The sequence below is a fragment of the Periophthalmus magnuspinnatus genome, chromosome 7, assembly GCF_009829125.3.
Source record: "Periophthalmus magnuspinnatus isolate fPerMag1 chromosome 7, fPerMag1.2.pri, whole genome shotgun sequence".
In the NCBI taxonomy this organism is placed as follows: Eukaryota; Metazoa; Chordata; class Actinopteri; order Gobiiformes; family Gobiidae; genus Periophthalmus; species Periophthalmus magnuspinnatus.
Genome location: NC_047132.1, coordinates 2,820,281 through 2,964,459, shown reverse-complemented (window position 1 = coordinate 2,964,459; position 144,179 = coordinate 2,820,281). Strand labels below are relative to the sequence as shown.

Here is a 144,179-nt window from a genome sequence, read left to right as displayed (position 1 = left end):
ACCAGAGTAGTAATTATACTTGTATAATTCCTCCTACTTTGTGTTTGAATGCAGAAGGGTCTGGAACCAGACCACAGAGTGCGTCAGACAACTGTCCAGTCATTCCAGTCACCACTGTTTGTAGCATGTGTCTCTCTTAATCTCCTCGTAACAAAGTCTTTAATTTCTTTTACCTCAGATTTAGGAAGTTTCTTGATTCAGCAAAAACTGAAAAAGTTAATGTGTGTGTAAGCGAGCGAGTGTTCAGACTTGAGAAAAGTTTCAGGTCCAGCCAGTTCATGCATACACAAAATATCCGGGATGTTCAAAGACAAAAGTTGAAGATACTTGTTCATTTTTCTGAAGTCACATGTATGATTTTTAAGTTGCTTTTACTCAGCAGTTTCTGAGGTATGTGACACTGTGACACAGGCCTGCTTTCACTCAGACACAAACACACACACAACTATACATGCATGCATGCACACACACACACACACGCAGACACTGTACACGTGTACATGTGCACACTGTACATGTGCACTGCATTATGCACACACAGAGTTGTGTGTGCATAATGCAGAGGCTGTGGTGACTCAAACTGCATGATGCTTTTTATAGCCTCGGGAAAATGTGCCTTTCTACTCGCCCCCGGTGCTCTGGGAACAGGAGAAAGAGGCTAATGGAGGGGTCTGTGAAGGGTGTATCCGGACCATCCTCTTCCTCCTTGTGAAAACTCTTTTTGCGTGCTCACTGTGCACAATCACACATCTGGACCTCTTTAGTCACATGGCCCTCAGAGTCACAGCATGAAGATCCATGTGGTCTCTTCAGCGCACTGTTCTTTTGAGTCCAAACTCACAGTAGCTGTTTGTGCTGCTACTCTCCCAGAGCTGACTCATGTTTGGCTGTAGCATCCAAACTTCCTCAGGAAGATGTTCTTATCCAACCACCAATGAGACAGGAAGACCTTCTCATCCATCCACCAATCAGGCATGAAGACCTTCTCATTCAACTGCCACTCAGACATGAAGACCTCCTTATCCAACCACCACTCAGACATGAAGAAACAACTCATTCAACTACCAGTCAGACATGAAGAAATCCTCATCAGTCCACCAATCAGACACGAAGAAACAACTTGCTGTCAGCTCATTGAAACAATAAAATCAAACTTGGACAATGGAGGAATTGTAGGCGCTATCTTCTTAGACCTAAGAAAAGCGTTTGACACTGTTAGCCATCCGATTCTTCTGTCTAAACTAACAAATTACAACTTGTCTGCAAATACCTTGGCCTGGATCAAATCATATCTATCAAATTGCCTCCAATGTGTTCGGATCAACAATATTATATCTGGGACTAACTCCTCCAACATCGGACTTCCGCAAGGATCAAACATCGGCCCTCTTTTATTTTCCCTCTATATAAACGACTTGCCATCTCTGTGCAATGACGTGAATGTTCAGATGTACGCAGATGACACAGTCGTTTATACATGGGGGAAAAACCCAGAGGAAGTAGCCAATAAACTCTCCACTGCAATGGACAAAGTAGCACTATGGCTTACAAACTCATGTCTCACTCTAAATGTACAAAAAACTGCCACAATGTATTTCACAAATAAAAGTAAAAAAAAATTGTCCTTCCAAAAGTCATTGTGCACGGTCAAGCAATCCAAAACGTCTCTGAGTATAAATACCTTGGCATTACACTGGATCCTACCCTAACTTTTAAAAAACATATAAAACAAATGTGTCATAGCCTGAAATATCATATAGAAACCTTCAAAAGTATAAGAAACTCATTAACCCTGGAAGCATCACATACATTTTTCAAATCAAAAATCAACGCAAAAACCCCTGGAATCCCTTCACAAACAAGCATTAAAAATATTAGACAGAAAACCTCGACACCACCACCACTGCCATATCCTACAGAAATTTAAACTGTTGAACTTGAACAATCTACAAAAGCAAGCATCCCTCCGGCTGGTCCACAAAATACTGAACAATTCTGCCCCTACACCACTCAGACACTTCGTCCAGTGCGCATCCACTGTCTCATCCAGAACCACACAAGCTTCTACCACCGGACAATGTATCACCCCGAAACGGAAAACTGCTTTTGCACAAACAGCCTTTTCCTACAACGCAATAAAACAATGGAACAACCTCCCACCTGAAATAAGAACTATCACAAACCATACTACATTCTCCTCTGAACTAAAAATAAATGGCTTTGGGACATTACACTTGCCAGCACTTTTTTTTTTTTTTATTGTGTATTAAATGTAATATGTAAAGTGTGTAATGTATTTTAAGTATGGTAATGTGTGTGCATCAGAGTGTCTGAACTGGATGAATGACTGAGACGTGCGAATGTGCATATAAATTGTAAGTTCTTATCTGTTTTTTATTATTATTGTGACTAGTGTATTTTTTCTCTGTAAACCAGGGACTGCAGATGGAAATTAGCTATTTAGCTATAATCTGGTGCAGAACATCTCTGTTTTATGCTTAGTGTCTCTGTACAAGGTCCCTTAAATAAAGACTAAACTAAACTAACCTCCTCTCCCATCCACCTATCAGATATGCAGAAACACCCCCTCATCCATCTACCAATCAAACATGAAGACCTTCTCATTCAACTACCAGTCAGACATAAAGACCTCCTCATCCATCCACCGATCAGACATGATGAACTCCTCGCCCATCCACCTGTCAAATATGCAGAAACAGCTCCTCATTCATCCACCAATCAGACGTACAACACATCTCACTAACATAAGGACTCACTCACAGGAGGACTAACTAACATAAGTGAACACTAAGATGAGGACTCACTAACATGAGGACTCACTAACAGGAGGACTCACTAACAGGAGGACCCACTAACAGGAGGACTCACTAACAGGAGGACTCACTAACATGAGGATTCACTAACATGAGGGTTTGTTTATCGTCACGGGACATTGAGGTAGTTGACCAGGGTGTTAATCTGAACAACAAACACACTGTAAAGAAAGGACCAGAGCAGGCTCTACCTGTTGAGGAGACTGGGGAACAAGAAATGCCAGAGTGCAAAGCAGTAGTAAAAGTAAAGTTGTTTTTTTTTTTTTTTTAACAACTAACTAAAACAAGTTTTTTTGAGTGTATTTTTGTTTACTACATTCCACATGTATCCATTCCTATTTTTGATGTCTTCAGATGCCCTGGGAATCTACAATGTAAATAATCATGGAAATAAAGAGGAAAAACAAATGGAAAATTGTGTCCAAACTTTTGACTACTAGTGCATGCTACAGGATGCCCTTTCTGCTCTGGAGAGCAGCTTCAATGACAGACTGATCAACCTTGCTGTTTGAAGGAGATGTTCCACAGGTCTTTCCTTCTGCTGCTGTCAGACTGTACAGTGAACGCTAGGCTTGTACATGTGTCATCCTCCTATAGTGATCATGTACTGTACTGTACCAGAATGTGAATCATTACAGGTACTCTCAGTTCCTTTACCTGATATTTATCCTGCTCATATTCTGTACTGTACATATACCATGTATAATAATAGTTTTGTAATCTTAAAAGTTTACTGTACTTGAACAGTGTTGTATTTTATTATCTTTATTATCTTTACACCTTTCTGTAACTTAAATTTATTCAACTTATTTCTAATATTATACTTGAACTGATTTAACTAGTCTGTTTTATTTATGTATTCGTTTATTTATTACTCAAATAAATAAATAACTCTTATATAATTTACTATTACATTAAATGTTCATTATATTCTTAATGTCTTCTTCTGAACTATAATATTTTAAGCTGCCTCTCCAGAACATGCTTGGGTGTCGTAGCTGAAAATCTTCATGAATCCCACTCAGGTAATTATTGGTAAGTTTAAAGACTGAAAGTTATCCAGACCATTTAGTTACAATAATGACACAATTATCCATACATACAGTTCCACATAGAATGCCTATATGCTACTCCAAGGAAACGCCTCATATCGTCACATTCTGTTCTGTACCTTCACTTTTGAATCCCTCACTTTCACTGAAACACTGCACCCAAACATGTGTGTTTTGCAATTCTCCACAAAAACTAAACAATTAAATTAACAAACCAACTGAGAGCGCTCCTCTGTGTACAAGGAGATAAGGAGTTAGAAAAAGCTATGTGATACCTTGCTCAATGTGGTCGGCATTCAAATCGTCGCACTCAAGCCGGTCCTGTGTGCCTGCAGTACATACTTCAAGTGAGTTAAAGGAGCACTATGCATATCAAGAGCATTCTTGTAAAAATAGGTTAAGAAATTCATAAATTTTGCTCCTGACAATGTTATAAGTTAATTTCAACCTGGTTTAGTTCACTTTTAGCTCTGTTTTAGATGTAATTTAGCCCTGGTTTAGCTTTTGTTCAGTACTGTTTTAGTCCTAGTGTAGTCCTAGTTTAGACCTGATTCAGTCCTTGTAATAATGAAAGTAATACATAACACTTTCATGACACTCAAAGAGATATTCCATGAAGTAATATTAAGCCAAAGCCTGGCTTATTTGGGCAATCCAGACTCATTAAATCCTCAGTTCTGTTTCACCAATATGGCTTACAAGAGTTGGCACAGAGTTAACAAGCACCCAGGTGTAAACCTGGTTATGACCAGGCTAGCGTTTGTAAAAATATGGTGTTTTGTTTGTATTGCTCACAATAGATCCTCCGCAGGAGGGCGATCCTGAGTGGTTGTTACCAGTTGAAGCCAGAGAGTGTAACAATGAGTTAACATTGAATGCTGAATGTTAAAATAAATGCTGGCCTGGTTGGGCCAGAGCTGGACTCGTTTTTATTATGAAAAAACACATTTTTGAGTCTTTTGTGTGCTGACAGTTTAGCAAAGATTAAAGGCCTAAAGGACTAAAGGACTTTAGGCTCCACACATGTTGTGTCTAGACTCCAACAGCTTAAAACAGTCTAAAACATGAAAGACATGGAGAGATGATTTTCAACTTTATGTTGGATTAATTGTTGCTGCAGATGACGAGGAAAAGAGAGTGACACTCTTCCATTATCTGCTTGGTGAAAGAGAGCTGCTTGATACGTCAATGGGGGACACAGCTCAGTCCGACTAGAAGGTGAAGGACATGATCAAAAACTTTGATAACTACTGCAGTACCACAGTGAATGAGAAATGCAAAAAGTGTGGTAAGGAAAACCACTTTTCTGCTAAGTGTCAAGCCCACCCTGAAACAAGTAAGAAGAAAACAGAGCAGTGTAACACAAAATGAAAATGTGAATACTAAAGACTCTAACAAAAGAAAAGACTGTTTGCAGGTATGCTCTTAGCCAAAGATATTGTCAGATTTCAGATTGATTCTGGAGCTACATGTAATGTTTTACCTGTTAACCTGTTAAACAGAGATGTAAAACTTGATGAGACTAATTATGTGCTAGTGATGTACAATGGTAGCAAAGGTAAAATGAAACTGAGAAACCTCAGAAACCAAAAACTGTACCAGTTAGAGTTCCAAGTGGCAGACAAAAATTGCAGTGTGCCACTGATTGGTAAAAGAGCCAGTGAGGCTATGAAACTGATTAAGGTGCACTATGATAACACGGCTATTGACAGTATTTTGACAAAAGAAGAGGATACTAAAGGACAATGGACATTTGAGCACATTAGGGCATATTCTTCAGATGTGTTCACCGGAGACAGTTGTCTGGAAGGGGAATACAAAATGGAAGTAGACACAAGTGTGAAGCAGTGCAACTGCCAAAGTGGTGAGTTCCAGTTGCCATGATGAAAGAGGAGCTTCAGGACCTTGAGCGCTGAGGTATTATCAGTCCAGTTGACTGTAGCACTGATTGGATCTGTATCATGATGGTAGTACAAAAGCAAAGTGGTAAACCTAGAGTGTTCAAAAGCCCTTGAACAATGCACTCAAACGCAGTCACTTTCCATTGGTAGCTATTGAGGATGTACTACTTGTTTAACACTAAAGTGTTCACAGTTTGTGACATTAAGAGTGGATTCTAGCATGGCAAGCCAAAGGAGTTGAGTTACCTAACTACCTTCTCTACTCCATTTGGGCGCTACAGGTGGCTTAGAATGCCCATGGGGATTAGTCTGGCTCCTGAGGTTTTCCAGAGAAAGCTGACCCAAGCACTGGTAAGATTGCCAGATCTGTACATTATTGCTGATGATGTGGTAATCACAGGTCAAGATGAGAGTCAGGAAGCAGCCATTTGAGACCATGACGCAAAGTTGAGACAAACAAAAGAACATTAAACTGAATCCAGAAAAGTTCAAACTGAGACAAAATGAGTGCAGATATATTGGGCACCACCTAACGGCAAATGGACTTAAACTAGACCCTGACAAAGTCCGTGCCATTGAAAAATGCCGAGGCCCACAGCTGTGAAGGCAGTATAGAGGCTATTAGGTAAATGGTAAATTACCTGGCCAAGTTTTGCCCACATCTTTCAGACTAGTGTGGAGTGTTAAGACAGTTGATATATAAAGGCACAGAATGAGACTGGACAGAGCAACATGAGAATACATTTGTGAAACTCAACAAGACTATTACACATGCTCCTGACCTGAAGTACTATGGCCCTGAGGACGAACTGGTGGTTCAATGTGATGCATCAGACACAGTTTTGGGGGCAGCACTCATGCATAAGGGTAAGCCCATTTGCAAGCCGAGCACTCACACAAACAGAACGTGGTTACACCCAGATTGAGAAAGAGTTTCTGGTTTTTAGTGTAGAAAAGTTTCATTAGTACACCTATGGTCGTAAAGTCACTGTCCGATCTGACCATAAGCCATTAGAGACCATAGTTAGGAAATTGCTGTTGAGTGTACCAAAAAGACTTCAAAGAATGATGCTGCACATTCAGAAATATGACCTAGATGTGGTGTATATCCCAGGCAAAGACATGTTACTGGCAGACACTTTAAGCAGAGTATATCTCCCAAATTGCTCACCTCAAGGCTCTGTGGAAGATGACATAGAGACCGTTAATACGGTGCAACACTTATCTATCTCCAGTGATAGTCTTATCCAGATCACAACAGCTAAAAAAAAAAAGACAAAACACTGCAAACTGCTATTAAAATGATGCAGCAGAGATGTCCCTCAAACAAGAGTCATACCCCGTGAAATCAGTCCATACTTTTCATTTTAAGATGAACTAAGTCACCAAGACGGCATTGTGTTTAAAGGAGTTTGCTGTTATTCCTTCTTCACTCCGGGAAGACATCACCAGCCGCATGCACTCATCTCATCTTGGTGCAGAAGGATGTCTGCAGAGAGCCAGGAAATGTGTCTTCTGGATTGGCATGAATGACCATACAAAGACATACATTGCCCATTGTGAAATCTGCAGGTCAGTGGATGACAAACAACAAAAGGAAACTCTCCACCCACATGATATGCCAAGCAGACCGTGGGCCAAAATGGGTGTTGACCTATTTCAGTTTGACAGCTAAGATTACCATGTAACAGCTGACTATTACTCCAACTATTGGGAAATAGACACTAAATCTGCTACAGTGATAAAGAAACTAAAGGCACATTTTGCTAGGTATGGCATCTCCAGCACTGTAGTTTCTGACAATGGACCTCAGTATTCATCCTAGAGTTCCAAAGATTCAGCCAGCTGTGGGAATTTGAACGCAAAACGTCACCTCCAGGTTACCAACAGAGTAATGGCAAAGCTGAGTCTGCAGTTAAAACTTCTAAGAGATGGTTACACAAAGTCAAAGCCTCTGGACAAGACCCTTACCTTGCACTCTTGATCACAACACACCATTACAAGGACTGGACACCAGGCCAGCACAGAGACTGCTGAGCCGCCGCACAACGTCATCATGCCCAGTCAAAACCAGCCTCCAAGACAAAGTGATTTAGGTTGAGCAGGCACTGTGTAGCAATGACTTTGTTAGTGTGTTTGCGACAACCGATCAGGTAGGGATCTCGTTACCTGCAAAACAGGAGATTTTGTTAGAGTACAGCCTTTTCAGCCCCACACCAAGTGGAAAACGTCTTGACTCTAAATCCTTTGAGGTTGAAATTGAGTTAGGTGCAGTTCTCAGGAGGAAACGTAAACACCTCAGACGTACTCATGGAGTACCACAAATAATGCCTACAGACATAGAGACTGCAGTTCCACAAGATGCCCTAACACACCCGGTACTACCTCAGTCAGTCAGGTGCCAATGACAACCAGAAGTGGCAGGGTTATTCACAAGCCACAGGGCTACAAAGACTTTGCTTTCTTAACAGGCACTTATTTGACTATGGGGAAAAAATAAAGAGGAAAAAAATGTTTTGAAATGTTATATCATTTTTGGTTTTGTAATTTTGGGGTCATGCCACTTTAAATTGGCATAACTGTTTCAGATGTTATATGTAGTGGTTATTTTTATTTACATTGAAATATGCGCAATGTTCGATAAAGCACTGTACAAAAATATAACTGAAGAAAAGCTTTCCAAAAAGAGAAAATATGTAACAATATGATATTGAAAGATCAATTCCTTACTTCATTCAATCTAAACTGAAATAAATGCCTGTGACGATAATAATTAGTTTAACTTTTAATAATAATTAAAAGTTAAACTAATTATTGCGGAGTCCATTTTAAATGTTTAGCTCATTAGTCAGCGGCCGTATAGCTCATTACTCAGCAGCCATCACGGTTGCTTGGCGACGTAACGTAAGCGACATAACGTAAGCACACAGACAGCAGTTGACATATGCTCTGTGGTGTAGACCTGTCCCATTTCGGTACAGTCTTTGTGGTCAACGGAGACTACAAGAAGGAGCACCCTTGGAACTGTACTTCAAAGTGTGCAACCGTCAAACTGAGAAACCACAAAAGTGAAAGCAGCAAAGAGGCACGCACTTTTATTGCTTGACAGCTAGTGCAATCAGCCAGTGAGAACCCAGGCCCTCAAATGGCAAAGCTCGCCTACATTGTGTAATGCCATATCTGTATAAACATGTTACATACAGATTATGCTTTAAATAATGAAAACAAAACCAAGCTATAACAGCCATTGCTTCTAAATGGTAAAACAATTGCTTTATTGTTAGTTTTGAACAGTGATGCATTTATCTTCATTACACACAGAATGTCTGTGTAATCACTCAGTCATCCAGGTATGATCTATAGTAAAATTTCAAATCTGTCAACTGGACTAAAGGTTGTTGGAGTGAAGACGTTTCGCTGCTCATCCAAGCTGCTTCTTCAGTTCTGGTCAGATTGCTGGCGGACACTACCACCACATCCATCTGAAGGGAGGAGCTAACTACACTGAAACTAAGAAACCTATTGTTTACATTTTCTGTTTGTAGGCTAGGTCTAATGAGCTACATTAAGTGTGAACTGTCCCTGAGTCTTACCATATTCATTCAGGCTTCTAATGGGTGCTCTAATACCCATTAGCATTCTGGGTAGCCCTATTGTTTTCTTTGTTTAAATATAGGTATATAGGTTTTATTATGTTACACAGTAGTTATTAGTAAATTAGACCTCAAAATCAAAGGCAATTTTTTGAAGAATTGTATGTAATTGTCTCCTCCTGCAGGTGGCTTCACTGGCTTTGCTGATTTTCTAACTTTCTGCTGGTTAAATCAATTCTCATGTTCAGCCCTAAGAGGCAACTGCTGTTGTGGTTTTGGGCTTTACAAAAATAAATTGAACTGTATCATCTGAACAGTGTGAAGGCCTATGACCCAAACACTGACACGTGGCTCCCCCTACCTCCAATGCACAAGTGGCGCAGTAACACTGCCATGATACTGCTGGACGGGCTTCTGTATATGGCGGGTGGGTTCAATGGCTTCGCCACCATCCCGTCTGTGGAGAGCTATGATGTCAGGACCGGGCTGTGGACTGAGGTATGTAACATGACCGACTTTCGTTCCGCCCTCGATTGCACTGTGGTGACAGACCTTCCCAATATGGCTTTCTCTGCTGTGCCCCTCTCACCTCCTCCTGAAGAAGATCTCAGTGAGGAGGAGACTGTCACTCATTCACAAATTTAAAATCATCTATTAACTGCACTTATGTATTACAATTTCCATTATTATTATTATGTTATACAGGGGTTATTATGCAAAGTCAACTTTTTGGAACTTTGGAGCTACTAGGTTATAACATTATTCCTTCATTAAAAACATGCCTGAAGTGGTTTTATATGTTACCCATGCATATTTGAGTAATTTGTGTATCTCTCCTGTGCTCTATTCAAACCTTACAGGTAGCAGTAAGATTCTGTCCAATACTTAGCCTACAGCCTTAGATCACAGATGCTCCCACATAGTCATTTCATAAATCGCCATGTATATTTTATAAATTTACAAAAGCAGGATGCAAAACAATACAGTACAACTTTACAAACCTGGTATGATATGCAGTAGTATCATTATGGACACTGATTGGGAGTGAAGGGGAGACGCAGAGTCAAAAATGAAAAAAAAATAAGCAGGTTCATGTGTTGTTTTTGGCAAATATAGCCTTTTCAAAACAATAAAAAAGTAACATGGTGATCGGAATCTGTTATGTGTTAGTAATTAATGCCCCGTAGAAGTGTACAACCCCCTCTTTAAGTCAATAGGAGGGTCATGGCTCTGATCTAGTTGTTTCATGGTGTATTATTGTAAATTTGTCACATTTACACAGCACTTTTCTACCTTCACTGGGAATTCAGGTAAGTGTTTTATATGCAGGAATCATCTACCCATTCACACGCATTTTCAGTGTAAACAGCCATTGGGGGCAAGAGGGGCTAAGACATATGGACATACAATCATCTGTGAGCTGGGATCGAATTGCTGACCATTAGATCTGATCTGATCACTCTGAACCACCAACCTTAGTGGGTGAACTTAGCCACTAACGCCCCACATTACATATATTTAGCAAAAGTGACTTTCATTTGCTGTGAACAACTATCAGAATCACAACAACAGCTCTACAACAGATGAAAACTAGCCTCTTGGGTAATTCTGGCATGTTAAACAGTTACTGTTGGTCAACATGCACTGTCCGCTATGCTATATATAAATAAATAAATAAATAAATAAATAAATAAATACATACATACATACATACATACATACATACATACATACATACATACATACATACATACATACATACATACATACATACATACATACATACATACATACATACATACATACATACATACATACATACATACATACATACATACATACATACATACATACATACATAAATAAATAAATAAATAAATAAATAAATAAATAAATAAATATCCTCCCATTATAACAGTGGTCCCTCATCATTAACTTAAAGAGGGGGTATTATGCAAAATCAATGCAATATTATTGTTCCTTCATCAAAAACATGCCTGGAGGGGCTTTAGATGTCATCCATCTCTCTCGGGCTGTATTCAAACCCTCCTTATGGTTAGCAGTATGATTCTGTCCAATGCTCAGTCCCCAAGCCAACGTCACCCATACTCCCACATGGCACTTTTTCAGAAACATTCAAAAACATTATACAAAACAATGCACTACAAGTTCACAAACCTGATGTGATGTGCAGTAGTGTTGTAATAACGCTTTGAAGGGGGAGTGACTTCGTGGAGGGAGCAAGGGGAAGAGGGAAATGAATCTAATTAAACATTTTAATTAGTTGTTTTCTGCAAATATAGCATTTTCAAACCAAAGATAAAGGTATGCAAATATGACATGTGTTAACAATTAATATTCCATAGCGTAAGTATAATACACCGTCTTTAATACAGTGAACTCTCACAACAGAAAAAAAGACAGCAAAAGACCCCTATGGACCTGTTTCCACCAATCCCTTTTAGATTAATATTATGGTTTACAATGAACAACAAGTACTAATATTAAGTACTAATACTATGCAAAAAACATGTCTTGTCACTATAACGCCTAGATAAATTGGACCTATTATGCAAAATTGACTTTTCAAACCATGTTTGAATTTTTATTCTCCTGTATCTCCTCATAGCAACTCCCATTGGACACCGCCATTTTGTAATGGGGAAGACAGCAAACTTTTCGTTTCGTTTATTAAGTTGTTTTACATCAATATTGAAATTTTAAATGTTCAAATTATAACATAAGGATCCATGGATGCCATACACTATAGCTAATTATAACAAATTAGACACAAGCACAATAGGTCTTCTTTAAAATAAGTATGCTGTTTAACTCATAACTCATACAGTAATGGAGTACACTCCTCTGTACATTCATTATTGTGTAGGTTACAATATTTACAAATTGAAATAGTTGCCTGGGTTCCCGTCACTGAAATAAAACAAATTTGATTGCATGAACAGGTTCTGGTTCGAGACACGACAGTGGGGGTGGGGCCAAGATTGACATCCCTCTGTATAAAAAATACAGAGAGATATTATTCAGGCAAGTCAAATAGATGGAGACAGATTGGAGGTTGTTGAGTTCCATTACGAACTGACACTCCTTCTCTGCTCTAGTACTATACCAGAGCTGTATGCACCATACAGCTTACATTCCGAGAGATGACTGGCTTACTGCATCATTAGAGTGTAGTGTAAACATGCGGCTGACCTTTGACCCTGCAGCTTGTCACTGGTTTGAGAGCAGACTGAGAGGGGAGTGTGACAGCTCTGCCTGTGTCTGCATGCGCTGATCCCCTTTGCCTTTATGCCTCAAGGCCTTATACCCATAACACCATAACACAACCCCCAGGAGTGCACCTAACAGTATTCTGTACCCTGGTCCTGTTCCATATGCACCAACACTGTTATTATTATTACTGTTGTTATTATTACTAGTTTGTGGTTTACTTGAGTGATTCCTGCTATCAATTATAGTTCAAAGCAAGACACTGTGGGTGAAGAATCATAATTATTTCGACAGTAGACATTCAACAAATGGCCGTAATGGGGAGGTAAACCCATGATCCCAAAATTCCTCAAATTGAATTTATTCTGAATAATTCTTTGAGCCGTATTTAAATTTCTTCATTTCATTTGTTCATTTTGTTATAGAGGGGATTTTATTGTAGCCAATAAATAAAAAATAAGTCATTGAATCAGAATTCTATTACTTTAAAGTTGTAATTATGTGATGTACAGTATGTGTAATGCCTTAGTGTAAACCCTCCATCAACCATGTAGTTTGAATGCTATCAACTGGAAAAAAAAAAAAAAAATTAAAGGTCCTATGTGATTTGGACTTCAGAACATTCTCTATTTTCCAAGATTATAGCCAAAGGAACAACATTCCCATGGCAACAAGAAGGAGGAGGCTCTCGTCCAGGCTAAATAAGTAAAGTTTGTGGAGACGCAACCCTGCTAACAGTAAGGACACGTGCTTTTCTGAGTTTTTGAGTGCAATAAACACTACCCAATTGAAAAAAAAAACTAAACTAAACAAAAAACATGCTTTTATATTAGTCTATGTTAGGGTAAAAAAGTTATCATCCAAGAGGGTTCTACAGTTCTGACATAGATTAAGCAAAATTAAGTCTTGTGAGCTTTAAGTCATCTTTTAATGCTGTTACTCCTTCATAAATATACTTGGAGCTGTGTTTTGTTTCATTCACATGTTTGAATAACCCTGTATTATTAGTTGTCTACATCTCCAAAGCTCAAAAAGCTCCACCTTGTGATGTCACATTAATGGTAAATTTCAATTTAACATCTCCTATTTCCTTTACTTCAGTAGAGACGGGCAATTCCAGGTCTGAAATTATCCAAATGATTCTAGTGAAGGTGTATGGAGAAAAGTGGAGTACTTCCTGTATTACCATATGGCATCACAAGGTGGAACAGAGTCTTTTCTATCTTAGAGAAGAACTCAACCTAAATATCCAGAAGTGCACGGTGTATGATCAGAAAATAGCACAATATGGCCCTTTAACAATTTGGTGTCTTAGAGGTGATCTTAAGGTCAGATTTGTAACAGGCATGCAAAGACAGAGCAGGCTTCAGAATGTGAGAAGTTGCTCCATGCTAATGCCCCTGGTCAGATGGAGGGGAGAGGCTAGTGCTGAGGGGTTGTGGTGGTCTGGAGTTCTCAGGCCCCAGTGGTGAGAGCCGAATCCACATCCTGCCCCCCGCTCTTGGGGGAAAACCCTCTCCATACCCCCCCCTCACACACACTCACACATGCACACACACACGCTCACACACACATGCACGCACTCATACAGCCACAGGCCTGGCACATACGGCTTCTCCGTCCCACTGTATGGCCCCTAATTGCTGCTCTGCCTTAAAGAAGACATTGTGCTTGTCTGCTACATTGTCATAATCTCACACAAAACACCCATGGATCATTATGTTATAATTTGGATCTTAAATAGCAATATTCATCTAAAATAGCTTAATAAATGCGTACCACAGATTAAGAAAATAAAATTGGAGAATGAAGTAAGTACAGACCAATGGGCATGTAAAGGTGGCGGTGAAAATGGGAGTTGATTGGTAAAATGGCTTATTGAAAATAAGCAATTAAAGATTGCTCAAACATGCACAAATCACTCCAAATACAACTTTGGATGAGTAAATGGTGACGGGAAACAACTATACAGGGTTAAAAGCTCTGAAAAGTCAATTTTGCATAATAGGTCTGATTTAAGTTGGTCAGTGTGAAGTTGGACAGTAAACCAAATTCCACCAGAGGAGCAGCAGTAGAGGGAGAAGGCCCATGTGGAAGCAGTTTAGCTGGGAAGCCACATTTGAGCTGAGCCACATATCTGCATAGTCACAAGCCCTGTCTGCTCCATCACCACTTACATTTGGGAAATGCAGCTGAAGCCAAAAGCCGATCTGTCCATCAAACAATCAATTCAAGGACGCATATCAAAGTGGGAGTATTAGGCTAAATAGACATTTTAGAGCTTTCTATCATGTTATAATGTTGGTCCCTCATCAAAAAAATGTCTGAAGAGGTTGTATATGTCATCCATGCATGTTTAAGTAATCTTTAAAGTAAGCTTCTCCTGGGCATTATTCAAACCCTCCTTAGCAGTATTAGTGGCATTAGTTTACTTTAGTCCTTAGTCCTTGGTAAATATAGCATTTTCAAAACAATAAAAGGTAACAGGGTGATCTAAATATTGTATCTAAATATATGTGTTAACATATATATGTGTTTTAACCATGTTACAACATTCTTCCATCACCAAAAACATATAAGTCTATAGTTGTATTTACTTCATTCACACTGGTTTTCATAATCCTCTATAAACCAAAAATAAATAAATAAAATAAAAATCCTAAGAAAACATCCTACTCTTCATTTCTCTGGCCTCTCTTCTCTGGCCTCTCACTCTTCTCTTTTCTCTCCCTCTGCTCCTCTTCTGTCTTTCTGTTTCTCTTACTCCTCCTCTGCACCCTGATGCTCAGTAGCTCAGTAGCTCAGTAGCTCCTGCCCTTTTTTTTTGCATGTTCCTTTCATTCCTTATCTCATCCTTAGTTCACTCCTCCTTTGCACCCAGCTCCTATTCTGCCCCCTGCTCTTTAGCTGTACCCTGTCCTCCACTGCATCCTGCCCCTCATCTGTACCCTGCTCATCTCTTCCCCCTGCTACTCAGCTGCACCTCACGCCTCCTCTGTATTCTATCCTATTCTGCACCCTATTCTCCTCTGTTTCTCTGATATTCTTTTCGTGAGGTTGGGGGCAAAGACAGCAAGAGATTGTTGCCAGGGTAACAACAGCTTGAACGTATTATTAACTCTGATTCTTTTTTGTCATTATTATGAAAAGTGAAAGCTGATAGACAATAAAGACACCTCGTGACAGCCGACAGCAATTCACAATATTTACATGTAGGTGTTGCTATGAAAAGGAGAGATTATAAGGACTTTGATATTGTTTTATCTGGTGGCCTGTTATTAGCAGAAAAGCAACTTCCGCCCACACCCTTGTTCCACAGGCTTAGAGCTTTGTGCTGGTTGCCTCTCCGCTGTGTGGTAGCAGCTCTGGCTCGGCACGTGGTCCAGTAAAAATCTGTATTCTGCCATTAAATCCTCCACCGTAGATTAGCCTATTCATAGGAGCCGCGTGAAGGCCCTGGGATTTGCATAATGCTGTTTGTGAGCCTGGGGAATCTGGGGGATTCCTCATAGAGTTTGGGTTCAGACAAAGCAGACGTGTTGGCAAACCATCTCAAGCATATACCATTTACTTTTTAATCATGACATAAAACATTTGTGTATACATCCACTCTATTTAACATATATGCATTTGTTTAATAGAAAATATTTAAATGTAAAAAGATGGAACTGTGGTGGAACTAATGCAGCCATCCTATCACACGGAAAAATGGGTCTAGTTGAGCTATACAGCACAATTTTCAGGTTCAGAGGTGGGTAGCACCTCAGCATACAGGATGAACCAGACATAATAAGCTAAATGTGTTTTTATGCTTTTTAGCTGAACAGAAGTTGGGCTAAGTGTGGAGGACTTCATTTTGTGCTGAGGAGGGCATTTCAAAACGCTTCCACTGCATAAAATCCAACTTTGATCTCCAGACTGAATGTGGAGTTTGTGATCAAATATTAAAAGTTGTCTTGACGTTCCCTCAGAACAATAATGTGAACGTTGGACAGACTTGATCAGGACAGAGATTCTCAGCACTGACAAGGTTTAATATCCCTGCTAAATGTGTCTTTACTGTGAGTCTGACAACTGAACCAGGACTGGACCAGAATTAAACCCAGTCCCTAACTATAAAGGTCTAACCCCACTAACACCGTATATCTCCAAAAGAGCCAAGCAACTGACCTGTGACCCTCACTGCAAAAATAACGAACATTTCAAATTCTGTGTTTTATTAATTTGAGTACTTTGTTGTGTTATTTAGACTTAAAGAAGACATATTGTGATTATGTCTGCTGCATAGTTATAATCTATAACACATCATCATTATGTTATATTTTTGTTGCAAACAATTCTGCGTTGCTCTCCTCCACTCAGGGCCATTGCTAGCTTGTGAGGACCCTGTGCACAAAACGTGTTGGGGCCCCTTAATTTGACAAAAATGTAAAGGACATTCAGATGGGCCCCATAGCTGGTGGGACACTTTGCACACTGTACCTATGCCAGGACACAGTGCTGCCTCCATATAAACTATAGTTTCATTAAAATGGAGACTGCACTTATAACTTTGCCTTGCCCAAACCTTCTCACACTGAAACAGTGCATTTAACTGGAAACTAACCCTCAGTTTCCTTTTATATAACTCCATAAACATTTAGAAAAGACCAACACAGTTCAGTTATTGCACAGGCTAAAGCAAGCACAGTCTCACCACAACAGAAAGCTCCAGCGTTACCCAGAAGACCAAGATCAAAATAGATCAAAATTACTTTTTCCGTTTAAGTCCATTGAAGCACACAGTAAAATATAATAATAATAGATGGTTGAGTGTAGTCTAAGTGTAGCTAGGCAGTTAGACTCATCAAGTCCTGTGTCAGGGCAGTTTGAGGTAAGTAGGAGCCCTCAGGACAAAAGTGTCCCTCTTGCAGTGTCATAGCAGCAAGGGGAGCCAGGTGAACTGTGGCCAGTCAGCCACAAGAGCAGCCAACCAACCAACCTTTACCTAGCAGTGGTTTAGTCTAGTAGTAATGCTTTAGGATTATGTTGGACCATTTGGAGGAATCTTAGAAACCAGGAGAACAATGGCCTCACATGTTTTGGAAGTCCAATACGATTCATGTTCATGTGTGAGACATTTTCTGATGGCTGTGTCAGATGACTGTGTCAAAACCTGAGACTTTTTTTAGTATGTAAAATACTTGGGTTTTTTGACAGCTGAAGATAGAGAGAAGGTGAAGCACCCAAATGAACCAAAATAAACATGGTGATGTTAATTTTAGAGTGGTCCTCTTAGTTGAAACAGCTCTATCATGCAAAATCTACTTTTTTTTAGAGCTTTTAACCATGCTATAGTTGTTTAAATCAATATTGCCATATAAAATGTCTGAATTCTAACATAATGATCTATGGGTGTCATAGATTAAAACTATACAGCAGACACAAGCACATGCATGTCTTCTTTAAATGTACTCTTCATGTAATGCGTATGAAAACCATCACAGATCTCGAGCACAGGCATTCTCTGCTCTGGTGTGGAACCTTCAGGAACCTTCAGGAGAACCCTCAGCTGTGATGAGACCTGGGAGATGTGGAGAACAGTGGGGACATGACCTCCAGGCTGCTCCTGCTCTGTCCCCCTGAGAAGCAGTGAGCCAGTGTCACTGCTCCATTTAAGTCGTGAACACTGAAGCAAGAATGGCACTAGCACAGAGCCAAGAGTGACAGCTTCAGGTTGTGTTCTAGAATCAGAGACAGTGCTACCGTTAAGCAAGAGTAGGCGGCCACCTAGGGCCCCTGGTCTGAAGGGGCTTGCAACTGCAACTTTTCTTGCTTTATTTTCACTTAAGACACAGCTACCCATCAAAAAGTCTGTTCATAAAACCAGAGAATCACTTCTGGTCTATTTTTAGATGAACATGATGCATGATTGAGCAGCGAATGCACTGAATGTGTATTAATTACCCACCGTCAAAGTACTGTCGTGTGTGCATATGAATTGTCTATACCTACATAATAACCAAACCGGAACGCAGGAAGACAACAAGCTGTTGAACCTTATGCAGAGAAAAGTAGTCCAACTAAAAAAAAAAGCAAAAACAAAAACTGAAACTGAAACTATCACTTAAGCCCCTTAATATAATTTATTTCTGAGTCAGGGTATGTACTATTTGATATTAAATCTGCCTTGCCCTAGACTTTCTGTCCTCACATTGTCAAACTTGAGCTCATTCCTTTGGAGCAAATACCAAAGCACATTTTAAAAAATTTGGCAACTTCAAAGAGTTTTTGTGTGAATGAATATGCAAATTAGCCATGTGTGTCTGTAAGGAGGTGTGCTTTGTTCACAGAATCTTGTTTTCCAGTTTAGGATGAAAACTGCAGGGTGAAAACCTAAGAGTCACTGAGTTTTATTTTATATAGGTCCTCAAATGTAAATCAATCAATGCTATCAGCATTTAGATCTCTGACTCAGTATGAAAAGGTCAATAAATAGGTCTTTTTTAAAACAGGCAGGCAGGGGTACTGTGTCTATTGGGCTTCATAGGAAGTGTAATCAGACTACAGAATGAAACTTGTGCACAAAAGGGTAGCTGTATGTTTACGTTGCTCACACCAGAGGCAGCCTCAGTGCTAAAATGCTTCAGAAAAATTCTTGCTGAACGGAGGGGAAAAAACAGCCTGACCCGGATTTGAACATAATAAAGACCCTGATGTACATTTCAAAAATGATTAGGCTATTAAGCTAACCAAAACCATATTCTAAGGGATTTCTGTCAATAGGCCTGTTACTGTAAGCTGTAATGTAAAATAAATATGTAATTGTACCAGCAAAAAAATAAAGCTACTTTCATCCCTGGTTACTATTCAAACTATTACTATTCAAATACAAATTCACAATTCACTATTTTTATTTTTTATTATTTTATTTATTTATAAAGAGACAGCACATGTTAATGAACATTTAAAAATGTAAATTTGTAAAGATTAAAGCCACCGTGGCTAGTTTCCATGTTCAGTCCCTTGAGCAGGTTAATGTGAAACAGTTTATAGAACAGGGAAAAGAAAAGAGCAACAATCATAACACAAAAGCAAATACACACCAGCACACTAAGCACACGACATACTCTCTGTACATACAATTATAGAACAGTTTATTTGAAGTTAGTTAAAAGTTAAACCAACAACCCCTCAATATAAAAATGTAATTTTACAAACAACCACTGCAATTCTGGCAAACCGTCCAACGCCTCAGGAGAGGGAAGCAGGGCTTCACCAACACTGTTTACAGGGTGGCGGAGAGCTGCTGACCTCAACTGGGGATGTTGTTGGACAGTGGAAGGAATACTTTGAGGATCTCCTCAGTCCCACTGTCACGTCTTCCGAGGAGGAAGCAGACAGTGGGACAGCAGCAATTGTGGGGCTATCTTGGCTGACATGTCTCTGCAACATCACGTGGCGGTTGGGGACGGTACCTCTGGACTGGCAGACTGGGATGGTGGTCCCTCTGTATAAGAAGGGGGACTGAAGAGTGTGTTCCAATTACAGGGGAATCACACTCCTCAGCCTTCCCGGTAAGGTCTATTCCAGGGTACTGGAGAGGAGAATGTGGCCGATAGTCAAACCTCCGATTCAGGAGGAGCAGTGTGGTTTTCGTCCCGGTTGAGGATCTTCTCCAGTGTGAGAGCTCTCGTATATGAGCAGCAAAATTAAATCTGCATATTTGATTGTGTTGTCCCATTTAAGAAACTTGTATTTGTCAAATATTCTGCAGTAATGATGAGTGGACCTTTTATCTAATATCTTAAGTGCTTTTTATAAATACTTTCAGCTAATTTAAGAGTAGTTTTGCTTGTTTGAGTCCTACTTGTAATGCAATAATCTAAGTGAGGTAAAATCATTGAATTTAAATACATAATTGCAGAGTTTGTGATAAATTATATTTGATTTTATTCACTGTTTTTTTATATGTTTTTTTTAAATGACAGCTGTAGGTCCATTGTATCTTCCAGATATTTAAATTCTTGGACTATTTTCAGTTTTCTTCCAAGAATGCATACATCTGGTCTGTATCTGTGCCAGGCTTTTTAAAAAAAAAAAAAAAAAAAAGACTTTGAGACATTTAGATGTAGTTGTGAGTTTTGTAGCCAGTTTGCTACCTCTGACATAGCAGTTGACAGGTCCTGTGCAGCTTGCTGTTTGTTTTCAGAGTGAACATACAGAACAGTATCATAAGTGTACATCTGACACGTTACATTAGATGGACAAAAAAAGATCCTAGAAATTGAGGTTTCCAGTCCACCCTATTTCAAATAAATACAGATATGAGTGTGTCAAGAACAAAGGGGAAAAAACGGACAATAAAAATATTATATATTGTATAATATGTAAATTCAAATTCGGCTAGGGTGCTAACCTTGCTGCTGTCTACAATAACATGTTATTATTTCAGATGGCAGTCTCCTCAACTCTCCTCAACTTCTTATGAAGGCCAGTTTTAGTATTAGTATAACTCACATAACACATATATTAACATATAGTTTTCCTACATGATGAAAAAAGTGGTGGAAGGTAACACAGTGAAATTAGTCAAGTACTGCACTTAAGTAAAAATTTTAGGTATCTGTTCCTAAAGGTATCTGTACTTTACAGGTACTTACTTTTACTTTTTTACTTTTACTTCACTGCCTTTTGACAGCAGGTATCTGTATTTTCTACTTTTCTACTCTACTACATTTTTGAACAGGTCTGAAAAATCAAAAGCATTTTTCATATGATTTGAGGGGTTGTTTTTACCATGTTCATGGCAGCATCCTGACTCAAGTTTTTGAGTTCAAGCTTTGGCTTTGAACAAACAAAAATAAATACACAAATTTCATAAGAAAAACTAAGAAATTGTTTTGTATTGCTATAAACCAAAATATGTATATTTTTTTTTAAATCTATATCACTACATTTAACAGTTAAACAAATTAACAACAACAATACTTTTACTTTTCACACTTTAAGTAAATTTTGACCTTTTGTACTTTTAAGTACATTTTTTTCATGTGATACTTTTACTTTTACTTGAGTACTTTTACAGTACTTTACTTTAGATTAACAAAATTGAGTTAATCCACCACTGAACACATGCTATTTGTACGTACCTGGGTGAATTGGGTGGTCTCATCCCCTCTTTTCCATGCTCGGAACCTCTACCTTGAGACCTCTAGAGGCCTGGGAGCTTGAGGATTCTGCGCAGTATCTTTGCTGTTCCTAGTACTAATAATAATAATGGCTTACACTTGTAATGCGCTTTTTCAAAGCCTCTCAAACTATAGTCATTATTCATTCATTTCCGCATCCTTTCCATTCTTGGTGATGGTAAGCTACTACTGTAGCCACAGCTGCCCTGGGGCAGACTGACGGAAGCGAGGCTGCCAATCGGCCCCTCCGACCACCACCTATCATTCGCGCACACACCACTTTCATACTAGGCAATGTGGGTGAAGTGTCTTGCCTAAGGACACAACGACAGAACTTGGTCTGAGCGGGACTCAATCCTCCGACCTTCGGGTCGGGGGACCAACACTCTAACCACTGAGCCACTGTCGCCCCACAAGTAGTAGTGGTAGTAGTAGTAGTAGTAATGAGATGTCCACCACAACGGCTTTGCTCTGTTGTTTATCCAACACCACAATGCCCGATTGGTATGCCATCACCCTTCTGTCTGTCTGTATTTGGAAGTCCCACAGGATCTTGGCTTGACCAAATCCCACTACCTTTGGAAGTGTTTCTCACTTTGACCTTGGGGTCTCCAGTCCATACTCTGCACATATGTTTCCATACACTATGATTTCCACTTGGATATGCCACTCCATGTATGCTTTCCCTGCAGCATCTTACACCCTGCAGTTATATTTCATTGTCTCAGGGGCTTCTTGGCACAGCCTACTCCTTGGGTCTGGTGTGGTAGACCTGGGCCTCTATTCCTCAGGTGCTCAAGGCCTGTTCGTGTCCTGTGCAGCCAGGACTCTGTGCTGTCCTTATGTCCAGCTTTCTCAAGCCATTGGTACGATTTCTTGAAATCAGCCACTTTTCAATTATTTTCCGGTGGTAAATCCCTTGCAGGGGCTTGTCCTCCCATGTTCCTCCACCACCTCTTCCTCTGCACTCAACTGTTTGAGACATTCGTTAAGCATGTTATCGGTTGGGGCCTTGTCCTTGATGTACTTATGGATCTTGGAACTTGGCTCATGTATTGATCCATGTGCCCACTTATCTTAGCCGCAAGGATGCCTGACATGAGCTTCTATGTTGTTGAGAGACAGGTTATTGGCCGATAGTTAGATGGGGCTGTACCCTTTGAGGGATTTTTCTGGATCAGGATCATATGCCCTTCAGTTAGCCATTCAGGGTGAGTCCCATCCATTAACAGCTGGTTCATTTGTGCTGTCAGGTGCTCATGGAGAGCAGTGAGCTTCTTTAGTACGCGTCAGGGCCTGGTGCGGTCTAGTTTTTCATACCTGAGTGATGTAAAGCTAAGTACGAGGGACAGAAATACAGAAACCAGGGAAGTCTCAATAGTGTTTATTTGCAAGGTGAGGATTGACAAATGACAGTAGATCAGATGATGTGTTGGGAGTGGGGAGTAGTCGTGGTCCGGGGAAAAATGTGAGGAGCTGGATCTGAGACGAGGAGTACGGTACCGGTACAGGGAAGCAGGGTCGAAGGCGAGAGTGCTGAGCTGGTCCAAGGAGCGGGATCTGGAGAGGAGCACGTAAAAAGCAAAGAAAAAACATGAACAAAGCTGAGCAAGGTATATTCACGTGAACACGCGGACAATCTGGCGCCGAGTGTAGGGTCCTGGCTCTTCATTTCCACCGCAGGTGCAGCTGATGATGATTACTTCCAGGTGTGCATAGGAGGAGCCAAGATCTCCGCCCAGTTCCAGACTCAGAAACGTGAGGGAAAGGGAAAGGACAACAAGTGAGGCAGGACAGACCGGGATCACGACACTGACACTCATTCCTGGATGTCTGCCACTGTGATGGTGACTGGATTCTGTTCAGGGAGGTTGCTGTGATCTTCGCTCATGGCCACCAGTCACTGTATCTCGCTGTTATATGATGCCTCCTTCTCCCATATACCTTTCCAGTACTGTTCAGTTTCCAGCCTTGGTGGGTCTGCTCTGCTGTTATTATCCTGCCATTGAGCATACACTTTCGCCGGTTGTGTTGTGTGCAGTACAACAGCAAGACTACCCGCGGAGGGTGAGAAGGATATATATATATATATATATATATATATATATATATATATATATATATATATATATATATATATATATATATATATACATACATACACATATATACACACACATATATACATATATATGTGTGTGTGTGACTGATGGTGGTATATATATATATATATATATATATATATATATATATATATATATATATATATAATTTTTTTTTTTTCATTTATGGACAAATGTCTTGTTGGAGCATCGATGATGTAGACTTGTGGCCTGAGGATTGCGCAGAATCTTACAGCTAGCCATAAGGAGGGTGCATATAGTGCTTGGGAGAGATCAGTAAAATAATTAAGCATGCATGGATGATGTCTAACACCTCTGGCATAGGCACTTTAGGCAAATACTAAGGGTGCACAGTGATGAAAGAGACGCCAGCCACTGCCCTGTGTGAGTGTATAGTGTCAAACCAAAGACATGTAAGTTTGAGCTGGACATCAACTATAGTGATTTGAATATTGGCAATGGGTCAGGAGGAAGTGGTGTAGCCCTCAAAGGACAAGGCAGGGTCCATATTTAGCAGCAGAGAGATATTCCAAACATAATGGGTGTATTTTGGGCCTGCTACTGTTGTCGTTCACATGGAGGCTATTGTGCTAGCTCTGGTAAACAAGCGAGCTGCTCCTCTCACACATTAAGCAGAGGCCTGACTTTCTAAAAACAGAACACCATTACAGCTGATAATAGCCTGCCTCACTATCACAACCTTCTCATGCTAACCACACACCTCCTCATGCTAACCACACACCTGCTCGTACAAACCACTCTCCTCCTCATACTAACCACACACCTCGCCATCACAACCTCCTCATGTGGTTAGTGTGTGGAGGAGGTTAAACACGCATAAACTTTAATCAGGTTAACTTTAATCATGCGGTAGTAGTGATCCCCCTAACACACACAGAATATGTGTGACCCTCACAAACTGCCCCCCCTCCCAGAATGCGCCTCCCCACCACAATATTCAATTTCATTTGATTATTTTATTAATTGATTCATCGCTCGATTTCTAATAATTATAATAATTACTTTATATAACTTTATACTTTATATTTGAGGTGGCTTGGGCATCTGTTCAGGATGCCTCCAGGACGCCTCCCTGGGGAGGTGTTCCAGGCATGTCCCACCAGAAGGAGGCCGCGGGGAAGAGCCAGGACATGCCGGAGGGAGTATGTCTCTCAGCTGGCCTTGGGGAGGAGCTGGAGGACATGTCTGGGGTGAGGGAAGTCTGGGAGTCCCTGCTTAGACTGCTGCCCCCGCGACCCGGCCCCAGATAAGCGGAAGAAAATGGATGGATGGATTTTATTTATATTTTAATAACTTAAACTGATCCCAAAGACATACAGCTCTGTCATTATCATGTCATTATTTTCAACTTTGAACAGTGTCTGTGGCACTCCTGTTTGGTCTCTCTGGAGCCTATTCTGGTTGAAATCTTATCAGGTGGGGATTTAAGTAGCTGGTGTTTGGAGATCCAGATACTGTACACGCCACTGACTGTGATGCCTTCTGCCCAGTAAGGGGTTAACTCATTTTACAGTGGGATACTGGAATGTACAGTACACACATGCACGCACACACATGCACACTCCCTCTGCGCACATGCATCCGGCCACAGGACACAAATAACTGCGCACTTTGCTCTGTAATGACATGGAGTGGACACCAAAAGCCAGAATTACAGAGGCAGGAGAAGGGAGCGTGTGGGTCCTCCTACTGGGGCTGTCAGCTCTGTGACAAAGGGGAGGTCTGGGCTCAGGGGTACACAGGGAAAGGGATGAAGGGTTGGGCACAAGGCGAGAGAGGATGGGTACAAAGGGAGCAGGGGAGGCAAGAGTGGACAGGCACAAGCAGAAAAGGGGAGAGAGCAGGGGACAGGCACAAGGGGAGAGGAGGGATGGGAATGAGGCAGACAAATCTGCACAAACTGAGTGGGATGGGTATTGGGTACATGGGCACAAAGGAAGAGGGGGACAGAGAAGGGCCAGGCAATAGGGAAGAGGGGCAGGGACGAGCACAAGGAGAGAGTTTACAAGGTCTCCCTCTGTTTTCTCGGTCACCTGTTATTAGAGAGTTATAAATCTATAAAGTCCATACACCAAGATCTATAGATGAGTCCCCGGACTCTGCACTGCATGCGCCTACTGCTCCTGACAGGCTTAACCTCAGTGACTTTGAAGGATGGGTCAAATGCAGAGGCCCTATTTGCCTATACAAGTCAATGTATTAAGTATACATTAGAGTCAACCTTTAGGAGATGACCTCAAAACAGGATCACTTCAACTTGCAAATGGAAAATTTATCCTAAACTCTTTCCTTAAGTAGCCTGTGTTTACAGGTGATTCATACACGCAGCTGCTTGTATGGGAACAGGATAGCTTACATGTCGGCACATGGCCCTGAGGGAGCAGTGATGAGCTAAGGTGCGGGGCCTAACTGCTGTAACATGCCGCGCCAGAGCTGGTGCTAAGTGCTCAGGGAGGAGGTGCAAATACTGAGCCTGCCTCTGTGAGTGTGTATGTGGTGGTGGAAGGTGGGGGTGGGGGGTCCCCGTGGAACTGATTATTCTGTTTTAACTCCACAGAGGGGGTAGGGGTGGGTGTGAACAGAGAGATAATTGATAAGAAGTGGACTGGTGGGAATATGGATTCTAAAGCCAGGCAGTACCCGGGGGAGACTGGTTGTGCCTGGACTAGACCACAGCCACAGCAGATCACCCATTTTCTGCTGAGAGCTGGTGTTGGAATTAATGCTGTTCAAATATGACAATGTACTAGCGATTGCTATCAATGTAACAAGGCTTGTTATTTTATTGGACTTCTCGTGAAAAAGTTCCACTAGTGAAGTGGACGTAAAAGAGCTTTGGATCCAAGAGTCTGCAAGGCCTTTAGTAAAAATGTCTTTAGTAAAACATGCCAGTAAGGAGCATTTCCCAGGACAATCTGGATGAGATCTTGTGCACCAAACCAGTGGTAGAGCCATGGATGTGGTGCTCATGTTAGGAGAACACAGCAGCCACCAGTTCTGTTTTTTTTCATTCACACCCTGCATATTTAGGCTCAAACTGTACTTGTACTCTCCAACTGAAAACACACTATGTGATGTCATGTGGTAATACATGAGGTGCTTCATGATATTTTTTATACTCTATACATGTCTGTGTAATCCCTCAATCATCTTGATCCATAGTAAAAGTCAAAGTTACATCTGTCAACTGGACAAAAAGTGGGGACATTTCTCTGCAGCGAAACTCCAACAACTTTTTGTCCAGTTGAAAGATTTAACTTGGGATTAAGTTTATTATAATCCATACACCTACACTAGAATCATAATTAAAATCACATGGTCAAATGCCTTCTCCAGATCCACAAAACACATGTGGATTGGTTGAGCAAACTCCCATGAACCCTCAAGGACCCGATGGATAGTATAGAGCTGGTCCAGTGTTCCGCGACTGGGACGAAAACCACACTGCTTCTCCTGAATCCAAGGTTCGACCATCAGATTCTCCTCTCCAATATCCTGGGATAGAGCTTACTGGGAAGGCTGTAGAGTGTGATTCCCCTGTAATTGCAACACACCCTCTTATACAGAGGGACCACCACCCTGGTCTGCCAGTCCAGTGGCACTGTCCCTGACCGCTACGCGATGTTGCAGAGATGTGTCACCCAAGACAGCCCCACAACATCCAGAGACTTGAGGTACTCAGGACGGATCTCGTCCACCCCCGGAGCCTTGCCACAGAGGAGCTCGCAAACCACCTTGGTGACTTCAGCCAGGGTGATGGACGAGTCCAGCTCCGGCTCCCCAGTCTCTGCTTCCTCCTCGGAAGGCGTGACAGTGGAATTGAGGAGATCCTCAAAGTATTCCTTCCCAACAACATCCTCAGTCGAGGTCAGCAGCTCTCCACCCGCACTGTAAACAGTGTTGGTGAAGCACTGCTTCCCTCTCCTGAGGCGTCGAACGGTTTGCCAGAATCTCTTTGAGTCCATCCAATAGTCCTCCTCCATGGCCTCCCCGAACTCCTCCCAACCTTGAATTTTTGTCTCTGTGGCCGCACGAGCCGCGGCATGCTTGGCCTGTCGGTACTCATCAGCTGCCTCAGGAGTCCCACAAGCCAACAAGGCTCGAGAGGACTCCTTCTTCAGCCTGACGGCATCCCTCACTTCCGGTGTCCACCACCGGGTTCGAGGATTGCCGCAGCGACAAGCACCACAGACCTTACGACCACAGCTGTGAGCAGCGGCATCGACAATAGAGGTGGAGAACATGGCCCACTCAGAGTCCATGTCACCAGCCTCCCCCGAGATCAGGGAGAAGCTCTCCCGAATTGAGTTGTAGACCCCTCTGACAGAGGGCTTTGCCAGATGTTCCCAGGAGACCCTCACAATGTGCTTGGGCCCGCCTGGTCTGTCCGGCTTCCTCCTCCTCCAGCGGATCCAACTCAACACCAGGTCGCGATTAGTTGACAGCCCAGCCCCTCTCTTCACCCGAGTATCCAAGACAAGCGGCCAGAGATCAGATGACATGACAACAAAGTCGATCATCGACCTCTGGCCTAGGGTGCCCTGGTGCCACGTGCACTGATGGACACCCTTGTGCTCAAACATAGTGTTCGTTATGGACAAACTGTGGCTAGCACAGAAGTCCAATAACAAAATACCACTCGGGTTCAGATTGGGGAGGCCATTCCTCCCGATCACGCCCATCCCAGTGTCACTGTCATTACCCACATGGGCATTGAAGTCCCCCAGGAGAGTCCCCGGTTGGTGCATTGTCTAGTACACCCCTAGGGATTCCAAGAAAGCCGGATACTGCTGTTTGGCCCGTAGGCCGACATAACAGTGAGAAACCTGTCCCTGACCAGAAGGCGCAGGGACGCGACCCCCTTGTTAACCGGGGTGAACTCCAACACATGCGACAACACATGAGCTGTGAGGCAATGAGCAAGCCCACACCAGCTCGCCGCCGCTCCCTGCGGGCAGCACCAGAGAAATGGAGAGTCGAGCCTAAGCTGGGTATGGAGGTGAGGCCGGCTGTATCTAGCCGGTAACGCTCAACCTCCCGCACAAGCTCAGGCTCCTTTTCCCCCAGCGAGGTGACATTCCATGTCCCCAGAGCTAGTCTCCATTTCCGGAGATCCGGTCGTCAAGGCCCCCGCCTTCAAACGGATCCCTCTGCACCCGCCCCTCATGGCTCCTTCTGCAGGCGGTGGGTCCACAGGAGGACGGCCCCACGTTGTTCCTTCGGGCTGGGCCCGGGCTGGGCCCGGGATGGGCCCGGCCAGGTCCCGTGGGGAAAGGCCTGGCTACCAGGTTCTTGCTGCCGAACACCCACCCCGGGCCTGGCTCCAGGGTGGGGCCCCAGTAACACCAGTCCAGGTGATGTAACTCGCCTTGTTGTTTTTCTCTTCATGTAGGGCTTCTGAACCGCTCTTAATCTGACCCCTCTCCCAGGACCTGTTTGCCATGGGCTACCCTACCAGGGACATGAAGCCCCTGACAACATAGCTCCCAGGATCATTGCTCAAACCCCTCCACCATGTTAAGGTGGCGGTTCGGGGAGGGGTATGTTTCAACAGCGTCACATAATCATTTTGGTACTATTGAAAAAAATCTGCTACTTCCTGTGATGTGCAGCTGTCCATAGGAGGGTCGACAGCTGCACTGCTCTTTGTTGTGATAATGTTTACGCCGACGTCAGCTCCTATTGGGCACTACAGTTTTCTAAAGCCAAAGTCAGTGGACTTGTTTCTTTTATAAAGTCGTTTCAGATGAATATTGTGATTTTAAATGCCCAAATTATAACAATTATCTATGGGTGTCACAGATTCTAACTACGGGTATATAGCAGACACAAGCACAGACATAAGCACTTTAAGGTATTTACTCATTGGGCTTCATTATAATATCTGCTGTGCAAAAATTTATATATATATATATATATATATATATATATATATATATATATATATATATATATATATATATATATATATATATATATATATATCAGGAGCCACAGGAGGCCATAGAGAGGTGGTACTACAGCTCTACAATGGGCGACCTGTTAAGGAAAATAAATGTTCTTCTAACAAGTTCTTGAGTTGTAAAGAGAGGCAGGAGTTTCTGTATGTCTGAGGCAGGAGAGTTTTGTTTACCATCAGTCTGGAATCCGGTGAATTGAATACTCTCCACTATGCTTCCAGGAGATTTAAATCAGAGCTAAGAGGGACCGCCTGGAGACAAGCTGGCTGAGATCAAATGAGAAGTGCATGAAACGAGTTGACCAAAGAAACTGATAATGTTAAAAAAAAAAAAAAAAGGATAAACGTAATAATAGTTGAATGATGCTCAATAGTTGAACTAACCACAGAGAAATATCAACCATGACCTGGAGGTGTCCTTGCTAAGACTGTGCAGGGGATGCAAAATTCCACAACACCATCAGCCAGCATCAACCTTCAGAGCCCGGTTTAAACAGCATCCAGCCAATGCACATCGCCATCAGCTATACAGTTTGGTGGGACATGTTGAGATAGTGGCTAGTGGACGTACAAGACAACTGGAATAGGTGGAATACCACGGAATGTGACAGGAAGGGAATCCATACAATTGTCAATCTGCATCCCACTGATTTGTCCAATTTGCAGTGATAACCCTGACTCGGCAAGCACAACTTTTAATAACTGGTTGAAAATTAAGGTGGTAGAGTTAAATTAAAGTTATAGTGTTGTCACAATACTAAAATTTAAAACTTGATTTTGCTACTAAGGAACAGACTCAATACTCAATAGTGATTCTGAGACCACAATTATAATAAGAAAACACTCTTTATTTAGACAATAGAATGTGATTTCCAGCATTAAATCGTAGTACTTTCCGTTATATTCCCATGTGGCTTTGTATGTGTGTACTCCCTCTGTTGCCCAGGTAGTTTCCATACTGGTCCATGGGTGTATACTAGTCTCTGTGGTCTCATACTTGTTCTGATACAGCTCAAGATCATTCTAAAACTATTCAGGAAAGGTTCATTTCTGTCCTGTGAATCTGACTATTTTAGTATTGATATCTGCTCAAATGAGTAGCTAGGTTTCAGTACTAGTTTTAGTGTTGATTAGTATTTTATTCTGGATACTTTGGATAACCCTTTAAGTTATGCATCTTTCTGGGTAATTTAACATTTTATAGAAGTTGGAGGATTTGAATGAACAATTGACTCTGTTTGGAGCATTTGTTCCTCCACAGAGGACCTGCTGTAGTTAAATCCTTCACAGAAAAGTGACTTGGAGATGAGTCATTGATGGACTAAGAATAACTAATGAATAATAAGTGTCTCTGCCCACAGTGGAGCCCACACAAGCTGTTCACACCACTGTCCCCTAGGTCCAGGACCGGCTCCTCAGATAGGATTTACAGGTGCACAGGGCCCCAACAGCCACTAGGCTGCCCCCAGCAGCTAAATGTTCACTTTGTTTTTTTGTTTTTTTTTATTATGTGGGTACGTTTCCAGGTTGGTCCTGGTTTTGAGCTCAGTTTAGTCCTAAACTAGACTTGGTTTGGATTTGGTCTTGTACTGGTTTAAATCCTGGTTCAGCCCTTGTCATGTCCCTGTTTCTTGTTTAGTGTTTAGTCATTTTTACTTTACATTTGAGGATTTTGACCAATGAAGAAGCAGCTTGTACAGTTCAAAGGACAGAAGTTAAAGACAATTGGATTGTATGATTTGAGCAGTTTGTTTTTCCTGTATCCATACTTGAGTAACTTTATTTCTCCTTATTTGAGAAACTTTTTAAAGAAGTTGCACTTTTTAGCAGCATACGTTTACCTCTACTTGAGTAATATTTTATTGAAGTAAGAGTATTCTTACTCGAGTAAAAGTTTTGGTTACGCTTTCCACTGTGAGTAAGTGACAAAAGCTTTATGATAATAATATGAAATGATTTGATTGGCTGCTTCAGATATAATGTATTTTTTGTGTCTATTCTTTGAAAATACTAGATTTTATGCATTATTTCATATTAAATTATCTTCAAATTATAAATAAGATGTGACGTCCCGACAGTTACCCTTTAAGTTGCTCTTATTTGAGTAGTAGTTTTCCCAAGTACAAATAGTGTTTTTGCAAACTGAGCGGTCATAGGATAAATGCTAGCACAGAGCTTCAGCCGGCCCTACTGTGTTGTGGGTGTGGCACATTTTGGATTGTGCTGAGTGAATAATCTCCTGTCCGCCTCCTGCTGAATTCAACCATTCTTTGTCAAATTTCTTTTACTTTAACTTGAGGATTTGGGCAAAAATACAAGTCATGAAATACAGTGTCATCTTCTTGTTTCTATCGAGATCTTATAGCTTTGTTAGGAATGTTCAGCAATATGGTGAAAATAAACATATCCTTCTCGACAGGCAGGTGGTACCACCAGAGGATTCATAGAATGCATGTTTAAGGTTTCTTGGTGATATAAATACCTGCAATTGAAATATTGTTAGATAGGGAAGATTCAGAGCAATGGAGACAGTTAGATGGCAAAACCTCACCATTTACCAACCTGCAAGTTTATTTGGGTTTTTAAAATGTTTTTGTTTTTTTTTGTTTTTTTATACTACATTGAAACCTGGTTCCCCTTACCTTCTCCTGGTGCCTGGCCACCTGTGGTCCATGCGTGTTTGTTAGTCTATGTGTTCTCACATTTTGTTTGTTGGTGTTTCAGTTTTATGCAGCTAAAACCTGGAACAGTCTTCCTGAAGATGTGAGACAGACCTCTACTTTGACAATGTTTAAATCCAGGCTCAAAACAGTTCTATTTAGCTGTGCATATGACTGAAAGGTTTTTATTCTGCACTCTTCTGTTTTAATGTTAATTTTATGATGATTATTTGTGATTATTTATGTTTTGATTTGGGTGATTTTTGAATTACTTTGTGTAGGAATTGTGCTATACAAATAAACTTGCCTTTGTTACAGCTACAACTCAAGATCATTCCAAAGCTATTCAGGGAAGGTTCATTTCTGTCATGTTAGCTGAAAGATTATCTAGAGGGCCATGACATCCTGGAAGTGTTTCAGTCTGGCTTGAGATCAAGGCACAGTACTGAGACCGCATTACTAAGGGTTTTTAATGACATTTTTGTGGCTACTGATTGTGGACATAGTGTCATTTTGGTACTTCTAGATCTGACTGTGGCGTTTGACACAGTGGACCACCAGATCCTCCTGTCATGACTGCAGCATTGTGTTGGTGCACTCGAATGGTTTAAGTCCTACCTAACAGATAGACAATTCTGTGTCCACATCGCGTCCACTGAATCCTCTGCTGCTGCCCCTCTCACTTGTGAAGTACCCCAAGGCTCCATTCTTGGGCCACTTCTCTTCTCTTTGTATCTCCTCCCTCTCGGGTAAATTTTTCGCAAGCATGGTATTTCATTTCATTTTTATGCAGATGATGCACAAATTTACATGCCGCTTAAGAAGGAAAATTCCTGCAGTGCTAAAACACTCAGAGACTGTGTTGAGGAAATCAAAAATTGGATGTCTTTAAACTTGTTGTTTTTAAATGACAAAAAAAACTGAAATTGTAGTGTTTGGGCCTAGTGAAGCAAACACCTTTAGTACTGATCTTGGCGCTCTTGCTCAATATGTGAAACCTGTGGTGACAAATCTTGGTGTGAGGCTGGATAATGATTTAAAACTTGATGTCCAGATTAGCGCTGTTGTCAAAACTAGCTTTTTTCAAATTCGTCAACTCGTGAAAGTCAAACCTGTCCTGTCACAGCATCATTTTGAGATTTTAATTCATGTTTTTATCACCAATCGTTTGGATTATTGTAATGCTCTTTATATTGGTCTGAACCAAACTTCTCTCACACGTCTCCAACTTGTTCAAAATGCAGCTGCTCGCCTTTTAACTGGTACAAAAAAACGGAAACACATTACACCTGTTTTGATGTCCCTACATTGGCTCCCTGTGTCTTATCGTATTGATTTTTAAATTCTTTTATTTGTCTTTAAATGCCTCCATGGCCTCGCTCCACAATACCTGCTTCAACCCTATGCTCCTGCTCGCTCACTCAGGTCTGCAGATCATTCACTGTTAGTGGTCCCAAAAATGAGGAGGAAACTTCGAGGGGACCGGGCCTTCTCTGTGGCTGGTCCCAAACGCGTTGCCCCTGCACCTTAGACAGGCTGAGTCACTCTCTACTTTTAAATCAGTTCTTAAAATGCACTTTTTCTGTTTAGCTTTTCATTGATATGTTGACTTTTATAATGTACAGTTTGTAGTTATTTATTTGTATGTCTGTCATTGTCTGTGTTTTTAAAATGTCTGTTGTGTACTGCACTCTGGTCAACTCTGTTGTTTTTAAAGTGCATTAGAAATAAAGTTGGATTGGATTGGATGTTAAAGTGACTTTTTTAATATTGATGCTCAGATGATTATCTGGTTTTGATACTAGTTTTAGTATCAATTAGTATCTGGTATTGACAACTCTATTTTGGAGGGGAAACTGGTGTCAGGCAAGGAACCAAATTGTCTTCTATAAAACATTGTAAAAACAGGATGTTGCTGACCTTAATCTCAAAAGTGAGGAGGCCCAGCAGACTGTCTCCTGTCATTTGCATGGAGCCAGTCTGTGTGTAACAACCACACATAATCCCACATGACACCACAATCCTGAATTTGCATCACTCCACAGAACACAATGTCTTGTTGCGCAGTCCAATTTTACTCTAGCCTTCTGTTGTCGTGCTGAGGCTGTCAACCTGTATGCAGTTCTTATTGACAATGGTAGTGGGTGCTTTGATGCTAATTTGGACCTAATGTTGCTGTTGTGTCCTTGAGCAAAACATTTCTCTTTAGTATGTTGAATAGAGTGTGTGGTCATAGCGATAGCACAGCTTGGCAGCCTCATTTGTAATTCTAGTCAGGGGCAGCTGTGGCTATAGTTTACTAGGAATTAATCAAAATGCACTTTATCGCTTGCAGTTAGTCCAAAATGCTGCTGCCCGACTTTTAACAGGAAATAAAAATCATGAACACATCACTCCAATTCTTGCGTCTTTGCACTGGCTCCCTGTTCATTTTAGAATTGATTTTGAGATTTTATTGTTTGTTTTTAAAGCTTTGCATGGACTGGCCCCAGATTACATCTCGGACCTCATCCAAATGTATACTCCGGCACGCACACTGAGGTCCGAGGGCCAGCTTTAGCTCGTGGTGCCTAAGACGAGACTTAAAACCAGAGGAGACAGAGCCTTTTCTGTGGCTGGTCCAAAGCTCTGGAATGCTCTGCCTCCTCACATCAAAACAGCTCCCACTGTGGAGTGTTTTAAGTCTCGTCTTAAGACCCACTTTTTCCCTCTGGCTTTTAACTCTGCATGAGTTGTATGGTCCTCTGTTGTCTTTTATTGATTTGTTCCTATTGATTTTATTTGCTTGTTTTATTTGATTTTTTTTTTTTGTTTTATTGGTAATTGTTTTATTGCTTTTATATACATATTTATTTATTTGTTATTTTAATTTTGCTTACTTGACCAGTTGTTTTTATTTATTTGTGTAGCACGTGGGGAAACTGCATTTGTTTGTGAAATGTGCTATATAAATAAAGTGGATTGGATTGGATTGGAACAAAAGTGAAGTGAATGAATAATGACCTGAGTCAAAAGCTTTATGTTGACAATATGATGTGATTTGAACTTTTTTTTTTTTTCACCACTCCTTTGGATATGGTTTAGTTTGTCTCAGTTGTCTGCATCATGTGAAAATAGCTGTTTTTATGCATTATTTAATGTTTTGTCATTCCATTAACTCGACAGTTGCTCTTAGTAACTACAACTCTTACATGAGTAGTTTTCCCAAATACTTTATTGCTATTACTTGAGTAATTTATTGGACTACTACTTTGCACTTTTACTTGAGTGATATTATTTTGAAGTAACGTTACTCTTAATTGAGTACAATTGTTGGTTACTTTACACACTTCTGATCAAGCCATTATTAAGCCATTATTATATTATGACGTGAGACTCATTTATGATGTGGAGCTGACAGAAACTTTGATAGAGGCCGGATGTCCCACAGGAAGTCTTCAGGATAAGCTCAACCAGGTCAGTCCTGGTTTAGCCCTGGTGCACTTCTGCTCTCTCTCCTCCTCTTCCCTTCACTTCACTCCTTCATCCTCTTTTCATCTTTGTCTTTCTCCTCTTCCTACTATTTATATTATTCTGTCCATGCTGTACTGTACATATACAAATTCATAAGGTTAAGGTACACTTTATTGTCCTCTGCATTTGACCTACCCTTCATTGCTCCGGAGATCTCAGGAACAGTGAGCACCACACCACGGTGCTCTTTTTCAGGGCTACCTTTGCTGGAGGATCTGACCTATTGTGCATGTTTTGGGTTGATGGAAGAAACCAGAGTGCCCGGAGGAAACCCACCCAGGCATAGGGAGAAACATGCAAAATCCACACAGAAAGGCCTGCATGAGTGCAGGATCGAACCTTAGTTGTTGTGAAGCGAGAGTCATAGTCATTCAGCCTCCATGCTTTTAGGAGAGGACGATATCCTGCTTTTGATCTTATTATGATTCAGAAGTCTGTTTTTTGAGAGCCCCATTGAACAAAAATCAGGGAAATAAATAGTAGATCGTCACAGAGATGAGCTAATGATTTTTATCAGCATATCATTAAGTAAAAACTGAACTAGTCAATTAGATACCACAAAACCAGAATGTACACTTCTGTGCAGTCTGGTCTTCCTCCTACTCTTTTTCTCCTGCTCCTCTTCCTCTTACTCCACTTCCCTTCTCACCCCTCTTCCTCCATTTCCTTTCTTCCTCTACTGTTCCTCTTCCTCCTCTCATCCTCCTCTTCCTCTCTTTTTCTTGTTCCTCCTCTCCTCCTCCTCTTCCTCCCCTTTCTCCTAGTCTTCCTCCTTTTCCTTCTAGTCTTCCTGCATTCCCCCTTCTCTTCCTCCTCCTCTTCCTGTCCCTCTCTTCCTCTCTTCTACCTCTACTTCCTCCTCTTCCTCCTAATTTTTTTCCTGTTACCCCTCATTTTCCTGTCTCCTCCTTCTCTCCATTCTCTTCCTCTCTTCTTCCTCTTTCTCTCGTACACCTTTTCTTCTTCCTCCTCTCTTCCTTCCCTACCTGTAGTAATTCTCTTCCTCCTCTCTTCCTCCTCTTCCTCCCATTCCCGTACACATGTATATTGTTTGTGATGGAGTAGTCATCAGGACACAAAGGATGCCAGCAGTCTGCCTGCGTATGCAGTGGGCCTGTTTGTGCTGAGAACATCGAGGGAGGAGGAAGAGGGGGAGGAGGAGGAATAATCACTTGACCATTTTCACAGAGCATTGTGAGATTCAGCCAGAAAAACAGGCTCATTTGTCACTGGTTTGGGCCTTTAATTGTGTAGGAGAGATCAGAGGAGACAGGATAGAAGAGTGAAGAGTGGAGAGGAAAGAGGAGAGGGCAGAGGAGAGGAAAGAGGAGGGCAGAGGAGAGGGAAGAGGAGAAAAGAGAGGAGAGGAGAAAGCAGAGGACAGGAAAGAGGTGAGAGCAGTGGATAGGAAAGAGGAGAGAGCAGAGGAGAGAAGAGAGCAGGGGAGAGAGGAGAGGAAAGGAAAGAAGAACAGAGGGAAGAAAAGAGGATAAAGTAGAGGAGAGGAAAGAGGAGAGAGCAGTGGAGAGGAAAGAGTAGATGAGAGGAGAGAGCAGGGGTGAGAGGAGAGGAAAGGAAAGAGGAGCAGAGATGAGGAAAGAGGAGAGAGCAGAGGAGAGGAAAGAGGAGGGCAGAGGAGAGAGGAGAGGACAGGAAAGAGGAGAAAGCAGAGGAGAAAGGAGAGGAGAGGGGAAAGTGGAAGAGAGGAAAGAGCAAGGGAGAGAGGAAAGGAAAGAGAAGAGAGTAGAGGAGAGAAAAGAAGAGAGGGCAGAAGAGAGAGCAGGGGAGAGGAGAGAATAGGGGAGAGGAGAGATCAGAAAAGGGGACACAGAAACCCTGTATTGCTCTCTCAAACTCTGTTCCTCTTTGTGATGTCATTAACCTCCTAAGACCCGAGCTCTTGCATGACATGCTTTATTAATTTCTCTTTGTTATTTAGGCTGAATGGACCTGATGAGTGTAAAAACAAAGAATTATATTTTTACATTATGTAGTTTATGAGAAAAGTGATGTAAAACAAATGTCCTCATATGTGGACATTTTAATCATTTTGATAAAACATTTGAATAATGATTTGCAAAAGTTATTTATTAATTAACACATTTATTAAGAACACAGCAACATTTGTCCTGAAAACAATAACTGTGCCTCTTCGAACAATGTGTCTCATGTGAAATGCTGCTAACAGGAGCAGGAATAGCTCAGTGTTCCAACATCTGCAAACGGCAACTGCCATCACAACTTGAGATTGACAAGGTAAAACACAAAATATGCTATGGCAAGGGGGAGCCAGGATGCCAGGTCAGAGGGGAGTTAACATAAACTCCCCAACTGGAGATCGGGTCGGGTACGAAGCTCCAATAAGTATCACGCTGGGCAAGGCAGCAACTGACCTAAAAGATAAGGCCCAAATGAACACAAGGAGCCATCTGCAGAGACTAAGTGCTGAGACTAAGTGGAGTACCATCTGAAAGTCTCTCAGAAGATGTGAATGCAGCATTGAGAGCAATCCCTATCTCAACCATCAAAGAGACCAATGAGCTGATATACACTTCAGCAGCAGTAATCATAGAGATGGTTGGCTATAAGAGCAACCACGTGAGCCATGAGAAGCAATACCCACCATGGAAACGACGGTTAGAGGCTAAAATCAAGGGAGTACGGAGAGAATTGAGCCAATTGTCAGAGGCTCAGAGAGGTGCGATGAAAAAACAAGTACACACGAGGTACAGCCAGAAGCCCATACCTGAAGCACACAGTACACACGAGATAATAAAGCCAACCGGCAATAACAGGAAGGGTAATAACACCAGAGCAGACCCACCAAGTTCGGAAACGGAACAGTACTGGAAAGGCATATGGGAGAAGGAGGCATCACATAACAGCAATGCACAGAGGCTGGTGGCCATAAGGGAAGACCACTGCAACCTTCCTGAACAGAATCCAGTCACCATCCCAGTGGCAGACATCCAGGAAAGAAACAGGCATGAAAAACTGGACCGCACCAGGCCCTGACATGATCCACGCCTACTGGCTAAAGAAACTCACTGCTGTCCATGAGCGCCTGGCAGAACAAATTAACCAGCTGCTAATGGATGGGACTCACCCTGAAGGGCGTACGATCCTGATCCAGAAGGATCCCTCAAAGAGTACGGCTCCATCCAACGATCAGCCAATAACCTGTCTCTCCACAACATGGAAGCTCATGTCAGGCATCATCGAGACAAGACAAGACAAGTGGGCACATGGATCAATACATCATACCTGGATTAATTAGAAAGCCTATAACTCAATGCCACACACATGGATCACTGAATGCCTGGAGCTGTACAACATCAATAGGACTCTAAGAGCCTTCATTGCAACCTCGATGAGGTTGTGGAAAACCACCCTTGAGGCCAATGGCAAGCCACTTGCACAAGTGACCATCAAATGTGGCATATACCAAGGAGATGCACTGTCCCCACTCCTGTTTTGCATAAGTCTGAATTCCCTCAGCCAAATCATCAGCAGCACTGGCTATGGATACCGACTCAGGAATGGGGATACCATCAGTCACCTCCTCTACATGGATGACATCAAGCTGTATGCTAAGAATGAGTGAGACATCGACTCACTGATCCACACCACCAGGGTACAGCACAAACATTGGAATGTCATTTGGGCTTGAGAAGTGTAGTCAGATGGTGACAAAGAGAGGGAAGGTAGTCCACACAGAAGGGGTCTCCCTCCCAGAAGGGACAATAGCAGACACTGAGGACAGCTACAAGTACCTTGGTATCCCACAAGCAAATGGCAACCTTGAAGAGGAAACATGGAAAGCAGCCATGGCCAAATACCTCAGATGAGTAAGGCAAGTCCTAAAGAGTCAGCTCAATGGCAAATACAAGACCCAGGCAATAAACAGCTAGGCCCTGCCAGTAATCCGATACCCATCAGGAATCATAAGGTGGCCAAAGGAGGAGATACAGACCACAGATGTTAAGAAAGCTCTTGCTTTGGCGGTTTCCATCCCAAATCTAGCACCCTGAGACTGTACGTAAGCCGTAAGGAAGGAGGCTGAGGACTAGTGAGTGTGAGAGCCACAGTGCAGGATGAAACATCCAAGATCCATAAGTACATCAAGGACAAGGCCCCAACAGATGACGTGCTCAGAGAATGTCTCAGACAGTGGAGTGCAGATGAAGAGGTGCTGGGGGAACCATCATGGAAGGACAAGCCCCAGCATGGGATGTACCACCGGAATATAACTGAAGTGGCTGACATCAAGGAATCCTACCAGTGGCTTGAGAAAGCTGGACTGAAGGACAGCACAGAGGCACTCCTGGCTGCACAGGAGCAGGCCTTGAGCACCAGAGCGATAGAGGCCCAGATCTACCACACCAGACAAGACCCAAGGTGTAGGCTGTGCAAAGAGGCCCCTTAGACAGTCCAGCACATAACTGCAGGGTGTAAGATGCTGGAAGGGAAAGCATACATGGAGCGGCATAACCAAGTGGCAATCATAGTGTACAGAAAAATCTGTGCAGAGTACGGACTGGAGACCCCAAGGTCAAGGTGGGAAACACCTCCAAAGATAGTAGAGAATGATCAAGCCAACATCCTGTGGGACTTCCAGATACAGACTGACAGAATGGTCATGGCGAACCACTGGTGGTGGATAAACAATAGAGCAAAGCCGTTGTGGTGGACATCGCAGTACCAAGTGATGGGAACATCAGGAAAAAGTAACATGAGAAACTAGAGAAATACCACGGGCTCAAAGAAGAGCTGGAGAAGGCCTGGAAGGTGAAGGTATCAGTGGTGCCTGTGGTCATCAGAGCACTTGGGGCAGTGATCCCCAGACTGGAGGAGTGGCTATAGCAGATCCCAGGAAAAACTTCAGACATCTCAGTCCAGAAAAGTGCAGTACTAGGAACAGCAAAGATACTGCGCAGAACCCTCAAGCTCTCAGGCCTTTATATGTATGTACATATATGTTCACTTATATATAACTGAACATTCTAAATTCTTAAAAATATTCAAAATGAAACATTTTTGCATTGTTGTATGTTGTTCTTCTTCTAAAAATTTGCATTGTGGCGTAGACATTCCAAAATGTGTTGTCCACATATGTGGATGCCAGGTTCTAGGAGGTTCAGTAATAGTGCTCCACTGTCATTTTAAATGCTATACACCTTCACTAGAATAATTTTAATAATTTCAGCCCTGGAATTGCCAATTTTGTCTTTCTATTGATAACCTCATCTGTGCAAACAGTAAAACAAAAATATTAAATAATAAAAGCAACAACTTACTCTAGAGCTGTGGCTAGCTGAGCTAGTGGAGCAGCTAAGAGGTTAAAAACAACACACACCAGAGGACACATGACAGCTGACCTGACAGTGCCTGATGAGGACCTAAATGGGTTTGTATTGCAAACACAGACTGTATTAAATAATTGTCCAGCCTCCAAAAAGTCTAGAAACCCTGTAATGAGAAGGCACAGGGAAACAAAGATTCTAAAGACACTTAATGAGTCTAAATTAATATGAGACTGTGAAAATAAACCAACGGGGATTCTGTGTGCTCATATAAACATATGCAGTATGCTATCCAAGCGTAAGCAACTGGATCACATATTAACTGACTCAAACATTGACATTTTAGGACTATCAGAGACCTGGCTCACAAGCTCTTCTCCTGATTCTGGAGTCATTTTCGCAAACTACATGGTGTTTAGAAGGGATAGAGTCGGGGGGGAAGGAGGAGGCATTTTGCGCATGTAAAAAATCACTTAGAATGCTCTCAACTTAGTGTGCCAAAATAGGTCAAAATAGAGAATGTCTCAGTAAAAATGTATCTTTCTCTGGAGATAATTTTTACTCTGATTTGCCTGTATCATATCCCTTGGCAAAAATTAACTTTCATGGACAATTGCAGGCAGTAAATAAGCACCACATTATACAAAACAAATCCATTTCCTTGGACTTGTGATTGGTAATTTTAATGTGAACTGGGACTGTAAGAAGGACAGAAAAACACTTAAGCGTACTATGGACACTCAACTCATTGAGCAACCTACAAGAATCACAAGACACTCAGAAAACAAAATAGACTTGCTCTTTTCTAACAATCCTGAATGGATAATCAAGTCGTATAACTTTCTGACTGGTATTTCAGATCACAACTTTATATTATTTTCTAGGAAACTCACCAGGTCAAGGATCACTAATGATTTTACTAGTCCATCCAATAACAGATCTCTAAATGAATTCATATCCAGGAATCAATGATAAAAATATCATCAGTAGACTGGGAATTATATCTGTCCAGAGATAATCCTCAACTTTGTAGCAGTCAATGCAACAAAACTGTTAAAGATATTATATCAACCTTCTCCACTAGAGGGAAGCGTAAATTAAAAACAAAATGTAATTTGCCATGGCTGAACAAAGAATGTAGGAATCTGATGAAAACTAGAGACCAAACAAACAATTTTTGAAAACAGATCTAATCATAGACAGAGATTTACTCACATGTGAAATAAAGTAACTGCAAGTCTAAGACAGGCCAAAGCTAACTTCTTTATAAATGTAATAGAAAATGCAAAAGGAAACGGTAAACTTGGCAGCACTTGTACAAACTGCTTGGCCGTCAATCAAACAAAAGTAACAAGACAATGTAGTTACATGTAAATAACTTCATTATTAAAGAACCAATTTATTTAGCTACTCATTTAAACAATTTTTTCCATAAGCTCTGTAGGTGCTCTCAGGCTTAAAAAACTCAAAAGCACTTGAGTTGCAACTGGTATTAAAAAAAAAAAAAAAAAAAAATATATATATATATATATATATATATATATATATATATATATATATAAGAATTTAAGGAACCCCTTGTACGACCAATCACCCTTCTCCTCAATATGGCTGCAGTAACACCAGTTTTTAAATCAGGTGCTAAAACAGATATGGCTAATTATCGGCCTATAAGCATACTTCCTGTAATATCAAAAATAGCTGAGAAGTGGGTGGTCAAATTCTCACTGCTCATTTAGAAAACACCAAACCCTCATTACATTCACTACAGTTTAGCTTTCCCACCCATCACTCCACAGACACTGCCCTGTGTGTTAACAGAAAATAAAAGAAAATAAAGAGCTTCCTGGATAGGAGCCCTTGTGTTGGGGCTGTCTTCTTAGATTTGAAGAGAGCCTTTGACTCTGTAAATCATCAGATCTTGCTGTCCAGGTTGACTCAGTTTAACATCTCCAGCTCAGCTCTTTAATAGTTTACATCGTATCTGTTGCACAGGAAACAGTATGTGGTAGTTGATGGTGGAAAATCTTCATGTTTAGACTTTTGACGTTGGAGTCCCACAGGGGGTCAATACCTCGACCGGTCTTATTTTCCCTCTTTATCAATAACTTACCAAATGCATGCCCAAATGTATTCTCAGATGTATGTGGATGATGCAATCATCTACACTCAAGCCAAAAATGTTCAGCAAGCTGCTGATAACCTCACAGCTGTCTTATCATCTGTGCATAACTGGGTAAAGGATTCATGCCTCTTGTTAAACACCACAAAAACAGTCAGCATGTACATTTCTAAACGTCATACTGAACTAAAACAATCTAATATCTTTCTTAACGGAGTTGAACTTGATCTGGTCCCAGAACATAAATACCTTTGGAGTTATCCTCAACCCAACATTGTCCTTTAAAAGTCACGTAAAAAAGTGTCCCAGTTAATTCAATCCAATAATCAGAATCTTTGTCACATCAGGAATAACTTAAACATGAGTGCTGCTAAAACCTGTTTCTACTCTCTGATCATCTCCCAGATAGACTATTGTTTAACTACTTGGCCTCTTGCCTGCCCCACAACTCTTAAAACTTCTGTAAAAAAGGCTAAAAATACTTGATAAAAAAAAAACAAAAAAAAAAACAACTTTTCCCACCACCATTGTCACGTTCTGAAAAAGCATAGATTAGTGGACTTTAACAACATGGTCAAACTTAAAAGAGCTAGCCTAATTTATAAGGTCCTACACTCCCTCGCACCACCACCTTTAAAGATGTACATTAAATATAAAGACAATTTAGCCAGGAACACACGAGCCACCACCAGAGGTGACCTGCTGATCACCCTCAGACGGACCCCTTGGTCAGAATGTATTGTCTGTCCAAAAGGTGGGAACCTGTGGAATAGTCTGCCGGTTTCTAGTGACAATGTGATTTTAACTTTTCTATAGAGACATATTTTGCATGCATGGGCAAAATATGGAGGGGTTGGGTATAAAATGTAAATAATGGGATCTGTGCAATGAGTGTAATGTGCAATATGTGTAATGTGCAATATGTAGGATGTGCAACTATGGTAATTGTGCAGTTTTAATATTGACCCCTCTGTGACCGCAGCCCTTGGGACAACGGATAGAAATTAACCTTTGGCTATAATCCAGCGTGTTTACTTTCATGTCTGTCATGTCCTGTGTGTTCATTAACATGCTTTGTCCCAACCAAATAAATAAATACATTAAAATAAAAAATTATAGCCGAAAGAATGCATGAGTTTAAACTATATTTAGCAGAGCTTTGAGCTGGGTGTGCGTCTTCATGTTGGAGGAGTTGATGGCTTGTTGCAGTGTGTCCATCTGGCCTTGTTGAGGAGGAGCAGAGCCGTGGCAGACAGCCCTGTGCCCAGCGGGTATCCACAGCACCCGCTCTGTTTAGTCTGACCCATAATTCAGTATGACAGCCTCAGACACAGCCACTCTCTGAGCCAGGGAACTGCACCAGCCACCAAGGGAGGAGAGGAGAGAGGGGGTGAGGAGTGCCGAGCAAGGGTGAAGAGGAGAGCAAGTGCGGTGTAGAAAGGAGATCCAGGGCAGTGTGGAGAGGAGAGCCAGGGAGAAGGAGAGAGAAGACAGGGAGGAGAGGAGAAGAACCATGGAAGAGGGGAGAGAAGCCAGGGAGGACAAGAAAAGAGCCAGGGACGAGGGAAAAGGAGGTGGAGAGGAAGAGAGCCAGAGAGGAGTGGAGAGGTGGAGAGGAGAGCCAGGGAGGGGTGGAGAGGTGGAGAAGAGAGCTAGGGAGGTGGAGACAGGTGAAGAGGAGAGCCACAGGAGGCTGGTGAGGAGAGCCAAGAAGGTGTGGAGAGGACAAGAGGGGAGGAGAGCTAGGGAGTTGTGCAGAAGAGAGGCAGGGAAGAGTGGAGAGGTGGGCCCAGGGCAGGGTGTAGAGATATAGTGTGGAGAACAAGGGTATGTAGAGAGGTGGAGAAGACGACCAGGGGAGGTTGGAGAGGAGAGCCAGGGAGAGGTGGAGAGGTTGAAAGGAAAGACAGGTAGGTGTAGAGTGTTGGAGAGGAGAACCAGGGTGGTGTGTACAGGAGAGGCAGGGTGGTGTGCAGAGGAGTGCCAGGGTGGGGTAGAGAGGTGGAGAGGAGAGCCAGGGAGGTGTAGATAGGTGGGAAGGAGAGCCAAGAATCTTGATTCTAGTTGAGAATACAGTAGCAGTACCGTTCCAATCTTTTCCCTCAAAGTCATTAGAACACTGTTTGATTAGGATGCACTGGGAAAGGCACATGGAGTAAACAAGAAAACAGAGCAGAGGGACAGCTATGCAAACGTATGGAGTAGACCTACACCAGCCGTGCCTTACATACACATTCATATCACATTAATTCAAAACAAAATATAATCTTTAGCCAACTGAATGTACTAGTCTTTGAAATGTTTCATTTAAAATCCTTATATCTGCCTGTTTCATTGTCCCTGTGCTTTCTTCATAATGAATAGATCAACTGGAGGGTGAGTTCCTATGAGTAACTGCTAGCCTTCTCTGACATTCCACTTATATGCAAAGGTATATGCAAAGTATGTATTCTTTCTAGAGAGGTGGAATATAATTTTTGCCGCAAAAGGAACCCTTTTGTACATGATTTTAGTTGTGGGGAAAGCAGAACACCTGAAGGATATATATACACAGAGAGAACATACAAAGTCCAGGAAAGGTTCCATTTTGTTTTAGCATGCAATTGAAGATGGAGCCACCTATAACATAAACATCATGAAATGAAAAATAAACACTTTATGGCAATCAGTTTCACCATCACCTGATCTTGTCAAATCTCAGAAGGTAAGCAGGGCCATCTTGGTTAGTGCTTGGGATGGGAGAGCGTTGGTAAAATCAGGTGCTATAGTGCAGCACCAGAGGCAAAAAAAACTGCTGTTGTGTCCTTGGGCAAGGCACTTCACCACCCACACTGCCTAATACGAAAGTGGTGTGTGAGTAGGTGTGGTTTTGGTGCACAAATTGGCAGCATTTCTTCTATTAGTCTGCCCCACGGCAGCTGTGGCTGCAATAGTAGCTTACCACGAAGTGTGGAGTGAATGAATAATCTTCTGTCATGGTAAGTTTTGTCTAGTATTATTATTATTATTATTATTATTAGTAGTAGTAGTAGTAGTAGTAGTAGTAGTAGTAGTAGTAGTAGTAGTAGTAGTAGTAGTAGTAGTATCCATGCGTATGAGTTGCACACATGAGTACCTTTTGCCATAACACTTGAAAGAACGCATCTGATTGGTCCAATGTAATTCCTATGTCCAGGTTTTGGGGCAAAGATTTGAATTTGGACATTTGGCATACTTTGAGTTCTCTGTGCATGTGAATGTAGTGAGTTATATTTATTCAGTGTGTCTGTGTACTGGTACAGGCTGACTGCTTCTGTATGTCCCTGTCTCTCTCTATACATCTTATCTTCTCTGAGTTCCTGCATGGGCCTGCTCTTCTGAGCTCCAGGTTTGTAGGATGGACAGATAATACAGAGTGACAACACAGATAATATCAGGGACAAAAGTACCTGCCACTCACAGACACCATTGCACCTGACTTAGACCTGAGTGGGAGTAGACAGAAGAGGATCTGAAGACCTACCTCTAAAACCTATTCTGCTGCACATATGCTCACTGTATTATGGACAATGGACAGCAGTGCAACAGAAGGCCTGCAGAAGACCTAATCTGAACACCAACAACCACATCACAGGCTAAATATGCACTATCACACTGAGAAACACCTGCCACCTACCTTAAAAATAAACACCCTTGGCCTTTGCAGCAGGTCTCAAACAATCATGAAAATATTTTTACTGCTCTTTAAATGCTCTTTAAAATGTACTTAAGTAAAGTGCAGATACCTAAAATTTTTACTTAAGTATAGTACTTTACTACTTTTACTTTGTTATGTTCCACCACTGACTACTACTACTACTAGGCAAGGCAAGTTTATTTGTACAGCACATTTTGTACATAAGGTAATTCAAAGTGCTTTACAGAATAAGAAAGATGTTAAAATCATGATTTTAATCACGTTAAAATCACAATAAAACAAATAATCAGAGCAGCTGCATAACTACTACTACTATTACTACAACTACTACTACTGTTGCTGAAGCTGTTCATACTACATCTACCACCATTTACCACAATTTCTATTTGTTTGAATAAAATAAGTGGAATATGTGGATATAAATAATTCAGGTCCTAGCACTGAACCTTGTGGAACACCATACTTCAATCTATGCATAGTGCACTGCCCCATTTATAAGTATAAAACAAGAACTATTTGGTAATTAAATTTCCAACCAAGAATGTTTAGTTTATTTAATTCAGAGATGGTGCATATTATTCAACATTCCAAAGTAAAGATCCCACAGTTAAAACTGTAATAAAATGGATGGAGTATGGTATTGAAGTGTCTCTGTACTGTTTACCTTCTATTGCTTAAAAAAAAATGTGCAAACATCTTCTGTCTTAGTATACAGATCATGCAGTACTCTGTAGTAGTGAGGAATACTGCAGTGTTGTGTATATAGTATAGGTTCACTTGTAGGTTTACTGCCTGTGTGTCCTTTGCCAGGTGAGGCCGCTCTCGCTTTTACTGTGGCGAGGAGCTGTTAAGGATCCTATCTCATCTGAGCACCAGAGTCTGACAGACCGCAGCAGCCTGTAAATCAAACGCACCCTGATATCTGTGACCCAGCGAAAGAATTTATGTGAGGGGGGATTGGGGCGCATCTATCAGGGTGTCCCAGGAGAGAGGAGGGGAGAGTGGGCAAGAGAGGATAGAAGAGAGGGGGAGAGAAGAGTGAGGATGGGGAAAAAATATCACAATTAATACATTTAACATGTCATTTTAATCATTGCTTCATAAACCTTTCCTACACAAAACACAAAACTCCACACTTGGACATACTTGGATGTTGAGTTTGTATAGTTTGATCCTGGATTTTTATGCTGCAGTGCAAAAGTCTATTATAAAATATTCAACAGTGCTTAAGACAAACGAGAGGTAGTTATTACGTGTCATTACTATAAGATGCAAAAAATGATGTACACAAGTTGAATATTCAGTCCACGCTCCCATATGTCAATTCTCAATTTCTCTATTAATATACAAAAACATGATACAAAACTGTACACTACAACTTCACAAAGCTGATGTGGTGTGCAGTAGTTTCACCAGCAGGACAGTGATTGTGTTGTGACTGACTTTGTAAGTGGACTGAACTCCCCTAACTGCACTACACACACACTCACACACACACACATACACACACACTCTACCCTCCTCCCCCGCTCACCTGATCCTTCTCCATTCAGGCAGCTGTTGTTTGGAACAGTTCAGGTGGCCATGCGCTGGGGTCAGCAGGAGGTCAGACAGCTCAGTGACACACAGGTTCAGGGCTAGTGCATGTGGAAGGTGTGTGTGGGTATTTATCACATTGACTAAAATGAGGCTGCTATGATGTTCTGTAAGTCTTATTATTAGATCAAAAACATGGTTTATTCTCATCTTGGTTAGAATAGATAAAGGTTAGGGTTTAGACTACAGGCCATGTATCTGATTTTTTTTTCCATTGTATTTAAAGAAGATCTTTTGTGCATGTCTCTGTTATATAGTATAATCTATGACACCCATGGATCATTATGAAATCACAATATCACACAGATTATTCACAATAATCTGCATGATCTACCTGCGTGATCTATTAAAGCTATACTATCTCTCTGTCAGGGTCTGTAACCTGCTCATCTCCATGGAGATAGTATTGCTTGGTATTATAGTATAGTATTATAGTATTGCCTGGAATGTTTATTTCCACTCCACACAAGCAAGTGACACCATGGGGCTACATTGAGATCTGTGGAGAAGCAAGCCCACTCACTAAAATAATGCATGTTGTTCAGGCCATTCAGGCATGAACAAACACCTGAAATTGAAGAAATGTAAGACATAAATGTTTAATGCCTTACAATGGAACATTTCAGGTAAAGCAATAATCTCCCCAGGGGACAGACAGATGACAGGCCCGTGGGAGCAGTCTGCCTATAAAGTATCAGGGACACTTCCATCTGCTACAGGAGAGCACACAATGATGTGGCAGTACCTCCCACAGTCTTTGCATTAATGATTGTCCATGCTCTGAAGACAGGGGCTTGAGACCCTGGGGCCAGAGCCCAGCCTGAGTCCACAGAGCTGCACTCTGGTTGTGTTAGATCAGGACAGACACGTGAGCGTCTTCTCCATGAGATCTTTGACAGAACAAGGCCAGACTGTGCTGAGGCACACGTCATGTGTCAAACAGGGGCCCCGGGGCCACTGACACATTACACAGCACACTTAGGGCCAGTCACAAGGACTGCTCGTCTGTCTATTGCTTTGCTCTGTCAGTGCATTTACACAAATGTCACTTAAAGCTGCACTGAGTGGCTTTTGTGGTGGAGAGTCCAACACCCAGTTGTCCCCATGGAAACTGTGTTACCGAGAAAGTCCCAGAGTATGGCATTAAACTTATGTATGCAGATGATGCCACCAGAACAAGTTACAACTCTGTGGAGAGGTGAGATAGGAGGTTTTAAATGAAATGTTGAAGTAAAGGCTGTTGTTATTCAGTTTACAACACTCACAGCACACGAGCATCCAAGGAAGAAAGTCCATGTGTCAGCTCATTATCAGCTCTGAGGTCATACTGACTACTGACTGAGTGAAGCCTCATAGGAGCTTTAACCCACTGTTAAAGCTCCTGAGAGGCACTTTTCAGTGCCTTCTGTAATGTATACCTAATGTAAATTAGGATGCTTCTTTGTGTGGACAATTTGAGTCTGGTGAAGGTGTATGTTCTCAGGGACAATAAGGCAAGGCAAGGCAAGTTTATTTGTATAGCACAATTCGTACACAAGGTAATTCAAAGTGCTTTACAGAATAAGAAAGACATTAAAATCATACAAATCAAAACATAAATAATCATCAATGAGAATCAATCAATGAGAAGAGGAGAGAGGGCATGTAAATGAGGAAGAAGAGAGAGGGAGAGGAGGGGAGAAGAGGTGGACAGAGGAAAAGAAGAGAGTAGAGAGGGAGAGAACATGTGAGTGTGGCAAGTGAAACTAATTCTAAGACATAAAATGCATTCACTTTATCCAAAGATAACATTTGACTAATGAAGTCTAGCAGCAATGGTGAAGCCTCAGACACAGGTTTTGTCTGAATTAAGGCTGAGCCACTAGGTAGCTAAAAACATTAGCTTAGCTGTTGGCAGCTGCGGACTTCACACTGTGTCTGACATCATATGACGTCAGAGGGAGAGGTCAGGTGAACACAGGGTGAAGGTCAAGTCTGGAATAGACAGAGGAAGAGGGCATGTGTGGGAGAGTGCACAGTATACAGGTGTGTATATGAGAGGGAATGCCGCATGTGAAGGAGTGTACATGAGAGGGAGTGTGCATGTGAAAAAGTGTACATGAGAGAGTGCATATGTGAAGGAGTGTACATGAGAAGGAGTGCTGCACGTGAAGGAGTGTATATGAGAGGGAGTGTGCATGTGAAGGAATGTACATGAGAGGGAATGCCACATGTGAAGGAGTGTACATGAGAGGGACTGTGCATGTGAAAGAGTGTACATGAGAGGGAGTGGCATTTGAAGGAGTGTACATGAGATTGAATGTTGCATGTGAAGGAATGTACATGAGAGGGAATGCCACATGTGAAGGAGTGTATATGAGAGGGAGTGTGCATGTGAAGGAATGTACATGAGAGGGAATGCCACATGTGAAGGAGTGTACATGAGAGGGACTGTGCATGTGAAAGAGTGTACATGAGAGGGAGTGGCATTTGAAGGAGTGTACATGAGATTGAATGTTGCATGTGAAGGAGTGTACATGAGAGGGAATTCACTTTTGAAAGAGTGTGCATGTAAAGGAGTGTACATGAGAGAGTGGGCATTTGAAGAAGTGTACATGAGAGGGAATGCTGTATGTGAAGGAGTATGTATGAGAGGGAGAGTGCATTTGAAGGACTGTACATGAGAGGAATTGTGCATGTGAAGGAGTGTACATGAGAGGGAGTGTGGATGTGAAGGAGTGTACATGAGAGGGAATGCTGCATGTGAAGTTTTGTAGATGAGAGGGAGTGCCAAATGTGAAGGAGTGTACATGAGAGGGGGTGGGCATGTGAACAGTGTACATGAGAGGGATTGTGAATGTGAAGGAGTGTACATGAGAGGGAATGCTGCATGTGAAGGTGTGTACATGAGAAGGAGTGCTGCATGTGAAGGAGTGTACATGAGAGGAATTGTGAATGTGAAGGAGTGTACATGAGAGGGAGTGCACATTTGAAGGAGTGTACATGAGAAGGAGTGTTCATGTGAAGGAGGTTACGTGACAGGGAATGCCGCATGTAAAGGAGTGTACATGAGAGGGAGTGCCACCTGTGAAGGAGCGTACATGAAAGGGAATGTTCATGTGAAGGAGTGTACATAAGAAAGAGTGTTTATGTCAATGAGTGTACATGAGAGGGAGTGTGCATTTGAAAAAGTGTTAATGAGAGGAAGTGTGCATGTCAAGGAGTGTACATGAGAGGGAGTGCACATTTGAAGGAGGGTGCATGAGAGGGAATGCCACATGTGAAGGAGTGTAAATGAGAGGGAGTGCCACGTGTGAAGAAATGTACATGAGAGGGAGTGCTGCATGTGAAGGAGTGTACATGAAATGGGAGTGTGCATGTGAAGGAGTGTACATGAAATGGGAGTGTGCATGTGAAGGAGTGTACATGAGAGGGAAATTGCATGGAGGAGGAGGAGGGAGAAGGAGCAGGACAGAGAGAGGAAGAGAGAGGGCATATGAAAGAAGAGGAGAAGACAGAGGGAGAGGGCATGTCAGGAGGGAGTAGAGGAGAAGGGAGTGTGCACAGTATTAAAAGATGGTGCAAAGAGGGTGGGCACAGGATACAGGAGGACAGAGGAGAAGAGGAAAGAAGGGGAGAGGAGCGGTAAGGAGAGAGCGAGTGCATGAAAGAGAGAAAGGAGTGCGCATATTGAGAGTGTGAAGCATGTTACAATGTACATGTAAGCTGTCATTCTGTTTTCTGGCATTGCACAGTGTTGTTGTGTCCTTGAGCAAGACTCCTATGGCACCAGTCTTGCTGAGTGTGAATGTTTAGAGGTCGTGCTACAGGATAGCTCTGTGTGTGACTGAGAGGAATGAATAATGGAGATGCTGCTGTAATGTGCAAAATCATTCAGCCAATATTACTTATTAAGAGGTAAGCGTGCAAGTGTGTGGGTGGATATTTAACACATCAAAGGGACAAAAATCTGTACACACTTACAACATGAGGAACCGCCCTTATGGGGACAAAAAGCAGGTCCCATTGATGTAAATTTATTATTATTAGATCGACAATATGGTTTAAAGGTCAGATATGAGTTAAAATAGGTTAAGATTAGGATCAGTCTCCAGGAAATGAATGTAAGTCAATCGAGTGTGTCTCCATGCTCCTGTCTGCATTTTGCATTCTCTCTTATCCAATCATCTCCTTGCATTGTGCAGCTTCTTCTTGGCTAAAAGTAGAAATGGAGCAGGAGCCCCTTGGAAGGTACTTGAGACCCCTCAAATGGGCCAGGTCACAGACAGTGAAAATACTTTCAGACCGTACTGATCCACTCCAAAGCAAGCAGATGGACATAGTGCAGGAAGTGAACTTGAATTAAAACAGCAGTGACACTGACCTATATATGTTTGTATGTGCATATATATGTATGTATGTGCGTATGTATGTATGTAGGCACTCATGCTGCACTCTGGCTGCACAGAAGGCCTTGAGTACCAGAGTGATAGAGGCCCAGATCTACCACACCAGACAACACCTAAGGTGTAGGCTGGGCAAAGAGGAGCGGCATAACCAAGTGGCGGGCATAGTGTACAAAAACATCTGTGCAGAGTACAGACTGGAGACCCCAAGGTCAAGGTGGGAAACACCTCCAAAGGTAGTGGAGAATTATCAAGCCAAGATCCTGTTGGATTTCCAGATACAGACAGACAGAATGCTAATGGCAAACCAGCTGGACATTGTGGTGGTGGATATACAACAGAGCAAAGCCGTTGTGGTGAACATCGCAGTACCAAGTGATGGGAACATCAGGAAAAAGAAACATGGAAAACATAAGAAATACCAGGGGCTTAAAGAAGAGCTGGCGAAGGCCTGGAAGGTGAAGGCATCAGTGGTGCCCGTGGTCATCGGAGCACTCAAGGCAGTGACCCCCAAACTGGAGGAGTGGCTACAGCACTTTTCAGTCCAGAAAAGTGCAGTACTAGGAGCAACAAAGATACTGCGCAGAACCCTCAAGCTCCCGGAGATATATATATATATATATATATATATATATATATATATATATATATATATATATATATATATATATCCGGGAGCTTGAGGGTTCTGCGCATATATATATATATATATATATATATATATATATATATATATATATATATATATATATATATATATATATATATATATATATCCGTGTGCACACCCCTGCTCTAGTTAGTACAAAATTAGGCAAGATGCTGTGGCTACAATAGCAGTTTACCAACATCAAGTGTGGAGTGAATGAATAATGCAGTGTAAACTACTTTGGGTGTTTTGAAAGGTTCTCTAAAAGCAGTGCATTATTAGTCTAGATTAGGTTCATCACCCTTTCATCCACCAGGCCAACTTCAGTTCTGTTGAAAGGCAAACCCCCTCACAGTAAGTATGCTAGTTTCTTTAATGCAATAAAAGTACCCAAATAAATGCTTTTATGGTCTAGTTTGTTCTAGTTTTTTTTAGACTAACACTGTGGGGCTTTAAAGACCCTGATCACTCCTGGTAAATACTGTTGTGGCGGAATACTTAACCCCAGTTTAAATAATTACCAGCTTAAAACTTTCACACTCCACAACATTACTATAACTAACTGTGTTACACCCCAATCACCACCTCTGTACAAGGAATGCACAGCATTTAAATGACATCAGGTCTACATCAGGTCTGAATCACATTTAAACCAGGGGTTAACATGGACCTCAGTAGTAATGTGTACATGTGTGTGTGGTATATAGTACAGTTTGGTGTGGTTGTTTCAAATGAATCTTCTGGTTTCTGAATTCTCTTTAATCCTGAGCTCATTTAACAAAAGCCTCATAATTAGGATTTGTGTTGTTGGGATAAAAACAGCAGAAGTGGGTCAGCAATCTCGACAAAACAACTTTATTTCTGCATATGCTTCTATACACTGTACATTCAGTCACTGTTGGGTATGAGCACGGCTATTTTTGAACATAATCTCATCAAGTCCTTTACAATGGAGGCTGTGTCGCTGGGGGGAGGGGTCTGTGTCTCCGGGGGAGGGGTTTGGGAGAGTGGGTAGGGTACTAAGTCAGGCTATGTTATATTGTATGGTTAATAATCATGATATGAACTTTGTATAATAATATTTGAGTAGGGCTGGGCGATATGGCAAAAATTATATTCCAATTTCGATCGGATCACTTTGTAAATCTGTTTCAACTGAGAGTTCACACTTCACTCTAATTGAAAGCACCTGTTACTCACTCGTGGCAGATTGACAGAGGCTGACCAATAGGAGGTGGGGTGTATCCATAGATTGTCATAGGGTCACAATATGATTAATTTTTACTTATATTGCTTGATCACCCAAGCCTACAAACCATTTAGTCTGAGGATAAGTGGACTAGTGAACATAGGGACAAGTAAACATAGGTACTGGGAGACAGAGGGTAATGGGACAGGAGAACATGAGAAAAGAGGAGCTAGTGGGCAGAGTTGGGAAGTAATTGAATGTATGTACTAAAAATATGTATTCAGAATACAGGTTTTGAGTAACTGTACTCTGGTACATTTTATTTGGTGGTATTCAGAATACATTTTGGTAATTGATCATATAATTTAGGCTTCAAACTGCAAGGCATTAGTAAGAAAGATAGAAAACAATACCCTTGTGATGTGTGTTTCTACAGTTCTACATTTTTTTTCCCTCCTCAAATTTGTTACAAATTTGTGCATGTGTAACTTTGATATAAAAGTATTCAAAGTATTCAGAATACAGGTTTCTGATTGGATCATGTATCAAAATACTTTACAAAATACATTTTAATACAGGTATTCAGTAAATGTTCTTTCCAACACTGCTAGTAGGGGCGTGGGGTAAGGCAAATGAGGGACTTGGGTACAGGGGGACATTGGTACAGAAGGACAAGAGAACATCAGGACAGGAAAACAGGAAGGCATCAGAACAGAGGGAAAGAGACATCAGAACAGAGGGAAAGAGGAACAGGTGCATCTAGGGACAGAGGGACGACTGGACATTGGGACAAGTGGACAGTGGGACATGGGAGGACACGAGGAGAGATGGATTAATGGAGGTACATGTAGGGACATGGTGGATGGTTGTGGGGACGGGTAGTGTGAGACTAGTGGGACAAATGGGGACATAGGGAAAGAGAGGTAGGGGGACATGGATAAGGGACAGACGAATATAGGGAAAAAAGACTTGTACACAGTGTAACCGAACATAGGAAAAAGTGGACATTGAGACAAGCGGACATCAGGACCAGTGGACATGAGGACGGAGGACAATTGAACTCAGGATCAAGTACATAGGGACAGACGGACAGAGGGACATGAATATGGGGACAGGGACATAGGGTTGAAAGAAAGGCCAGTGGACATAGTGAAATTGAACATAGGAAAAGGGGATATTAAGACATGGGGACAGAGGGACAACTGAAGTTAGGATAAAGTACATAGGGACAGATGGACAGAGGGGCATGAATAAGTGAGCCATGGGGACAGGGACATATGGGGGAAAAAGGAACATAAGTGGACATTGAGACAGGAAGACATGAGGGCAGGTGGACGTGAGCATAGGGGACAAGGGACGAGACATCCCTCCACAGACTCCCAGTGAAGTCCAGCAGCATGTGTCACTGCATTATATCATCAAAAAGAGACAGCTATAGTAAAGTAAGAATTTGTTTGAAAAAGTAAACAGCATGTACATATCTTACACATTATAGAGTTGAAAAACATATTTACAAATGTAATTCTTCACACTGGCTAGTTTCTGTATTCATATAGACTGTTATTGCTTCGTAATTGTCCGTTTAGAAAACATTTTGTCTCCTCTTTTGTAGAAAACGTGAGAGATATTTTTTTGTCAAGTGTAAAAACAAATATAAAAAGTTCGGTACCAATTTGAGCAATGAGATTAGAAAAGGTCTTGCATGCATATTTCAAATAAAGCACTCTCAAATCTGCTCTTGGACACCTTCGGCCCACAGGCACTTGAGGTTGTCCAGCATTTGACATTTGACTTTTTGATCTGATTGTTTATTCATATTGCATATTAATATAACCCCTACGAGTACATTATCAATGCCCAATATCTGACTATATACGTGTATGGCAAAACTCATGCAAAAAGTAACAATGCTATTGGAAAAGAACAGATCAAATATGTCCACACTAACACAACACCAAAGAAAAGACGGTCATGTACATTCGGATTGCATTGTACCCGCCAAGTGAGGGGGAGTGCCCCCTACAGCCCCAAGGGCCCTGTTAACACCTCCATCAGATACTCCTCAATTTGCTGCACAAAAACAAAGTACAATCATAGACTGTATAAAGAAGTGGACTAAGGGAGTGTGAAGTCACCCATAGCATTTGGCTCCAGTCAAATAAATGTTTCATATTTGGAATTCCGACCGCGAGTTTTATAGCAGCCAAACAGCCAATCAGGAGCGAGGCTGTTGAAGTTAACACCCCTTCCTGCCTGCATCACTTCGCTCTTAGCAATGCTGTCAACCAAACCTTATATCAAATCTTGATTTACAGACAAAATAGTGAAATAAAAAGGACCATGTAGAGTGGATTAAAACAAACATTTTAAGACCGAAATGATGAGTCTGACAACAGCAATTAAGGAAAGAGGTGCAACGTTTTTTCAATAGAAAGTAAATTGGAGCGATGTAAATGTAATTTGGAGTCGATGGAGCTTGAAGTGCACCCATGCTCACTTCCTACTTGAAACGCAGTGGCTAGTGGGTTAGCTATGTCCATTTATACATACAGTCTATGAATACAATCAAAAATATCAGAGAAGCAGGCACCAAAATGTCATGCAATCCTGGACTAACTATTTAGCCAAGTTAGCAGTTTAATCCTAGCTCCAGCTAGCTATTAAAGTGCATATGACAGGTAAGACTACTAATTTAACTAAAACATGGTTAACATAATTATATTCAAGATTTTTCAAAAAATCTTGCCTGTTTTTTTCAAGTTTATATTATAATTTGACTTCCTGGTTGGACACAGGCAGCAGCTATGACCTACGTTGGTGTAATTTCATAACTAACTTTTTTCCCACAAATTGCCACTTAACAGACGTAAAACTATTATAAATACTTACCACAGGTACTATCTCAAACCAAATAATAATTAGAAGACATGAAAACTGGTCATATGCACTTTAATGTTGTTGTGTCCTTGGGCAAGACATTTCACCTACCTAAACATGAATATGGTATTAAATGATACCACATTCATGATAACATGAATGTGGTATCATTTATCAGGGCAGATTGGCAGTTACATTCGCCTTTACCATTACTGGCTTTGAGTGTCTAAAAACAGAGTTTGATTCTGCATAGCAATTGTAAACTATTGATACTTTGCAGCTGATGTCATCAACATTCCCTGCTGTGTGATGCTAACTGTAGGCTCTGCTCTGTCGGAAGCTCTCTTACTCAAGTTAGGCTTTAATCTGAGGTTTATTTTAACACAATTTGCCTATAAAGAACTGACTTAGCTGGAACTTCAACAGGTGAGCTGATTTATGTCTCTCACACATAAAATTACAGTCACAAACTAGCTAGCATTAGCCAGCAGTTTTTCAGTTAGTCACCCTCAGCGTTTTTGTTGAAAATCAAACGCCAAAACCGGACCATGAACACTCATATTGATCACAGGCTCCTGAAAATGTGTTGTTTAAAGCCATTTTGTATTTTTTTCTTGAGCTTTCAGACTATCTTAAAAAATTTTTGGCAGTGTTTGCTGTTTGCAGTGTGTGCATTGTGTCACCATGGTAACTGATGAAAATTCCTCCATATAGGTGCATGTAAACCCCCCCAGTGTAAGTATCAATTGGATGTACATAGACTGATGTTTGACTTAGTGCCTGGATGAGGAGTACCGGTACTCGATGTTGTGGTGCAAACAGGACCCTCACAGAGCGCCTCATACCCCCCACAGGACAGCTCCAACTTTCCTCGTATTTACAAAAGTCTGCCATTATCAATGGTTACATGTGTCTATGGATGATCGCTGAGAACAAGAAGACTGTGTCTGCTTTCCAATGAGTCAAAGTGCCATTCAGTTTATAAGTAAAAAACACAAATATTTACATTAATTTAACTGAAAATCTGGTAGTAGCCATTGAAGGCCAAAGCAGGGGTCAGTGTTGAGTGAACGCAGCCTGGTCCAGCTCAGCACGGTTCTTCTCAAGTGCTATCAACCACCTCCATGAGACTAGTCCAAGGTACATGCCAGGGGCCTGGACGTCTCAAGGCGCCCAGACCTCTCCAGGGGACAAACATGTCCAGGGGACCACATTTGTTCAGTCTGCTCACTTTGGTCGTCCACGAGCTAGCTCCTGAGGCTTTGCTCCAATCACTTTCACTGTTGATATTTGAATATCTTATAATGTTGCCATCTTCTCTAGGGTCACAGTGAAGAACTTGGTGCAAGATTAGTAAAAAAGGGGATTTTGTGGAACATTGGAACACCTCTTGGACAAAGTTCTGTTGGGTGCCCATGCTCATTGGAGGAGCCGTGTCGGAGTGTGCTGGTGGCGCTATAGTGAAGTTCTGTAGATGTTCTACACGTCCAGCGGTGTGTCCTCTGCATCCTCCTGCTTACAGCTGGTCCCACTGGAGGACTTGGGCCAGAGCTGTTGCTGAAGCTCCTTGACCACTCTCTCCAGGTGTTCCCGGGCCTCCCGCTCCTGAAGCAGATCTGAGCGGAGCTGCTCACGGTCAGCCTCAGCATGCTGGAGCTTCATCTGGAGGTCTTCAATCTGAGGAAATAAAACAAGCCTTTGACCACAAGCTCATCTCCACATATCAGCCATGCTGCTTTAAAGGTTTTACAAAACTGACTCTTGTGAGCTTTAAGCCATGTTTGAATGTAGTTACTTCCTCAAAAGCATACGTAAAGTTGTGTTTTGTTTCATTCACAAATGTTTGAGTAATCCTTTATTATTAATTTGTCAATATCTCCAAAGCTCAACATGCTCTACTCTACCTTTTGATCTCATGAGGTTTTCAAGTTAGAAGCTACCTGTTACCTTTTGTTCAGTAGTTATTGACTGAAATCATCCAAATGAGTCCAGTGAAGGTGTTGGAAGTTTAAAAACACAGTGGAGCACTTCCTTTATTACCACATGACATCACAAGGTGCAACAGAGTGTTTTCTGTTTGAGAGAAGAACTCCTAGATATGCAGGATTTTGCATGTGTGAATGAAACAAAACACAACTACATGTATGTTTTTGATGAAAATTATAACAGAGCAAAACTAGTGTAATATGGGCCCTTTATGGATGACATTTATGTCTCAAAGCAACAGAAACACATATAGGTCTGCACATGTGTGTCAGTAGTAGTGGTGCCACGATACAAAAATTACGATACTCGATTCTGATACTAAGGAATACTTGATACTCAATACGGATTCCAATATCATAATGGTTATAAAATCTGAAAATTATAACATATAATGATCCACGGATGTCAGACATTATAACTATATAGCAGATATAAGCATAACAGGTCTTTAATATGGATTAATATCAGATTTTCGATACTTTTGACCACCCTAGTGAGTAGTACCTGAGCGGAGTACTTGGCGCGCAGTCGTCCCGCCTCACAGCCCTTGTCACAGACGCGCAGCTGCCGGGCTTGCTCTAGCTCCCTCTTGAGGCAGAGTCGGGCCTCGTTGGCGTCCTTCATCTTGCGATCGCTCTCTGCTCTCAAACGTTCAATCTCCTTTCTTAGGCTCCTCTTGGCCTCCGTTGCCTCACGCAGCTTCTCCTTCTTGGCCACTCGCAAGAACTCAAGCTCCTACACAAAGATGTCACAACCTTGAGTAAATATTAATTGAAAGCAATCAATATCACTTTATTTGTCCTCAAGGGGCAGTTTAAGCACACTGAGCAGGTAAAATACAATGATAATAGAAAAGCTCAAATAAAACCTGCGGCTCAGCAGGTACGATCATCAGACCCAGTGTCAGGGCAGTTTGAGGGGAGTTTTAGCCATCAGTACAAAAGAGTCCCTCTTTTATATCCTCTGTGCCCTGCAGCATCACAGCAGTGTCCAGGGGGAACCAGGTGAACTCTGAGACACAACAGGAAAGCCTCTCCTAAGCCTCACTTTCTCTCTTCTCTTTTCTTTCAATTGGTAATGAGATGACGCATTCCCTTGAAGTGTTTCCTCTGGAACATCTTCTGCCATATCTGGTGTAGAAAGTCTGTTCCATTGTTGTAAAAATCTGTAGCATTTCAGAGCTAGCTGGTTAGCACAGCTATCTTCAAGTAGGGTTGCCGTGGATACAGGGAAAGCAAACTGCTCAAATCACACAATGCAATAGCCCTTAACTTCCGTTCTTTGAACTGCACATGCTGCACTTCTTAATTGGGCAAAATTCCCAAATATTAAGTTAAAAATGTAAAAACTGCTCATTGTGCAAGCCAGTCCGCCCCATGAGCAACCAACCACAGCCATGGCCACCGCGGATTTGATATGATGTGCAGATGGAGATTCTACAGTCTAGAACAGGGGTCGGGAACCTTTTTAGCCGAGAGAGCCAAAAAAGTCGTATTTTAAAATGTATTTCCGTGAGAGCCATACAATATTTTTTAACTCTGAATACAACTAAATATGTGAATTTTTAAACAAGACCAACAATTTTAGAGTATAAGAAGTCTCTGAATGTATTGTTAATATTTTTTTTCATAACATCTGTGGGAGCCAGGATTTGATTTACGTTTGGTAATGCATGCAAATTCAGAGTGATAATATTTTAATGTTAATAAATGATGTTTTAGGTTAATATTTATATGTATAAGCTATACTTGTTTTATTGCATTAATGCTGATTTTGGAAAATATCTTAGGATTGTCATTATTGAAGTTTTACGTAAATATGTTACCGTCACTTTAAGAGCGATAGGGAGGGAAAGAGGGAGAGGGAAAACAGCACGCTCTATGAGAACGTGTTAGTTGAGGCAGAACATAAAGATGGAGCCAAATGGTTTTCTTACCGTAGTATTGTTTATTTTTGAGAATTATTTTATTTGATTACTTCTGTATTTAGGTATAATTTATTCATTACTTATTGTGTTAACAAATGTCAGCTAAGATTTATCTGAGAGCCAGATGCAGTCATCAAAAGAGCCATGTCTGGCTCGCGAGCCATAGGTTCCCGACCACTGGTCTAGGATGTGAATGTAGTTTACGATACTAGTTAAACTATTATCAACTGGGTTTTAATTTAGATGTATAATCTTACAGGTCTTACATTGTGCATAATGGTTTCTTGTGAGCTCTAACCCTACTATAACCCTGCTCTAACCCTGCTCTAAACCGGCTCTAACACTGCTCTAACCCTGCTCTAACCCTGCCATAACACTGGTCTAAGCCTACTCTAACCTGCTCTAACCTTACTTTAACCCTGCCCTAACCCTGCTCTAATCCTACTTTAACCTTGCCTTAACACTGCTCTAACTCTACTTTAATCCTGCCCTAACCCTGCTCTAACCCAACTCTAACCTGATCTAACCCTACTTTTACCCTGCCTTAACACTGCTCTAACCTGATCTAACCCTACTACAACCTGCTTTAATCCTACTTTAACCCTGCCTTAACACTGCGCTAACCCTACTATAACTTGCTCTAACCCTACTTTAACCCTGCCTTAACACTGCTCTAATTTGCTCAAACCCTACCATAACCTGCTCTAACCCTACTTTAACCCTGCCCTAACACTGCCTTAACACTGCTCTAACCCTACTATAACCTGCTCTAACCCTACTTTAACCCTGCCCTAACACTGCGCTAACCCTGCTCTAACCCTACTCTAACACTGCTCTAAACCTACTTTAACCCTACTCTAATCCTGCTCTAACCCTACTCTAACACTGCTCTAAACCTACTTTAACCCTACTCTAATCCTGCTCTAACCCTACTCTAACACTGCTCTAAACCTACTTTAACCCTACTCTAATCTTGCCCTAACCCTACTCTAACACTGCTCTAAACCGCTACTTTAACCATGCCCTAACCCTGCTCTAACCCTACTCTAACCCTACTTTAACCCTGCCTTAACGCTGCTCTAACCCTACTTTAACTATGCCTTAACACTGCTCTAACCCTACTATAACCTGCTCTAATTCCTACTTTAACCCTGCCCTAACACTGCTCTAACCCTTCTCCAACAATGCTCTAACCCTACTCTAACACTACTCTAACCCTGCCCTAACACTACTCTAACCCTGCTCTAGCCCTACTCTAACACTGCTCTAACCCTACTCTAACCTGCTCTAACACTGCTCTACACTGCTCTCTAACACTACTTTAACCTTGTCCTAACACTACTCTCAGAATCTCAGATGGATCAAGAGATTATATTTTATTAGAAGAAAAAAAGAAATTTTGTTATCTTGATTTTGTTATTATACAAATAATAAAAAAAGATTGCAAAATAAAAATAAAGAAATATCCACGTTTAAAATGTTAAACCTAATCATTTGCACTAGTTAATATGAGTAGTACTTTGTAAACATGACTTTGTGTACCATACTAGCTACACTAATCCCAACTGGGTTTTAATTTAGATTTATAACATTACGCATACATTACGCATAATGGATTTTTGTGAGCTTTAAGACATATTAGAATGCTGTGACCTCCTCAAAAACAGACCTGGAGTTGTGTTTTGTTTCATTCACACACATTTGAGTAATCCTTTATTATAAGTCTATCTATATCTCCAAAGCTGAAAATGCTCTGTTCCATCATGTGATGTCATGTAGCGGTTGGTTTCAGGTTAACAGCTCCTTTTACCTTTGTTCAGTAGAAATTGTAAATTTTAGGGCTGAAATTGTCCAAATGAATCTGATGAAGGTGAATGGAGTTTAAAAACACAGTGGAGCACTCTCTGTATTACCACATGAAATCTCTAGGTGGAACTGAATGTTTTCGGTTTGAGCAAAGAACTCAGCGTAAAGGGTTTGTGTGTTAAACATGTGTCAATGAAACAAAACACAACTCCAGTGTTGTTTTTGATGAGGATACAACATTATAAATAAATAGCATATTATTGGTCCTTTAAGCAATATTATTATTGTCTTATCACCACCGGCTTTGAGTGTTCCAAATCAAAAATCAGAAAAGACACGTAAATTATTGTTATTATTAAGGAGAGAGCATGAACAGCTGATACTGCATAGTCACTGTAAATATGTGATGTAGATAGACTAATGTTGGACTTGGATGAGGGGTGCCTTAGGTTGTGGTGTGAGCAGGACCCTAACAGAGCCTCATACTTATGGGGAGTGTGAGGCTCTGTTAGGGTCCTGACAGATTTAGCAATTTAGGCATTGTTGTTGTGTTGGCAAATGGTATACACTCCTATGAACAGATGGACATTTGGAATCTTGCTATCTTTGCAAATAGACAGTGTCTCTACACCTCAGTGGACATGTGTACTAGGTGTAGTCCTCTTACAAACTACAACCAACAACATGTGACCTGATACATGTAAACAAGCAGGACTGCAGTGGTGTAAGCGTCTCGGGGGAGCAGGGAGAGCAGAGGCCAGGCTGGGGCCGCTCTTCCTCTGAACGCCGGCCCGTATCAGAGGGCTGGTCCTGGGAACTGGGGCTGGGCGCTCCTGTCTGTCAGCAGGTTTTGTGGAGGTGGGACAAAGCGTGAGCCTGAACAATGCATCACACCCTCCACTCTGAGGCGACAAAGACAGCGTCGATGGGACTAGTGCCTGAATTAGCCTGGAGCCACTCACGCCCTGCTTTAATCCTGCTTTAACTCTATTCTAACCCTACACTAACCCTGCTCTATGACTCTACTCTGACCCTGCCCTAACCCTATTCTGACCCTACTCTAACACTGCTCTAACCTGCTCTATAACTCTACTCTAACCCTACTCTAACCTGCTTTAACCATACTTTAAACCTGACCTAACACTGCTCTAATCCTGCTCTCACCCTGCTCTAACCTGCTTTAACTATACTTTAACTCTGCCATAACAGTGCTCTAACCCTACTTTAACCTTGCCCTAACCATACTCTAACCTGCTCTAACCCTACTCTAACTCTATTCTAACCCTACTCTAACTTGCTCTAGCCATACTTTAAGCCTGCTCTAACACTACAGTTTACATACATACATACATTGGACCTGAGGGTCTGTCAGCTCTGTGTGGGGCAAAGCCGCCCAATGTCTTAGACTAAAACAGTGAGGCAAAGTGCACACATGCTGGTGCCAAGGACAGGTCTGGGAAAGCACACACTTCCTTCCTCTACTCTTGTTTGTGACCATGGTTTATGTAAGTCCTGTTTCCTCCCAGAGATGGGTAGTACTTTTTTCTTCAGTAGCTTTTTAAAGAAATTGTACTTTTCTAGCAGCATACTTTTACTCCTACTTAAGTAATATTTTAATTGTAGTAACAAAATCCTCACTTGTGCAAATGTTTTGGTTTCTCTTCCACAAGTCACAAAAGCTTTATCCTGACAATATGAAATGATTTAAACATTTGTGTTTCTTGCACTGCTCCTTCAGATATGATTTAGTCTTTCTCATGTTTGTGTCTATCTTTACTAGTGTCTATCTTTACCAGTTCTTGTGCATTATTTCATGTTTTGTCCTCCAAATGACATTCAAATTTTTAATTATAAATCAGATATTACCCTTTAATTTACTCTTGAGTAGTACTTTCCCAAATACTTTATTACTTGAGTAATTTTCTGAAGCACTGCTATATTACTTCTAATATACTGGACTTCTATTATATTATTTTGAGTACAAGCTGATATTTAACATTTTCAGCTATTCTATCACTTCTATTTAATCCTAAATGTGTGTTTGGGCAGCAGAGTGTTTAGCTATGTGATATCTACATATGTGATATGTATGATGTGAGTGACTTTACCTGTTGGAGGCTGCGCTTGGCCTGCAGCGCGGAGCCCAGCTTCTCCTCCTGCTTTACTCTCATCTTCACGATCTCATGGAGAAACTTCTCCTTGGCCTCTTTTGAGTCCAGTCCAGAGTCCAGAGCCTGCCTCAGACTCTCCAGGTCCGACTCCAGGCCATATTCTGTGGGCGGAGCCAGAGTGGAGGGGGGTTGGGCGGGAGTGGGAGGGGGAGGGGCCACTTGGCTCTCTGAAGCAGAGGCTGAACTGACGGGCCCCAGAGACCCCGGAGAACTCAGGTCCTTGGCTGAGCTGCTGGAGGAGGTAAAGGATGGAGAAGACAGAGAGGACAGGGACGATGTGACTGTGGGATGGAGAAAAGACAGAGGAGAGACAGAGGAGAGACAGAGGAGAGACAGATCAGACACAGGGCAGAGACGCAACATGAAATGTTCTATAATTATGCAAAACCTATTCAAAAGAGTATCCAAAGGCAGCATTTTTACAACAAGTCTCACAAAAGAAGATTGACTTACACTCGTCACGACTTTCAACTTCTATCTCCACCTCCGAGTCCTTATCGTTGGGGAGTGAGGGTGCAGGGCTCTTACAGACGGGTGGTGCAGTGGGTCTGGGACCCTCGGTGGCTGGGGGTCCCTGGTCTCCGGTGGCCCTCCGCTTCCGGGACCGGCAGTTGCTGTTGGCACTCTCCCCGGGAGCCTCACCTCCGCTGGGGTGGGAGGTGCTGGGGACTGAGGGCGACATGGGGCCCATTTTCCCCAAGTGCAGAGGGGTGAGGGCCACATTGGGGGCCACGGCGCTCTCCAGGCTCTTGAAGTTGTAGAAGCTGGAGGAGGAGAGAGGGGCGTTGGTGTAGACAATACAAGATTTCATTATCACAGAGGTCATTAGTACAGGCTGAGGTCCTAGGTCCAAACACTGAGCGAAGCACAACTGAACAAGGGTCCTGAAAGTTCACATTTTAAACACATACAGAAGAATTGAAAAAAAGACTGAAAGATGAACTGACAAACTAATTCAAGTATCACATTTCAGAACATGTTTGTACAAATCTAAACTACACGCTTAGCAGTTTTTTATGCAGAATAAGACAGGAGATTTGTCACTGATGTCACTGATGCATGACACTAAATACAATATGTGCCACCGCTGATTTTCTATCTCTGATTTGACCAATTTAAAATTAAAACAAGTGACAGTAGAGTGTGCTGTTGTTGTGTCCTTGGGCAAGATGCTACAACCACTTTACTTGACGGGGGCAATGGCACAGATTGGCAACTTCACTTCCATCAACCTCCCCCAGAGCAGATGTGCTACAGAATTGTCTTAACACTATCAAATATGGAGTGAATGTATAATGGATTGTCAATTCCGAAAATTTGCTGGACCAGATATCGGCTGTTGCATATCGGTTCAGCCTATATCCTTTTTTGACATATAAATCAATGTAATAAGACTATTTGCTGGCCGTAGTTGGCTCAGCAAGTCTAATGTTTCAATAGTTTGGATCAGTTTTGTGTTCCTTTATTTTTGTTTTAAGGAAAGGAAAATAATATAATAAAGGGCCTATATTATATTATTTTCTGATGTTTCAATGTTGTTCCTCATCACAAACAGACCTGGAGTTGTTTCATTCACACAAGTTTAACACACAAACCCAGCATATTTAGTCTGAGTTCTTCGCTGAAACTGAAAACACTCTGTTTCACCTTGTGATGTCATGTGGTAATACAGGTAGTGCTCTACTGTGTTTTTAAACTCCATACATTTTCACTAGAATCACTGGGATGATTTCAGAAGTGGAACTGCCAATCCCTACTCAAAAGAAGCTAAAAGAAAACTATGATTACATGACATCACAAGGTGGAACAGAGCATTTTTAGCTTTGGAGATGTAGACAGACTAATAATAAAGCCTCACTCAAATATGTGTAAATGAAACAAAACACATCATTTTGAGGAGGTAACAGTGTTCTAACATGGCAATTTTGTGTAATATAGGATCTTTAATGCTATTTTCAGTCTCTGCCCTGGTATTGCTGATGTGGGTATTGGAAGATTATGAAAGCTATAGTGCTGAAATCGCTATAGGAACTGCAAAAGCTAGATTGGTGCATCCCTAGTGTTGATGTTGCCGTGTTGCCTTAATGTAAAGAAAGATTCTCATTTGTTTCTAAACTCGCCACAATCTAGCCGCAGCGTAAGGTTAGTTTGACTTGTAAATGCAAGAATTTACATATTTGTTTTATGGGAACTGACCAGACAAGATGGCAACAAGGCCTGTCACGATAATTACTAGATTAACTTATCGTTCAATATATGAAAGGTGGAACAATATATTTTGGGGCTCAGTAATTATCATGTGTACAATTTATTTGTAAAAGTGAGGACATTTTTGCCAAATCAAAACGTATTTATGTAATACGTTTTGATTTGAGTTGTAGTAGGTTGAAAAAAATTACTTCTATGGCTTATTATTGGTTCATTCTGCTATCTATTTCCTGCAGCTCAGGCCTTTTAATGATACTGTCTGTTTAAAAATAAGTTTATTGGGATCATCTTGCTTTGAGTCAGTGGCATAAAGTTGTTTCAATATTACTGTTTATCAAAATATTTCTCTCTGGCAAATTACGCTTTCAAATTAGTTATCTAATGGTAACCTTTATGTCATAAAACTAGGATATTCAAAAGAACCACTCCCAGGATCACCCTCCCACCCCAGCACACACACCTGTCCCGGAGCAGGGCTAGGGGATGTCCAGCCGGCTCCTTCTCCCCACTGGAGATGTGAGGGGACCAGGGTCTGAACGCTGAGGGCCTCTGCCTGGGCTGGAGGCAGTTCACTCCCTGAGAAGACACAGACACAGTCATTGGTACACATGCTGTTTCTAATTAGATAACACAAGTGGGAAAATTAGATCAGGTTAAAGGTGTATGTACTATGTCACCTGTCTGGTGGGGGTGTTTCCATGGAGACAAATATAAGAAATGTTCCACAGTGTGGCATTAAGCTTATCTATTTTGCAGTTGTTCAGTTACAGGTGCTCAAAATGCCTCAAATAGTCATGTATTATTACTATGAGCAGGGACACTTCTCAGATATGATCTGTAATTTGGTCTGGTGGCATTACTTGTTTGTGTCCATGGAGATAGAAAAGTTTGATGTCATACTCATAAAATACCATTTCTAGCCAAATCCTAACCTTGCATCTTCTTAATCCGAGACATAGCTAAGTGTTGTTTCATCCTGTGGAATATTCCAGGGAACGCAATAAGATCTCAACAACCTCTTTGCCTGGAATGACCTGGGAAATGAACCAGGAACCAGGAATTAAATAATTCATTTACAGGTATTCTTAAAGCTTAATAAATACATGCAATCCACAGATTTGAGCTCCAATTTGTTTAAGTTTATTTCAAGTTTATTTCCACGCTGTGGAACATTCCAGATAAAGCAATAAAATCTCCATGGATACAAGCATGCAGCAGCCCTCTACAAAAAAGGTTACAAAGTGCACCTTTAATTGAATAAAGTCAAGATCGATAGGTTTAAGTGCATATGATAGTTTAGAACACTTATTTTACTAAAACACAGTTAAGATCATTATATTTAAGATTTTACAAAAAAAAAGCATTTTATTCCTCAGTTTGGCTATTTTATAGGTTTAAAATTTTACTTCCTGGTTGGAAATCATGATAACGCACTAGGGAATTCCACTGTTACCATGTTGTACACTGGGCCAAATCCCCTTGTACAGAAATTATTATTTATTATTTATTATTAATTATTAGTTGACAAATAAAAATATAATAAAACACTTTTATTTTGTTTAAATCATGTTTAAAGTATTGGGAAAAAATGCTTATCACATGTAAATTGTGCCAAACCTTTGGACAGAATTCTCTAGTGTGATATCATCACTATAGAACTCTCTAAAAGTCCTCTACTTCGTGTAATTTTCAACATATTTTTCAACTTTTCTTTGCAAATTGCTTCTTGGTATAAAACTATTATTTTAAGTACTATCCCACCAAATTAAGTACATATTAGACAATCATTAAAACCTCCCCTTGGCACTTTAATGCCATACTGTGGAACATTCCTGTCAAAGTACTTCCTTGGAAATCTGTAAATTACACCTTTAATTATGATCCAAATAATTGTAGTTATGATTTCGCCAACCTCTTTTATGCCCTTGATGTATGACAGAACAAAACCAAATGTTTCCAGGATTCCCAGGCCAGAATCTAAACTTTGATTAACAGCTGAGTGCTGTTACAGCCTTCAGCTCCTGTCTCCTCCTGAGGTTTCGACACTATCGACGTGCTGGGCTCCACGGGGCGATGGAGTTACCGCACTTGGGGTAAGTGATCCCCCGGCCCACAGCGGCTCTGGTTTCCGTGCTCGGACGCCCTGCCAAATCTAAATTTAAGCTCCCGCCTGCTCCCAAACACAGGCTAGCATTACAGGACATGCCATCTGACCAGGCTCTCACCTTCTGGGACAGGGCCTGGAGGACGGCGTGGTGCTTGGGCTTCTCCGGCACAGGGGAGGGGGGGCATACGTCTTCATGTTTGGGCTTCTTCAGAGGGGTGGGCTCTGGCATCTTCAACACAAGGAGAACAACAGGAAGATTAGGGTTTGTAATGATAGTGGTACATAGATCAGAATGTGGTTCTAAGGAATACTCAATACTCAAAACTGATTCCAAAATTACGATGGAAAAAAAGACAGTAGACAGACAGTAGAATATGATTTTCAACACTAGAAGTACTTTCTTTTATATTACTATGTGGCTTTATATCTAGTTAATCCCTCAGTCAGGTAAATTCCATAGTGGTCCATAGGCGTATACTAGTCTATGCGGGAAGGATAGGTTTATTTCTGTCCTGTGAATGTGAGTTTTTAGTATTAATACCTGCTCAAATGAGTATCTAAAGCCAGAGGAGCAGAAACAAAGGAGCAGAGCCAGAGGAGTAGAGCCAGAGGAGCAGAGTCAGAGGAGCAGAGCCAGAGAAGCAGAGCCAGAGGAGCAGAGCCAGAGGAGCAGGGCCAGAGGAGCAGACAGGAGCAGAGGCAAGAGTAGACTATGGGTGCTGTGCTTGCTGAGATGTGGGTAGAAGTCACTGGGTGCTCTATAGGAGATTCTGGCTGCAGTGTGTGCTTGGGTGTTGGGTATTAGGTGTGGGTAGCAGACTTGAGGTGCTCTATACGAGACTTTGGCTACGTGCTCAGGTGTTGGGTATTGGGTGTGGGTAGGAGTCACTGGGTACCCTATAGGAGACTCTGGCTGCAGTGGGTGGTGGGTGTTGGGTGCTAGGATATTGGGTGTGGGTAGCAGACTATGGGCGGGGTGCTAACTGTTCCTGTGGTTTTTATCGCTTTGCACTTCCTCGTCTACAGAGGACTGTCTGTCGCACACCGCACTCACAAACAGCCACAACTTCAACATGGAATCAAAACGGCTAAACTAACACAAGAATCCAGTGCAGACAAACATATTTTAAACAGAAGACCCCATGGCAACACAAAGAGGGCATCTGACACACCTGCAGATAGTTTGACAGTTTCAACAATAATTTTGATTTTCTGTAGCTGCATCTTGGAGTGAAATAAAAGTCAAGCTCTGTGCTAATAACCACAGTATAGTGGGATGAGAGAGAGGAGCAGAGAGAGAGAAAAAGGAGAGAGTGAGAGAGAGGAGGAGGAGAGAAAAAACAGACAGAGGGAGGAGAGGAAGAGGAGTAGAGATAAAGATGAGAGGGAGAGGGAGGAGAGGATAGAGAAAACACAGGGAGAGGTGGAGGAGAGAAGCTGGGTAGATACAGAGGGAAAGAGAGTATATAGAAAGTGTTACTGCTCTGAGGCATGGTCATGTCTTTCTATCTTGCTCTGTGACAGACAGCTTCACCCTGTCTCACCCTGTCCCCGCTTCCTGTCCCCACTTCCTTCTCTATTTCCTGTCCTCACAATCCAATCCCAAGCAAAGAGGAAACAACTATATAAAATTCTGATCTTAAAGTTGCATCCTGCCTCAGTACAGATATATTGCAAAAGCAGCTCTAGAGGTCAAAATGCCACAGCTATGCTGTATCTAATTATTAAGTGTTTTATTTTATTATTATTATTTTTTTATTTTTTTATTTTTTTATTTAAGGATCAGAAAGTGCACTGTGAGCATGCCAGCTGTTGTTAGCATTACCGTGACTGCTCTGGAAGTTGTAAAAAAGATAGATGGATAGATTACTGTTTTAAATGTTCATTGTTAACTGCAATAATGATCTAAAATGACTTAATAATAGAAACAGGTCCACGGACTTCCTGTTCAAAACTACAGAACTGATAGTGGCAAGCAGCAGCATTTCATCACTCTACATATATGATTTTAGTCAAAGTTTTAAAATAATCCCAACTAAGTACAGAGAAGTGAGTGGCAATAGACGGTAGGTGAAAACAGACATTTTCTGACCACTAAAACTTGGATGACCAAATAGGATTACCCAAACATGCAGTAATCAAAACACAACTATAATCTAGTCTGTCTAGTGTAGTCTGTCTTCATTCTACAGTGCAAAACCAATGTGCAAGCAACATAATCCCCAATGCACCTCTTTTGACTGTGAATCTCCTGCTTTACATGTCTGACACCAGCCCAGCCCAGTGATGTTCTGTGGGGGGGAGGCAGATGTGGCAGTGGAGTGGAGGTGATAACACGCAAACCTGCTCTGGCTTCTGTCTGCAGAGAGCCACACCCAACCTGCAACCCGGCTCTGACCTGTGTGTGTGTGCCTGAGACGGGCCAGGGAGGAGGAGCAAGGAGGGAGGCACATTCACCTTGTGCAGCTGCAGACTTAAACACACAGACACACACACTGCTCAGAGCCAGGTCTCCTTTCAAAAGCAGTCACTTCTAAGACACCACTCAAACAAGCTATAAAACATTACTTATCATCATTTTGAAGAATTCCTTTACTGGTTCTTTCCAAAACAGGGACAAATGTGGTCAAATATGCAACAGAGGATAGTAGAGCACAGATCTGCTATGATAATTTAAACTTTTAAAAAGACACCATCAGTATTGTTTTTTCTGATCTTTGTTATAACATTGTTTCCTCATCAAAAACATACCTGGAGTTGTGTGTTGGTTTCATTCACACATGTCTCGCCCATTATTACAAATTAGTCTCTCAGTCAGAAAACACTATGTTCCACCTTGTGTGCTCCACTGTGTTTTTAAACTCCATACACCTTCACTAGAGTCATTTCAGATTTGGAATTTCCCATCTCTTCTGAACAAAGGTTAAAGGGTACCGCCTCATGATATCACAAGGTGGAACAGAGCATTTTGAGCTTTGGAGATGTAGACAGACTAATAATGCAGGGCTAATCTGAAATAACACAAGGTAGAGAAGGTAACAACATTCTAAAATGGTTTAATCTTCACAAGAGTCAATTTTGTGTAATATAGGTCCTTTAAAATAACAGTCCATGTGTATCAGCTATTGAAGTCTGACTCCATGGTTCTGTACTGGCACTGACTTGAGGATGAGCTAGTTTGCTGACTCCACTCAAATGGCTTCCTCTCACATTCTCTTTGATATGACCTGGCTCAGCACTTTTGTGTGTTCCCTGCACCTAAACTAGAGGAGCGACAGAGAAGCCGCTGTCCTCCAGGCACCTGCCCTAAACCTGGTCCAGACCTGCTCCAAGCCTCCATGAGGACCTCAGGTAACCACGACTACACTCTCCAGCAGCAAAGAACACATAAACACAGTAGTTTACATGCTCTCCCTATGTCTGGGTGTTTGTTTTTTTTCATGTAGGGTGGCTACTTACGCCCATGCTCACTTCCTATTTTGAACACACCAGCAAGCGCATTAGGTATATCCATTTATATATACAGTCTATGGTACCACTACAAATGTTCTACTGTATGGCATTACACTTATCTATCAGGTCATGCAACAGTCCATGTTACAACACCTGTTATTAAATAAATGTAGAACAGAATGTTTATGCCATACTGTGGAACATTCTAGGCAACACAATAACTACAACAAAGTTGGAAAAGTTACATAGTGTGTGGTAGCAGTAGGTAGTGTGTACTTGTATTGCACATGTCAGCTGTAATGTGTACTTGTACTGCATGTATAGCATTAGAGCTGTGAGTAAGCAGAGTGTACTTTTGTACTACAAGGACTGAACTACACACACATACGCTTGGCTGTGCTTCCTTTCTGAGCGTTTACTTTGGCATGTCTCTGCGTGGGAATCAAATGAGCCGAGCACCAACCCCCAAACCAGAGTCGGAGCCAGGACCAAGCCAGTGTACCTCCACCCGCATCACAGAGCCATAAGGCAGGCTGAGAGCGATCCAAACATCCCTCTACCAGCACCTCCATCCCAGGGCCCAGGACCAACCCAGCATGCCTCCACCCCTCATTCCAAAGCCAGGACTACCCCAGTGCAGAGCACTCCCCCAACACACACACACCAATCCAGCGCGAGAACCAGCCCACCGCGGGGCAGGGAGAGAGCAAACCCTACCCCTCCACCCCCAACCCCCCTTCCCGCACCTCCACCCCCCCAAACCAGAGCCGAGAGCCGGAGCCAGGACCAACCCAGCCCAGAGTAGGGAGAGAGATCAAAAACAAGATGGAGGAGGGATAAGTAAATACAGCTGCACAGTTCCTGGTACAGGACCAGACTAGGGCAAAGCCAGGCTACAGTCTCTTACAGGCACAGCCACAGGACCCTGTTATATACTCAAAGAGACCCATACTGACAAATTACATTTATTGGTGGATTTCAGATTGTAGAATGTGATGATGTCATACTCCCAGGTGGGGGAGGACAAGAGAGAGATTTTCCTATTGATTACAATGTATTTTATCCAAAAGGTAAATTCACAAATGTTGAACTTGATCATTTTTATTAGTGACTAGACCCAAGAACTCACTATATTACAACAGAAATCTGCATTTTAACAATATTCATTTTAGCTCCCCCATCTATATTAAATTGGTATTGGGCTATAGAATGTGATGTAAGTTGGAACCCAATAATTACCATTGTTTATCACTTTTTATGGGGTATTAATTGTTAACACATAACATATTTAGATCACTATGTTACCTTTTATTGTTTTGGAAATGCTGTATTTGTTTAAAACAAACATGTTTAATAAGCCTCACTTTCTTTTTGATACTGCTCCCTCCCTTTCCTGCCGGTCACTCCCCGCTCAGAGCACTATCACAACATAATCAGTGTGCATTCTGCTTAACGAAACTACTGCACATAGCATCAGGTTTGTGAAATTGCAGTGTATTGTTTTGTATCCTGCATTTGTATATTTATAGATTTTTTTTTTTCTTTTTTTAAAATAAGGGAACAATGTTATAATATGGTAGAAAGCTCCAGAAAGTCCACCTCCTCTTTAATGATTGCCAGCAGATTTGGGTTGGTTTCTAAAATAAATTAAAGATGTGATAACTTTTCTGATAACTATTTGTTTATTTTTAACATATAATAACTGGAACCATTCAAATGGTGATGTGGCCTCGTCTTGCCTCTTGCCTCGTGCCTCCTCTCTGAAGGCTTCCTCTTGCAGGCCTGGTAATGTGCTGAGCTCAGTGAGGGCAGTCAAATTGAATGGAGCTGGGTTAGAGCACTTCTGATCCGCTATGGAACTGTAATTGGACCCTTATTGATCCTCTGAGCTCTTCACACACAGCTACTTACAGGGCAGAGCAGTGAACACAACCAGGAGGGGGCACTGATGGGGTATTTAGTGCACATTTGGAAAATACGTCTCAGCATGCACCCCAGAACTCATCGCAACACGCAATGTTCCACAGTATAGCATTAAAATATTACCATATTTTGCTATTCTCTGAACTATGTTATATGTTTTGTTTCATTCACACAAATCCAGCAGATTTAGGTTGTGTTTTTCGCTCAAACAGAAAACACTCTTTTTCACCTTGTCATGTGGTAATACAGGACGTGCTCCACTGTGTTTTTAAACTCCATACACTTTCAGTAGAATAATTTGGATAATTTCAGCCTTGGAAATTTCCAATTGCTACAGAAAGAAAGGTAAAAGCTAGCTGTTGATGTAAAACTACCAGTTTATGACATTACGAGGTGGAGTATTTTGAGCTTTGGAGATGTAGACAAACTAATAATCAGCACTGGATGAAGTACTCAATTTTGTTACTTAAGTAAAAGTACAGATATACAGGCAAAAAGCTACTCAAGTAAAAGTATCACGTGAAAAAACGATTTAAGTTGAAGTATTTAAGTTCCCAATTAAAAATGTGCTTTAAAGGTATTTAACAGTGTTGTTCATTTGTTAAAGCGTTGAATGTAGCTATATTGATTAAAAAATGCTACATATTTTGTCCAACAGTAGCAATACAAATCAATTTCTTATTAATTGTATGTGTTTGTTTTTGTTTGTTTAAAGCCAGAGCTTGAACTCAAAAACTTAAGTCAGGATATTACATAATAACCCCTCAAATCACATGAAAAGTACAGTTTAAAATGTAGTGGAGTAGAAATTACAGATATCTGTTCTCAAATGTAGTGAATTAAAAAGTATCCACTGTAAAATGTAATTAAGTAGATTTTTTAGGCATCTGTACTTTTGTACTTTTGTACTACTTTTACTTCATTGCCTTCCACCATTGCTAATAATAAGGATAACTCAAACATGTGTGAATGAAACCTAACAAAACTCTGAGTGTGTTTTTGATGCTAACATTATAACATGGCTTAAAGCTCACAAGAGTTCATTTTGTGTAATGTAGGACCTTTAAGCTTATCGATCTTGCTTGTATTCAATTACAGATGTTATAATCACTTAAAAAAAACAGGTTACCAGGCCAAGTTACAAGTCAGATCTGTGGAGAATGCATATTTTTAAGGTTGTTTTTCTACAATAAAACATTGGTAATTGAATAAATGTAAGATATATGTTTAATGCTATACTGTGGAACGTCCCAGACAAAGCAATACCGTTGCCATGGAAATAAGCAGATGGCAGACTCTCACCAGAAAAGCTGCATGGTTGGGTGAGCAGTGGGCAACAGCAGTACCTGGTGACTCCAGATCTTGGGCTATAGAATAGAGTACCTAGCTGGAGAATTAGCCTGTGCAGAGTTTTGTTTGTGTGGATGGGTATGTATCACGGTGTGGGGACAAAAATCTGTACACACACTCACGTCATGGGGACCTGCCTCCCTTATGGGGACAAAACTCAAGTCCTTGTGATGTAAATGCTTTGTTATTAGAGCAACATGATTTAAAGCTCAGATATGGGTTGAGCAAGTAATGACTATGGTTAAGGTTAGGGTCAATCTCCAGGAAATGAATGTAAGTCAATATAATGTAGGGATTTGTTTGTTTTTTTGTGTATTCTGTGCTACTCAGCCTCTGACTCAGCTACCTACGATCGGTTTGTACACCTCAGTCCCAGACCCATCTTCCTACTACCAGCTCCTCCAACCATGATTCACATCCTCCTGTTTGCAATAAACTCTGTTAAACCTGTACCCCAAGTCTGTATCTTTGATCCATCCAGACTTTACAGCAGTCCCCAAAAACATGGAAACCCAACATGTCTGCATATAGGTCTGGTGGTACTAGCCTGTGCCACTGTCAAAAGCCACCTCTGACAGCTGTGCTCTAAATGTGAAGGAATGTGGAAGCTGTCCCCCAATACACACACACACACACACGGACAAACACACGCTTACACTTTACCCTCTCGATGCATACATTCAATGTACAGGTAGAAGGAGGAAATGCATATTTGTGGTGTGAGTACACAAATGATGATGCATGGAGTTTGACAGTTTACTTGTTACTTGTTGCTCATGATATACTCACATGACTAAAGAAAGTCTTGGTCAACAAGACCTGCACAGCAAGATGGATTCTTGTGATATTTGTGAGTTCACAAACTCACAAGAATCCATCTGGACATACTCCCGCTGTAAAGTTCAAACAGGTTTCATGCTGCTATTACAAGGTTATTACTGCACCTACACACAAGTGCATGGTAGATCTACTTTGATGCATTCACTGAAAATATGTAAAAATGCCTAAACTTACTGTAAACATTGAAAATTAAATCATTATTAATACTACTTTCTAGTGCATAGGATTTATGTACTAGAAAGAAGAACAGACTTTTATCAATGTATTCATAATGTTTTGTGATTTAAGTCCCTATAGTGCAGAGACATGTGCAGAGGATTGTGAGAGCTCTTATCTGTCCCTCTGTACTACTGTGAGCATGTTACTCAAGAGACGAGAGACAGACTGGCTCTTCCTGCTCTGCACACAGGAAGTCACCATAAGCACTGAGAGGAGAGACACAAGTCTCCGACCTGTCTCTCTCAGCTGTCTCAGACCTGTCTCTCTCAGACCTGTCTCAGACCTGTCTCAGACCTGTCTCAGACCTGTCTCAGACCTGTCTCTCTCAGACCTGTCTCAGACCTGTCTCAGAGCTGTCTCAGACCTGTCTCAGATCTGTCTCTCTCAGACCTGTCTCTCTTGGACCTGTGTCTCTCAGACCCAAATTACTCAAATGTCTTACAAGTCTCAAATGATTTTGCTATAGAGCGTAAGAGTATTTTCCTGAAGATTACACAAGACTAAATGTCAATGTTGATTCAAATTGGATGAATTGCGCAGCCCTATTTGGTCTCCATATATATATATATATATATATATATATATATATATATATATATATATATATATATATATATATATATATATATATATATATATATATATATATATATATATATATATATATATATGTTTTGTTTTGTTTATTTGGTCAAGAAAATGAAAACCGTTTCATGACAAATGTCCATGGAATGATGAATCCATAAGAATGATGCAGTTGACATGCCACCTCCAGAAAGTGGCATGCTATCACTTTAGAATATAATAAATCCATCCAGAAAAAAAGAAGAATGGGTTCTCTATGTACAAGTTTTCATAACTTTAGCTTGAAACATTGTTTTAAAATAATGACATACCAGACCCTAGATTATCATCCAAACTGTTCCACACATTCACCCGTTGGACTGACTTCTCACGTTGGCATTTATTTGAACTTTAGATTTAGTGAATGGAAATGAGTACATTTATTTGAAACAAGTTCTGGGCACAATCTGGAACCATCACCTTTTTGGCTTTGTACTCTGAGCTCACACACACGTCTCCTGCTCGGTGCGAGGGGGAGAGGGCGTGTGGATGGTGTGGGTTGTTAGTCCTGTTCCCTCTACAGCAGTCACAGTACAAACAGACTACATAGACTAATGTGGCACGTGTCACCGTGGAGACAAGCCAGGGCCACAGCGCCAGGAGAAATCCATCAGAGCGTGTGCACTAACCATATTCACCTTATTTATGCAGCAGGGAACGTAGTAACTTCTACTGTTTCACAGAGACCAGCATTCATCATTCGTCCAAAAGAAAGAGCAGTTAAAGGATAAAGAGACAGATATGAGAAATCTGGGTAAAAAAAAAAACATCATTAAATCTCAGACTCATCCTAAACGAGAGATTAAGGCTTCAGGAGGTATTAGAAAAATACCCTTGGGTAGAGGTGGGTGATACCACCAAAAATATATATCTTCATATATTATTTGTTCTGCATTTGTCATCTTGCATCTGTAGTCGACATTTGTGCTACAAACACACTCTCATCCATACACCAAGACAAGTGTCATGCCCAAGGGCACAACAGCAGTTCAAACTATAGAGCTACTGCTGCCCCACAGTGGCACCAATTCTTTTTAGCTTCAAAGATGAGATTAGGTTGCCTGTAAATCCCTTAGTTGAGTCACAAAAAGTAGTTTGTAGTTTTTATTATCAGCCTCTATTTCTGAATGAGCTGGCGGTCTGTGCAGGGACAGCAGCACAAAAAGCACAATACAATAAACATAGAGCACAATGTAGCTCTGCACATGGTCCATGGGCAGGACCATGCACAGGATGTAGGATGTATCCAGCCACTAAGGGCGAAACTCGCAACATGGGCCATTGAGCATGAGCCAGACCCTGGGGCTTGGCGCATGCCACCAGCAAACCAGTTGCAGGAAGTAACTTCAACAGCCTCGCTCCTGACTGGCTCTTTAGTTTCACACTTGGATTTCAAAATATGGTCCCTGATTGCAGTCTATAACTGCTAGCCTCAATTAGCTTCATTTGGTTGCAACTGAACACTATGGGTGACGGCACACTCACTTAGTCCACTTCTATATACAGTCTATGGGTAAACCTGTCCGCTCCAGACCAAGGATAGACTGGGTAAATTCAACATGGCTGACAGTGATGGTGGCAGATGGCTCATGAGCAGATTACAGGCTCAGAGGCTTAAATGCACAAACCCAAACACACACGAGAGAGAGAGAAGGAGAGGGGAAGGGAGAGAGAGGAGAAAAGACAGGGATTGCGTGTGTGTGGGGGGGGCATAGAGAGTGGGAAGTGACAGAGAGAAGTGGAGAGGTAATGCAAGAGAGACATGCAGAGAAAGAAGGGAGAGAGGACAGGGTGATCAAGAACGAGAGAAAGAGAGACAGAGAGGAACAAAGAGTATAACCAGTGTAAGAGGTGAGAGAGATACAGAAAGAGTGAGAATGGAGGAGGAGAAAGAGAGAAGAGCAAAATAGAGAGATAGACATCTGGATGAATAATACTGTATTGGCTACTGCCAATGGGAGTGATACTTCACTCCCATTTTACACTGATCACATGAGGAAGATGGACAACACAAACCAGAGCATCTCCCTGCATTGTAAAACAGTGTGTTAAAGGTGAAGTAGGGGTCAGTGGTGTCCTGGCCGGTCACTCAGCGGTCAGCAGCTGTAAACGCGTCTGAAGTTTATAGCCTCTATTTGGGTTTGTTGTTGTTCCGTCACAGTGCTGGCCCTGACCGGGAGAATGGCCTGGTGAGTGGGGGTTGAGGTGTGTGCATGTGGTGGATGACCATAGTAGGGGCAGTGGGCAGTTAAAAGCACATTTGGCTCAGACAGGGGACCCCAAGCTGTGTTAGTGATGGGGTGATCATGGTCTATCATTCAGTCTGTCTCCATAGTGTGAGAGCGGCATGGAGGCTGACAAGATGGTAAAGTTGTAAAAAAAAAAAAATAAATAAATAGAAGAAAGAAAAACTGAGCCTACATTTATCTAGACAGAAACTATAATTGAAAGTAGAAAAGTAGGACCAATACCAGATATCTATATATCGATACAGACTGGTGTATTGAAAAGTATTGAATCTCCTGCAAAAATAGTCATACTTAAAATTATTCAAAAAGCAGTTTTTTAATCAAATCTACGTGGACCACAGTAAGAATGCATGCATTTCTATGTTCTCCACTGCAGTAAAATAATCCAAAATGAAAAAAAAAAAAAACCCAAAACATGATTTTATTTTAGTATGCTATTCTTTGTGGCGAATTTTTGCACAAAAATTGCACAGTGTGGCTTTAATTATAAAGCAAGGATTGAGCAAAAAGAATGGTAGCCTCATTACGCCATAGTAAAATCCTTTATAGTAGAGGAGCTTCAATACATTTTAATACAAAACTCATTGGTACTGGAAAAATATTGCAATTCTTAGCCATAGTATTACTTTGTAAGGGAACAAACCAAAAATGACTGGTATCAGCCACTACAACATTATATCCTGGATGATTTTAAAATGGTCTTGACCTGTAGCAGAACTAGAACTTGAATTTGAATCTTCCATTTCTCAACTCTATGAGATTCTGCAGAGCCACCTCAGCCAACAAACATTTGAACATGTTTACCAGAGGCTGATGTGTCACTGACTGATTACTCCAGCCAATCACAGAGCAATTGAGCTGTCGCCGTGGCAACCACTGAAGCCATGGCTTTTGTGGAGAGGTGCAAGACAAAAATGGTCCAACAGCACTGAGGAGAGCAAGTCTAGCAAATACAGCACGTATTATAGCTACCACCCCCTGTGGTCAAGGATCCGTGTGTTTGATTTGTAATGTGAAGATAATGTAACTGGAAGAACAAAACATATCTGGTATTTTGAGGGGTTCAATAATAGACAAAAAATTGAAAAAAACTAAATAAAATCTGAAGGAGCGGTGCAACAAACTCATATGTTCAAATCCTTTCATAGTGTCAACATAAAGCTTTTGTCACGTGTACTTACTCTCAGTGGGAAGAGGAATCAAAACTGTTATGCTGTAAAGTGTTACACTGCCGTTTGAAAACTATGGTTACACACGGTTACATTTTTATATAGAGCTTTTCTACCTTCAAGGTACTCATAGTGCATTACATCAAGGAAACACTCACACACATATTCATTCACCAGTTTAGGCAGATACTGTACTGAAGGTACTCAAGACCTAGCATGTGTATAAAGGGGGTGTGTGCTTGTGTCATAGGTCTGAGCTATAAAAAGAATAGGCCTACATCTATGTCATCAACACTGACAGATTAAATATTAATTTAACAAAATAATTGTGTTCTTATACATTTTTATTAATATAATCATAATTATTGTGCAACTTTTTTAGGCAATTGTTACAATTAGTTTACTAGGTAACACATATAAAATTACCTCTATACCCGCTGCTCATGTCCAAACAGGAAGTAAAATTATAAACTTAAGTAAACTAAAATAATACAACTGTTATATGCAATTTTACCCAGATGCCCTATTTCTTAGCTCCCAGACATGCTGTGACTGAAGTGCAGGCATGGTGTGTACTGGAGTAACCTTTGGAAAATCTGCTAACCCTCCTGCTGCTAAAGAGTATAGGTGTCCCACCTTGTCAAACCCCTTTTGTCACAAGCTTCAAAAGGTACAGTTCCTTGTAGAGTGATCAAAAATATCAATAATCAGGTACTAATCAATACTAAAACTAGTATTGAAAGTAGATACTATTTGAGCAGGTTTCGATACTAAAAATGTCACTCTCACAGAACAGGAAATCTTTCCTGAATAGCTTTAGAATGATCTTGAGATGCAGAAGAACAAATATAAGACCACATAGACTAATATACACTCATGCACCTGTATGGAACATACCTGGGCAACTGAGAGATTACACAGATATAAAGCCACATGCTCATATGAAAGAAAGTACAACCATTTCATTTTGAAAATCGCATTATATTGAGAGTGTTTTTTTTATTTTTTTTATTTACTTTTTATGATCATCATGGTATCGAAATTGGTATTGAATATAAAGTTTATAAATTTCAGTGTCATGACACCACTAGTTCCTCGTCTGACTATTATGTACCAAAAACTGTGGAACCAGATTAAACAGAGCCTGATCTGGTGGGTACATCTGTAGCCACATTCCAGAAGCAGTGGCGGTGCAAGGCCAGTCCAGACATGCCACGTGAGGAGTGAATCTGTGGGAACCATTCAAAACGCTTGCGTTTACATGTACGCTAGGAAAAACGAAAAAACTGGCCTAGTCCAATTTAAAGTGGGCATATTGCATGGTTTTCTGATCTATGTTATAATGTTGTTACCTCATCAGAAACAGACCTGGAGTTGCGTTTTGTTTCATTCATACATGTTTAATGCACAAGTTTACAGTTCTTTTCTCTAACAGAAAACACTCTGTTCTACCTCATGATGTCATACAACTTCACTAGAGTCATTTGGATTTCAGACCTGGAATTGCCATTCTCCACTGATCAAAAAGTAAAAGGAGCTGTTAACTTGAAAACTACCACTTCATGACATCACGAGGTGGAGCAGAACATTTTGATCTTTGGAGATGTAGACAGACTAATAATAAAGGGTTACTCTCCCTTGCCCTCTCCACTTTTCCCTTTCTCTTTCCCCCTCCTCTCTTTTCTCCAACTTTCCCTTCCTCTCCCTCTTTCTCTTCCCCCTCCTCTCTCCCTCTCTGCCTCTTCCCTCCCCCTGTTCCTCCAGTCTGGCGGTCTTGGTGTTGTTGTGCGTCACCATGGAAACCGCCATAACACCACTGCAAAGCCAGGCTCCGCTCTGCAAACAGCGACCACATAAAATCCATCACTCCCTTTTTCAGCGCACTGCTCCGAGGAGACAACGGCACAACGACTTTAGCACACACGCGTTATTCCATGGAACGTTCTCTCCATATGCACAGCCAGCAGGCCAGTGAGAAGGCTAACAAGTTCAGACTCTACTGTTTGTTTATGGCAATATTTTGTAAAGCAGGGGCAATGCTAACACAATTTTTGAATCCATACTTTGCAGGTGTGATGCTAATTAGTGGCACTGCTGTGTCTGAATCTCTGACCATGAATGCTCGTATTGATCACAGGCTCCTGGAAAATAATGTTTCATTAAAACTCATTTTGTATTTTTTCTTGAGGTTTCAGACCATTTAAAAAAATATTTGGCTGTGTTTGCTAATATGTGCATTGTGTCCCCATGGTAACTGCTGAACATTCCTTCACAGACATACGTTTAGAATAATAATCAACAATATCACCTCATGCTGCAATAGAAGGAAACAATATGGCGCCTTGGTTTATTTTTGCTGACAGAGAAGCTGGCAGTTTTTGTATCATATAATTACAGAGACATAAAGTATAAACCAAGTCATAACCTCTGCATTTTGGCAGTTTGGAGTGCATATGACAGGTTTTCATGTTTTGTAATTGTTACTTTGTTCAGTGGAATAATGGAGTGCAGAGTGAAAAATAAGAGGAAGGAGTACTGAGTTCTCAATACTATCTATGTCCTCACATGTTTCTGATAGTTATGTTAGAAAATAAGAATATAAAGCTGTTACAGTTTTATTTTTCAATGACGAATTACTGTGTAAATACAAAAACACTGCAGATTTGTGAAACTGGTGAGTGTGTAAACCGCCCCTAGAGTGTGTGAGTGCTCTCCTACACTTTTGCGTGCACATATATACTGTAGTTTATTTATGTTTTTTTTTTTGAAAAAGAATGTTTTCATGTCAAACTACAACATTTCAGTCACAGCTAATTGTCAGTGCCTGTCCCTCAGTCTTTTCACACGAGATACTTGAACAAGACATTTGATGGATTGCAGAAATATCCGGTTAAAGCAGACTTATTCTGCAAAGCCAACTTTTCAAAGCTTTAAACAATGTTATAGTTGTTTCCCTTTCCCTTTACCCTCTGAAGTTGTATTTAGAGTGATTCATGCATGTTTGAGCAATTTTTATTCTCGCTATTCCCCGTTTTCACCACCACCAATGCATGCACACTGTGGCATACTTACTTCCTTTTCTATAATTTTATTAAGGTTTTGTAGGATTCGGCAGTGCTGTGTACTCATTTTGGTACAAATGAGAAAAACCCCACCACTTAACCATAATCTGCAGCTATTCATAGGGGGGCAGATAACTGCATGGCTCTTTGTTGGTCATTAGCTAACACTGTGCACCGCAATTTTCTAGTAAGCATATTTGTTGTTTTAGATGAATATTGTGATTCAAAATGTCTAAATTATAACATACACAGATATCATAGATTAGAACTATATAGCTGACACAAACATAATATCTTTTTAAAAAAATATATTATTAGATAGAGTACGTATTAAAACATTGCCCAGCCTAGTAAGTAAATAAAGTGTGGACAAACACAGAGTGAATAAACAGAGCCAGTTCAAGTCTGAGCCTGAGGGTAGAGTGTCCAGACAAGTGACTGCTCTGCCCACTGGCCCAGCTCCAGAGGGAGAGGGCACTGTCCAGACAACTGTGACTCTCTGACCGCTCCAGAGAGAGGTAGCTGTGTCCAATGGATGTAACAATATCCAAATCCCACGGTACGTTATTTACTGCGATCATTCTGAGACTTTAACTGGGGGCAGTGTCCAGTAGTGGCGTGTGGTCAGGGCAATCGAGGCAAGCAGTATTTGTCCAATAAAAACTAAAATAATCGTTAATTAAATAGTTTCAAAATATATCCAAATAATCCTGTTTTCCCTTCACTTCTGCCTGTTTAAAGCATGGTTGAAGTCACAGTGTCCTTTAGTACACCCTACTGGTCAATGACCAGATTGCAGCAACCGCAGTTCCAAATGTCTCATTAAGTTGTGTTGTCCTGTGCTAAGGAGGCCATGCTGTGCCATTGTACTTCCATGCTGTGTCACAAACTCAACATGCTCTTTTACAACCGGAGGGCCAGCCGGTTGTATTAGAGTCTTGCACACACATACTGAGGACCACAGCCAGCTGCATGAACCCATATTATAGATCCGTGGGAATCACACGTCTGAAGCAAAGTGCGCATGTGCAGCAGGAGACGACTACAACAGCAGCGGGAACATTCAATACAAGTGACTAACTTTTGGCGCCCAATGGAGCAGTGGAGTGACAGTGGCTGGGGCAGCTAGGAGCCAGTCTATGGTAGGAGACCTCTGGTCTGTGTCTGTGACCTGTGTGTCCATGAAGGAGCGACAGTGTTATTGGAATAACGGGACTATTACACGTGTAGAGGAACATGTGGCTGTTCTGGACCTGCTGTGCTTCAGAGAAACACAGGACATTTCTTCAGGAAAGATGTGGTTTTGATTTGCATCTGTGATGAGTGCAAGCATGCTGTTCTAACACAGGGCTGTGTTTAAGGGGATGTTTGTGACACACTGTGCACACAGGTGTGCTGTCTGACCAGTGCACCTGTCTGACCAGTGCACCTGTCTGACCAGTGCACTGTTGTTGTTAGTATCTCTTCATGAATGTACATTTTGGGTAGTAAGTGCATGACACATCTGTAGAGCTATCATTTGGTTTCTAGTTGCACAATGATAACTACATAGGTAGCAATAATACTGAAGGCTCAGCCGCATAAATGAGGTGCAAGAGCAGGACAAGTGTGAAGAAACAAATAGCGTAAACAGTGTGCCAAATACATTCCAATATATACAAATATTAATAAACTATGTAGATCTAGGCCAGGGGTGTCAAACTTATTTTTCAACAAAATGGTTGCCCTCAAAGAGCCAGATGTAACTGTAAGGCAGTATCTAAATATAATGTAACACAAATGTAACTATTTTTTACTTGATGTAGAGGTACAAGTCCAACACTGATAACCACCAGAGCTGAGAGACCTGCCTGTAGGAAATACCATTAGTGCTGCACTGGGTAACATAAAATCACAGTTTATGGAACAATTTATTTAGTTTCAGAAATGTATTTTGAGATATGGAGCAGCTTCTATAAAGTAGCTTCCAAGTTTAGTAAAGGGTAGTCAGAAGTAATAGAGTAGCCTAAGATTGCACTCTTGCAGACTTGCTACTTCAAAATAATATTACTCAAGTAGAAGTAAGTAAGTAGTTTAAAATTTTACGTTAATGTAATTTGAATGACAAAATATTAAATACTGCACAAACTGTTAATTTCAAAGAATAGACACAAAAATGAAACATCATATCATGAGAAATCATATCTGAACGAACGATGAAAGTAACACAAATGTTAAATAATTTCATATAAAGCTTTTTGTCACACAGCTTTTGTAGACTTAATCAGAGTGGGAAGAGTAACCATAACTTTTACTCAAGTAAGAGTACTGTTAGGTACTGTTAAATAGGAGTAAAAGTATGCTGGCAGAAAAGTACAATTTCTTTAAAAAGTTACTCAAGTAAATGTAACTCAGTAAATATTTGAATACTAAGAAATAAACTTGATTCTCAATACCTATTCCACTGCCATGATGATAATGAAAATATTTGTATTTAGACAGTAGAATGTGATTTTCGACATTAAATAGTACTTTCTTTTATGTTACCATCATCCAGGTAGGTCCCATAGTGACCCTTGGGTATATAACAGTTTATGCAGTCTTATACTACATTTTAAAACTATTCAGAGGTACATTTCTGTCTAGTTTAGATACCAGTTTTAGTATCAATTAGGATCTGATTTTCTATACTTTTGACAACCCTAGCCCATGGTGTTGCCTAATTGCTGTCTGTGCCCCTGCTTTGGCCTGTGTGATCAGTGCCCCCCTGTTTCCAGCCCCAGCTCAGACTCAGTGTGTTGTGTAAACAGTCCTTTAGTGTACAAGCCCTTCCAGGCACTTCCATGTTGTGGGGCAGAAGCTGTCAGGTCAGTCACAGTGCTCCCCTCCCTCTCCTGCTCCTTCCCTCCCTCTCGTAGGCCCACGCAGAGGCACACATCCAGAGAGCCAAGCTGCAGCTGAACTTTAGCCAACTCAGCGCCGTTGTCACGGCAACAAACCCAAGTTCATGCACTCGTTTCCCTTGTAACCTTTGACCCAAGAGGCAAACATGCTAACAGTCAGTCAGTCTGCTCCTCAACGCACTCCATTTGAATTTGGTGAGTCCAGTTTAGTCCGGACATTGGTAATTGGTATGTGGACTCTGCAGATTTTGAGATTTCACTCAGCTGAACAAAGGGTGCAGTCATTGGGTTTATGTAGACAAATGATGCAGAGGTGAATATTTTTGGGTCAATTAAAGGCAGTGTACTCTATCTTTTCAATTTATTTCAGTAAAATGTGTTATATCTGACTATAGATAGACAGCTAAGATAAGCAGTTAAGCAGTATAAGCAGCTCTTGAGGTAAAAATAATAATAATAATAATAATAAATTTTATTTATATAGCGCTTTTCAGGACACTCAAAGTCACTTCACAGTGGATACAATAATAAAATATCACAAAAATTTACAACATAAAATCAAGCATTAAAAGCGATTTTGAACAGGTGAGTTTTGACAGTCCACTCTGTACTGTCTGCATCTAATTATAAAACATTGTATTGTTTGATAATCAGGAAATACGCATTAGAATGCTACTTGGTGACAGCAAAACTTTGCTTCAGTCTCTGAAAGTGTTAAAAAGCTTATAAATTGCTCATGAACACGTTGCGGAGAATAATTAGGCTGCTCAGAATAAGCAAGGTAAGTGAGGAGTAGCTTTGGACGACTGCAAACCACTGAACTAGTTCTGTTTTCATACAGTATTAATCAAGTATACTGTCTTTAATTAAATGCAAAAAGATTATTACTAGATTTGGGTAATATATAGAAATCATTTTCTTAAGATCTTGTGAGCTTAGTAATACTGCTGTTACCTAATCATGTTTTATTCATACATGTTTGAGTTATCCTTTATTATTAGTTTGTCTACATCTCCAAAGCTCAAAATGTTCTGTTCCACCTTGTGATGTCATGAAGTGGTAGTTTCCAAGTTAAAAGCTACCTTTTATCTTTAGTTCAGTAGAAATTGCCAATTCCAGGGCTGAAATCATCCAAATGATCAGAAAACAGCACAATATGATTCCTTTAAGATATGTTGATTATCAGTTTGGACACACTTTTTCATTTATGTTTCTTTTTTATTGCCATGATCATGCACACTGTAGATTTCCACTGAAGGCATCAAAATCATGAACAGAACCATATGAAATGTAGCAAACAACAAATAAACTCAAAATAACTCCAAGGGTTTGCAGCAATGTCAGTAAAGCAAAGGGGGATACTTTGATCATTTAAATATAAAATCAAAATATATTTAGTTGAGTTATTTCACTTTTTTTTTATTACTACATAATTTCATACATCCTGCTTCATATATCTGATGTCTTTCGTGTATTTAAAATATAGAAAGTAGTAAACATAAAGAAAAAAAATACCCTGAATGAGAGGGTGCGTCCAAACATTTGTGTGTTTTTGCCTGTGTTGCACTGCAAGCACATTGCTCCCAGCCTTAGTTGTAGTGTGCATCTGAGGGAGGTATAACATGTGTCTTTCTCATTGGGATCTATGGGAAGATCTGAAGAGCTTTGTCCAGGCCAGTGTAGTTATGTTTGGCAGATGTGCTCATTTTCCATTGGCTCTGCTCCTCTGTCCTCCTCTCCGGTTCAGTTCCTCTCAACCGCTCTGCAAAGTAGTGTTGTCAAAAATTTCAAATTCGATTTTAATACTAAAAAATAGACTCAATACCAATTCCAATAGCATGATGATGATAAAAAACACTCTTTATTTAGACAATAGAAATAATTTCAACATTCCACCTCTTATATCTGTGTAATCCCTCAGTGGTCCAAGTAGGTTCCATAGTAGTCCATGAGTGTATACTACAGTGGTTTTTAACCTTGTTGGAGGTACTGAACCCCACCAGTTTCATATGCACATTCACCGAACCCTTCTTTATAGAATTTTTATTTTTTCAAATTCAAGACATATGTATGTTTTACTGCATTAACATCACTGTGTTCGAAGAATAAAACCAGTACAATGCATACAATGCATAAACTCACAACAAATTACATACACACAAAGACATGACCTTTTTTAATACTACCACACTGAAATCAATTTAATTTGTAACCTTATGTATTTGTCATGATGTCAGTTTTCCCTGTCCTCCCGTGCTCTCTCCCCCTCCCCTACCTGTGTGTCTGGAGCTGGGTGGAGTGCCTGACTCCTCCCGTGCACACCTGGGGTGCATCAGCCTAATCACCACCACCTGCTGCTGAGTACAAGAAGGCTTGGCAGTCTACACTCGGTGCCAGACCGTCCGCGTGTAAAACGTGAATGTTTCTAGCTAAGCTTTGTTATTTGGTACTCTCCTGCAAATGCTCATTTGGATTTATGCACCCTCCAGATTCCTGCCTCCACTCGCCCAGCTCCTGCCGTCACGTTCCAGTCCCGGTATCGCCTCCTGCTCGTCTCGTCTCCGGCTCGTCTCGTCTCCTGCTCGTCTCGTCTCCTGCTCGTCTCGTCTCCTGCTCGTCTCGTCTCCTGTCCGGTCCTGGTCTCTGGTTTGTCGCCCGCTCCCCGCTCTGGTCTTCGTCTGCTCCGCCCGCCCTGGTACCGCACCTGCTTCTATCCCCGTCCTGGTCCTGTCCTGCCCGCCTCTACCTGCACCGCACCCGCCTGACCCGTCTCCCGCTCCCCGGTTCCTGTACCTGCTCTTGTGACCTGTTTAAAGACTGCATTTTCACCGCTGTAAATAAACACTGTTAAAACTGCTCTGGTCTGCATCCTTTGGTCCTATCCGCACCGTTACGACAGAACGGTCTGGCCACTATGGACCAAGCAGGCTCAGATCCGGACCAGACGCGCCGCCTCACGCACTCTCACCCCGAGGCGGTGCTGGGTCAGCACGAACAATCCATTCGAACTCTATTGGAGCTAAATCAGACATTGTCCCAGCAGGTGGCACAGCTTAACCACCAGGTGGCCGCGCTCCTCGTCACCCCGCCTGCTGCAGCCGGAGCGCCGCCACGCCTCCCGGAGCCGAGAGGCACGGATCCGGAGCCGTATGCTGGACAACCTCACCTCTGTCGCGGATTCCTGTTCCAGTGCGAGTTCATGTTCCAGCAATGCCCTTCTCGTTTCAGCTCGGGGGCCACCAAGATCCGATATATATGTGGATTACTCCGGGGCAGAGCTCTCCAGTGGGCAGAGGCGCGTCTAATGAAGACGTCTGTGGATAGCCTGGATTTTAATGAATTTGTGTCCACGTTTAAGCTGGTGTTTGACCACCCGCACTACCAGGACAATGCTGCCTCCCGGTTATTGACTCTCAGCCAGGGCTCCAGGACGGTAGCGGATTATTCCATTGAATTCTGGACACATGCGGCGGAGCTGGACTGGACGGACAGCGCGCTGCGGGCTGTGTTTGTGCGGGGCCTGAACGAGACTTTGAAAGATGAATTGGTTTCCCGGGACGAACCCCCCGACCTGCGGACCCTCATCTCCCTCACTCACCGTATAGACAACCGCCTACGGGCTCGTCGCCGAGAGAGACGCCGGTCACCGGTCCCGCCGGAGCCACGCGCTGCCCCGCCCCCGCCGGATGAGCCCATGCAACTCGACAGGACCCTTGTGTCGGCCGAGGAGCGTCAACGGAGGCGTCGTCTGGCCGGGGCTTGCCTCTACTGCGGTGAGCGCGGACATTATGTGGTCACTTGCCCAGTTCGGCCAAAAGGGGGGGCCCACCAGTAGCACTGGGAGTACTGGTGGGCGAGCAACACATCCTGGACTCTTCTAATAGACTGCGGCTCAGCGCCACCCTGTGCGTTCGCACAGAGACCTTATGCGTTTCCGCCCTTATCGACTCCGGGGCTGAGAGGGACTTTATTGATGCCCAAGTCGCGGAGCAGCTCGGGGTCTACCTGGAGCCCCTCGAACGCCCCTTAAATGCCCAGGGGCTCAATGGACGTTTTCTGGGGCACATCACTCACATCACAGAACCTGTCACCGTGATTCTGTCCGGCAACCACCAAGAGAACCGTCAGTTTCATGTCCTGTCCTCCTCCGCTTCTCCTCTGGTCCTTGGTTACCCCTGGCTACGCGCCCACAACCCTGTTTTCGATTGGGCCAGGGGCGGAGTTTCGGGCTGGAGTCCCGATTGCCACGCCAAGTGCCTTCGGTCCGCCCTCCCTCCGGCCGGGAGGTCCGTTCCTGTCGCTGATCCGTCCCCAGACACCCCCAATCTGTCCTCGGTGCCTGCTGAATATCACGACCTGGGGGAGGTTTTTAGCAAGAGCAAGGCCCTCTCTTTACCGCCCCACCGCCCATATGACTGCGCCATTGACCTCCTGCCGGGTGCCCCACTACCATCTAGCAGGCTATATAACCTGTCTAAACCTGAACGCGAGTCAATGGAGGACTATATCCGTGGGTCCCTGGCTGCCGGAATGCGTACCACCTGGTGCGCATCAGGGAGGGAGACGAATGGAAGACGGCCTTCAAGACACCCCTGGGACATTTCGAATACTTGGTTATGCCCTTCGGTCTCACCAACGCCCCTGCCGTATTCCAAGCCCTCATCAACGATGTGCTCCGTGATTTCCTTAACCGATTCGTCTTTGTTTACTTGGATGACATCTTGATTTTCTCGCGGTCCCCCCAGGAGCATCATCAGCACGTTCGCCAGGTTCTCCAGCGCCTCCTCGAGAATAAACTGTTCGTGAAAGCTGAGAAATGCGAGTTTCACGCAGAGGAGGTCAGCTTTTTGGGCTTCATTGTGGGGCGGGGCCAAGTAAGAGCTGACCCTGAAAAGATCCAGGCTGTCACTGAGTGGCCCGTTCCTACCAGCCGGAGACAGCTCCAGAGATTTATCGGCTTTGCCAATTTTTATAGACGTTTCATCCGGGATTTTAGTAGGGTTATCTCGCCCTTAACTAAACTCACCTCTCCTGCTTTGCAGTTTGCCTGGTCTCCTGAGGCGCAGACAGCCTTCGAGAAGCTTAAGAGACTATTTACCTCCGCTCCCATCCTGCACCAGCCCGACCCTTCACGGCAATTCATCGTGGAGGTCGACGCCTCCGACTCGGGAGTGGGGGCCGTGCTTTCGCAGAGGTTCGACCCCCACAACCGCCTCTGTCCCTGCGCCTTCTTTTCCCGGCGATTGTCCTCGGCCGAGGTCAATTATGACGTGGGGGATCGGGAGCTCCTTGCCGTAAAGCTGGCCTTGGAGGAGTGGCGCCACTGGCTCGAAGGGGCGGAGCAACCATTCATCGTCTGGACCGACCATAAAAACTTGGAGTACATCCAGTCCGCCAGGCGCCTCAATCCCCGTCAAGCTCGTTGGTCCCTCTTCTTCAGCCGCTTCAACTTTCTCCTCACCTACCGCCCCGGATCTCGGAACGTCAAACCCGATGCCCTCTCCCGCCAGTTCGCCCTGGAGGATAGCCCGGTCACCGCAGAAACAATTATTCCCTCCTCGTGTGTGGTGGCCGCGGTCCATTGGGATATCGAGGACACCGTCCGAGAGGCCCAGACCAACGACCCCGACCCAGGTAACGGCCCTCCAGATAAACTGTTTGTTCCCGATTCTGTCCGGTCTCAGGTGCTCCAGTGGGTCCATGCCTCCCGTTTCGCCTGCCATCCTGGTGCCGGTCGCTCTCTCTCCCTCCTCAGGAGACGCTTCTGGTGGCCCACGATGGACACAGACACCCGGGCTTATGTCGCCGCCTGCCAGGTATGTGCTCGGGCCAAGGCCTCCCACTCACCCCCTTCTGGTCTCTTGCATCCTCTCCCAGTTCCTCGTCGCCCTTGGTCCCACATCGCCTTGGACTTCGTGACGGGCCTTCCCCCTTCCCAGGGGAACACGGTGGTTCTCACCATTGTGGACCGCTTCTCCAAGGCCGCCCATTTCGTTGCCCTGCCTAAGCTCCCCACAGCCAAAGAAACTGCCGACCAGCTGACCAGTCATGTCTTCCGACTCCACGGCATCCCGGTGGACATCGTGTCCGACAGAGGGACCCAATTCACCTCTCAGGTATGGCGGTCTTTCTGCGACAGTTTGGGGGCCACGGTTAGCCTCACGTCCGGGTTCCATCCACAATCTAATGGGCAGACGGAGCGGGCCAACCAAGACCTGGAGTCGGCCCTACGGTGCACAGCCTCCGCCAACCCCGCGACCTGGAGTACTCACCTGCCCTGGATAGAGTACGCTCACAACTCCCTCGTGAGTTCCGCCACTGGTATGTCCCCCTTCGAGGCATCGCTGGGATATCAACCCCCTCTCTTTCCCACGGAGGAGAGGGACCTCGCCGTCCCGTCTGTTCAGCGCCATCTCCAGCGCTGTCGCCGGATCTGGAAGAAGGCCAGGGCGGCCCTTCTTCGGGCTGGAGCGCGCACTAAGGCGACGGCCGATCGCCACCGTGTCCCGGCGCCCGTATACCAACCTGGCCAGATGGTTTGGCTCTCCGCCAAGACGGTCCCGCTGAAGACGGACTCCCGTAAGCTGTCCCCCCGATTCCTGGGACCGTTTAAGATCATGAGGATCATAAATCCATCGGCGGTGCGCCTCCAGTTACCCCCGTCTCTCCGGATTCATCCGACCTTTCACGTCTCCCAGGTTAAACCAGTCCGGACCAGCGACCTGTGCCCTCCGGCCGATCCCCCACCGCCCGCCCGAGTCATTGACGGCCACCCGGCGTTCACCGTCCGCCGCCTGATTGACGTTCGTCGCCGTGGTAGGGGCCTCCAGTACCTCGTCGATTGGGAGGGTTACGGTCCGGAGGAGCGATCCTGGGTGCCCAGGGCACGCATTCTGGACCCCGACATGGTGAGAGACTTTCACCGCGCTCATCCTGACAAGCCGGGGGGTCCACCAGGAGGTGGACCTTAGGGGGGGGGTACTGTCATGATGTCAGTTTTCCCTGTCCTCCCGTGCTCTCTCCCCCTCCCCTACCTGTGTGTCTGGAGCTGGGTGGAGTGCCTGACTCCTCCCGTGCACACCTGGGGTGCATCAGCCTAATCACCACCACCTGCTGCTGAGTACAAGAAGGCTTGGCAGTCTACACTCGGTGCCAGACCGTCCGCGTGTAAAACGTGAATGTTTCTAGCTAAGCTTTGTTATTTGGTACTCTCCTGCAAATGCTCATTTGGATTTATGCACCCTCCAGATTCCTGCCTCCACTCGCCCAGCTCCTGCCGTCACGTTCCAGTCCCGGTATCGCCTCCTGCTCGTCTCGTCTCCGGCTCGTCTCGTCTCCTGCTCGTCTCGTCTCCTGCTCGTCTCGTCTCCTGCTCGTCTCGTCTCCTGTCCGGTCCTGGTCTCTGGTTTGTCGCCCGCTCCCCGCTCTGGTCTTCGTCTGCTCCGCCCGCCCTGGTACCGCACCTGCTTCTATCCCCGTCCTGGTCCTGTCCTGCCCGCCTCTACCTGCACCGCACCCGCCTGACCCGTCTCCCGCTCCCCGGTTCCTGTACCTGCTCTTGTGACCTGTTTAAAGACTGCATTTTCACCGCTGTAAATAAACACTGTTAAAACTGCTCTGGTCTGCATCCTTTGGTCCTATCCGCACCGTTACGACAGTATTCCAATAATGAACTTACTGTATTTATGCTATTTATTATTTTTAACATTTTAACACCCACCCATCACCTAATTTCCATCAGGCTAGAATAACAATGAATATTTACTGCAAATCAGTGTGACTTCTGCTGCTGCCTTTGAGAGACCAGTTCAGAAATGCATGGTCTCACCTTGGCCACTCTCATGTCATTTTCACAGCAAAGTCTGTTCCTTTTCTTCGTTTTTATGCCGTTCAAATGGCTCATTTAAGTTGGGCGGGTACTTCGATAGGCACATCAAAGGGTGTGTTTGTCAAATTGGGACACGGCCAGCATCTGGAGACACTCGCAGTCCGTGAATCATATGAGTCAGGTGCGTATCTTGACCTCCGCCGAACCCCTGAGACTGACTCACCGAACCCCTAGGGTTCGATCGAACCCAGATTAAGAACCACTGGTATACTATATGGTCTTATAGTTGTTTTATGGTTGTCAAAAGTAGATGCTCATTTGAGCAGGTATTGATACTAAAAAAAGATACCTTCCTGGAAGACTGAGAGACTGCACAGATATAAGGCCACGTAGTAATATAAAAGAAAGTATTACCATTTAACTTTGAAAATCACATTCTATTGTCTAAAAAAAGAGTGTTTTTTACTGTCATTGCGTTATTGGAATCAGTATCGAGTCTATGGCTTAGTATTGTAATTGAGTCAAAATTTTAGTATCCTGACAATACTATATGTAATACCTCAGTCGTCCAGGTAGGTTCCATAGTGGTTCATGAGCATATAGAAGTCTATACACTCTTACACTTGTTCAGATATAGCGCAAAAACATTTTAAAGCTATTCAGAAAAGGTTCATTTCTCTCCTGTGAATGTGATTTTTTTTTAGAATAGATACTTAGTCAATTAAGTATCTAGTGTCGATATTAGTTTTAGTATCGATTCAAAACTGATTTTCAATACGTTTGACAACCCTACAGCAAACCCATGGCTCTGCGTATCATAATACACCACCTCCACAATGTCAAAAATAGGGGAATGAGTGTACTAAGACTGTACTGTGGAAGGCTGGCAGAGTGGGAGGCGAGCACACAGACACAAAAGAGAGAGAGAAAGCAGAGGCGGAAAATGTAACAATATAACAAGGCGGAAGGGTGGGGGAAGCTAAAGACGCGAGAAAAATCCAAAATGCATCAGGCGAGGAGGAAGCAGGAAGCCGCCTGCGGGCTTAAGTGCAGCGCATTAGCATGGGGCTGTGTCTGGTGCTCACACTGGCGGTGAAAAATACAGCGAACCAGTGCGGCTGCCGAGGTGAGGCGAGGCGCGTTTGAACTGCACTCACAGGAAGCCACCGCTGCCACAGGAACACTACCATATAGCATTCACCACGATAACACAACAATAGTACTACAGCAACAGGAACACTAGTTTATGCTATGCACTACAGCATTCACTAATAGCAACACTACAATACTACTACAGCCACATTATACTATACCATACATTACAGCCATAGCAACAATACAATACAACTACAGTCACGCTATTACTCTACAGCCATAGCAGCACTGCAAAAATACTACAGCCACACTGTAACAATACAACCATAGCAGCACTAAAATATGTTACAGAAATTGCTATTTATTTGAATCGGTGCAATTGTGCAGTTGCCTTGACAAAACTTTACAAAGATTGACAGGAAGATTAATCAATCAGAGAGATGCATGCTCTGTTCATGTCAAAACAAACATGATGGTTGTGTTGTTACAGCCACACTGTAACAATACAACCATAGCAGCACTACAATAATGCTACAGCTAAACTGTAACAATACAACCATAGCAACAATACAATAGTACTACAGCCACACTATAACACTACAGCCATAGCAACAATACAATAGTATTACAGCCACACTGTAACACTACAGCCATAGCAACAATACAATAGTACTACAGCCACACTATAACACTACAGCCATAGCAACAATACAATAGTACTACAGCCACACTATAACACTACAGCCATAGCAACAATACAATAGTACTACAGCCACACTGTAACACTACAGCCATAGCAACAATACAATAGTACTACAGCCACACTGTAACACTACAGCCATAGCAACAATACAATAGTACTACAGCCACACTATAACACTACAACCATATACTACACCCACACATGACTACAGCTGCAGAAAAATCAGACTACTACATCATTTACAGGATCACTACGCAGTTCTATGCCTATCACAAAGGCAACACTACATTACAACCACACTATAAAACTACTACATCCAGTGAAACACTATGCTATACAGTATACTATATCTATCTATATCAGCAACAGAGGGGTCTAGAATGGGACCATAGAGCATGACAAACTTCCCTCCTAATGACTTCTTTTACCTGAGACAAATAAGAGTTTGCTACTTCAGTTGATTCTGCAGAAATTTACACTGTTTCTCAGTCCTCTGCTTCTTTTTATCTCTTTTTTACATGTAACCACCATGTTTGTTTTGACATGAACAGAGCATACATCTCTCTGATTGGTTAATCTTCCTGTCAATCTTTGTAAAGTTTTGTCAAAGCAACTGCACAATAGCACCGATTCAAATTGCAATTTCTCTACACTACACTACAACTTTTACAACAACACTACTATACTTCTACTTTACTACAATGTGACAGCATACACAACTGTAACAGTCACCAAAGCAAAACTGTAACATCTACGACAGCTACTACAGCATACACCCCTATGTCATTTTTTAGGTTAACATAATAAGAAAGAAATTGGATTGTTCAAATCAGATTTACAACAGAAATCAGATGATAATCAGATTTTGGTGTATATGTAAAGGCAGCCAGTGTTCTGTTTAAAGTCATGAAATAGCATAGGCCACAGACACTCCAGTCAAAGGGAGCCCACCACTCCCCTCTGACGAGCGCAGATCTGCACTGCTCATTTTCAGAGGCATTAGCACCGTTACTTCAAAATAATATTACTCAACTAGAACTACAAAGCAGAGGAAACTAGTACTTCTATCCGTGAGAAACTACATTCACAAAACCCATTCTAGAGCACAAAATGAGACAAACTAAATCACATCTGAAGGAGCGGTGCAAGAAACACAAATGTTCAAGTAATTTCATATTGTCAACATAAAGCTTTTGTCACTTGTGGACTTAATCACAGTGGGAAGAGTTATCAAAACCTCCACTCTAGGTATAAGTACTTTTATAGAGCAATCCTGCAGTTTGTTCATCCAGTAATATACTGAAAGAACACAGTTGATGTTAAGCCATGAAAAGCTTAGCAGCTGTTTCAGTACACTCTATAGACTAAAATGAGTTTTGAAGAAAGTGTGGTAGTGAGGATTGGAGGGGGTCCAGTGGCGGAGTGCAGGGGCTAGGGGCATTTGGGGCTGGCTGGGGGGTAGCTCAGCAGCTGTTAGCGTTTCAGAAAAGATTAGCACCAGGTTCAACTGTAAACAATGAGCTCATTCTGCACAGAGCAACACTCCACATCTGTTTAGAACAAGAAGTCTTATTCAAGGCCCCCTCTGAGGCAACCCACAGCCACTAAACACAGTAAAACAGGGACCGGCCAACTGTGAGGCACCCAGAGTCTACTCCCCACAGCAAAGCAGGGACTGGCTAACTGTGAGGCACCTAGAGTCCACTCCACACAGCAACACAGGGACTGGCCAACTGTGAGGCACCCAGAGTCCATTCCAAACAGCAAAACGGGGACTGGCCAAGTGTGACGCACCCAGAGTCTACTCCACACAGCAAAACAGGGACTGGCCAACTGTGAGGCACCCAGAGTCCACTCCACACAGCAAAACAGGGACCAGCCAACTGTGTGGCACCCACAGCCCACTCTACACATCAAACCAGGAACTGGCCAACTGTGACAACCTACACCGGAGCACAGACTAGGGAGGGACAGAGCCTTTGACTAATGTACATCTACACCAGGAAGATGTACAGGGATAGTCTGACAGGGTACTCCAGCTTCTTGGGTTTTTGTTCCTGAAAAACCCTCCTCCCTTTGTGGAGTCAAGCACACGGCTGCTCTCCGTTTCCATGGAGACTTGATGTCATACACTTTCCTTTTAATTTAGCAAATCAATTTATGAAGTAGTTCATTGCACTGCTGCTCTATTTAACAGTCAAATGAGCTGCACGTCTGTGACCCCAGGAAACTCAGTACTAGATTGTGTGGACTGACTACATCTGTCTGCACAAAGCTGCTGTTAAGTCTGGATGATAAGTGTGTATCTTTTTTATCATTTTGACTATGTTTGAGGTGATCGTACATATCACAGTTTAAAGGTCTATTATTATTCAAAATGTTCTTGTGAGCTTTAAGTCAGAATGCCGTTACTTCATCAAAAACATACTCGGAGTTGTGTTGTTTTATTCACACACATTTGAGTAATCTTTTATTATTAATCTGGCAACATCTGCAAAGATGAAAATGCTCTGTTGTACATTTTGTGATGAGTTTTCAAGTTAACAGCCACCTTTAACCTTTAGTTGAGTAGAGACTGGCAATTCCACAGCTGAAGTCATCCAAATGATTCTAGTCAGTGTGTGGACATTAAAAACACAGTGGAGCACATCCTGTACTACCACATGACATTGCAAGGTGGAACAGAGTTTGAGAGAAGAACTCAGCCTAAATATGCAGGGTTTGTGTGTTAAATATGTGTGAACAAAACATGTGATGTCATGTGGTAATACAGGAAGTACTCCGTTGTGTTTTTGAATTTCATATCCCTTTCACTAGAATCATTTGGTTAAATCCAGGGCTGGAATTGCCGATCTCTACTGAACAAAAGGTAAAAGATAGCTGTTAACTACTGCTTCATGACATCACGAGGTGGAACAGAACATTCTGAATTTTAGAGAATCAGAATCCTTTTTATTGCCATCGTTTGTGAACACAGTTCACAAACTAGGAACTTATTTTGGTGATAAAGTGCAACATAAAACATAAAAAACACTGAATAAATACAAATACAAATAAGGGCATGCACGAAGTAAAAAAAAAAAAGATATGCTTAGAAATAAAATAAAATACTTAAAGGTAGAAAATATATACAACAGCAGCATCAGAACAACAGTGCAAACATGACTTATTAACGTGGCCGGTGTTATAAAGCGTCCAGTTTTGTGCAAATATTATAAAGTGTTCATGAGACAAACGGCAGAGGGGAAGAAACTGTTCTTATGACGAGAGGTTCTGGTTCCAATGGACCGTAGCCTCCTGCCAGAGGGAAGTGGCTCAGATGTAGACAGACTAATTATAAAGAGTTACTCAAATGTGTGAATGTATCAAAACACAACTCCCGGTAAGTTTTTGGTGAGGTAACAACATTTTAATGAGGCTTAAAACTCATAATAGTTCATTTGGAATAATATAGGACCTTTAGGTCAACATTTTGTAAAGCTCAGCTGATTTTACAAAAACAAACTGAATAGAAATAATGGTGGTTGTGATAGTGCTGTTGTGCATTAAAACCTGCATATGATATAATGTTATCAGATATCCCCCAAACCGTGAGGGAGTCCCTGTGATGCTCAGACCTCCAGTGTCCCAGCTCCTCTCCAGCCCTGAGCTCCATCAGAGAGGCCCCAGCGGCGAGAATGCAGCCCAGCGCACACAGCTGTTGAGTGGGGCTATCATCGTGCTTTTACAGGGTGCAGCTGGAGGGACTACTGCGCTCTCCTGGTTTAGCTGTTTAGACTATTTGGTCCTGACAAAATTGATTTATCAGTACATGTAATTCTCTCAAAACACAAAATTCAGATAATATTATGGTGTATGGTCAGATCCACTGACCCACAGGTTGGCAGTGCTCCCACAGATGAATGCATGTCATTATGTCCTTGGACAAGACACTTAACAAGACACTTAACCCCCTCCCCACTGGTGTCTGCGTACACTAGTGTGTGAATGTGTGTGTGAATGGGTGAATGGTTCCTTGAGGTAAAGCACTTTGAGTGCTTTGAAGGTGAAAAAGTGTTATATAAAAATTTTACCTTTTACCTTTTAGTTTTAAAGCAGTCCATTTCGCCCAGTATAGTTACTTTTAAATGTTTATGATAAGTAATTTTGTGAGATCTATTGTCTAGGTTGTTTTTAGACTATGAGGGAGAATTTTAGACTATGTGGGGCCACCATATTCACCTCTATTAATGGGAAACACCTGCTTGTTGCCATATAAGACAGATAAGTTTACTGCTATACTGAGGAATATTCCATGCAAAGGAATAACATCTCAATGAAGACATACACTTTACTCTCCACCATAAAAGTACCATTAAACTCCCAAATTAGCATATCCTCAAAACAATTACATTTTTTTTTTAAATTACTATTATTATCAGGTGGAAAGGCCTATATAAAATGTGACTGCAAAGATGCACAAAGGCTGACTCAGAATGAGATCTGGGCTGTGGTTAGCCCGAGCTGCGGTGGCTGCCATCTTGGTTAAACCCTGTCTGTTTGAATTGGGGCTTCTTCACCACACCTTTCCTCTTCTCAGTAGTGCTTTGAGAGGAGGCACAATGCCAGACTCTATGGGAGATGTTTAAGATGGTCTAAAATAAACAGGTGTAAAATGAGACACTTACCTGAAGAGAATCAGCCACAGAGCCAAGAACATGCAAAAAAGAGAGGGGGGGGGGGGGGTAATAGAGTTAGAGTAGTTACACTAATTACTTATTTATTTGACAGTTCTCAGTACTCTGACTATGCATTGTCCAGTTATAGTCTGATTTCTCCAGATAGACCACTCTTACAGACCCTGTACCTGATTTTTTCCCATGTATTTGAGCAAAATGTGTCTTGCGCCAGTACAGATGCATTGTATAAGCAGCTCTTGAGGTCAAATGAGTCAGCTGTGTGCTGTCTGCATCCAATTATATTATGTTTTATTGGCTCATAACCAGAAAGTGCGCAGTAGCATGATAGTTGTGATGCAAATCTCCGCTCTTATCTCTAAAAGTTGTTAAAGGCACTCATAAACTCATCTCAGTGAGTATTTAGGATACTCAGAATGTATATCAGTTTTTTTAATGTTTCATAAAAATCAGGCACCGTGCCTTTAGTCTTCAGGTCAAAAGCCAAATGACTGGGCATCAGGACTGAAAGACACACTATCAAATACCATCAGAGCTTTCTCTTTGTTGCAATCAATTCACTGGCGACATATGACCTAGCCCAATCACGGTTATGCTCTTTTAAGCATGTACAGCGCAATAAACATAACAATGTTACAATAGTTTTACTTTCACTTTTAAAGCAACTTTTAAAAATCATGAAATAGCTGACAAGTGTCATCACAGATCCAAAATGTGTGGGTACGTCACCAGATACCATATTCTCTTGGCTGTGACTTGCCCAGTGCAGTTGAATGCCTTTCCTTGCACAGTCCAATGTTGTGCATAGTTGTGCTACTCGGATAACAAATCTGAGCACACCATTCACATGCAGTTTGGAAAATCCTGTTATAATTCAAATAAGTGAGGCCTCTGAGGGTGGGTGTGAGATGGACCCCAGCTTTACCCGTGATACCAGATGACACATTAACGTCTCAATGCTAATAATGCTAATGATACTAATTATGAGTCCACTTCCCCATGTGATACCCAAAGCCCACCCTCTGCGCGCCTGCTTAAGGGGGTGATGAAAGCGCTAACTAAACAATAGGGCAGGCTTGGGTTGACTTTCACATGTCGGCTAATCACATAAGAAGATTGTGGTGTGGTGGTGGGAGAGGGGGAGTGCTTGGTGTGGGGTAGCCACACCAAGCAGCAGGGGTCCTCCTCTTTCTCTGAGGAGATTAGCTGAACTCAGGACAAAAACGCTGTCCAGGAACTCATACCATTAAAGGGCCCATATTACACTTTTTTCTGATCTATGTAACAATGTTGTTTCTTCATCAAAAACATACCTGTTTAACACATATACCTTGTATATTTAGGCTGAGTTCTGTCAAACAGAAAACACTCTGCTTTGTGATGTCATGTGGTAATACAAGAAGTGCTCCACTGTGTCTTTAAATTCCTTACATCTTCAGTAGAATCATTTGGATAATTTCAATCTCTACTGAATTTATAGGTCAAGGGTAGATGTTAAGTTGAAAACTACCACTTCATGACATCACAAGGTGCAACAGAGCATTTTGAGCTTTGGAGATGTAGACAGACTAATAATACAGGGTTATTCAAACATGTGGGAATGAAACAAAAGAAACTCCAGGTATGTTTTTTGAGGAGGTAACAACATTATAACAAGGCTTAAAGTTCGCAAGAGTCAATTTGCGTAATATAGGACCTTTAAACAGCATCCACTCTCACTACCTCACAGTGCCTCTCAGTATGGCACATTATGAATCACACTTTTACCACACTTCACAACTGTTTTGCATACTGGTCAGTTTTTAAGACTTATAAGCTAACTGGGGTTCATTTGGTGACAGTTATAGTTTTTGTAATAGTGTGGTATATGCTATCATGTAACAAAATAAACAGTTCAGCGCAGTGCAGACCTGTCAATCATCTCACTCAAGCTCTGCTGTCCCTGTCAGAGGAGAAGAGGAGGAGGAGGATGAGAGGAGGGAGGAGGAGGGTGGTGATATGTGGAAGTATGGGTCCTGGGTCCTGGTCACGTTTCGGCCCTGAGAAGGATCACACTCTTCCTTTCTCACTCGCTTATCATATCACCCTCCTCCTCCTCCCTTCTCCTCCTTTCTCTCCCTCCACCACTTCCCCTTCCTCCCTCTCTCCTCCTTCCTCTTCCCATTCTCTCCCCCTGCTCTCTCTCTCCTCCCTTCTCCTCCCTTCCCTCCTCCTGCTCTCTCTCCTCCTCTCACTCTTCTACCCTTCTCCAACCTCTCTCTTCATTTCTCCTCCTCTTCACATATTCTGCTGAATCAAATTTTCAGAGCTGTTAACCATGTTATAAGAGTTTTTCCTTCTCATTTACCTAATTGAAACTTGTGATTTGTGCATGTTCCAGGGGCTAACACCCTGCAGCACTGTCATGTTTAAGGCAACGTACCATAAAGGGGCAGGTGGGAATCAGCTACCTATCAGATACCTAAATTAATGATTTAATAATTCTCTAACCCACCTGCAGGTCAGTAGACTTGTTTATTTTCTTAAGTTTGTGCACGTGTAACAACCAATCTGTAAATGTGAAACCAGAGAGTGTCTAAAATGACACACATATGCATCAGTAAAATGATTTTTGTGTGTACACGCCAAATTTCTTCTGGTTGTTTATTTTCTGAACACAAGGGCTATAGGCTGTAACCCACAGCAAAACAAGAGCAAAACAAGAGTAGTCTCAAGTCACAAGAGCCAGTCTCCAAAACAGACCTGTAACAGGAAGAGAGCCTTCAAATCAACTTGTCGACATAGCAACCAAGTGTCACATCAAAAGCAGTTACATTAACACATAAACAGTTACAAGAACAACAAAAGGTGTCAACAAACACAAAATATCAGGTTATTACAATACTTCAGAATGGATTATTTTCCCATAGGCCACTACTTTGTACTTCTACCTGAGTAATATTATTTTGAAATAACGTTGCTGCCATCCTTGTAGTCTATACCTCTTCAAAGCTGTTCTGAAATTCCTGAGATTCCTGTGTGGTTGTGCCGGCTGCAGACAGAGGAGCAGAGGGCAGCTCACACCGCTCTCACTCACAGGGCTCTAATTGCACCACATGTCTTTTACAGTCTTACAAGCACTGCTGGTCTAACGGCTGGAGTGACCTGGCCACAGGGGTCAACCAGGGGTCAGGCTGAGGTCAGGCAGGGGTCAGAGTAGATAACTGGAAGCAGTACAGTGTGAAAACAAGATGTGTTTTATACAGTCTTTTGAAAATATTCATGGGTCCAGAATGATGAATAGTTAGGACCGTTGCCACAGTGCTTAAACGGCCAGTACCTGATTTTTCCCATCCAATTGAGCAAACCTTGTGTTGCCCCAGTACGGATATATTGTATAAGCAGCTCTTGAAGTCAAAATAAGTCAGATGTATACTGTCTGCATCCAATGATAAAGCGTTTCATTGTCCCAGAATCAGGAAGAGTGCGCTAGCATGCTAGTTGTTAGCCTTTAGGGCAAAACTCTCCATTCTCAGAGTCAGAAAAAAGTTTTATTGCCATTGTCATGAGAGTTCAAAAACAGTACAGGCAGAACATCAGTGTACCGTAGGAGGAAGTGGATTTTAAACTCTTCGTTGCAACCTCCTCTCATTTCTCGCTCTCACAAAGGCTGTACTGTACATCTGTGCATATTTTAGAACTTAGTGATAGAGAAGCAAAGTTTATCGTCATGGCAACATGGCAACAAACCCTAATGTATTCTTCAGATACCCCTTAACAAGGTAAACCAGCATGCAGATAACAACCACTACAAGTGGACTATTTTGTTTGTGAAAATATAGTATGTGCATTTGTGGACAAGGAAGATGTCTCTGCTTTTCTCTCGACTGGATGTAACAAAAGTTGGAATTTTCGACTTTCTGCACTTGGACAATGACAGTCCCATAACGATCATACAGTCCCTTCATTCAGGAGTAAATCTGTGTGCATGGGCGTAGGAATATGGTGTTGTGCGGCTCTGCTCTGCTTTGGCTCCGGAGCACATCTGGAAACTGGTTTTCCTGGACAGTCCCCCAATGCACACAGCACTGACGTCAGGCCCATTTCAGGGGCTGATGGGAAGCATGTGCGCGGAGGAAGGAACCAGGGAGTGGGGCAGGGGGGAATAGGAGAGAGGAAAGGAGGCGGTAGAGAGGAAGAGTGGGAGAAAGGGGGAAAGAGAGAAAAACAGAGAGAGAAGAAAGGGGGGAGGGAGAGAGGGAGGAGTAGACAAAGATAGAGAGGGAAAAAGAGAAGGAGTTAGATAAGGAGGAGGGAGAAGGTGGGTATAGAGAGTGGGAGATGGGGAAAGTTAGAGTGATGGGGAGAAGAGGGGTGAAGGAGAAAGAAAGGAGGATAGAGAGGGAGAGTGGGAGAGGGGGAAAAGGGTGAGAAGGATAGAGGGAAGAAAGGGGAGGAAAGAAAGATAGAGAGGGAAGGGTGTAAAGGGAGAGGAGAGGGAAGGTGGGGTTAGAGAGCCAGAGTGGGAGATGGGTAAAGGGGAAGAGGGAGGGAGAGAATGAAAAGGTGCATATCAAGGGAGGGTGGTTTAGAGAAGGGGCGGGGCGAGGGAGAAGAGGAGTGAGGGAAGGGGAAGGGAGAGAGGGTGAGAGAAAATGAGAAAGAGAGAAAGACAGGGAGGGAGAGAGTAGCAGCGAAAGGCAGAGGGGCGGAAAGGAGAGAGAGGGAGGTAGAGAGAGGGGTATGGGCAGAGGAGGGGTGGTCGTATTTGTTGCTGGTGCCAGGCCTGCTCAATTTTTCCAGGTCTCCTTTCTCTCTCCCTCTCACTCTCCCCCCACCCCTCTCTCTTCCTCTCTCTCAGCATTACCGTTAGAAACACTCTGTTCTCTGGGCTTTGGACCAAACACAGGACCAGGAAAATAGTCCTCAAGCAGCGATCTCATTATTTAATTTCTCCACTGATTCATTCAAAGATACATCTCATATCATATTGTCTGGCATATCTGCAGAGGCTACAGTGGCAAAAATGAATGTGTAAATAATTTGGAAGAGATTCTCTTGCAACAATAACAAAATTTCTGCGGTCTGTCAGTAATGTGCTAAAAAATATCTCTGTGTTTTTTCCCCAGGTATTTAAGCAAATGTGTCTTGCCCCAGTACAGATATATTGTAGAAGCAGCTCTTGAGGTAAAAAAAAAAAAAAAGTTTAAAAATCAGCTGTGTTCTGTTTGCATCAAATTAGAATTTTACTGTTTAATAATTAAGAAGTGCGCAGTAGCATGCTAGTTATCACTGGTTTGACTGTGGCGCGAAACACTGCTCTGGTGTGAAAAGCAGTTATAAACAAATTTTCTCATAACAACTATTGCAATATTGCCATTGACTGTATATATAAACGGTCATAGCTAAGCTGCTAGTCGGCGTGTTCCAATAAGGAAGTGAGCATGGACCCGCTCATGGCTCCATCAATTTCCAACTTACGTTGTACCGAAAAACTATTGCCCCTCTTTTTGTGACTGCTGCTGTCACACTTTGGTCTTATAATGTTCATATTAACCCACTCTACATGAACCTGGGTTTTTTATTTGGCTATTTTATCCATAAATCAAGATATGAACATTAACCCCAGTAGGGTTAGCAACAGGTTTGATAGACAGTGTTGCTAAGCGCCCACTGTTAAATCAGTGGTGCGAAAAAGGGCGTAAACTTCACCCTTGCTGCTGATTGAAAATATGGAATTTGGCTCCAAATTCACCTCTCTCTCTCTTTCCAGGCCTCCATCTTTCTTCCTTCTCTCCCTTCTTTCCTCATCCCTCCCTCTCTGTTGTTATTTCCTCTCCCTTCCTCTTTTTCCCTCTCTCCCTCTCTACCTCTCCTCTCTCTCCCTTTCTTCTCTCTTTCACCTCTCACTGCCTCTCACCCTCTCCAAACGTCTCTCCCTGCTCTCTCTTCCCTATCACTCTTTTTCTTCTCTCTCCTTTCTCTTCCCAATCTCTTCCCTCTCTCTCTCTCCTTCTCAAACCCCTCTCTCCCTATCCTCTCTCCTTCTGTCTCTCCCCTCTCTCCTCTCTTTCTCTCTATCTGTCTCTCACTCTCTCTCCACTCTCTCTCCTTCTCTCCGAAGCACAAAGCCGAAGCAGGGAAAAGCACTGATTTGTGGAGGAAGTGGGCGTTCCGTGGGACAGGAAGCAGAGGGCCATTCCAAACACAGAGAATGTGTGTGAGTGCAGGGTCACACTCCTGGAAGGCTCAGCTATTTTCTATATTTCTGTGAACTATTGTAAAAACTAGGAAACACTACTAAAACTGTCTATATAGAGGGGTATTTTACTTCTATGGGGTAATAACTGCTAACACATAACATATGTAGATTTCCATGTTACCTTTTTGACAATGCTTTATCCACCAAAAACTACATATCAACAAAGTCATTCTCCTTACAGAGCACTATCGCAACACAAATGGCATGCATCGCGCTAATGATGCAAGTTTGTGAAGTTGTAGTGTATTGTTTTGTATCCTGTTTCTGTATAGGGCTGTATGCTAACTATAAGGAGGATTCAAATAGTTTCTGGAGAGATCGCTAGATTACTCAAGCATGCATGGATGACATAGTACCACTTCACATGATGAGGGAACAATGGTAGAAAACCTCTACCAGACAGTCTAGTCTGACTTTTTGTAGAAAGCTCCAAAAAGTCAGACTAGAAAACTAGAAAAAGTGGTGATGATAGTGATGTAGTATCACTGCAACAATGCCATACTATGAAACACTGAAATAAATAGAGACAAGCAGGTGGGGCATACCCTCCATCAGTAAAGTTATGCAGTGTGCTGTTAAATGAAGATGCACATTCTGATTTGACATAAATGTAAGTCGTCTGTGGATCTGGCCCTTCTTGGTACATTCTTGGCTGCTTGGCCCTGTGCAGACGCTATGTGCTGCTGTGTGCGTGCCTGACCATTTCGACTTCTCAGCTTTCTTCTGTGGCAGGTGGCTTCAATATGGTGTTACACCACTGTGAGGGAGCAAAAAAATTGAACAGGAACCAGGCCAAGAAGAACCAGCAACCAGGCCAGGAACAGGGCCAAAAGACAGAATAAGAAGAATCAGGAACCAGACCAAAAACTTGGTCAAGAACCAGGAACAAGCTAAGAACCAGGAACCAGTGAGGAATAACTTTAGACCAAACCATTTAAAATGAACTAACTGTTTTTCACATTACGACAGTAAAATTGAGGTAAATGCCTTTCATGCTAAAAGTGATAACTTGAAAATTATGCACTGGTGGGTAATAAGGGCAATCAAGGCCATGCTGTCCAATAAAATCTAAAATCATCACGTGTTTAAAGTATAATTAAACAGTTACCAAATATATCCAAATAATCCCATTTTCCCTTCACTTCTGCTTATTTTAAGCATGGTTGAAGTCTTGGTGTCCTTAAGTACACCCTACTGGCCACTGAACAGACTCCATCAAGCGCGGGTCTGAATATGTCAATAACTTGTTGTTGTCCTGTACTACGGAGGCCATGCTGCACCATACTCTCTACAGGAGTTTTTACAACCTGAGAGGTTGTTTTAGAGGTTGTTGCACATGCGTACTGGCCTACATTATCAGAGGTATAATACTCCCTACAATGGAGGGGAGACCGTATTGAAGGCTATTGCAGCCCTAGTCACTCCATCCCTGGAGCTAGTCGGCAGGTTAGCAGGGGGAGACTGTCTGATGCTCACTGTGCACTGTAGGTCCATAAGCCCCTTCGTGCTGCGTGGCGATTACCTGGTTTGCGACGCTGCTAATCCGAAAAGCAGCTTGGTGTTCAGAAAGGGCCAGCCGCTGTGCCAGGATGCCCTCTCTCCTCCGGCACAAGCCCGGCCCAGAAGAGGGAAACTGGGTCAGTCCATACGGTAGGAAGGCCCCACGCACCACTAGCACAAGAGAGGCTTTGTCTGTCACATGTCGCTACCAGCACGCCAAGCCTAGAGATGAGGTGATGTCAGAGGCCCCAGGAGCCGATGGAGCCCCGTAGAATAGGGTTATCAAAAGTATCGAACATCAAATACTAACCGATATAAAAAATTTGTATAAAAACTAGATACTCATATGAGCAGGTATCTATAATAAAAAAGTCATATTCATTGGACAGAAATGAACCTTTCCTGAATAGTTTTAGAATGATCTTGAGTAGTAAAAGAACAAGTATGAGACCACATTGACTAGTATACGCCCATGGACCCACTATGGGACCTACCTGGATGACTAAGGGATTATACAGATATAAAGCTGCATTGTAATATAAAAGAAACAGTACTGATTTAATGCTGAAAATCGCATTTTATTGTATGTTATGTTTTTTGTTATCATGGTATCAGAATCAGTATTGAGCAACTATAGTTAAACCTTGTGTGTCACAGCCATAGACAATGAGTGCTAATGAGATGAGTATTAACAGTTTGTAATTAATTTTGATGGACTATATGTGATCATTACTGAGTCTATTAAGGTGAAATAAAACTGAAAAAGGATAAACATCACCTCTTTTATGATGTGAAGAAGCCACTCAGGAGCAAGCCAGCTATTATTTGCAAGAGAGATTACCAAAAAAAAAGCCCAAAGTTGCTATAAAGAAGCAGACTTGGCAACTATGATGATCACCCCTGAAACGGGCTCCAGTTTCGGGCATATACTGTGACACTGTGATACTGGGATCATATTTAGCATTGGAGCCTTTATGGAGAGCACAGTTATAAAATATTTTATTTAAAAAAACTTGCAGAATTCATGTTAATATAAAGCATATTTGTTTTGTTGTCAGATTGGTATCGGTATCAGATCGCCACTGTAACACAAACTAATTTTACCTGGCATCAAAACACAAATCACTGTTACCCCTTTGATACTGTGGGAACACTCTGGCCCTGGCAGCATATTCCAGTGTCTGCATATTAATTATGGATGGAGCAATCCAGCTTCCACCAGATACTAACTGATACCAGTGTAGGGACAGAAAATGGAACTTATTTCCTTAAAAGGCAGTTAACTTATTACACGAGGAAATCCAATGGTGTTATTTAACTGCTATTTAAATGTTTAAACAATTTACATTTTTTGCAACTTGAGATGATCACATCTTCACGTTCTCGTCACAGTGGAGGTCCTGGGTCAGACCTAACCAAGGATGCCAGGTTTGGAGTGTAGACTTAGCCTGGCCAAGTTTCCCTTTTGGTCAGCAGCCAATGTAATAATAATCTTGGTGCAGACTTGTCATATTTGAGGCACTGATGAAGACATGAACGATGCCTGACTAATATGGAACTCGGGAGACAGATGCCAATATTATAGGTGCACTATGTTATGTTCCTACGGTAAATGCATTTGTGCAACATTTGTCTTGCCCCAGTACAGATATACTGTATAAACTGTCCTTGAGGTCAAAATAACTTAGCTATGTACTGTTTGCATCTACTTTATTTTATTGTCCAATAATCAGGAAGTGCACTTTAGCATGCTGGTTATTGTTTGCTTTACTGTCATGGAAAAAATCTGCTCTGGTCTTTGAAAGTTGTGAAAAGTGCTTATAAACTCATCACGTTGAATAACTAAGATGCTCAGAAGTGACTGCTTCTGTTTTTCATGTTAGGCCAGTAAAAATCAGATACAGTGACTTTAATGCTAAAAGAGATCACTTGAAAATTATGCATTCATACTGGGTCTCTTCTCCGTAGATTTGACCTGTAATTTAGAATGGGACCTGCTTGTTTCCATGGAGATAGATGTTGGACCCTTTACAGGAAAAAGTTTCATAATGTCTCTTTAATATAGTAATGTATTAACCAATACACCAGTAGTTTAGTTTTGTTTATATCAGCTGTTGATTTCAAGTAGACAGTAGTAAAACATGTATTATATTACAGACTGACCTCCCTCACTGTCCATTTGTGTGTTATAAAGGCAATAGTGATAAGGATTCATTCACCTCTGACTCAGTGGGGTGAAGTTTGGAAGTGCAATAACAGTACAGTAAAGTCCGACCATGCTAACTCCTAAAGTATTGGTTTATTGTACTAGCACACAAGCATTCGATATTATTCAAGATTCAGCCTCATCGTAATCCACGATTAGATCTGTATTGTTTCTATTAGTGTACAAGTATTCTGCAAAGGCTGACAGCTCAGTGATAAAGCACACTTCCACCTTTGACCCAGATGTGTGTGTGGTTAAATGCACCCGCAGCCGACTGTGCGAGATACTGGGGCTGTGTGGGGGGAAGATTGGTGGTGGTGGAGGGGTGGAGGGGGGCATGTATGTGTGCAGTGTGCAGCGGAGGCAGTGAGGCACGTCCTAATGTGCTCGGAGGAACAAGAGAGGCTCCAGCTTCGACTCAGCAAGGCTAGGCACGCAATGTGGAACCGGGTCAGCACTCCTGCACAACAAGCTACAGAGAACCACAGCTAACCACCAGAGACAACCACCAGAGAGGATCAGGGTTGGCCGCGGCTAATTAAAGCTAGCTTGGGCTGACTAAAGCTAAGTAAAGCTAACCATAACAGCCTGATAGTTGCTTTATCAGCAATTATATCTGCAACATTTTAGCGCCAAATTGCTAAATTACTAGATGCACCTGAATGTCTCTTATCCCCCATTCACACTCATTTGGTTCTCTGACTTGCTGTAGACTTGAACAAGAGTGGTTTGACAGGTTTAAGGCAAAGTGTTTTGAATTTGGTTGTTTAGCACAATTGGAGATCTCTGTGCACCTCGTTCATAGTTCCCGGGTTTACATGCATTTTGCTAAATTTGTTTAAATTGGACTAGGCCAGTTACCCGTTTTTTCTGGCATGCATGCAAACATAGTGACTGATCACAATACAATCATTCAAAATTCGGAACTAAATCGTATAATGAAAAAGTTACAGAATTTCAATCACACAAATTGCTGGAAAAATGTTATTCCTGGGTTTTTAATTGACACACAAGAGTTAAATCATCAAATTCACCATATTCACTAGTGTGTTTGAACAGATAGCACTCTACAAATGGACAGAGCTTCTATGGCTGAAGCGTTATACTTTACACCACTGGTTAGGTCAGGTAACTGTTATAAACAAGTGTCACATGAACATACTTCAAGTCGTCAGGGTGGGCTTGGACCTGCTCAAGAGGCAATAACCTTGCCTTAGAGAGCTTATGTTATCAGATTGACTGGCTGACCAATGCTGACCACTCCTCAGCTAACACACCAGAGTCCAGCTGTATGTTTACTAAGCATTTGTGCGTGAGTGTGCATGTGTGTGCGCTTCATGGTGCTAAAGTCACACATGGCAGAGGCAGTTTAGACTTACCGTGTGGAAATGTGACACGCTCACACGAGAGCTAAAAGTGGCTCTGTATACACGCACACACACCCACACCACTCACACACTTTGTAGCTTACCAGGCTTTCTGGGGACATTGCATTCACTTACATTCTTTTCTGGAGACTGATCCCAATAACCATAATGATTACTTAACCTAAATTATCCCATATCTGAACTTTACACTGTATTGTTGATCATACTGAAGGATTGCCATCATGGGGATCTGATTTTTGGTACTGGCAAAACACAGTCAGTGCCCTTAATGTGACAATGACCCACACACTTGTATAATGGACATTATATATTGACTTATATAAACTGTATTTACTTAGGTTACTTATATTAGTGTGGTAACTTGATACATCTTACAAATTTCTAGGGATGCACCAATCCAACACTGGTATCAGATATTGGCACAGATGCTGAAAAATTTGCTGATTTGGATATCGGCTTCCAAATATTTACAAAGTTGTTCTGCTGTTAATTGAGAGATAAATAACAGCTTTATGACACATTTGGGTCAGTTTTATCTTATTTGATTTTTGTTTAATGGAAATGAATGCTGTTTTCAGTCTCTGCACTGGTAGGCAGATAATTAAAATTATAATATTGGAATCAGTATCGGAACTGAAAAGATTGGATCGGTGTAGGTTAGATAATATCATATGTTTAATGATATAATGCATGCCTTTTTGTAATAAACATTATTTTGAGTCATTTCCCTCATGGATAAGGGGACTACTCAAGTGTATCTACTCTAGTCTAACACACACACACACACACACACACACAGTCCTCCTGACTTTAGGACAGGCTCATTATGGGCTGTGGTGACTGGGGGCAGTTACTGTGGCCCTGACAAGGACATGTCATGCTGACACTTAGCCTGACTTTAATTAAAGCTGCTCTCAGGAAGTAGACACCTCCCACACCACCGTCTCGTCTGGAGACGCACCGTTGACCCTGAAGTGCTCCTGGCAGTAACCTGATCTCCTGTCAGCCTCTCAGACTGGGGCTGGAGCTCAGGTTGTGCAGCTTTCACCGGAGCCACCACTCACACAAGTGACAAACATAACATTGGCCTATATCAGAGCTGGTCTACCGTCACACCTTTCGCTTTACAGACTGATTCTTTGTTTACTAACTTCAGATATGACCCACTGCCTGTGTCCATAGTGTTTGTCATGAACTTCCGTTTGGGTCAAACAAGCAGTGTGAGTAGGACTTTGCACGTCGCACCCAGCCCACAGCCAAGTATCTACAGAGGGCTGTGTTTGTTTAGTGTGCAGCCATAACTTGGGTTCAGGGAGGACTGCTCAGGACACACAGACTGTTGTACCAGTGCACAGGTCAAAGTCCAAGCTCTACTCTAATGCTAACTCTCTCCTGAGTCCATATGGGTCACTCATAGTGAGGCTAATGCTCAGACTAACTATCCTTTGTCCACCCGGTTCATTCAAACTGAAGCTAATGCTAGCACTCTCCTTAGTCCACAGGGTTCATTCAGGCTGAGACTAATGCTAATACTAACACCTTCTTTAGTCCTAACGCTTCATTCAGATAGAGGCTAATGCTAACACTGTCCTGAGTCTACACAGTTCATTTAGACTAAGGCTAAGGCTAACACTGACCTGGGTACACGTGGTTACTTCAGACTGAGGCTAATGCTAACACTGTCCTGAGTCTACACAGTTCATTTAGACTAAGGCTAAGGCTAACACTGACCTGGGTGCACACGACTCTTTCAGACTGAGGCTAATGCTAAGGCTAACACTTTCCTTAGTCCATATAGTTCATTCAAACTGAAACTTTAAAGATCTTCAGACTGCAGCTAATGTGTAGGATTCGACAGCACCACACAGTCATTTTGGTACAAATGAAAAAAATCCGCCATTCACTTGTGTGATGTGCAGCAATCCATAGGAGGGGTCGACTGCATCTTCGTTGTGATGAGAGTTCCAGCAATGTCAGCTCCAGTTTTCTAACGCGGAAGTCAGCAGACTTGATTCTTTTGTTGAGTCATTTTAGATGAAAATTACTATTCAAAATATATTAATTATTATATAATGGCCCATAGGTGTCATATATTATAACTATATAGCAGACCCAAGCACAGTAGCTCTTATTTATCTTTGGACAGTGCAATATCTGAAGGGTTTCCATATATTCAAACAGAAGCAAGTGACCAAGCCTTTGAAAAAATCCCCAAAAAGAAGCAACTAGTAATTTGTGCATCGTCACTGCTAGAAACACGTGCATAATTTTAATTACTTATTGAACAAAAACAACAGAGCTACAAAAGACTCATAAAATAGAGGTAACCTCTTGTGAAACTGCCCAAAATATGCAACCTGCAACTTGTATTGTCCAAAATGATAATATCAATTAGGCCTATGACCCATTTAACTGTGATTATGATTTTTATTACTGGTCCAACATACCAAGCAGTTAGTACATTTGAAACTAAGCCAGTGAATTGGTTTGGTAGACATAACAGTTCTACTTGCATGTTATCTACAGCTCTATGTGGGACATATAAACCAATTATAAACTAGTACAGGCCAATAGGTCACAGTTGACTTCTAATGCAAGTCAAAGCTTATGTAACTCCGGAGAGGAGCAAACATTAAGTGCAGACATGTCTGTCAGTTGTTGTGGACACTTCCTTCCTGTTGCTATGGGTTCTGAGAACAGACACCAGACTGGCACTGCCCCCAGATCCGGCCATACTGTTCCTCTCTGCACACAGCACCATGCCAGACACTCTACAACAGCGAATCAGAGAGCTCCCAGAAGGGAAGGAGGAGGGACACATCAGTTACAGGCCAATCAGAGGTCGACTGTGGCGTCAGAAGCGGAGACTGAGCCTGACAGACAGTGCGTTAGTCATCTGTCTGGACTGCATTGGGCAATTTCTAAAAGTGAATGTAGCTATTATTAATATGAGCCGTTTAAGTATGTTTTATTTATTTATTTATTTTGTATGTTCATTTACATATTTATCAAATTATTATTTTAATCTTTGAACTAATAACACTTAACCAAAGAGATTACATTACAGCTCTGGTGCAAGAGACTGTGGATTGCACTATTTCTGTAATAGTAGTATCAGAGCACATAGATGGGGTAATAAACTGACAGAACGCTCTAGAATTGAATTGCTGCAACTGTAAAGTATAAGAAAAATATCTATTAAGAAAGGAAGAAAAATAATGAACTGATAAAATAAATATGATGAATAAAAGTTGTTTTAGAAGTCTACTATAAACCATTGGCCTGTGATGTTTATAATTGTTTGTTAAAGATGATATATTACACTTCTATGGAGTATTAACTGCTAAGACATAACATATTTAGATCACCATGTTACTGCTTATTGTTTTAGTAATAAGTTTTAGTTTTGTTTTTGACACTCTGTGTCCCCCCTCCCTTTGCTCTCTACGCTAAGTCACTCCCCCTTGCACATTGCTTCAGGTGTCTTTAGTTTAGTCTTTATTTGAAGGGACAATGTACAGAGACATTAAGCTCATAAAAACTGTGATTTTCCACACCAGATTAGAGCTAAACAGTTAGCTTCCACCTGCAGTCCCTGATTTACAGAAATAAATGACATAATGCAATTACATTCAGTTAAAAATAAGAACAATTCACACTGCCCACTCGCTGACCCACACATTCTCACAAAATGTCACACATGTACAATACCATGGCACATCTTCATAGCTAGATGGATAGCTTCATCTTATAAAATATAAATTTACTTTAACTAAATTAACTTAACATTTCTACATTTTGCTATTATGTGAAGGTGTAGTGCACAGTTTTGTATCCTGCTTTTGTATATTTATGGAAAATTATACAGGAACATATGAGACATAGTCTTATGGGCTAACAGTAAGGAGGGTTCCAATAAGGCCCAGGAGAGAGTGCAAAATTACTCAAACATACATGGACAAAACAAAACTCTTCAGGCATGATTTTGATGAGGGAAAGTTATAACATTGTAGAATGTTCCAAAAGCTGATTTTGCAATACCCCCTCTTTAATATAAACCAGAGCTTCTCCAGTGCTCTAAAGTAGCACAGAATGCATTGGGTGTCTCTGTGCTTTGGGTGTAGCATCTCCACACTGTAGGCGCAGTCCCTGTGTCTCCCTGTGAGTTAGCAGGATGCGGCTAAAGGCTAATGGACACATTAGCCGGCAGCTCGTCCCTCTGCGGCGATTAGGTGGCTGTGAGGTCATTGTTCTGCTTCTGCTCCCATCTCCATCACACATCCATCAGCTCATTAGAGCCAAAGCCGGGGAAGAACCAGAGGAGCAGAGCACAGGGCAGAGCCGGGACAGACCCAGAGCAGATCCAAGGCAGTGGCATCACGCCACACAAAACCCATCCACCCTGCACTCCTCGTTAGAGTGGCCATACCCTCCAACTGAGCTACTTTCTGAACACACATGTAGAGCACAGTCAGGTACTCAAATTTACTGTGGCTAATTTTTTGTTCTGGAATCTCTTTATCTGGCCACTGTACTTGCACAAACTGCTCCCCATTATAGAAGGGGTATTACACTTCTATGGGGTATTCATTGCAAATACATTACATATTTAAATCACCATGTTCTCATTATTGTTTTGAAAATGCCATAATTCGTCAAAAACGATGTATTAAAATGTGCCATTTGTTTAAATTAACCATGCTCCTTGCACTAAGTCACTCCCCTTTCAGAGTTAACCTGGCCATATTGATATGTGTAGCCCTCTGAATTGAATTCTACACATCAATCTGGGATGATCCGGAACCAATGATCAGAGCGTTCAAATAAATACTCACAAGCCGGAAAGTCCAACTTTTGCTAAGTCCGGTTTGAAATAATAGTAGACATCTTACCCATCTGCAAATGCACAAAGCACATCCCTCTGCACATTTTTTAAAACCAATTATTTTCTGATGAAATAGGCACCATATACCATATACCATGCTGCCTTGTCATTGGTCAATCTGGACCTATCACAAGTGAACATTCCAGCCTGAGTATAACAAGATTTGTATATTTATGGAAAATGGCTGTGCAGAAGCATGAGTGGTGTAGGCTTATGGGCAGAACTTTGGATAGGATCATACTGCAATCGTAAGGAGGTTTGAATGGCGCTCGGGAGAGATCGAAAATTGCTCAAAAAATGCATGGCTGACATAAAACCACCTGAGATATGTTTTTGAGAACATTGTAACATGGTAGAAAACTACATTGTGTATAATACCTCCTCTTTAAATAAACCAATATAATGAACTGTAAAGTAAAATTTGAGATACAAAATCCACCATGCAATATACCAGCATTTACAACCAGGTTCTAAAGTAAGTCAGTCTAGAATAAAAATCCTAAACCAGGGTGATGAGAAAATCTGTGTTAAATGAAGATAATTTGACAGGCAGGCTCTGGACTGAGAGTACTGTAATGCAGACAGACAGATAGATAGACAGCCAGACAGATAGACTGATAGAGAGACAGGGAGCAGAAAGAGCATCACCTGAACTCATCAATCTGCAGGAAGTGGAAGCTGATGTTTCACACTTACTAACTCTTCTGCACATCCACGGCAGCAGGTATTTATCACAGTGTGGGGAATCAAATTTGTACACACACTCAGATCATGAGGACCTGCCTCTCTTATGGGTAAAAAAACTATTATTAGATCAACAACATGGTTTAAAGTTCAGATTTGGTTAAATTGGTTAAGGTTTAGGTTTAAGTTGTACTGTGTAACTTTTTTGGTATGGGTTTAGGGGATGTGTTATTGACAGTGACCTTGTTTACGTTAAGTCATTTTAGATGAATACTGTGATTTAAACTGTCCAAACTATAACACAATGGTCCATGAGTGTCATAGATTGTAATTGTATAGCAGAGACAAGCACAATATGCCTTCTTTAATGAATAATGACTGAATACATCTGAGCCAATCTGAGATTTTATTATTACAAATTGTAAAATCAATCAACCCTGACATCCAAACCCAGATGCACTACTGTCCCATTCATTCTGCTCCTCTCCTACAGTGTAAACAGGAAGCACTGTGGAAGCCCTCTGCACAAAGCCATTACTCAACACACTCCCCCCAGAGAAAGAAAGCAGGGGGTACGGACGGGGGAGGAGGAATGACTCAGGCCTTCAGGACACAGCTGATTACCTCCCACCAGCCCCGGCCCTAGAGGCCGCCCCTTCCCCCACACATACACATACAGACACAACAAAGGCCACTCCGAAGACCGCTCCACTACACGTCCAAGATTTAAGATAAGATAAGATATGCCTTTATTAGTCCCACAGTGGGGAAATTTCAGTATTGCACCGCAGAGTTAAATAACAGAAGGAAAATGGTACATGCAATTTTAAATTCTGCACAAATAAATGATACAAGAATCCAACTTCAGAGGAGATAACATTAGCCCCATGATACAGCATTTGGGATGTGAGGGTAACAATAATGAGCATTCAAATTATTGTCAATGGAGAGGTCAACAGCCGATCCTCTGTTGGTAAAAGCATGTGGAGCAGAGTACAATCTTTTTCATGTTAAAAAAGTCTGTATTGTTTATGTTGAAATTAAAGGATGTATTGGGGATAAAGCAAACCAAAGCACTGTGTGCTCTCAAAAGTGATGTGTGTATAGTTTAACGGTCCTATTTTACACAAAATTGACTCTTGTGAGCTTTAAGCCACATTGTTACCTCCTCAAAAACCCACAGTTTTTAAGTTGTTTTGTTTCACACACGTTTGAATAATCTTGTACATCTGTGTCTACATCTCCAAAGCTCAAAATGCTCTTTTACCTTGTAATGCCATGTAGTGGTTAACAGCTCCTTTTACCTTTTGCTCAGCAGAGATTCCAGGACAAAAAGTATCGAAACGATTGGATATGGAGCATATAAACACAGTGGAACACTTCCTGTATTACCACATGACATCTCTGTTCCAGAGACTGGCCTCAGCCTAAATGTGCAGGATATGTGTGAAACAAAACATAACTCTAGGTGTGTTTGTGATGAGGAAACAACATTATAGCATAAACCAGAATATCACAAGCCCCTTCAAAGTGTCTTCTCTGACATGTCAATGTGTGTGAGTGGGTGACTTAACAAACACCCTGCTTGTTACAATCAACAGGAGGACTTTTTCTTACCTGGCCAATCAGAACCATGCACTTTGACAGAACTTTACAAAGATGAGTGGGTCTGGAACCATATACTGTCTCCCTGCATGACAGGCAGAGTAACCAGTCAAAGAAATGCATGGTCTGTTTGTGTTAAAACAAACATGGCGGTTTAGGAGTAAAATGGAAATAAATATAAACATAGAGGGCTGAGAAACAGCAGAGTTCTGCAGAATCAATAACTGAAGCGTCAAAGTGTTATTTATCTCATGTTAAATAAGTGATATATTTTGCTCTGTATGTTTTCTGCATTTCAGAGACACGTGATACAAATTAGTGGCTGCAGTTGGACTGTCCCAAGTTAGGAGGTTTATCACGCTTTATGATCCAATTCCAGACACTTCTGGATTCTAACAGAATGAAAGGTCTGGCTGCCCAGACAAGATTTTCCCCTAATTCAAATAGTGAATCTTTAATTCATCTTGCATGTTTTTATCATACCTGCATGAAAATCTGGGCTTTGTTACCTGAATGTCTCTAAATGGAATACTCACATATCACAAGACCCTCCATAAATTATTCTAAAAGACAAACAGTGAAATAGATCATTGTCATGGCTTTGGCTCTGTGTGTTTGAAAATGAGATTAGAATGTGTATACGGGGCAATGCACATGTCAAAAATTATTTATTAAAGGTGTGTAATGCATTATGTAACATTTCTAGTGGGGATCTGCAACCTGCTTGTCTCCATGGAAATGTTGATGTGTTGCCTGGAATCTTCCATGGTAGCATTTATGTAATTGCAATTAAGGTATCTGTTTTTATTGTTCAAAAAACCTTTGGAGAGGGCGCAGGGTTGTCCCATCTCCATGGAGATAGATAAGCTTAATGCCAAATTGTGGTGCATTACGAGCAAAAGACCATCCACCAGAAAAGTAACACAATGCACCTTTAAAGTGTTTTGGCACTGTAGTTATTACAATATTAAAATCTCAAACTTGATTTTGATGCTAAGGAATAGACTTGACACTCAATAGCAATTCAAATACCACAATGATAATTTTTTTCTCTTTATTTAGACAGTAGAAGGTGATTTTCAACATTAAATGGTAGTAATTTCATTAATATTAGCATGTAGCCTTATATCTGTGTAATTCCTCAGCCGTACAGGTAGGCTCTGTAGTTGTGCCTGGGTTTATACTAGTCTAGCTTATACTTTTTCTGATACAGCTAAAGATCATTCTAAAGCTATTCGGGAAAGGTTCACAGGTTCCTTTGAATGGGACGTTTTTAGTATTGATACCTGCTCCAATTACAATACTAGTTTTAGTATCAATTAATATACAAAAATGCATGCACCTATTTGATGCCTGCATTCATAGCTACGTTTTAGTGTGTTAGCTGGACCCCAGACCCAAAACAGCCTACTTCAGTCTTAGTGGAGGCATTATTAGCTATGTGTCTGCTATACTCACTCCATGAGGATTACATCGGCCTGTCTCCTGGTGCTGCTGGATTGACTGAGCTGGAGTGTGTGTGTGCTTATGCATGCGTGTGTGTGCGGGGGAGGAGGGCTTTGTGAGTGGGTGGAGGCGGGGGCAGCACTGGGGAGACGGGCAGATGGATGGAAATGAGTCGGCTCGAAGCTCATGCTAATCTCCTCCTACAGCTGATGGCCCGCACACACACACAAAACACACATGCTACACAGACACTCTAACACACGCATGCTACACACACACATGTACTCACCACCGCAGCCTGGATTCCTTCACTCAGCCTCAGGCAAATCACGGCTGAAGCCAAGACTCAACTTTCACTCAAATATCATCATCTTCATTGTGTGGAAACATCACATTAATTTAAAAAAACAATTATTATTTAAAAAAGACAACATTTTTGTTTAGAGTGGTCCCTCGCTATATCGCAGTTCACCTTTCGTGGTCTCGCTGTTTTGTGGATTTTTTTTGTGCAATTTTACATGCTTTTTTACAGTGTATGAACGTGCATTATGTTCTACATCCTGATTGGCTGAGGGACTGTAGACCATTATTAATCGATCTCCTCCGTGCCGTGTCTCCTGTACAGTTCAGAATGTGTTCAGTCAAATTTACATAAATGTTTGATAGACACTACAGCGGAGCGGCGCAAGGACGATGAGGCACAGTCAGAGGAACTGTGAAATACACTATTAAGAGTCACTATTAATTGATTAAACAAGACAGAAATGTGAGAAAGCGTTAATGCCTGTCTGAGAAACGTGTATAACGTGTGTGGTGAGGGGTTTTACAGCCTTAAAACATATACAATAATTGTAAAAAAATAAAGCAGACTACTTTGCAGATTTTGCCTATTGCGGGTTATTTTTAGAACGTAACCTCCACGATAAATGAGGGACCATTGTATATCTTCTAGGGTTGTCACAGGTATCAAAAGTCTGATACTAATCAATACTAAAACTAGCATCAAAACTACATTCTCATTTGAACATGTATCAACACTAAAAAAGTCACATTCACAGGAGGGAAATTAATTGAATATCTTTAGGATGATGTTGAGTTGTATCTTTCACAAGTATAACACACATAGACTAGTATAGACCCGTGGACCACTATGAACCTACTGAACATTGAGGGATTGCAAAGCTGGAAGACCACATGTAATATAAAAGTGCTTTTTTTATTTTATTTTTTTTTATTATCATCGTTGTATCAGAATTGGATATTGTGTCTGTCCTTAGTATAGAAATCGAGTTTGAAATTTTTATATTGTGTCTACACCAATATGTACATATACTTTTGGCTATTATAACGTAGAATAATACTTAATAATACACTGCCTGGCCAAAAAAAGTCGCCACCAAAAAATAAGGTCACACAATCTAATATTTTGTTGGACTGCCTTTAACTTTGATTATAGCACGCATTTGTTGTAGCATTGTTTCAATTTTGCTTCTGCGATGTCACAAGATTTATTTCCATCCAGTGTTGCATTAATTTTTCACCAAGATCTTGCATTGATGATGGTAGAGTCTGACCGCTGCACAAAGCCTTCTCCAGCACATCCCAAAGATTCTAAATGGGGTTAAGGTCTGGACTCTGTGGTGGCCAGTCTATGTGTGAAAATAAACCACTCTTTCACAATTTGACCCTGATGAATCCTGGCATTGTCATCTTGGAATATGCCCGTGCCATCAGGGAACAAAAAAATTCATTGATTGATGGAATAACCTGGCCATTCAGTATATTCAGGTGTCAACTGACCTCATTCTTTGAGCACATACTGTTGCTGAACCTAAACCTGACCAACTGTAGCAACCCCGACCTATTTGCTTAGTTAAATCCAGGTGGTGACTTTTTTTTTGCCCAGGCAGTGTATAAAGGAATCGGTCGAATTACACTAATGAGAACCCATCATGAAGCTCATTATAGATTTTGCATAAAATGTCTCCCTTTAATACACTTAATCTATAGTACCCTCTGCATAAACAATCTGAGCTGAGAGCAGGGGTTGTTGGGGACGGCCTGCCAGGCTGGAGGTAGCTGAAGCGGGCAGTGTGGTGATGGGTGCCATGTGGGTCATCAATATTTCAGGAAGCTTCTCATTAAAAAAACAAACTGGACCTGCTGCTTGTGCAGTCCAAGCATCACCATCTACACTCAATGTCTCTCTAACCAGAGATGCCAATATAATTCAGTTAACTGAGAATTTTAGAAGCAAGATGAAGTCATTCAAATTCAACATATACTATAAAGATCTTATCTTTCTCATTCAGAAAGTTTTATTCCATAAAGCTGGTCACATACTTGAGGAATGGTGATTTCATTTTGTGAATGGAAGTGAGTTAAAGATGCACTACAGATATATGATTTGATAAAATACGTTTCTATAGGCACTCAAAGCGCTTTACATCAATGAACCACTCAACCATTGACACACAAGGTGGGTTAAGTGTTTTGCCCAAGGGCACAACGACAGCATTCATCTATGGGAACTGCAATCGCACCTACAACATGTGGGTCAGTGGACTGCTCAACCAATGATCTTTATGTCAAGAGTGGGATTTGAACCACAAACTCTCACTTAGAAAATGTAGTCATTGTGTCATGATAAAAAAAAAATGTTAACCATGATTTTGACATAAGTAAAAGCTTGAGATTGCTAGTGAGAGTGATTTTAATACCACGATGATAATAAAAAAATACCTTTTTTTCTAAAAGATAGAAAGTAATTTCCAACAACAAATAAAACTATTTCATTTAAAGAGGGGGCATAATGTAAAGCGTTTGGGCTTTCTTCCATGTTATAACATTGTTCCCTCTTCAAAAACATGCCTTGTTCTTATGTCATCCATGCATGTTTGAGTAATTTAGCAATCTCTCCCGGGCCCTATTTGAACCCTCCTTGAGGTTGACTGTAAGATTTTGTCCTACATCACCCATGCTCCCCAAGATATTTCCCCATAAATATTCAAAAACATGATACAAAAAATACACTACAGCTTTACACACATGATATGATGTGCAGTAGTATCATTTATGGGTGTAGTCTATGTAGTCTTATACTTGTTCTGATACAGCACACCAATTGTAATGTGATTGTACTGTGAAGGGGGAAAGTGAAATATATTAATACATTGTTTTTGGCAAATTTAGCATTTTCAAAATGATCAAATGTGATATAAATATATTCTAGCATCCCATACAAGTATTACAATTACAAGTACATTACCAAGTTGTTTTGTTTGTTTATGTCTGTGTCATTGTGTAAGTCCTGATAAACTGACATTTAAGACAAGTCATACACATATGCGGGGCACATAAAATGACATGGCGGGCCGCATTTGGCCTTGAGTTTGACACGTGCTCTATGCAGTTTTTGTAGTTAAACAGGACATATATTCTTTATTTAAATGTCATCACAAACGTGTTCTGAAATGATCCTGTGTGTCAGATGCCGTCCCTGTTTGTCTCCACGGGGTCTTCTTTTGTGTAAAAAGTGCTAACCCTATAGTTTATACCCCTACAAACATGTTCTGAAATGCATCAATATTTCAGTCTTCTCTCAGATGTGAATGCTTGAAATGTGCACTATAACTGAATCTTGGTTATATATGTATAATAAATTGCAAATCTAATTCCAGCAACTGATTTTCCGACTTTTCTGAAAGGCGTTCCCAGGCCAGCCGAGAGACATAGTCCCTCCAGCGTGTCCTGGGTCTTCCCCGGGGCCTCCTCCCGGTGGGACTGACACAACAGAACGGTGATACTCCACATTGATCTGAGGCACAGAAGACAGGGCTCCTCCAGACCAACAGACATAGGAATCTGGGAGGGGGGCAACGGTGAGTGATATTGACAAAATGTTAGTGCGTATGACAGGTTTTTATGATTCTCAAATGTTTACTTAAGGCACCAATATAATGTGATTTTCTCAAATTGAGTACACTTCACAACCTTTAGATGTCAGGTTGTAATACAAGAAATGCTCCATTGTTTTTTTTAAATTCCATACACCTTCACTGGAATCAGTTAGATGATTTCTGCCCTGGAATTGGCAATCTTTACTGAACTTAAGGTAAAAGGTAGTTGTTAACATAAAAACTACTGCTTCATGACATCGCAAGGTGTAAAACAGAGAATTTTGAGCATATATATATACATATAGACGGAATAATAATGAAGTGTTACTCAAACATGTGTGAATGAAACAAAACACAACTCCAGGTATGTTTTTTAAGGAAGTAACAACATTCTAACATGGCTTAAACCTCACAAGAGTCAATTTTGCAAAATATAGGAACTTTAATATAGGTATGGTCCTGCATATTCAATCTGGCCTTGACACACAATCTTTTCATCACCATACTTGCCCAACCAGCCCTGATGCCCCATGATCACCCCTGACCTCTCCTCCTCTCCCTCTCTCGCCACATTGCTAACCATTTCCAGGCTCATTTTTTTCGCGCAGCCTCTGTGGAAATCCCATGCACCCTGCTTCTCCAACCGCGATGCCACCCACGCAGTCTCACAGCACATCCCCTCCCCCACCGTCCCTCTCTCTCTCGGTGCCAGACATGCACGAGGATCCGCCAGACTGCGCACGAGTGAGGAGGAAGTGCAGCCGGGCCACTTCCTGCGTGCTCTAGCAGTCAGACGCTAGCTAACACTTCATGAATATTCACAGCTTGTGAGTGCTCTCAGTCTCTCACTTTCAGAAAGTCCTCCCTCCAAAGGGCTTACACAGCCTCAAGTTTGACCGTACTCTGCACCCTCGTCAAAACTAAATGTCCCTGTCTCTTCACGGGCCCTTATTCTGTGTAAAAGCTGCTAACCCTGTAATTTAGACCTCTACAAACATGTTCTAAAATCCATATGATTGCAGATGAGATGCACTTGAGCCTGGAAATTAGGGCAAAGTGTGTGGACTTTAAAAATAAGGAGGAGCATTCCCCGGAAAAGTAGGATGCCACTTTATGACATCAACAGGAAGAACAGCATGTTTTCAACTCTTGGGACTTATAGAGGATTGCTCAAACGTGAAACAGTGAAACAAAACACAACTACAGTATGTTTTTCAGTTAAAAGTTAAAAGCTAAATAAGACAGTTGACTTGCCCTTTAAAGTTTCACCATTTTGTCTGTCACCAGTTTGTCTCCAAACTAATGAATCTCCATGGGGACAAGCTGGTAACATCACATGTCTCACTGTAAAATGCAGTTTTCAAGTTTGTTTGTTTTTTAGTCAACATCTGAATACATCTGTAACTGAATATGCTAGAAAGATAAATGCCATACTGAGTAACATTCCAGACAAAGCAATGACTTATGCAAGGAGACAAGGAAGTGACTAACTCCTAACCAGACAAGTTACTCGGTGCCCCTTTAATTGATACTTTGCAGTGACATCATGCTGGGGTTCTGCATGTATCTCTGTGGTGGAATGTTCAGCAGTTACCATGGACACAATGCATGCATTAGCAAACACAGTAAAAAAAAAAAAAAGAAAAGAAAATTCAAGAAAAAAGATTAAATGTATTCAAACTGTTGGCTATTGCTAGCTAGCTTGAGACTGTAATGTATGTGTGAGAGTATGTGTCCCTCACCTGCTCTTAAACCAGTTCTTTCTGGTCAGATTGTGTCAAATAAAGCTCAGATTAAAGACAAGCCTCAGAAAGAGCAGTGCTTACAGTTAGCATCACACTCCTTGGGAATGTTGATGAGATCAGTTGCAAACTATCAATATGTAAAATTTGAGTTTTTTCTCCTCCTCCACTCTGCCTGAGAGAGGAGTAGCCTGGAAAAATAGGCGGTCCTGGCAGAACTCTTGGACTGGGCTCTTGTAAAAATAGAAGAATGAAGGGCCCTCGAAATGTGCACACTCCAGAGGAACCAAAGCGTGCACTGAAGGCCCATTCACTCTGAGGGCCCATTCACTCTGAGGGCCAAATCATGCTAAGGGTCTTTCTCCAGGGGAATCCCACCAAGCATAGGCCTACAGGGACACTCCTCCTGTGTGATGGTACTCAAGAGTGGTACAAACCATTGTAGTGTTGTCATAGTACTAAACTTTCAAACTTGATTTAGAAACTAAGAAATATAAACTTGATGTATTTATTTATTTATATTTATATGCCTCCAGTATACATACAGACATTTGTCCATTCATACATTTTCTTCCAATTGGGGGGAAGAAACCCTAACCCTAACCCTATCCCTAACTCTAACTCTAACCTTAACTCCCTAACCCTAACCAACCCTAACCCTAACCCTAACACTCTAACCCCCTAACCCAACCCTAACCCTAACCCCAACCCCTCCCTGAGATAATTGAACTCCTTCACTTGAGGCAGGGACTCTCCACCCACCCAGAGAGGGCAAATCACCTTTTTCCAGTTGAGAACCATGGCCTCAGATATGAAGGAGTTGATTCTCATCCCAGTCGCTTCACACTGGGCTGAAAACTACCCCAGTGCCTGCTATAGGTCCTGGCTCGATGAAGCCATCAGGACAACATCATCTGCAAACAGCAGAAATGAGTGTGGTTCACAAACCAGACCATCTCATCTCCATTCACCAGCCCCTTACGGATCCTGCCTCGGGTGGTGGGTCCACGTGAGGACGGATGCACATCGCTCCTTCCTCTTGAGCACCCACCCCAGACCATTTTTTGTGTTGTAGTTAGGGATGGGACAATATTAAAATTCAGACTCACGATTATTGTGACCAAAATAATCGCGATTAACAATATTATCACAATAATTATTAACCTGTTAACATTCCTCTACTTTACAACTCTACAGCAAGGTACATATACTCCTGCATCACCCACACATCAAATGAAAGCTACAGCGCTCGTCTTTCTGACTATGCAAACCTGTAATCACCACAGTGCTGACAGGAAAGACATTTTTTACAGAAAATCAAAAATGTGGACTTCACTTACCTTTGAGGGCTCTGGTTCTGTCAAACATCAACATATTCCCAGAAAGTTGACCTTATTTGTTCCGTACAGGTCCAGAATATAATCCAGTCAAGAAATTATGTCCACAAAATAAATTAGATCCTCCATGTCCAATTTGCTGTAGGAATGTATTCCTAACATGAAATCTGCTCTGTCACTTTTTTGCATTTCTTTTGTTGATTTCAGGCATAATAAACTTCTGACAACACGTGTTAGCTTCTGATTGACACCAATGTTGGCCAATACGGTTTGGGTTGTCGTTTACTGGAGCCCAAGACAGCAAATCAGTACTACAGATGACTGAAAGTTTACGCCCCACTTTTCCCCTGTAGAATCAACCAATTACATTACACACGTTTAGTGATGTTTTTCCCTTTCCCTCCTTTATTCTTCTATTGACATAATTGTAGATAAAATATATTGTGTGTAATCGTTACTATTGCTTCTGTGCACATAGTGCTCATTTGAACCATGCGCACGGGCACATTTGGGTTTAGCCGTATGAATTAGACTTCATTTGTCTATCATTTCAAAGGTGTTGTTTTATTCTGCAGTTTGTATTGTTGTAAGTAAAAATATAAGATGTGCACACATTAGCATCTCATCTGTGCTTATGGGTGAGGTGTGCTCTGGCACGTTCCTGTGGAGAGTTAAGAATCAGACTTGGTTTATTGTTGATATCTGGCAGAATATAGTTCAGACAGAGATAAGCACAGAAACAAGTGTCAGTGCTATGTCAGAGTGGGCAAACACCAGAACTAACATCTAAACATTGTATTGAAACTGTAAACATGAGGCAGTCTGGTGCCGTAAAGGCGATTATAATCGTGTGCGATGATCACGATTAATAAAAAATGCCATGAACGATTAATTGCAGACCTTTTTGTATCACGATTAGCGACATTATTGTAGATCATCCCATCCCCAGTTGTAGTTCTCAATCAAATGAATAAATAAAAATAAAAGCAGGCTCCAGCCAACCATGCATCTAAAATCAGGGAGACAGGATACAGTTCCAGTTTTGTCAACTCATATTTGTTAAGGTTTGTCAAGTCTACATTTAAACTGGGCTCAATTAAGTAAGAAGTAAGATTAATGGGTGCAGAGGGAGAGAGGTACATGCGTAAGATGTGGGTGGCTTAGATAAGGTGTGGGTGAGGTGTGGATGAGATGGGTGATGTGTGGGTGAAGGGGTGAGGTAACATGGGTGCAGGGGGAGGGGCTGTGAGCTGAATACATCCCTTTGTTGACATCATATTCTGTTTACACCACAATACTTCCAGCACTGCCTCATCAGCTCCATTCATGTTGAACAGTTCATGCAAATGGCCCAGGGCTTTTACAGAAGGGTGGGCTCGAGCCACGAAACTGCCTTTGCACAACTGACAACCAATCTGCAACCAACAACCTGCAACCAACCCAACAGACAACCAACCTAACCAACCCAATGAACAACCTGCACCCAACCCAACAGACAATCAACCTAACCAACCCAATCAACAACCCCCAACCAACTTAACCAAAAACCAACCAACAACCTGTAACCAACCCAACTGACAACCAACCCAACCGACAGCATGCAACCAACCCAACTGACAACCAACCCAATCAACAGCCTGCAATCAACTCAACAGACAACCAACCCAATCAACAACCCCCAACCAACTCAACCAAAAAACAACCAACAACCTGCAACCAACCCAACCAACAACCTGCAACCACGCTACTGTGTCCAACTATTTTCTCTCATGGATCTATGTTTAGTGTAAGTAAAATTCACACAATGGGAAAAATATTTGGTTCAAAAGACAATCTCTGTTCTAGTCATCGATGTGTGACAAAATATTAGGTTATGTTTATAATGGAGCAATGAGTGAGTTTAGCTCAAGTTTGAGTGTCACAGACATGACAAGGGCTTTGAGTTTGTTCATAATCCATAAGCCTGCTCTGTGCCTACTGTATGGCCTACAAGTAGGCTGTTCCAGTAATAATATGAACCAACAATTTATGCAAAAGAGAGGAACCCTCTCAGAATGCCCTTCTTCCCCAGGCCACAAGCCATTTGCTCTGGAGAGTGATGGCTTTAGGGCCCAGGGGTGCGCCCTTGTCACTACTGGGGGAGCTCTAATTAACAACAATATGGCACCAATCAGCAAACAGTTAGACGTGTCACTGACCGAGCTCTGACACCGCGCTTATCTGCTGTTTACGGTTAATCATTCCACACGTGTTTTACAGCGACTGATCACGTTAGCGGAGTGATGAGCGGAGTGTCGACCTAAGTTTGGGACCGTTTTATTCACTTACTTACTTACACTTACTGAAAGCACCATCACACATAAGCTGGAGCCAGACCCGGGCTGAGCGCAGCCACGAGACTGGCCTCCACTGCTCTGTTCACCCCCACACGCACACACATACACGCACAGATGCGCACACCCGCACACACATGTGCATGAGCGCAGCCCACACTCACCCTGGAGCAGAGCTTCCTCTTGTACTTGTTGGTGAAGTCGAACTTCTCTTTAAGCTCATCCAGGCGCTGCTCCAGGCGGGCCTTCTCCTCCTTGGCGGTGTAGTCCTGCCCCAGGAGGACGTAGGCCCTCCAGTTGGCCGAGTCAAAGCCCCAGTGGCAAGTCCTGTTCTCCTGCGCCTTATGGCTGTGCACCACGAACTTGTGCGTGGGGTACATGAGTCTGCAGTCCATGCACTGGATGCATGCTGCACCGGGGCTGCTATACAGCTCGGGCACGAACAGGCCCCGGCACTTGCCGAAGCACTCGTGGTACACCTTGAAGCTCTTCTCTGTGATCTCCAGCTCCAGGGAGCCGCTCAGCTCCTTCTTGCAGCGCGGTGGGTAGGTGCCTCCATAGATGAGGGCGTTACACAGGCGCTCCGAGTCCGTTTTGGTGATAAGGCCGCAGGACGGCGCAGAGAAGGGCAGGATCCCCATGACTTTGAGGATCTCCAGCTGCTCCGCGGTGCAGCGGGAGCAGTAAATGTGCAGTTCGTCGCACACGGCGTTGATCTGCTGCAGACTGAAGTCTCGCAGCACCGTGTTCAGGATCTGCGGGAGGCACAGGCGCTTCTCTCCGCCGACCACAAAGCACGAGATGGTCTCGCCCTCAAGCACGGTCTCGCAGCGCTCCGTGGAGCGGTCCGAGGGAATGAAGAGGGGACCGGGCATTACCGGCGGCGGGAGGTGTTGTAGAACCGGCTCGGGCTCCTTCCCGTCCTTCTTGAAGAGCAGCTCATGCTGCCAGCGCGCAGAGAAAGCCGCTGGGCCGCCTAGAGAGCTCATGGAGCTGAGGTGGAACTGCTTAAGGGTTTGTTGCAGTCCCGGATGAGGCTGGAAGCTCTGCCGACTCACAGTCTCCATGTTTTCCCGAAAACTTTACGAGGCGATATCCTTCTGGGCAAAGCACAACTATCTGCCCGCGCTCGATCGGGGTAAATCCACGGTGGTTCAAAAGTAACTGAGTTTGCCAAACGCTTCATCAAACACCCAGCATTACTTCCACGAAGCGAGTTTTTGCAAGCTCCCGGGGACTAGTGAGTGAACAGTGGCCAGTCGCTCTCTGCGCCTCGCCAACTGTCCATTCCCCCGGCGCCTAATCCGAACATAAAGCCAAAGAAAACTTCCGCTCGGGAAAAGATAGTATCCGTATTCCAGGGTGGTGCTCGTTTCGCCGTGGAGCTCCCCTCTGTCAGCCGTGCCTCGCTCTTCTCTGCACACTGTGGCTGTGCGTCCGCGAGCAGTCCAACCCTCTCTCTCGTCTCTCTCTCTCTCTCTCCGTCTCTCTCTCTCTCTGTGTCTCTCTCTCCCTCTCTCTATCTGTGCCTCTCAAGCACGCGCCTTTCACGCACGTATTCTATGTGTGTGTGCGCGCGTGCGTCACCGTGTTTGTGTCTGGCTCAGTCATTGAATCGTAGCCAGGAATGTGAGAGCGCGAGTGTGAGTGTGAGGAGAGAGAAATAAAGAGAGAGAGAGCACAGGCAGGGCTCTCCAGGAACCGCCTCCTCCGCCCGCAGCAGAGCGCAGACACACTGTAAACTACAGCCTGAGCACTGCCGGCTAAAAATGGAACGTAACCCGCGCGAACAAACCTGCTTTATGCGTAATGTTTATGCATTAGACTTGTCTGTGTTTGTGTTTGACAATGCAGTATGGCATCAACTATGTTCCCATTTTGCAGAGGTCGGTAGAGGAATAAAAATGTACTCAAGTAAGAGTAACGTTACTTTAAAATCATAATAGTCAAAAGTACAAAATAATAGTCCTAGAAATTACCCAAATAAGAGCAAAAAAGTATTTGGGAAAACTATGGGTTTAAAGCTATGGCAACCGCCTTCCGTGGTCGTAGCAGAGGTCCTCACAAACCAAGGATTGTTTGTCTGAAACCCGCGAATAAGAGTAACTTAGAGTATCTGTCTGTGCGTAACATCTGATTTAAAATTTTAAGTGAATGTAATCTGAAGGACAAAACATTATATAATGCTCAAAATCTGAGATTTTCAAAGTAATGACACAAACAAACTAAATCATATCTGAAGTAGCGGCGCAAGAAACACAAATGCTCAAATTATTTCATATTGTCAACATAAAGCTTTTTCACTCACAGTGGGAGTAACTAAAACAGTACTCTTACTTTATTAAAAAGTATTATTCAAGTATGGGTAAAAATATGCTGCAAGAAAAGTATTCTGAAAAGTACAATATCTTTAAAAAGTTACTCAGGTAAATGTAATTGAGTACTACCCACCTATGCTTATTGAAGTGGTTTTCCTGGACTGTGCTGCTGTGCGGTGGACGCATCACTGCAGTTTAAACTGTCAGGGTTATGTATGCCGCTCTTTCGTGTTTTTGGCACTAGTCAAAGTGGACCACAAGTGCTCCTAACCTAACCCCATCTCAGACCCACTCCCACACAAGAGTATCCTATTGGTTCAGCATGTTCAAATGCGTCTGTGTCTATGCATCTAACACGGGCTTATGTGTGCAGCGTACTGTAGTGTTTACATTCCGTCAGAAAGGGGAAGGAACTGACAGTCCAAGCAGGTCAACCGTGTTTGGCCCGTAGTTGTTCCTGTGGCGCCCCCTAGCCACCACATGCCGCCTCTGCAGCCGTGCACTAGAGCATGGCCACGTTCAGACACAACTTTTACGTATTACTTTTACGCAGTAGGCTTATGTCCACGTCTTGATATATTTTGATTGTATTTTTGTAAAATCCTGAAGATATTTTTATATATATTTATTTTCTTGCTTGAGAATGAGATGAGATTTTGTTATATTTGTTTGTTTTAGCATAACAAAATATCTATGTAAATGTACAGCATAACTTTCTGGGGATGGCACGTCACTTGCATGATTTTATGGAAATAGAAAATTAGAACCACTTCAGAACATTTTCCATGGAAATAGATATGTTTTATGCCATATTGTACCCAAAGGACCAACATTTCCATGGAAACCAGCAGAGGAGACCCTCCTCCCAATAAGAGTCAGGTTTGTAGAGATACAAGGATGTATGTTTTTTAGTGCACTAAACACAACCAAAATGAAACAAAAGACACAATTTATTTATTTTTTGGATAAAAAGTTACATAGTGTGGTGTTAGTTCAGTTCTACCTGTAGGCCTATATTTAAATAGGGGCTTGGGTGTGATTATTCCAGCTTATTTTCCCTAGACCAAAATTTCCCCAAATTAAAATGTAATATGTTAATTACCCCTTTTGGAGTGTAAACAAATGACTGGGCTTTTTGTGAGGCTTTTACTATGCAGGGAAATCAGATCAGTTCAGCTGTCATACACAAATGTATACATTTTCATTGAATAGTGTGAAAAGCATGACAAACATTGTGAACCCTGCTCCTAGATCCTACTGTTTTGCAGCTATCTCTCACACACACGCACACTAGTTTTGTCACAATACTAAAATTTCAAAATGGATTTCAATACTAAGGAATAGACTATACTCAATACTGATTCTGATACAATGATGACAATAAAAACACTCTATTGAGACAATGGGATGTGATTTTTAACATTACATTGTAGTACTTTCTTTTATATTAACATGAGCTTGCAGCATGTGAACTCATATCTGTGTAATCCCTCAGCCATCCAGGTTCCATAGTGGTCCATGGGGGTATACTAGTCCATGTCCAGATCCACAGTCCAAGTCTTATACTTGTTCTGGCACTGCTCAAGATCATTCTAAAGCTATTCAGGAAAGATTCATTTCTGTCCTGTGCATGTGTCTTTTATAGTATCAGTACTTGCTCAGATGAGTATCTAGTTGATACTAGCCATAGTATTGATTGGAATCTGATTTTTGATACTTCTGACAATCCTAATGCATACACACATGCTTGTAATGCTTTCACCATCTCCTCTGTCAGACCGCTCTGCTCTGTACTTCCACTCTTCCATGTGTTTTTCCATTGCATAACTTGTGCCAGGCTCTGAGAGTCCCCTGCAAACCGCCTTACAGGCCGGGAAAGAGCAGCCATGACCCGCGCTTTCCATTATCACTGTGGATACAATTACACCAGATGGAGTTTGCAATGACAGGCCTTAAAAGAGCTGATCCATTACGTAAGTGTGGCCTCTGCTCAATGGCTAACAGAGAAAATATGGATTAGTTTGTAGGATCATAATAAAACTCAATCATACCCCAGACCTCATATGGGCTGCTTCTGTAGCATTGAACAGGTCACAGACAGAGGTGATTAGCCAAAAACTGTACTCAAATAACAGTTAATTTAAAATAATATTACTCAAGTAGAAGTACAAAGTAGTGGTCCAAGACCTACCTACCTTACCTAAGAGTAAAAAAAAATTGAAAGAGTAACTTGGTGTGATTTATCATTTCAATTTGATGTTCATGTCATTTGAAGGACCAAATATTAAATAATGCACAAAATCCTGTATTTTTAAAAGATTGACACAAAAATGAGAAAAACTAAACAGTATCTGAAGGAGCGGTGCAAGAAACACAAATGTTCAAATCATTTCATATTGTCAACATAAACCTTTTGTCACTTGTAGAATGACTCCTACACTGTAAAACCCGACAAGTTAAGACTACCCCACACATTTGATGAAACTGATTATATTGAGTACAAAAAGCGTAGTTTTTGAGTAAACAAATTGTCTGTCTTTAAGTAGTGTATATCCTAAAAGGTTAATGGTTAGTGATCCATAATAATACAAATAAAGATTTATGCTAAAGAAAGCCATAACAGTAGTATATGGTTAGTTTTATAGTTTAACAAACTGTCTATCTTCAAGTAGTACATTGACTTTGAAATGTTTGTATAGTGACAACACTGAGACAGAGGAGGCATGTCATAGTCTGCCCTGCCAAGGTTACAAACACTGTGTTTCTCCCTGCATTCTTAATAAAACTTTAGAACACTTTCACCAGTCTAACAAACTAACTTTTACAACTTCAAATGAATTGTCCACAACATGTGGAAACAGAAACTAAAACTCAAAGTTGTATATGGTGTGGCTAGGTGGAAAACTATTCAACAGTGTTCAACAATCATACACTGCCTGGCCAAAAAAAAAAAAAAAAAGTCGCCACCTGGATTCAACAAAGCAAATAGGTACGAGCCTCCTCCAGTTGGTCAGGTCTAGGTTCAGCAACAGTCTGTGCTCAAAGAATGAGCTCAGCTGACTACCTGAATGTACTGAATGACCAGGTTATTCCGTCAATGGATTTTTTTCTTCCCTGATGGCACGGGCATATTCCAAGATGACAATGCCAGGATCCATTGGGCTCAAATTGTCAAAGAGTGGTTCAGGAGCATGGGACATCATTTTCACACATAGACTGGCCACCACAGAGTCCAGACCTTAACCCTATTGAGAATCTTTGGGATGTGCTGGAGAAGGCTTTGTGCAGCGGTCAGACTCTACCATCATTAATGCAAGATCTTGGTGAAAAATTTATGCAACACTGGATGGAAATAAATCTTGTTGCATTGCAGAAGCTTATCAAAACAATGCCACAGTGAATGCGACAAAATATTAGACTGTGTGACCTTTTCTTTTTGGTGGAGACTATTTGTTTGGCCAGGCAGTGTATTAATAAAGTAAACTGCGCCATGACTATTCAAGGGAAAAGTCATTTTTAAAGAGTCAAGAGCCTAGGTCTCATCTTTCCATCCTGAAGACCCATCACTACAATACAAAAAGTATAGCATATCCATGAGACATCAATAATGTTGCTCTCAAGGACCACTGCAGCTCTTGAGGGACACAAGACTCAAAGTCAGTTTCATTGTAGATTATTGTGAGAAGACCCCAGATCTCAAACATTAGCTTCATCAGCTCCTGCAAAGTAAACAAAGACAAAACAATGTTTAAGTCTAAAGTGAACAAATCTGACTACAGCCAGTGAACAGACAATGGCAACATGTCAGTGAGTGGTATGTTCTGGAGTGGGATAAACCGGAGGAGTGTAAGAAACAGACGGAGAGGTAAAGAGTACACAGAAGCAAGGAGACAGGACGACAAGACCCAGCAGCACCGGAGAAGAGAGAACACACACACACAAAAAAGAGGAGCGAGAAGGCATGGGAGAAGGAAGGAGAAAAGCACAGACAGATGGAAAGAAAAAGAGGCAATGGAAAAGAGAGACAGAGAAGGACAGAGAGGAGGGGATGAGGATCAGGGGACAAAGGCAGGAGAGAATGAGGAGAGTCAAAGGACAAATAAAAGGAGAAGGTACAGAGTCAGAGGTGACCGAGAAGAAAGAGAGAAGATAGGGAAAGGCAGGGGAGAAGAAAGGAGAGAGAGAGAGAGAGAGAGAGGGGAGGACAAAGGAGACAGGATATTAGAAAAAGAGGAGTACAGGGCGAGAAGAGAGGAGATGAAGGGGACAGAAAGAATGAATAAGGGAGGAGAGATGAGACAAGATGCCGGAAAATGGGAGACAGTGAAAAGAAAGGAGACAGAGGGAGAGAAGAAACTAAAGGATAAGAAGAAAGGAGACAAGCAGGGGAGAAGACAGAAGGGTGAGAGAGGATATTGAAAAAGAGAGAGAGGAAAGGAGAGAAGACAGAAACTGAATGGACACAGGAGCAGGAGGGAACAAACGAAGAGAAGCGAGAGGAAAGGAGGTGAAGAGATGGAGGCACTGTAGAAAGAGGAAGAGGAAAAGATTGAAGGGAAATACATAAAAGAATAAAGAAGTGAGAAGACAGAGGGGGAAATGGGAGGGCATCAGTCACAATATCATGTCTTGAGAAAACTTGAGTCATCATCATAGCGGTAGATGAACAGCAAGCACAGAGCCAAGGCCAAGACACGGACAGGTATTTGTTCCTAAAAATGCATAGAATAAGTTTGTTGGAAAGAAAAAAAAAAACGTGGGGTAAAGAAAGAAAGACGAGGAGATAGCGGGCAGGAGAATGGAAACAAAGGCAGGAAAAGAGAGGGAGTGGAGTAGGAGAGAAAGAGGAAGACATCAGCTGAAGTTGAAGAGGAGAGCGATCCAGGGTAGAGGAAGAGGCTGAAAAGGAGATGAGAAAGATGTTACTTACCAGACGATCATAAACGCTGAGCAGCCGGCCCAAGACATCTGAACGACTCAGACGCCTTTTTTCTCAGAAGGCTTTGAAGATGTTCAAGATGTTGATCAAATTTGAGAAGATTTGGTCTGCAGGTTGTTGGTTATTCTGTTAAACTCTGCACAGATCTGCACAAGATACAACATGTATTATATTTATTCTACCTAGTACTTTACAACATTAATTCCATATTATATAAATGTACATTTTACTTGTGACTCCATTTTAAGTGCAGGTCAGCGCTCCAAGATAACAACAAAAGTCATGTGTGACTACCTCTTTTTGTCTTAAGGCAAAGGTATTTTGCATCAGCAGCCTTATCTGAGGAAGGTTCTTGTCCGACTTTTTGCTCTCATTTAAAATCTGGAGCCTCATTTCCTCCAGAGCAGCACTAGCTTCACCTTGGGGGTGGTTTCCGGGTTGTTCCTACTTCTCTGTCCAGAGTTAACAGCTACCTCTTTTACCTCCCAGCACAACTCCCACCACACCTGAAGTTCTCCATCTTGTAGACTAAACCTGATGTTATCCATCCCACCCAGTCTTTGACCCTCATTCTCTGGGGCAGAGGGTTTGGTATCCAGGGCCTGTGCTACTTTTTCAATCTCCTTGTCCGAAAGATACGCTTTAACACTATGGATCTGGCTGGTCAAATTGCCCAGTATGTCCTGTTTTTGTCTATTACTCAGTTTTACTGTAATTAAAGATTCCTCATACACTGCATTTCCTTATTTATTAAGTTTGAATACCACATCACATGAAAATGTAGACAGAGGCATCAGCAGCTCACAGGTGAACGAGAGGGTCCCTGCACCTTCAGGTCGGACACAGGCCCAACAGCAGCGCACACTACACAGCCTTCATGGAGCCCCTGGGAGTATAAGTAGTAGTACTTGAAATAGTAGTAGTAGTAGCAGTATTTGAAATAGTAGTAGTATTTGTAGTAGTTGAAATAGTAGAGGTAGTAGTTGTACTAGTAGTAGTAATAGAAATAGCTGTACTTTATAAAATAGTAGTAGAAGTAATACTTGAAATAGGAGTAGTGATAGCACTACTATAGTAGTAGTAGTAGCAGTAGTTGTAAAAGCAGTAGTATTAGTAATAGTAGTAGTGACAATAGCAGTAGTACCTACTCCTCACCACCTCCTCCTCACCTTCTCCTCCTCCTCCTCCTCCTCACCTCACCACTTGCTCCTCACCTCCTCACCAACTCCTTTCTACTCACTTCCTCCTCTCACTCACCTTTCTCCTATATATATATATATATATATATATATATATATATATATATATATATATATATATATATATATATATATATATCTTAATTTCATAGGCACAAGATCTTGAAACAGAAGGAGGAGGAAGCATGCTCCTGTCAGGTAAGTTTACACACAATACCAGAGGGAAAACGATGAGTATATGCTTGTTAGGTACAAACGAGGTCTGAACGATCTGAACTCGTAAGATCCTGTGCTTCTCGACAGTTGGTGTGACTAAAGTGTTGGAGATGATGAACATCAAATGCTGGCCAACCTTCGCTTCCTTAGCTTTAAATGTCTGTGTCAATGAACCAGTAAATATACTGAATTAAGACCAGTGCAGATGCTCACAACACAAGTCACAACACTGTCAAATGGCATTTACTCATGTTTTAGCCATTGGGTTTTAACATAGTCTATGCCAAGAGCCCAAAGCGTAGTGTATTTTCTTACTGATAAACTGAAGAGTTGAAGAAATAGTGTCTCAATTTTGTACTTAATAATATCCACATTCAGTCACAGTCTGCATTGTCCATGCATTAAGTTGAAGCCAAACATAATATGAACTAAACTCCGTCAAAACTCCTCCTCTGCCCTGGTAAAAAGCGTAATTCTCAAGTAAATGTCATGTAGTAAATATGTCCCTTGTGGAGCGCGTGTGCGTAAAGATGAAGCCACATAAGTCTGCGTAAAGGGTGATGTAATCGTCCTCCTTCGCTCAGATAACTGGGTACTTAATTCATAGAGTTATCAAAACAAAAAGCATGTTCTCCGCAGCACTGCCTTTTGTTATTAATTGTGAACAGTACAGTGGATCAAGCAATTTTTCCTTGTAGATAAAAAATGAAATTCTGAGTCTGATTGCATTTATGAATGATACAATGTCTGTGTTTGTTATGTTCAAGATGATAGTCAGATCATGGACTCACAATGAGATACACTCAGAGAAGTTTCTCCACCCAGCCACAGGCGGTGACAGAGTGACTGAGAGAGCACCCACCCAGCCACAGCCAGTGACAGAGAGAGTGACTGAGAGAGCAGCCACACAACCACAGCCAGTGACTGACAGAGTGACTGAGAGAGCACCCACACAGCCACAGCCAGTGACAGAGAGAGTGACTGAGAGAGCACCCACCCAGCCACAGCCAGTGACAGAGAGAGTGACTGAGAGAGCACGCACACAGCCACAGCCAGTGACTGACAGAGTGACTGAGAGAGCACCCACCCAGCCACAGCCAGTAACAGAGAGAGTGACTGAGAGAGCAGCCACACAACCACAGCCAGTGACAGAGAGAGTGACTGAGAGAGCACCCACACAGCCACAGCCAGTGACTGACATAGTGACTGAGAGAGCACCCACCCAGCCACAGCCAGTGACAGAGAGAGCACCCACCCAGCCACAGCCCGTGACTGAGAGAGTGACTGAGCGCTTACACCCAGTCACAGCCAGGGACTGAGAGAGTGACTGAGAGCACCCACACAGCCACAGCCAGTGACTGAGAGAGCCCCCACCCAGCCACATTCAATGATAGAGAGAGTGACTGAGAGAGCACCCACCCAGCCAGAGCCAAAGAGAGTGACAGAGAGAGCACCCACCTAGCCACAGCCAGAGAGAGTGACTGAGAGAGCACCCACCTAGCCAAGGCCAGTGACAGAGAGAGTGAGAGAGCACCCACCCAACCACAGCCAATGACAGAGCGACTGAGAGAGCACCCACGCAACCACAGCCAGTGACAGAGAGAGTGACTGAGAATACTCACCCGGGCACAGCCAGTGACAGAGAGAGGAGAAAGGCATTGCACAGCCTGACCAATTTGTTGCAGGCCAGACACACAGAGAGATGGTGGGCAGTTTTATAGATCTGAGCAGTACACCTTATCAACCCCATGCTAAAGGCATTGAGAGGCCATGTCCAGCTGGCAAAACTTTTTAATTTCAAGAAATTTTTTTTAAAGATTTTCCATGGTTACATTACAATCTAGAAATAAAGGGAGTATTGTGTTTTTACTGTAGCAAAAGCTACTCAAAACAGTCATCATTTGGCACCAGACCTGTTCCAACATTCGTAACTTCAGGTTATAGTAACTGAAAAAAGCCATTGAACAAACTTCGGCTCATCAAAATTCTCAAGGCTACCACCACTCTGTGAAACTGGCAGCCCCCCCAATCCAATCAGTTGACTACCGCCTGGGCATATCAACAGGGAACGGCAAGACACTGTTTGGAAAAAATTGTTAGCACTGTGCAACATTTAGCAAGACAAGGACTAGCACTCAGAGGACATGTAGAGGACAGAGGCAATCTGAGCCAGATTTTAAAGCTTCGATGATTCTGTCTTGCAAAAATGGTTAAGTGACCACACTATAATGTACACTAGCTCTAAATCACAGAACAAGATTCTGAGCATTATGGCAAACTCTAGAATTCGTGACTTATCAAATGAAATTTGGTCTCTCCCAACTGTACAATTTTCCGTTATTGTAGATGGGACACAGGATATGTGCAGGATATGGATATGGTGCAGAGCAGCAAAGTGTCTGTTTAAAGTATGTTGTTAAGGACTTGGTTCCTCACGAAGAGTTCATTGGACTTCACAAGGTCACAGAGACCACTGGCTTGGCTATTTCAAAGGTGGTCAATGATGTACTCCTGTGTCTCAATCTGCCTGTGTCTGGATTGCAGGGGCAGACCTATGATGGTGCAGCTAATATGTCAGGGCAGTACAGTGGTGCACAGGCCATTGTCAGGAAGGAGCAACCATTAGCCTTGTATGTCCACTGTGGTACACACTGTGTAAAACTAATCACCCAGGCTGGTTACATCTGGTCTGCATCTAGATTAATCAGAAACTGTCTGTCATGGGTGCATCAGTTGTGCATTCTTTTTGGACAGTCAGGTAAATTCAAAAGCCTGTTTGGAAATATTGCAACATCTGAACATTTGCCAGTGATTACTTTAAACCCTTTGTGTCCGACAAGGGGGAACTGTCAGAAACTGTGCAATCTTGGCTGTTCTTGGGCAGTATGAACTTGTTCTGGAGAGTCTGTATGAGATGGGGGAAAGGCACATCTGGTAGTGCTGTGACTGCTAGTGGTTTGCATGAGCACTTAGAGGCAAGACAGTGCTAGGGCTCATGCTTGGATAGATGCTTGCTATCACTGGAGAACTTGAAGGTCTTAACACTTCATCACAAAGCAGAACTCTGACTGTTACAGGCATGCTGTCTGCTGATGATTGTGTCCGCTCTACACCTAAGACAAATGTGATGCTAGCTTTCGGATTTTGTGTGAAAAGGCATGTGCTATGGCCAGTTCAGTAGAAGCAGTTGACAGTGTTGATGCTACATCCCGCAGATGTGATACTGCATTTGGCCAGTACAGGAGTGAGCTTTTTCAAGTTCTAGATGCAGCTGAGGCCCAGTTTTGCTCCAGTTTTGACCAAGAAAGTCTAAAGACCCCAAAGAATTTGGAGGATGTGCTTGTGACTGGTGAGGTTAGTGACTGTGTTGATGGCTACCCAGAGCTAAACAGGGGTTCTTTGTGAGTTCAGTTGCCCCTCTTTTGTAAAAACTACTCTGTTGAGACAAGCATGAAAGCAGCAACTGTTCTGAAGGGGCTATCTATGGAAGTGGTCTCTTCAGTCGAGTGGAGATGCCATCCATCCATTCATTTTATTCCGCTTTATCCGGGGCTGGAACGCGGAGGCAGCAGCAGTGAGGTCAAGACTTTCCTCTCCACACACATCTCCTCCAGCTATTCCAGAAGGATCCTGAGGCATTCCCAGGCCAGCTGAGAGACATAGTCGCTCCAGCGTGCCTAGGTCTTTGTCGGGGCCACCTCCCGGTGGGACATGCCTAGAACACCTCTCCAGGGAGGCATCCAGGAGGCATCCTGAACAGAGGAGCAGTGGCTCTACTCCGAGCTCCTCAACCTGTCTCTAAGGGTGCGCTCAACCACTCTGGTGAGGAAACTCATTTCAACCACTTTGCCTTTTGACTCAGCTCCTTTTTTACCACAACAGTCCGACACAGCGACCGCATCACTGAGGACACTGTACCGATTTGTCTGTCAATCTCATGCTCCATCCTTCCCTCACTTGTGAACAAGACCCTGAGATACTTGAACTCCTCCACTTGAGGCAAGGACAAGTGGAGATGCTTGTGAGGATTTTGATGGTTGTGCCTGTAACTTTATTTGAAGCTGAGAGGAGTTTCAGTGCATTGAGGAGGTTGAAAACATGGTCAATAC

General features: G+C 42.2%; 1 protein-coding gene across 1 annotated transcript; it reads right to left on the bottom strand.

The window, feature by feature from the left end:
• Positions 1-54,476: 54,476 nt before the first annotated feature.
• skia (v-ski avian sarcoma viral oncogene homolog a) lies at positions 54,477-132,833 on the bottom strand. Its single transcript, XM_033969923.2, has 7 exons — positions 131,563-132,833; positions 70,178-70,288; positions 68,413-68,528; positions 66,198-66,508; positions 65,682-66,025; positions 60,345-60,575; positions 54,477-59,531 (listed from the first exon to the last, which is right to left on the bottom strand). Exons 1-7 carry the CDS (start codon positions 132,463-132,465, stop codon positions 59,334-59,336), a joined length of 2,214 nt encoding a protein of 737 aa, XP_033825814.1. The 5' UTR covers positions 132,466-132,833; the 3' UTR covers positions 54,477-59,333.
• Positions 132,834-144,179: the final 11,346 nt, after the last annotated feature.

Excerpts from the sequence above, each read along its gene's own strand:
- skia (XM_033969923.2), bottom strand. The coding sequence starts at position 132,465 with ATGGAGACTGTGAGTCGGCAGAGCTTCCAGCCTCATCCGGGACTGCAA. Across the intron at positions 66,509-68,412 it reads CTAGCCCTGCTCCGGGACAG|CTTCTACAACTTCAAGAGCC; the intron begins GTGTGTGTGCTG and ends CTCCTCCTCCAG. Across the intron at positions 66,026-66,197 it reads AGTTGAAAGTCGTGACGAGT|TCACATCGTCCCTGTCCTCT; the intron begins GTAAGTCAATCT and ends TCCATCCCACAG.